We start from the raw sequence: 104215 nt of genomic DNA, 5'->3' as shown, positions 1-104215 counted from the left end.
AGAGGGAGACAGAGGATCTGAAGCGGGCTCTGGTCTGACAGCACAGAGCCCGATGTAGGACTCGAACCCACAAACCGTGAGATCATGACTGGGGCCGAAGTCAGACACTTAACTGACAAAATCACCCAGGCGCCCCCACCCCCATGGTTAAGTTTTAAAGAGCTGGGTGCTTGTATTAGCCCCTGTATAGTTGGGGTGAAAGCTGAAACTGTTCTCTGTTCTGTTGTTCTCCTACCTACAGTGGGCTTCTTGTCCTTATATTGTTGGGAACCCAATCACATTCTGAAGTAGGAGAATGTATTTCAAGTCTCAAAGTATTCATAAGTTTGTAAACATATTTTAGAACACAACTACCAACTGCTTATATTTAAAAAAATGGTAAGCAATAAAATATTAAAGAAATTAATATAAAGTACAGATCATAATGATTTTTGTTTAAGGTTTATTTTTATTTTTATTTTAAGAGAGAGATAGAGAGCAAGCAGGGGAGGGGCAGAGAGAGAGGGAGAGAGACTACCCTAAGCAGGCTCCTCACTGTCAGCTCAGAGCCTGGTGCAGGGCTTGAACTCATGATCTGTGAGATCATGACCTGAGCTGAAATCAAGAGTTGGATGTTTAACTGACTGAGATATGGTTTTGGTTTCAGGTAGTTTATCTGGGACATGACTTAAGGCAGCTGAGTAAAGAAGTGGGAAGAGTAAGACAGGGAAGGGGTAGGGTTCCTGTGCGGTGTCCTAGTAAGGTTGCTAGTTTTAGGCAGTGGGGTTGCATTGCCTCTTCTGTAGCACCTCCTGATAATCATCCAGAATATCTGTTGGACTTCTCTGCTTGGAAGGACAGGATTCTGGAGCATGAATCCACTGGACCTGTTTGGCACCGATTGAGGGTTGCTTTGCAGATGTTAGCTCCCTTACCTTTTGGTCATTTGCCTGTGGGAAGAGAGGAGGCATCGGTACAGGTGGGGGGCCCTGGGCCATAAGCAGGATCATTGGGGCAGCACTAGAGGAGGGTGCTGTTGGTGGCAGGTGAATCTGAGGCGCAGGTGAATTTCAGTCAGAGGTGTGGAGGGAATGGGACACAGGGTCCTGGAGCTGCCTGCAGTAGTTCTATGAGGAATTGAGTACACAGAATGGTAGGCACTGCTGTGACTTGAAATTCCGGTCTGGGGCTCCTTACCATATCAAATGGGGGAACTAGTTCTGGGTCCTTATTACTATTAACTTCTTGTACAAGGCCTCAGGTCTGATTGCATAACAACTCTGTGAGATATTCCAGGCAGATATTGTTCTCCTGACTCTTTTTTTTTTTCAACGTTTTATTTATTTTTGGGACAGAGAGAGACAGAGCATGAACGGGGGAGGGGCAGAGAGAGAGGGAGACACAGAATCGGAAACAGGCTCCAGGCTCTGAGCCATCAGCCCAGAGCCTGACGCGGGGCTCGAACTCACGGACCGCGAGATCGTGACCTGGCTGAAGTCGGACGCTCAACCGACTGCGCCACCCAGGCGCCCCTCTCCTGACTCTTTTTTTTAAAAAAGTTGTGGTTAGATATCCATAGCACAAAATTTGCCATTTTAACCATTTCCATGTGTGCAATTCAGTGGCATTAAGTACATTCACATTACTGGGTAGCCATTACCACCCTTCATTTCTAGATCTTTTTTAATTTTCCCAAACTGAAACTCCACACCCATTAAACAGTAACTCCCTGTTCTGCTCTTCCCCTATTTCCTGGCTGCCACCATTCTGTTTTCTTTCTCTATGAATTTGACAACTCTGAGCCCCCCATACAAGTGGAATTGTAAGTATTTGTCCTTTTATGACTGGCTTATTTCATGTAGCATAATGTCTTCAAGGTTCATTGATGTTATATAGCATGCATCAGAATTTCCTTCCTTTTTAAGGCTGAATAATATTCCACTGCATGTATATACCAGATTTTGTTTATCTATCCATCTGTTGATTTCTACTTGGATTAGTTTTACTTTTTGGATATTGCGAATAATGCTGCTATGAACATGGGCGTACAAATATCTGTTCGAGTGCCTGCTTTCACTTTTCTTGGGTATACACCCAGAAGTGGAACCCTATGATAATTCTATTTTTAATTTTGTAAGGAACCACTATACTGTTTTCCACAGAGCTATACCATTTGCATTCCCACCAAGAGTTCACAAGTATTCCAATTTTACCACATCCTTGTTAACACTTGTTATTTCTAATGGGTGTGGTTTTGATATGCATTTCCCTAATGATTAGTGATGTTGAGCATCTTTTCATATGCTTGTTGGCCATTTGTGTATCTTCTTTGGAGAAATGTCTAATGAAGTCCTTTGACAATTTGAAAATCTGGTTTGTTGTTATTTGAGTTCTTTAAACTCTGTAGGGGTGTGTGTGTGTGTGTGTGTATGTGTGTGTGTGTGTGTGTGTGTGTGTGTGCATGTGTGTGTGTATTCTGGATATTAACCCTTAATCAGATATATAATTTGCAAATATTTTCCCCCATTCCAGTTTGCCTTTTCCCCTGACTTTTTGTTAAAAAAAATATTTTTAATGTTTATTCATTTTTGAGAGACAGAGAGGGACAGAGCGTGAGTGGGGGAGGGGTAGAGAGAGAGGGAGACACAGAATCTGAAGCAGACTCCAGGCTTTGGGCTGTCAGCACAGAGCCCAACATGGGGCTTGATCTCATGAACCATGAGATCATGACCTGACCAGAAGTCAGACACTCAATCGACTGAGCCACCCAGGCACCCCTGTTTATTTGTTTTTTAAGTGTTTACTTATTTATTTTGACAGACAGAGAGAGAGTATGTGACAGGGGAGGGACAGAGAGAGAGAGGAGAGAGGAGAGAAAGAATCCCAAGGAGGCTCTGTGCCATCAGTGCAGAGCCCTACTCAGGGCTCAATCTCATGAACCATGAGATCGTGACCTGAGCCAAAATCAAGAGTCAGATGCTTCACCCACTGAGCCACCCAGGCTCGGTTTGTTTTTAAGATATTGGGGCTTAGAGTGATTTAGTGACTTGTAAAGTTCGCAAATATCTTATTGGAGCCACTGGGACTTGAACCCCAGTGTCCTACCCTTTACCTAGTCTCCTTTTTTTACTGTCTCACTCCACTCCCTAACGTTTGGTCACATCAACATAGGGAGTAGTTTGTCTTGTATAGGCAAAGTACCAAGTAATGCAATTCAGTTGGTCCTTTGTATGACCCAGGCTCTTGCTGCTCTCCCCAAGTAGTCCTCCTCTCCCACCATCCGGTGCTGATGCTTACAGAGATACAGAACACACCTGGGTGCCTTTAGTTATGTTAATTAGCCAATTAATTAAATTTATTTTCTTCATTGCTTCCACCTTAAAATACTCTATTCTGTTCCTTAAAATGTTTTTAGGAATCAGAACATGTTTTCCAGAGGCCATTTTATTTACTTGAACAACTGCTTGCTATTTTACAATGAAGGCAGCTGATGGGTTTTTCTACCACATTTAAAGAAGAGACTTTTATTAGATGGAGCAAGTTTCCATCCATTCCAAATTAATCCTAAAGCATTGATGCTAATAAATGCAGGCCACTGCTGAGTAGAGTGCCTGACACAAAGTAGGTCTCCAATAAACATTTGTCAGATGAATGCCGCGCTGCCACAAGGGGGGAGGATTTATAGGGGAAGCAGGCTCAATTGTTTGATTTGGCAGGGGAAAAGAAGCAGTATTTTCTACATTATGGCTTCTGTGGAAATTGGTTTTATTTGTCTCATTCTTCATGTCTGAGGCTGCGGGACACAGCATCCTCAGGAGGGGGCAGGAATAAATCTCTGCAGAAGAACACAGCAAGCTGAAGTAGCCTTTCTGGATGGTGTTTCAGGGATCCTAATCGTGGGCCCTTTAGATCAAAGCGTCCTGCTTCCCCACTGTATTGTGGGAAGCTCTGAAAAAGGATTCTTGAAAAAACAAGGCAACTGTTTGGACTTTCAACATGATTTCTTTTCAACAAAGACCCTTTGAGTAAATTGCTAAACTTTCCTGGGTCTCAGTTTCCTTTCAGCAGCAATAATGGAGTTGGACCAGAGGAGCTACTTCCCTCGGGCTCTAAGATGCCATGTTTCTAGTTTAGTATTCACTGTGCAGGAAAATCTAGAAAAACAACTTGAGCAGGTCTGAGAGTTAAATGTACATATTTTAATTTTTTTAATGTGTGTTTATTTTTGAGAAAGAGACAGAGTGTGAGTTGGGGAGAGGCAGAGAGCCGGAGACATAGAATCTGAAGGAGGCTCTAGGCTCTGAGCTGTCAGCACAGAGCCCGATGCGGGGCTCGGACCCAAGAACTGTGAGATCATGAGCTGAGCTGAAAATGGACGCTTAACCAACTGAGCCACCCCGGCACCCCTAAATGTACATATTTTAAATCAGATCCAAACTGTCATGGAAGTTTCTGGAAAACTTAAACAGATCATTTTGCCTGCTTTTTAGTTTTTATTTCAACAATTATCTCCAACTATAATCTCAGCTTATAACTTCAGTTATGCATTAAATATGATTAATATTTTATGCATATGATTATATTTGAGTGTGATAGCATCGTAGTTAGTCCATGTGAATACTTGATTTCTGTTTGTTAATGTGGTAATGTTGTCTGGCTGCCTACCTGTCTTCAAATATCCTTCCTATGTTTTGGGGTAACTTCCCATTTTAAGAGGCTTGTCCCTCCAAGGCAGAAGCCCCAACACTCGCTTCCCCAGCTTTCCAAATGGCAGCTAGGATGAGGCAGCTTTGTGACTTAGCTGCTCAGACACAGGAACTTGAGAATCTGAGAAGCAAGCAATGTGATGGGATATGCCTCAACATTTTTTGTCAGTAAAAGAATATGACTGATGCTTTAGTAACAGTTATTTATTCATTCAACAAATCTTATACTCAGAGCTGAAAAGGATATGATTAGTTAAGATACAAGCCCTGTCTCTGAAAGCTCACCTGTTTTAGTATGTATGTATGTATGTTTGTATGTATGTATTTATAATGTTAATTTATTTATTTTTGAGAGTAAGAGAGAGAGAGAGAGAGAGAGAGAGCAGGTGAGGGGCAGAGAGACAGGGAAAGAGAGAATCCCAAGCAGGCTCTGCACTGTCAGCACAGAGCCCCAGGTGGGGCTCAAATTCACAAACTGTGAGATCATGACTTGAGCCAAAATCAAGAGTTAGAGGCTTAATCTACTGAGCCACCCAGGCACCTGTTACCTCTGTTTTAGAGCTAAGCATCTATCTTTGGATGACAATAATTATAAAAATACTTAACCTTAATGAATATTTGCCCTGCCCCAGGCACACGCGTTAACTCATTGAATTGTCCCAACAACTCTGAGAGTAGGTACCCTTACTGTTCTCAAGTTAAGTGACTTGATCAAGGCCACATAGCTACTGAGCAGCATAGCTGAGTCAGGAGTCGGAGCCCAGACTGCACATCCTTAATATCACTCTATGGCAGTTTGTTCATGTCATGCAAGAATTTTGATTCACATGACACCATTTATATTTTTCATGTTTGAAACTACTCTTTCATGATAAACTTGAGAAGGAACAGTCATAATTGAACAAGGAAAGAATAGAGATTCCTCCCCTTTTTTAAAACATAAAACTGAGCCCCCAAAAGAATTGTAATCTTTCTGTCAATTTCCTTGGACAAAGCTGAGAGGGACTAGAACTTTAAAAAGACAATTTTAGGGGCGCCTGGGTGGCGCAGTCGGTTAAGCGTCCGACTTCAGCCAGGTCACGATCTCGCAGCCCGTGAGTTCGAGCCCTGCGTCAGGCTCTGGGCTGATGGCTCGGAGCCTGGAGCCTGTTTCTGATTCTGTGTCTCCCTCTCTCTCTGCCCCTCCCCCGTTCATGCTCTGTCTCTCTCTGTCCCAAAAAAAATAAATAAACGTTGAAAAAAAAATTAAAAAAAAAAAATAAATAAATAAAAAGACAATTTTAGGGGCGCCTGGGTGGTGCAGTCGGTTGGGCGTCCGACTTCAGCCAGGTCACGATCTCGCAGCCCGTGAGTTCGAGCCCCGCATCAGGCTCTGGGCTGATGGCTCAGAGCCTGGAGCCTGTTTCCGATTCTGTGTCTCCCTCTCTCTCTGCCCCTCCCCCGTTCATGCTCTGTCTCTCTCTGTCCCAAAAATAAATAAACATTGAAAAAAAAATAAAAAAAAAATAAAATAAAATAAAAAGACAATTTTAAGGGGCTCCTGGCTGGCTCAATTGGAAGAGCATGAGACTCTTGATCTTGAGGCTATGAGTTCAAACCCCAAGATGGGTGTAGAGATTACTAAAGAAATAATAATAATAATAATAATAATAATAATAATAATAATAATAATGAGACTATTTAAATGCTACACCTCCCTGTCCCATTGTTTCCTCTTTGTGGCTTATTCTTAACACAGCAACCAAAATGATCCTGTCCCTTCCTAGGTCAAAAACCTCCTGTGCCTTCTCATATCACTGAGGGAAAGTTGGAAATCCTTGCTAAAACTGACATGTCCTCACATAATCCGACTCCTTGTTTCTCAGGTCTCTTCTCCTGTGATTCTCTTCTCTCTCACTGTGTCCTCAGCAACTCTGGCGTCTTGGCTGTTCCTTGTGCACATCTGATAGGATAGCTGCCTGCCTCAGGCTTTGACCTTTCTGGATTGCTCTTCTTCGAGAAATGTATGTGGCTATCGTGGTTATCTAATCCAGGTCTTTTCTTGAAAGTAACCTTTCTAGCAAAGGCTTCCGAGGTCCCTCTCTACTCAACTCTGTAGGCTCTGGCATGGCCAACATTGGCCCAGGAGAGAGGGCTCTCCCAACACACAGGACTTTCAGTGCTAAAACTGGGTTTGTCCTGGGTAAACCAGTCCAGTTGGTCACTCTGTAGCGTCTCAGCACTTACAACAATGCCTGGCTTATAACAGCCTTAATAAATATTTGTTGATAGAAGGAGTAAATGAATAAATGAATGAGCAAGTAGGCAAAAGAAAGACATATTTTTAGTGGGAGTATGTGGGGGGATATGTATTGCCCCTAAAATCAGAGTGTGTGTGTATATATATATATATATATATATATATATATATATATATATATTCATCATAGCAACTTGTAAGGCTTCAGCATGGAAAGAAGCCCAGCTTTCATGAATGGGGGATCAGTCTTTCTTTCTTTCTTTCTTTCTTTCTTTCCTTTCTTTTTTTGGAGCGGGGGTGGGGGGAGAGACTAGTGTTTCTTAATCTCCTAATGAGAAACATAATTTACCAATTTTGCCGCTACTGAAAGTGGTTTGGAATACAGTGTTCCACACTCATCTTTTAGAAAAAGTTAAAATGGCTGTATTGGCTTTATTGTTTTTATATGTTAAAATGGTTTCCATATTTTAAATGACAGTGATGCATTTTTAAATGTGCACTTTTTCCATTGCTAAATGATCCTGGGTCCTAACTCCCTCCTCTATCCTAATGCTTCCTTCAGCTCTTGCAACCTGGACCTTCCTGGGGTTGCTCCCTGAGCTATTCTGTTCACACAGCCTGCCATTCCATTTACTGATGCCCCCTATTTCCTCCCACCAGTCTCCCTAACTTCAGCTCCTTTGAATCAGCACAATCTAATAGTGGTCTGTCATACATCATGTTCTTGTTCTTCAAAATGTTTTTGCAAGAGGGTGCCTGGGTGGCTCAGTCATTAAGCATCTGAAGTTAGCTCAGGTCATGATCTCACAGTTTGTGAGTTCTAGTCCCACATTGGGTGAGCTCGAGCCCTGCTTCGGGTAAACACAAGCCCTGGGTGAGTCCTGCTTCTCCCTCTGTCTCTCTCTCTCTTCCTGTCTCTCTCTGCCCCTCGCTCACTTGCACCCTCTCTCTCTCAAAAAAAAATTTTTTTTTGGCAAGAGAATTCAACAAGGCAGCATAAGACAGTGATGTATTCCTCTTTGCATCCCTTGACCCTACTATGGTTTATACATTCATTTATTCATTCAACACATATTTTTGAGTCCTACAATGTGCTAGATACTGGGAGTACGACAGTTAACGAACTATTTTCTCTGGCCCCTCAAGTACGGTACAAGCAAGGAATGATCAAGAGAATATTGACATTACATTGTGCTTATTTATGATAAATATTGGGTACTATCAAGCATATAGGAAGGGTGCAGTGACTATCATAGGTCAAACACTAAGTAAATGTTATTTGAATCATGAATGGGTGAGTGAGTGTCTGAGTGAATCAATGAATGACTGAGTGGATATAATTGTTACGAGAGCACAGAACCCTCAATGTAAGTCAACTGCAAAGATGCCTCTCCAATTTTTCTGTTTGGAAGAGGCCAGTTCATCTGTATCTGTATCGTGGAAAGTACAACTTTTCTTTCCCCTTCTCTCCTCTTCTCTCCTCTCTGCTCTGACCAAATAACAGTGTGAAATGAAAGGCGCCCGCAGAGCACCAACAATGCCAGTCAGCACACCCCATCGACTTTGCTCAGGACTCGTTAATAAAAGAACTCTGATGTCAGGCAAAATTGTACCCTTCTGAAATTCTTTTCAGCATTTTCATTATTGACTAAACAAAGTATGTGCTGGTCTTCAAGGCAGCTGATTGTACAGCCAAAATGGGTTGCTTAACTTTGCTTACGATTTTGCATAGGGGGATCAAATCCTGTCTGTGCTCATCGTGAGGTGGGAATTGTTTTTCCAGTGAACTTCGCCCCTTAGTTTCCGCACATCTCTTCCATCCCTTACAGCTATTTGCTGGCTCGCATTGTTGATTCTACATGCGGCACAGCAGGGTTTATCAGAGGGCCATCTACTCTTCTCAGTAACTCCCTAGTACAGTAAACATCTGCTGTGGAACTGGAAAGAGCTGGTTCAAGCCAGTTTTTCTTCGTTTCACAGAGCAGTCTTAACTTTTGACAATTACCTCTTTCTTAATTTCCCCCTACCACATCAGAACCTGTAGAAAGTTTGCTTCTTAAGGAAACCCTCATTTTTATATATTAAAATATTTAAAGTAAATTATAAATAGGAATTATAACATTTTAGAATGCATTCAAAAAATTAATAAGTATCTCTAATAAGTGAGCACATTTTCCTACATAGCCATAATTAATTCTGATTCCTTAATACCCAGTCTATATGCAGATTTTCCCAGTTTGTACACAAAAGGTCTTTTATGGTAGGTTTGTCAACACTAGGATTCAATTGAGGACTATGTATTGCATTGGTTTGTTATATATAGATGAGTTGTTCCAAGGTACTTGATGTGGGAAACAAAGGCAGAAGGAAATGGCAGATAAAATTAAATTTCCTTATAACCTGCAGCCCATTGACAAGTACTTGAGGCTGGTAGAATAAAACTTTTCTCCAGGAACTCCCTATTGTCTTAATGCTTTGCAGGAGGGAAAAACAACTTTAGTTTGACATTAGCCAGGCCTCCAGTATCCAGCAGTCTTCTTTAGCACATGAAAGTCACTTTGGAATCTTCCCCTTCACTTTACCTCCTCCAAACTCCCAAGTGTATAATCAGTCTCTCTTCATGGTCTGGGGCAGCTCTTCCTGCCCACAGGTCCTGTCCCTAGGCTTTAATAAAATCACCTTTTTTGCACCAGAGATGTCTAAAGAATTCTTGGGCATTGGCTCTGGACCCCACCATCACTCCAGAACCCCCTCAGTACTGACCGGTGGAACAGACCAGACCAGCTCTCCTGTAGCATATATGATTCACCTGATTGCTTCCTTCTGGTGTTATTTACCTTATTCCTATATCACTTGTATTCCCTCTGAACTGAAAGTGAAATCTGAAGACTTGTTTAGATTTTACTCAGGGACTTTTGGCTGCTATACCATCACTGATGATGCAGTGTTTCTAATTCTATGTCACAACAGGAAACTCCTGATGTCTGATGATCTTGTTGCAGGACTCTTTTTTACCTCAATACCTGGAGTTTGTTGTCCCACCACTTTGAAGAACAAAGAGGTAAACACAGAATAAAATGAGCAGCAGGCAAAAGTTTATTGGAGTATAAGATTAGAAAGTACGAGTAGCATGACAGCTCTCTTTACTGAGAGGGAGTGTTTGAAAGCTAATGCCCAGGACAAAAGGCAAGGGATTTTCTTTTTTAAGGTTTTGGTTGGCATCTCCCTTCCCTTCCCCCTTATTCCTTCTCCCCTGTTTCTTCTCAGGGTCTATCCTTATTGTCTAGGTAACTCTAAATGCCTAGTCATTTCTTTTTGATTGGCTCATTTCCGTTGTATGAGGCATGGTTTATGGCCAAATCGGTCCTTGTGGGTCATATGTTTTATGGTCTAACTAAAGATAGGTCTTTTGTCAAATTCCTGAGGGAAACCTGAGGGGGAGTCGGTGGTGTCCGTTAAATTCTTAAGAGGAAACTTATGCCCTGGGGGTTTTGCTGTGGTCAGATGCTCCCAGCATTGTTCTAAAATATGTTCTTCCCCACCCAGGAACCTCAGGTCCTAACTTTTCCCTCTCTGCCTATTTTATCCTATATTTTCTATCATAATTTATCCTCTTGCAATTAGAAATCTTGATATAAATTTTGTTAGTTTTTCTCTTTTTAAGTTTATTTATTTTTGAGAGAAAGGGAGAGCATGGCAGAGAGAGGGAGAGATAGAGAATCCCAAGCTGGCTCTGCACTGGCAGCGTGGAGCCCTACACAGGGCTCAAACTCACAAACCTTGAGATCATGACCTGAGCTGAAACTGAGTTGGACAGTTGGACTGACTGAGGCACCCAGGCACCTCAATACAAAGTTTAAAGTTAATTAATTTTTTTGAAAAAGTATTAATATACCCTTATTAACACATTAAGATATTAAAAGAAGTATCAGAGAAAAGGAAGTCTTCCTACTACACCATAGTTTTGTTAGGGTAGGCAGTAGGTTAGGTTCTAAAAGGTTACCCCGGGGGCTACCTAAGAGGAAGTCATGGGCAGCTATTGGGAAAGTCAGAGCTCTGTCCTGGCAGCACTCCACAAGAAGCCAGATCAAGCTAGACAGGCCCAAGATGGTGGGTGCCACGACAGGAAAGAAAGGAAAGTAAGGAAAGAAAGGACACCCCTGCTTCCAAGAAATCCCTGCCCCAGGTAATGAATATTTCATCCCTTAGTTAAAGACTGTCAGTAAAAGATAGAAACCCAAACCCCAGGGCAGGAGTTCTCTCTTTCTTGAGTTCTCCTCTCACATCTTAAGAGTGTACTTTTGCTTTCACAGACTTTGTGTTGCGTGTCTGTCCTTGAATTCTTTCTTGTGATGACACCTGGCATCTCCCCAGTTCACCTGGCAACAGTTTCAGTCCCTAGTCTCCTTTTCATAGGAGGGAAGCATTCCTCCTGGAAATATCCTTCACAAACACAATAGGAGCACACTTTCATTTAATAGTATATATAGGAGATCTTTCCATTTCAGTACATGTTGACTTAGCGCATTCTTTTAATGGCTCCATGGTTTATTGTCCTGTAGATGTTCCTTAATTCACTCAACTGATGTTTCATTATGGACATTTTGGTAATTTCCAGATATGCACTTTTGCACAAATAAGAAAATAAATATAGGTTACATTCCTAGAAATGACATTGCTTGTTTAAGAGTGCATGAATTCTTTGCCTTTTTTTTTTTTTAATGTTTATTTTACTTTTGAGAGAGACAGCATGAGCTGGGGAGGGGGAGAGAGAGAGAGAGAGAGAGAGAGAACCCAAGCAGGTTTTATGGTAGATCCCTGCCTTAAGGAATGTAGTGAAAGCCTCAAGACAGGGGAGGGCAATCTGGCTATATGTGCATATGTGGCATTCCTCATAACTCTGTAGCATAAATTGCCCAATCAGACTGTATGTCTCTATGTTACCATGTACAGGGGACAAAGAGGTAGAAATTGTATAAAAGGTTACATATACCGCTGCCCGCCCCCCCCCCCCCCCCCCCCCCCGCTCCAAGCTTGAGGCTCAGTTTTTTGGGTACAAACCCACTGAGCCTGTGCTGGTACAAATAAAGTTGCTTTCTGGAAAGAAAAGCCTCGGTGTCATGACTCTCTGTATGAACCTCAGTCCCGTTACAGTTCCACACTGACAGCAGCAAGCCTGATGTGAGGCTTAAACCCACGAACCATGAGATCATGACCTGAGCCCAAGTCAGACACTCAATCAACTGAGACACCCAGGTGCCCCAAGAATATGTGAATTCTAAATTTTAATAGATGTGGTCAATCTTTTCAAACAGTTTGTATCAGTTTACACTTCTACAAAAAGCATATGTGTGGTAGTGTCTTTTTCACCATGCCCTCATAACCAGAAGGTATTATCAATTTTTTGTTTTTTACCAATGGTAAGTAGACAAAGATATTTCATTGTTTTAATATGCATTTATCTAATTTTGAATGTGTTGTATATCTTCGTCAACATTTCATAGGTGAAGGAAATGTATTTCCTAATCTACAGGGTAAGGAAATTCTCGCCTAGTTTACCTAATGTATGCAATATTTGTGGCAGGATATTAGCATTCAGATTGCTTTAAGCTGTAAATTTATTACCCCCTTCCCTTTTCCTGCACTGCAAAGATTTAAGGCAAATATTTTCCTACCTTCAATAAAGATGTCTTTTAGGAAAATGAAACTCATTTTTCTCTTGATTTTGGTCTACAGTCCTATTATAACCCATAGAGCAAGAGGAAAAAAGGGTTTCTCTGAAAACCTTATAATGTGTGGGCATTGAGGGAAGTGGGGAGGAGGCCATATGATGAGCAAGTGGGCGGGGCAGGAGCTGAGAATTGATCCCCACACGTTGCCCAGCAAGGGAGAGGATCTGCTGCCTGGGGAAGGAAGAGTCAAGTTGGTCCTGCCAGGTACCACGTTATGAGGTAATGTGTCAACGTTCAGAGCTGTCTGAACTCTCGGCCAGTGCCTGCAGACCCACTGCCTGGAACCTCACCTTTACCAGGTGCACTGTGCTTCCTGGGGCAGCTGATTCACATATCCTATCCTACACTGGAATAGTGATTGTCAAGTAATGGTGATGATGCTAGTGCTGACCCCAAGGCTTTGCTTGGCCCCCAGCTGCATACATCTCCCTCTCATAATTCTTGCAAGTGCAAGAAAATGCGGTGAAATGGAGTTCTGGATGCCAGTCTCATAGGTAAGCCCCACCTTCACGTTATCTGCATGCATGGGGAGAGTGTTGAACTAAGACAGTTCAAGACCCAGTCCTGGAATAGCAGTTATTAATCCTTGTTACACATTATTCCCATTTGACTTCATCTTTGTTTATAAAGTATTTTGGGTTTTGGGCATACATTTAAATTTTTTGTTTGGTAAAATTTATGTTTTTCTTCTTTTATGGATTTATGTTTAAAATGTAGATCAAGCATGAACTTGTTTTAAGAGTTCCAACTTTTTCTTTCCATATGATTGACCAAATATCCATCATTACTGAACAATCCAGCTTTTCCTCACTGACCTGAAATGCCCTCTTTATCATACATTAACTTCCATTGATCTTTTTTAAAAAAAAATATTTATTTTTGAGAGAGAGAGCGAGCATGAGCAGAGGGGAGCAGAGAGAGGGAGAGACAGAATCCCATGCTGTCAGCACAGAGCCTGATGCAGAGCTTGAACTCACAAACGATGAGATCATGACCTGAGCTGAAATCAAGAGTCAGGCGCTTAACCACTCAGGCACCCCAGATCTTTATTTTTTTTAATGCACATATCCAGCTATGTTACATATAGCGATTATTTGGCGAGGCTACACCTTCCTCACTACCTTTTTCTAATTTTCCCATAACCTCTATTTTTTTCCCCCTAATATGAACCTGAGAGTTTGCATGTCTATTTCCCCTCAATCCTGATGATATTTTTCACTGGGATTATACGGCATTTATTAATCAATTTAGAACAACTATGCCTCTTACAATATTGTGTCTTTCTCTTTATAAGCACGTGTAGATTTATTCGTATTTATGTATATTTGGTCTATAGACCACAGTTATTAATCTGCAAAGTAGATGAATGACTTTCCTCTTCCTAAAAGCCTAAATGGACTGCTCTTAGCATATATGGTCCTTAAGTGATTTTTAGTTGTTACAGACTGAGGGACCCAGGTTTAATGTCACCTCTTTACCACCTACCATATATAATTCATGTTTATTTGTTACATTGCTTCTAAACCATATGGCCTGAAACAAAATGAAGGTTTTAATTGTACGGGTGTAGACCCAAGGAAGGGGCTTACAGTGAAAGATAGCCCCCCTTCCAGATGTAGCCTCTCAGTTCTTGCTTTTTGCCTGATGCCATCCACTTTCCTTTTCACATAAACTTCATCTGTCAAACAAGTTGTTGTCCAAGCATCCACTCCTGGAGTGTGGTGTTCAGGACCAGGCACTAAATTTGTGCAGAGGCTTTGATGCTGGAGTGTGGCCAGAAGAGAGTCACAGTGAGGATGAAGGGATTGGAAACAAAGTCACGTAATTATATTACACTACACAATGTACACTGAGTGCTTACTATATTCCAGACACTGTTCCTAACTATCTCAATCCTGACTGTTCACTCAATCCTCATAGTACTCCAATGAGGATGGTTCTATTGTTATCCTCATTTAACAGAGGAGGAAATTAAGACAGAAAAGTTAACTGTCCACTATCACAGTGCTAGTATGGCAAGGCACATCTTACAAGTCTATGCCTTTGGTTGGAGGAAATGAGGAGGATTAAGTATAGGGAAGCATGACACTTACCTTTAAATTTTTGAAGAGCTATCACATGGAAGAAACCACCCTTTTGTTCATGGGTGCCCAGAGACTAACATGTGGACAAACAGGCAAAAGTTGTTGATAAGTAAGTTTCTGCTTAATGAATACAATAATTTCCAAAGAATGAAATATATCTTAAGAAAGAATGTGTGATCTTGCATGGTAGTGAGTTGCTACTGGAAAAGTCCAAACAGAGACTGGCTGGTCCTGGTTGGGGATGCCAGCAAAATATTCAGCACATATTTAGTGATTTTTATTAGTCATCCTCAAGGAACCCCAAGGCCTTGAGATGATGGTAAGTGGTTCACCTTTTAATTTTCAGCATGCTGGGGTTATGTATTATGGGTACAGTGGCAACATTTTATTTATTTATTTATAGAAGGAGAGAGTGGGAGCAGGGGAGGCACAGAGAGAGAGGGGGGACAGAAGGTCCCAAGCAGGCTCCAGACTGACAGCAGAGAGCCTATGTGGGGCTTGAACTCACCAACTATGAGATCATGATCTGAGCTGAAGTTGGATGCTAACTCACTGAGCCATCCAGGTGCCCTAGAATGGCAACCTTTTAATGAGTTCCAGGTTATCTACTTTACAGAAATAGGATTGAAAGGCTGATTCATATTAAGCAAAGCTGATAAAAATACATGAAACTTCACAACAGAAAAATTTGGATAAAAATCTGATAAAAGCAGCCACTGTGCACGTGATAGAGGTTGTGAAGTATAGTAGTTGTGAACATGGATTCCAGAGCCACACATGTAGGTTCAAATCCCAGTCTGTCGTTTACTAACTGTGTGACCTCAGGCAAGTTAACTTAGCTCTAGTTTCCTCCTACATAAATTATTGCATTAAAACCACGATCTCATTATTTAATCCCTGTAAAGGACAAATGAATGTGGATGAATGGATAGACAGACAGATAGATAGATAGATAGATAGATAAAGTGTGAGAACAAGAGTGAAGCAATAGCCTGGAACATAATAAGGAATAAATGTTTGCTATTATTTTCCAAAGAATGTCCATGATGTTTTAAATATTCAAACACTATCACAGGTACATTATTTTTAATTTTACTAATTGTCACAAATTGATACATTGTTTTGGAAAAAGCAGAGAGATATTGGCACATGGCAACTAACACAAACATAAGTCAAGAAAATATTAGACCAAGATAGATTAGAACAGACTTTCTCAAAAGTCTTCTAAAACCGTTGATTTATTTTTACTCATTTTAACAATCAAAAATAAGAATTTCATTGAGCATCCATTGTTATGCCTAGCACAGTGCTAAATACTTTAAGGAAAAATATATGAAGCACAGCAAATTGTCCTTGTCTTTAAGTAATTTATAATTTAGCTGTTTGTGATCATAAAGACACATTTAAGAACATTCTAGATCCTAACACCTTTTTTTTTTTTTAAGGACCTAACACCTTTAAGTAAAATCATTTTTGAAAGTAATCACTTACTTCAATAACCCTGCCATTGCTCAAAACATTTTTTGCTTCTCTTCCTTGGGATTGCCCTTGGAGTCATCATACAAATCATGTAAGAGAAGCAGACTCATTGTTGTTCCATCTTCCTCAAGCACCTAGCTTGGTTGCCTGAATGAATCACTAGGTTTGGTGTTCAGTGACTTCTGGTTATTTTAAAATCTCAAATTTGGGGCGCCTGGGTGGTGCAGTCGGTTAAGCGTCCGACTTCAGCCAGGTCACGATCTCGCGGTCCGGGAGTTCGAGCCCCGCGTCAGGCTCTGGGCTGATGGCCCAGAGCCTGGAGCCTGTTTCCAATTCTGTGTCTCCCTCTCTCTCTGCCCCTCCCCCGTTCATGCTCTGTCTCTCTCTGTCCCAAAAATAAATAAACGTTGAAAAAAAAAACTTAAAAAAAAAAAATCTCAAATTCACCCTAAAAACAAGTTTCGCTATTATTCTTTTTTTAACGTTTATTTTTGAAATAGAAAGAACCCAAGTGGAGTAGGGACAGACACTTGAGAGGGGCAGAAGATCTGAAAGCGGGCTCTGCACTGACAGCAGAGAGCCCGATGTGGGGCTCGAACTCAAGAACCATGAGAGCCAAAACCAGATGCTTAACTGACTAAACGACTCAGGTGCACCACGTGTTGCTATTCTTGATGACCTTCCAAAGAATGTAGCACAGCATTACTGGACAGTAAGGAGCTGGAGGACCTCTATGCAGAGGCCCTTTCCCATCACCTCTGCATCTGCTGCAGCATCCAGCTGGGTGTTTGTCCACAGTGGGAGCATAAGATGTGTATGTTGGACAGAACCGAAGGGCCAGCAGCACATTAGCTGTTCAGCAACTGGAGACAGCAAGGTGGGCTGGGGGTAAAGGCGGGGAAGAGTTCCAGACGGGGGCGGAGGGGGACTTCCTTCCGTTCTGTTATTCTGAAACAGCACTACTCCTTAGACGTCCGGCTGTGACAGTGAAGGACAGAAAGGTCTGCCCGAAGCTGGCAGCAGATTTTCCCAATACTCCCTTCTGGCCCTGTGTTTAAAAAAAATAATTAAAAAATGCGTACCTGTTTCATAAGTCTAATATATATATATATATATATATATATATATATATATATATATGAATATAAAATAAATTAGTACGTATGCATGTATGTATTTGCCAAATACACATAGGTTTGGTAGATGATCAGGCAGAACTTCAGTTTCAGCACACAGACTGAAAAACTATGTCCATCAATGCTTTTCTCACATTTCTATCAAAAACAATCACTGGGTTTCACACGACCTCTCAGAAAAAGAATATGTGTTTAAATTTTACATGTTTTGGTGAACTACATGTATTCTGAAATTTCTAGCAGGGTCCTTCTAGCTCTACTCAATATTTTTATATAATGACAAATATATGAAGACGGGTTTTAAAAAAATGGTTATTTATTTTGTGTGTGTGTGTGTGAGAGAGAGAGAGAAAGAGAGAGAGAGCGAGCACAAGCAGGAGAGGGGCAGGGAGAGAGAGGGAGAGAGTTGTAAGCAGGCTTCACATGGTCAGTGCAGAGCCTGACGCAGGGCTCCAACCCATGAAGTGTGAGGTCATGACCTGAGCTGAAATTAAGAGTCGGCCGCTTAATTGGCTGAGCCACCCAGGCGCCCCGAAGCTGGTTTTTAATGTAAAAACACAGTGTAAGTCTTCAAAAGTAGCCAGAAACCGAATACAAATTATTTTGTTAATATTTGTTCTTGTTTTTAGACAAAGAAGCGTACAAAGGTTCCTGGTCACAGACCTTTGTAGTAAATATATTTATACAGTTTTTTCCACCTTATTTACGAAGCAATGAATATATTGACATTTTTTGGATGATGAAAATGTCAGAAATCTGGGATGTCTATGGGTTTTGGTGTAATCACAAATTATTGTGAACATCAGTATGTTTGGGAGTTCAAGGTACAAGGAATGTCTGGCTGTGTTCTACAGAAAAATGTTTTCTCTTTACCTGGTAATGAATTTTAAGGATCCCTAGATAATAATTAAAGTAAGCCATATCTCACTTATTTGAACTATTTTAATCATCGCCAAAGTTTGCTCTCCTCATCTTTTAATTATATTTGTATTACTTTGTTCTAAGTATGATACCTATAAAATCAATTTTCTCTGATAAGCATCCATATCTCCCAGAAGAAATGTTTGGCTAAATGATTTCTTGCCTGCTTTTACAATCTAAATAAATTTACATTAGGGATGTTGTTTCAGGTAAAAAATGAAGAGTGTTCTAAATCCCACTGAAAGGGCGCCTGGGTGGCTCAGTCAGTTAAGTGGCCAACTCTGGATTTCGGCTCAGGTCATGATCTCATGGTTTGTGAGATCGAGCCCTGCATTGGGCTCTGCACTGACAGTGTGGAGCCTTCTTGGGATTCTCTCTCTCCCTTGCTCTCTGCCCCTCCCCTGCTTGCGCGTGCACACACACTCTCTTTCTCTCAAATAAATAAATAAATAAATATTAAAAAAAAATCCCGCTGAAATGTATAAAGAAATAAAAAATGGGTTAAATACATAACAGCACTGAAGAAAGACGAGGAGACAGCAGAGACTTTGGTTTCTAAAAGAGGGAAACAGGATGGCATTGTATAGAGATAGATGAGAGAGAGTCAGAGATGCAGTGATTCATAACACAACAGTCATTCAAGAGGTCCTCAGAAAAATGTCTTCAATAACAAAGTGCATTGACAAAAAGCATGATTTGTAACAATTTATAACAAATAGTATAATTTAGAAGTTGGAAGACCTTAGAGAAAGTAAAGGCCTGTTATTCATCTTTCAACAATGACAAAGGAAGTTAATTAGAAGTTCCTAGAAAACCAAATGTTGTACAAAGAAAGTCACAGTCTAAGTATGAAATTAAAATATGGTGTACATGTGGACTACAGATGAAATGAAATATGACAGAAGGGAATTGATTTGAGCTTGACGCTTGGAACATTCTCCCACAAGAGGCTCAAGTGTCTTTAAAAAAAATTTTTTTTTACATTTATTTATTCTTGAGACAGAAAGAGACAGAGCATGACTGGGGGAGGGTCAGAGAGAGGAAGACACAGAGTCTGAAACAGGCTTCAGGCTCTGAGCTGTCAGCACAGAGCCCGACGCGTGGCTCGATCTCACGGACCGTGATCATGACCTGAGCCGAAGTCGGCCGCCCAACCGACTGAGCCACCCAGGTGCCCCTCAAGTGTCTTAAAACAGAATTATTTCTCTTTCTCCATAGTTCCATGCTTATGTCTTGGTTCTAAGTGAACATTTAGAAAATCATTAATGTATCAGGATATTAGACTGGAAATCTTATTGGCAGCACCAAGATATGGCAGACATGAGGTATCAAGGTCATAAGACAGACACTCTGCAGAAGTTTCAAAGGAGGTGGCCAAGAGCCAGTCCCATGGCTCACCTGACTCTACCCTGGACAATCTAGCTCACAGACCAAAGGGCCTGCTTCTCTGATTGAGAGCAAAGAGGGTGCCATTAAATTGGGATCAGACCACACTCTCATAGTTTGTTTACATGAGGGAAGAGTGAAAGGTCCTCTAGTCAGTTGTGGCCCCCAAGTGAAAGAGAGCCAGCCTGGAGGTGTTCAAAATCCGGAGGTATTTAGAATCACCAGGAAGGACGATGAGACCTCTGAAACAGGGTGTTATTTGGAGTGACCTGCTGAAAAAGCCAGGATCTGAAGGGGGAAGTGGCAGTGAGAGAAAGCGATGCCTGTGGCATCCCAGGGGAAGGCTGTGAGGAACCATGGCAGTGCTCAGGAAGACCTGCCAGGCCCAGAAAATGCAGTCTTCCTGTTAGGCTGCTGGGCAAGGAGGAATAGTTAAGTCCCCTTTCCATCCTCTCTCTTCTCCCTTTCAATCTGAAGAGGTCAGGAATTGTGGTTAGCAAGATGGGAAGGGAGGATTGAAAGCCTAAGAGAGAAAAAGGACCAGCCTGACTTTCCCTAGTTTCCTGCCTATTGAAGGCAACCGATGGAAAACAGGAGGAGATGTAAGTTTCATGTGTTCCAAGTTTTGATTTTACATGGAACTGTACACTTTAATTACTGCATTAAGACTGTGTTTGCTAAATAAAGTGGTCGCAGGGCTTTCTATTGCCTAAGACTACCCAACAAAGTCCTGGGGCATGTCCGTATTTTTAAATAGGGACAGAGGAAAGAATTCACCCAATGAGCAGGTTTAAAGAGACAGAGGGAGACAAAAATAAAGTTGCACTCTGACTATTACATTTCATGAATCCTGTTTGTTTAGTATGACAATTACAATAATAGTATAAATGTTATTTACTAGATTTACATTTTTTTAAAGTTTATTTATTTTGAGATATAGAGAGAGTGCAAGTGGGGAAGGGGCAGAGAGAGAGAGCAGGAGAGACAGAATCCCGAGCAGGCTCCGCATCGCCAGTGCAGAGCTTGACACAGGCCTCAAACTCATGAACCATGAGATCATGACCTGAGCGACATCGGACACTTAACCGACAGAGCCACCCAGGCACCCAGCTTTACAGCATCGAGCAGAACTCAATGATGTAACTGTCATGGTACACCTTAAAGAAGCCAAGCGGTAGATGAGGGAGAGAGAGTAGAGGGGAGCAGAAAGAGTTAATTGTTTAAAAAAATTTTTTTTTAATGTTTGTTTATTTTTGAGAGAGGGAGAGATGGAGCATGAGCTGGGGAGGGGCAAAGAGCAAGAGAGACACAGAATCTGAAGCAGGCTCCAGGCTCTGAGCTATCAGCACAGAGTCCGATGCGGGGCTCAAAGTCACAAACCATGAGATCATGACCTGAGCCTAAGTTGGATGCTCAACCAACTGAGCCACCCAGGTGCCCCAAGTTAATTCTTGTTTTACAAAGTGGAATTAAGAGATACTGCTTTATAGCAATGGATTAAGAAATAGATGGCTAAATAGAAAATTAAAATTTATAAAGGTAACCAAAAGAAGAAATAAAAATGTAATACATCAAAATTGGGAAAAGTAGATCAGGAAGAAAAGGGGAATATTTTGTGATTTAAATGCCTCAGTTTTTTAAAGGGTTAGCAGTAATTACAGCTTAAAATTGCTAAACCAGAAATAAGGTATAAGATTTCAAAACACAAGGGAGGGAGACAGAGGATCTGAAGCAGACTCCATGCTGACAGCAGAGAGCCCAACATGGGGCACAAAGTCACAAACCTGTGAGATCATGACCTGAGCCGAAGTCAGATGCTCAACTGACTGAGCCACCCAGGAGCCTCTAGTTTTAATTTTATATACTTGTATATTTTTTCATTTTTTACTGCATGCATAGTGTTTCTAACAATAAATAAAATGAGATTTGAGCAAAATAGTAATGTTAATTAGAAAATTCCTACCTGGCTCTAATCCAGGGCTTGGTGTGCATATTGAGACTGCTTCCCCAACTCCCATGTTTGTCAGAAGCAGGAGGCCAAAAGCCCCTTTCTGGGGCCAGCTCCTCTGCAATCGCCCTGATGTGGTAGGGTTCAAATCCACAGCACCCGCCAATGTACCTGACCCCGAGTTTGTAGGCCTCTCTGGCATATTTCTGAATATCCCATCTGGTTGCAGCTCTGGGCTCCAGTCCTGCAACACAACCATCACAGCATTGCTGTTACTGTCCTTGTATTCAAATCACAGGTGCTCTGATGGGCATTTTTTACAGTTAGAAAACCACGAACTTTAGATTCTGCTCATTTTTCATTAACTTTGAACATTTTTGTCTTATGAGGTCTCTATTTGTAAGACCGTACCATAGCTATTTATTATGGCCGTTTCCATGTTGTCAGTACAAGAAAACACAAGGACCTCTAATATGTGGCTGGGCTTACCAAAGGGATATTCTGGGAGATCCACAAACCCTCCTTTGCCACAGTCCGGTGTATGGAAGCCTAGGGACTGCACCATCAGATGCGCCTTCGACCCTGCAGCCTGTAGGCCCGCCTTCATGAGTTTCATCGTCTTCAAGCTGGTGCTGGGCCCAAATCGGCAGTTCACGCCCACAATCGCAGCCCCTAGGCAAAGAAATAAAGGACTTATATATTTTATTTTTTAGTTGTTGGAAATTGCCTTAGAAATTAGCTATCCTTCTCCACCGCCCAAGTTTTACAAATAAGGAAACCAATTCCAGTTAATTCTGTTAGCAATGAACTGCTCTCACAATATTAAGCAACCTTTGTTAAATTTTATAAACAATAGCTGAACTGCTAATCACACGATGCATCCAAATTACCTGCCTTCACCAGCTTAATGGCACATTCTCCAGGTGATACACCATGCATGTCTCCGTCTGGGCCTATGCACATGGTAGCTGCCACAGGTTTACCCAACGCTTTTAAGACTTCCACAGCCCACATGGCTTCTTCGGCATGCTCAAAATACTAAGAGAAATTTCACCATTTCGATTGGTCCAAATGTAAAGCAGATTTTGAAAGGTGGAATGCAAATGTTGCCAAATAGTTATAAAAATAAATAAATATATGTGGTAAAACTTGCTAGGAACAGGTATTTAGCAGACTAAAGAATACTTTTTTTTTTTAAGTTTATTTATTTATTTTGAGGGAGAGAGAGAGAGAGAGAGCTCGTGCGAGCAGGGGAGAAACAGAGAGAGAGAGAGAGAGAGAGAGAGAGAATCCTAAGCAGGCTCTGCGCTCAACACAGAGTCCAACACGTCACTCGATCCCATGACCCTGGGATCGTGACCTGAGCCAAAATCAAGAGTTGGACACTCAACCAACTGAGCCACCCAGGCACCCCTAAAGAATGCTTTTCTTTTCTTTTCTTTTTTTTTTTTTCAACGTTTATTTATTTTTGGGACAGAGAGAGACAGAGCATGAACGGGGGAGGGGCAGAGAGAGAGGGAGACACAGAATCGGAAACAGGCTCCAGGCTCTGAGCCATCAGCCCAGAGCCCGACGCGGGGCTCGAACTCACGGAGTGCGAGATCGTGACCTGGCTGAAGTCGGACGCTTAACTGACTGCGCCACCCAGGCGCCCCAAGAATGCTTTTCTAAAGTACACATTTTAATTCCTTTAACAATAATATATAGATTTTCATTCGGGGATCATTGATTCAGCAAGATGATGACTGTTAGGAAAAAAACAGAAGCAAAAACCACAAAGGTTTTTAAAGTAATTGAGTATTTAAATTCATAATTTTGAAGGAATTTTATTAATAAACTCTTTTATGGAACTGGGGTAATCTCCAAAAAAAATTATGAGTAGTGTATTATGCTTAATACTTCAAAGTGATTTTATATTCACTTCTAGTTAGACGTTCATAAGTGCTCCATGAAGTAGGGAGAAATATGATGATTTCTGCCCGGCGAGAACGCTGAGGCACAGAGCAGGGAGGAATAGCTACCGAGTTTCTTTGCCGAGGGTGGACAAGACACCTTGTCTGGTAAACCCAGGCCATTTGTAGGGGTGCTTCCCAGGAATGTCTTTAAAGGCCATCATTGAAAAGCTGACCTTAAGTAAGTGAAGAAAAGTCAGCAAAAATCTCCTTGTCTTCTTCCTTCTTGACTTAGATTGTGCAGAATCAGTGTGTGGGGAATGGCAGAGGGAGTCCACAGAGAGGTTCTTGCAAAACAAACTGGTGTCCTCATCCATCTGGAGAACCTATCAGGTGGGGTTGGTGACCGTCTCTGCAGATGATTCTTGCCAGGTGTGTCTGTCAGGCTTGGCTGGCCCTGAGCCTTAGGAAGGTTGACCAAGCAAGGTCTTCAATAGGTTCAGAGAGTGGTTAGGGAAATAGCGGTTGGGAGGCTATTGTCCTTGTTGAGGGTAGAGATTTGGGTTGAGAGCTTGACTTTACACGGTAACAAAGGTGGGAAATGGGGAATGAGGGCTTTTTTTTTTTTTTTAATGTTTATTTATTTTTGAGAGAGAGAGAGCGCAAGCCAGGCAGGGGCAGAAAGAGGGGATCCAAAGTGGGCTCTGTGCTGACAGCAGTGAGCCCAATGTGGGGCTCGAACTCATGAACTTTGAGATCATGACCTGAGCCGAAGTCAGACGCTCAACCAGCTGAGCCATCCAGGTGCCCCGGGAATGAGGGCTTTTTAATTTTTGGAAGTGGAAGGAAGAGAATGTTCTGGGCCTTCATGTCCAATCAATGATCAATTCTTATTGATTTTTTCTTCAAAATATCACTCACATATCATAGCTTGAGGGAAAGCCAAGGGATTGGGGTAAGCACAGCATGAACAGAGGAGGGCAACGAAACTACTTGGTACTGAGTATTGTTAGTGGGGCCTGCATGAGCCCGAGCAACCATCTACCTCCTAAGCTTTGCTCTCTCACAGCCTCTAGCCCATGCACACAGCCCCTTCCTGCCCTGCCCCTCTCGCAGGAGAGACTGCTTCCTGAATCACCGTCCCCTTCTCACCCAACATTGCACGGTCCCCTGTGAGTCAGCTGCTACAACCACCCAAAAGAACACGAAGGCTACAGGTAGGCCTGTCCTGGGTCTGCCCTTTGGCTTCACACAGAACCTAGCACACAATTGAGAGGATGTTTGCCTTGATTACAGTGCATTTAAACAAACCTTTGACCCTGTACCCTGAGGAAATGAGGGCACAAAGCAATCCAATACCCTCCTGAAAGCTGAAGACTATGCAGTTGTATTTGTCAAAATAGTGTTTCCCTAAAACACGAGCCTTACCTCGGCAATCAAGAAGTCCACATTTTTCCTGGCAAAAACATCTAGCTGGCGTTGAAAGACTTGTTTAACTCTAGCTTCATCCTTGTGGTGTGTGTACGCCGATGTCTGGCAGATCCCCCCTGCCACCAAAGCATCACCTTTTCCAGCCACTTCCCTGGCAAGGTCACAGGCAGTGGCGTTCACATCTTCCCACTGAAGTTGGAGAGCAAGAGTTCAGATGGTGAGCCTGGCGTTTTAGAGGTAAAATATTACAAATAACCAAAGGGGCAATGAGCAAGTAAGACGAGTTCAAGGTATGGGGTAAACTGCAAGTTGGGAAGACCAGCAGAGTTGGCTACCTTCTCCTCTACTACCAGTGAGCATATAGTTCCATGACTGGACTTGCCACACTGGATCTTCGTAAATGTTTGTTTGCCTCCCTCACTTGACTGCGAGCCACTTAGGAATCGGGTCTGTGGCTTTCTTTCATCTTTGTTTCAAGCATAGAGATTGGACTATAGCAGGTACTCAAGAAATGCTGGTTGGTTGAATACATGGGCATGAACATTTGCAAGTATTAACACTTTTCACGTATGGAATATCTCACAATACTTCCACATTCTTCTCCTTATCTACTTTTCTCAACAACCCTATGCATTTAAGCATAAATTATCTCTATTTGCAGAGAGAAAACCAATGCTCCCTGCAGTCAAGTGTCTTGCACAAAGTCACACACCCAACAGATGGCAAAGTTGAGTATCAAACCCAATTCTTCTCATTCCTAGGCCAGTGTCATATTCCCAAGGACCACCCTGTCTCCAGATGGACAAGTCAGAAGAGAAGACAGTGAAATAAGGGAAAAAGGCATCTATAAAATAATAGCACAGAAGGATGACCATGTCCTTCCAATGGCCAATTCCTTCCCAGTCCTATCCTCCCCACATACCCCAGCTAAAGAGGCAGAAAAAAAAAGCTCATTTATTTAGTATATATTCATTTACATAATAATTAATTCTTTAATAGACATTTTGTGTGGAGTTTGTAGCAAAGTATAGTAACACATCAGGTCAATTCCATAGCTTCCCGTCAAGAGGTTACTTTTTTTTTTTTTTAACGTTTATTTATTTTTGAGACAGAGAGAGAGAGAGCATGAACAGGGGAGGGTCAGAGAAAGAGAGAGACACAGAATCTGAAACAGGCTCCAGGCTCTGAGCCATCAGCACAGAGTCCGACGCGGGGCATGAACCCACAGACCGCGAGATCATGACCTGAGCTGAAGTTGGACACCCAACCGACTGAGCCACCCAGGCTCCCCAAGAGGTTACTTTTATTACAGATGATCCCTGACACTTTCCTCCTCCCTCCCTTCACACCTGCCCCCACACCAAAATTACCTTGCTCTCCATATTGTCTTCACTGGCAGAAAAGGTGAAAGTCTGCATGACATTTGATCCTGCTCTCAAGAATTCCATGTGAAGTTGACGAACTACAAGGTAGATTTTGAATTAAAATTAAGAAGATAAAAACCATAGGAGCTTTCATTTATAGCAAAAGTAGCTTACCCACTCACATCTCTTTTAATCAGACACATTTCAAACCTTGTACTTATAAAAAATTGCAGATTACGGTCAGTAGAATTCAAGGACAGAACAAGGCAGAGTCAATACCAAACTGGGGCTATTTGGAGTAGCCTCATGTTGCCCTGTCAATGGGCCTCAACAGGCTGGTGCAGTCGCAGGCAGAGATTAAGGCCTGGTTGGCCAACTGCCCCCTCGATCTTTTGGTCTAGAGAGGGTTTATTCATTTGCCTGTGTTGTGAGGGATGTGGCTGGTCTACTTATAGTCAGCACTGGGAGCCCTCAAAAAAGGATGAGGAAATTCTCAAATTGGACAGAGTGTATGTGGGTTGTGCCCCCATCAAACTGATTCAACAGCAAGCGGCTGCTAAGGTGCCATCAGAGAGCTTTTGTTGGCCTATCAGAACACCCTTTCCTTCTCTCTCTTCGTCCTTGTTATTTCAACACTTTCTGGTTTAGCAGAAGAATCTTCCAAAATGAAGAACAGGGGCACCTGGGTGGCTCATTTGGTTGTGTTTGACTCTTGATTTTGACTCAGGTCATAACCCCAGGTTCGTGAGATCAAGCCCCTCGTCGGGCTCTGGGCTGACAGCATGAAGCCCACTTGGGACTCTGTTTCTCCCTCTCTCTTTGCCCCTCCCCTGCTTGCATGTGCTTGCACCACGTGCTCTCTCTTTCTCAAAATAAATAAACTTAAAAAAAAATAAATAAAATGAAGAACAAGTTTTCCTTGGGCCAGATGAAAACTTCATGCTAAGCACCAGAGAAATAAAACCTGGTCCCACCACATAATTCTGGGTGTTGGATGAAACAATGCAAAAGCCATCAGGGACTTAGGACACATGGGACCCTTCACACCGGTTAACTCACAAGTCCTGACAACTAGCCCATCTCACACCCTCATGTGGCATGGATCAAGAAACTGACCCTTGGGAAAGTCAAATGACTTGTCCAAGGTCACACGGCTGGTCGGCAGAAGAACCAGGACAGGATCCCAGGCTTCTCAGATACACCGTGCATATATGAATAAAATCAGAGCAAACTGAAAGTTCCATTCCCAGCTTGTATCCATTTCATTCTTTCACTTTATCTTCCCCTTTAATTTAGGACCTTGCTCTCAATAAAGAGTAAAAGCACAATTAAAGCTCCAGTGGATGTTACTCACCAATCCCATCCCAGTTTCTACCTCCAACTCTTATTGTTTTTTGGCTTTTTTTTCTAGCTAAGGGGATGAGGTGAAACTGTTTATTTCTTCACACCCCTCTCCCCCAGCAAACCCCAAATGTCTACTCTCTATGCTCTGTTAATCTGGTGGTTACCATTAATCATCTTTACCAAACACAGTTCTAGTATAATAAGCAAATTAGCCAGAAGGATTAACGTGAAGCCATAACACATTAGGTTCAGGAAACTCTTGACTATCCACAAGGTGAATATTCACGGAACAAATATTAAGGTGTATAATTTAACACCTCCTATATAGGAAGATGCAAGCGTGTGGTGGTGGGCGGGGGGGAGGCAGAGGACATTTTATTCTATGTGCTTCAGCCATGTACTGTCACCGTCTACATCTTGGTGATTCTGGCAAGGGAAACAGTCCTTAGAAAACACTGAGAATTATTCCTTTATATTCTCTCAGTCAGATTTAAGCAAACTGTCACCCAGATAAACGCCGTCGGGGCTGCTGGCACTGACCTGCATTGGGATATTCCACCACCGCTTCTGGAGTCCAGAGCCCCGCCTTCACGTAGCCCCTCTTCTCCAGAGTTAGGAGAAAGCTGCCGTCTCCAACCACAACCTCCCCATTCTCCAGACGTTCCAAAATACCCTGGAGAAAAGAAAGAAAAATCACCCAAGATGCCTCTTTTTTTTTTTTTTTTTTCCCTTAAAGCAGTTTCCAATTTTAGGAAAGGTGGTCCTATGTTCTTATAGATCCAGTTCTGTCAAAATCCTCAATGTCTAACAATATTCTAGAAAGACTGAGTATACTATATTTCCTGGACATTCCAGGTACTTGTGTTGTGCAAAGTGCTGTGACTGTTTTTTCTCAAATAATGTTTACACTGAGTCAAATTATAGTGAAAGTGCTGATTCTGCGATATACTGTTTTCTCAACATGTTTGTGGCAGACACTGATAGTTGCGTAATTAGTATGTATTTCCTCTTCTCTTCTTTGTTAATGTATTTCATTTGGGGAGACAATGTCCTCAACTTAAAAAAAAAAATTGTCTGGCGGAGGGGCAGTGCACGCCTGAGTGGCTCAGTCGGTTAAGTGTTTGACTTCAGCTCAGGTCATGATCTCACAATTTGTGGGTTTGAGTCCTACATTGAGCTCTGTGCTGACAGCTTAGAGCCTGGAGCCTGCTGCGGATTCTGTGTCTCCCTTTCTCTCTGCCCCCTCCTACTCTCTCTCTTTCTCTCTCTCTCAAACATAAACAAACATTAAAAGAAAATTTATTAAAAAAATTCTCAGGGGGGCGCCTGGGTGGCGCAGTCGGTTAAGCGTCCGACTTCAGCCAGGTCACGATCTCGCGGTCCATGAGTTCGAGCCCCGCGTCAGGCTCTGGGCTGATGGCTCAGAGCCTGGAGCCTGTTTCTGATTCTGTGTCTCCCTCTCTCTCTGTCCCAAAAATAAATAAAAACGTTGAAAAAAAAAAAATTCTCAGGATGCCTGGGTGGCTCAGTTGGTTAGGCATCTGACTCTCGGTTCCTGCCAGATCATGATCTCACAGTTTGTGGGATTGATCCCTGCATCGGGCTCTGCAATGACAGCATGGAACCTGTTTGGGATTCTCTCTCTCCATCTCTCTCTGCCCCTCCCTGGCTCACACTCTATCTTGCTCTCTCTCAAAACAAATAAATACACTTAAAAAAAAATTCTCGGGCTCCCTTCCGCTGGGGGGAGGTGGGTATATTACATAGAGCTGGCCAATGAGACATGGGCAGAAGCCAGTTAAAGATTTCTGGCAAAGTTTTGCTTTCCTGATATAGATGGGCACTCTCTTCCATCGTGGCACTTTTTCTCCTTCCTGTCTAGAATGTCAATATAAGCCCTAGAGGTATACCAGTCATCCTGCAGCCATGCCATTGAAAGTCACACACTAAGGCAGGTGGAGCCGACTAATAGTTGCTGTCACAGCCGCAGGGTTTTAATGGCATCTTTGCGCAGCTGCAGCAGCCGTGGATTGTTAGGCCTCACGTTAGGGGAGAAAACTAGCCTCTTTTTTTTTGCATAAACCACTAAACATAATCCTAGGGGACAGAAAGTTTCATAACTATGCCCCTACATTTTCCAGCATGTTCATATATGTTTTCATTTGGTACTCCCGACAACTCTGTGAGCTAGGCAGGGCAGATGGTTTTTATTCCCATTTTATAAATGAGGAAACTGAGGTTCAATGAGACTAAGTGACTTGTCCAAGATCACAGAGCTAAGAAAGATTACAAAGCTAAAGTGGACTTCAGATCTTCTAAATTCCTAATCTACTCTCTTTCTAATCCCACTTTTCTGTTTGGCCCACCCATACTTGAATAAAAGGCTGTATCCAGAGCAGTTCTCCAAGGGCTTACAGTTTCCATTGTCTAAAACGTGCCTCCCCAAATACCTGCCTCCCCCAAATACCTGCATGGCTCACCGTCACATTCCTTCAGGGCTTTGGTCAAGGGCCATCTTTTCAGGGAGGCATTCCCTGACCATCCTATAGGAAAACTGCAAACACTCCCATAGTGACCCCTACTCCTCTTGTAAAGATTGCATTAGCTGAAGATACAATCTTTTATTGAAAATACAAGGCCAGTTCACTTCAGCCCTGTCTACAGCTAGACACACAGCAATGCATGAGTGGGAGAGAAATGCCTTCAGTTGCCCCTTCTAACCAGCCATATCTGCAGCCCAGGAAGGTACATTAGAAAGAGTTGCAGTGGAGGCCGCCATATCTAGAGCATCTCCATTTTTGTGTGGAGGGAAGTGAAATGGAATACAAACTGTGTTAGCTATATTAACCATAAACACTGCTTTGACTCTGGTTATTTTTTCCATATTTTATATCTAAAGATGAATTTTAGTTGAATGTGGAAGAAATGTTAATATTTATTATGATTCTTACCTAGTTCTCTATTCCTTCCAAAATATGCAATTTGCTCTTTTAATGTTGTACTTTTGAAACATAAAAAAAGACTTCAGCTTTAAATTTTCATGCGAACTTTCCACATGCCAGGTACATTTCCAGGCAAGAGGGATAAACATTGGACTAAGACAAGGCCCCTGCCCTCAAGAAACTCAAAGTCTGCCCACCCAGAGGAAGGCTGATGGGTCAAAAAATCATCACAATATATGTAATAAAGAAATGCTGCAGAGGAATACAGAACAGAAAATCAGAGATATAGTCATCTGTATAAAATCTCATCTTGGAAATCTAACACTTCAATTATAAGCTAAGATTCAAATTTAATAGTACACACCAAACAATTCTAGAGGGGAAAAACACTGGCATACAGTTTAGGTGTTATAGGTTAGTATCTCACCTACCACATTCAACCTGTTTCGGGGTTATGCCAAGTGTATTTATTTAACACTTCTTAGATACGTACCCACATCCTTACTGTCCCTGGATTATTGAAATGGCCTCCAATTCGCGCCCACAGCCCACTCTGTTGTATCTTCCACTGCTGCAGACCAAAGCCTTGCCTGTCTGACTCTTACTTGTAATTACTTCCTCCTTTGTGTTCTGCTTCAGGTCAAACACCTTCCATTCCTGCATCTGTCACCTGTAGCTATAGTATCTGGTTACTTACCTGTCCCCTCTGTTTGGCTTTAAAATGCTTGAGGCTCAGGTGACAAATCTCATTTGTCTGTATCCCTACCACCTCATACAGCACCTAACAAAGAGTAGGCTCTTAACAAACCATGCCAAGAGTCAGCAGACAGATAAGATTTTTGAAACTGTCACTTGTGTCTTATGTGCTACAAGTTTAGTCCTGAGGAGAGAGAGAGAAAAAAAAAATGACACTCTTTAACAGAAAATTAGCTAGCTAGGGTTTTAAGAAAATTATAGTGCCTATTTTGATTGTGATCTTCACGATAATAAGTTAAGCCATTTTGATCTGTTATCTAGATGTTTGTCCAAAATTTTAAATTTTGCCAGTTTTCTTAAAAAGCCATTAGCAAAATAGCTATATTATCAAGACTTGAATTCAGAGCACCTTTAAGCCTCTCCTTCACTGCTCTATCTACCACCCAAGTTAATTACTACACCAGCTGATCTAAAGACAGCTCCAGAATGACAGGGGACTCTGTAAAATAAAGAGCAATGTAAATTAATTTGCAGTACATTTATATTTTCAGTCCATCCTCCTTTTCAGTTTGGCAGTGAATCTGCCTCGGATCTGGTAGTGAGCTCTGAGAGGCATTTATGGTTCCTTGTTGCAGATGTCAGTATCTAGACTTCTGCATTTAAGGTATGGCTTCAGGGCACCTCTGATCAGACAGATGAGTAGACCAACTTCATTCACCCTCGGCCAGACACTGCCAGAGATCCAATATGCCTGAAGTTGCCACTAGGACTGCTCTTTGGGATTAATGAAGCGATTGGAAGTGTCTCCTGTGGCAACTAAATGAATTCTTAAAATGTACCTGTTGGCTGACAGGAGAGGTGAGATTAGCTGCTTCCCACTAACATTTTAACTCCCAGGTACACATTAACATGGTTATCATATGATAATCTTGGCGTTGCAAGAACAGAGGCTGGGAAGAAATTGAACAGGGACAGCATATTTTAAAAACCTTTTAAAAAGTGAGCCAGGGGCGCCTGGGTGGCACAGTCGGTTAAGCGTCCGACTTCAGCCAGGTCACGATCTCGCGGTCCGTGAGTTCGAGCCCCGCGTCGGGCTCTGGGCTGATGCCTCAGAGCCTGGAGCCTGTTTCCGATTCTGGGTCTCCCTCTCTCTCTGCCCCTCCCCCATTCATGCTCTGTCTCTCTCTGTCCCAAAAATAAATAAACGTTGAAAAAAAAAAAAAAGTGAGCCAAAGGTGAACACAGTAATACAGAAAATTTAGAGAAAGAAATCAGCACAATGTCTTTATCTTTTATTAAGCTCATTTACTTCAATGCCCATATTTTACTTTTATAAAACATATCCAAAGATTTTTTTTAATTGTTAAAGTCATATTCCACATCTTATGCAACTATTACCATTATTATTTCTTTCCTTTCACTGCATATATAAATATTTACATAGTTGGGGTCTGTATAGTATAACTCCTTTTGTAACTTAACTATTGTCAAAGCAGTTTGCTTGTTCTCATACTTAGCTTCTTAATTGGCTGCCTAATAACTTATTAAGTGGATGCACCTTTATTTAGGGAGCGAACCATCATTGGGCATCTTGATTGTTGCTAACTTTTTAGGAGAAAAAGATCAGTGGTGCATACTTACATGCCTATATAGTTTCTCCCTTCCCCCCTCTGAGTTTCAGGGCACAGCTGGGTTGCTTTGAGGGATCCTGGAGATGTCCTGCGTCCAAGTTCATGCCTTTCCTAATTTTGTTTTGTCACCCCTTCTCCTCACCAACTACACACCTAGCATAGAAACGTTGGGGGGGGGGGGGGACAAAGCTGACACTTGGTGAACAAAGAGGGAAAGAGGCCTAGAGAAGGAACCAGAAAGCCTGTTCTACTGAAAAGGGTTGGCAGAGCGCCTCTACCCCACTAACCTGCGCACTTCCCTACCCGCCCCCACTCCGCGGTGGGGGTCTGGGAGCATCTTGCACCCCTGGTTTCAGGCCAGCCCATCAGTTGCAGGGCCAGGCTGCTACCCTTCCCAAAACGCCAGAGAACCAAGCTCTGGGGCTAGTTGAGCCCAAGACCTGAGGTAGGCTGAGGGTAGAAAATGTGAGCGCGGCGCCTGAGTCCGGAGCTAGATTTCAAATCCCCGCTCCACCCTGGACTAGATGGGTGACCTTGAGCTAGTGGCCTTTCTGGGCCTCAGTATCCTCACCTGAAAAATGGGAATAATTGTGCGCAGTCCGCGAAGTGTGGGGCACCGAGTCCGGGCTCAGTAAATTATCTAATCCTCACGCCAAGGCGGTATTGTCGCCCCGGGCAAGTGGCGATCGCGTATACTGAGACACAGAGCCCTCCAGGTGCCCGGCCAGGGCCGCAGAGCTCATTCAGGGGTTGAAGTGGGGTCTCAACTCAGGCGCCGGGAGCCCCGCGGCCGGGCGCGCTGAGTACCTCGCCGACTCCGGTAAACTCACCTTTTTGGCCCCGGGGCCTCCGGCCGGTGCCATCTCGCCGAGACTGTGCGGCCGCCGGGTCCGCGAGAGCGCGCCAAGCTCTGGAACCCGCCCCTCGCCCGGGGGAGGGTCCCCCAGCAGAGCCGCCGGCCCCGCTGCCCCAGGGTGTCCGGTGGCCTCGGAGCAGGCTCCCGCGCCCGCGCCCTCGGCCTCCTCGGCCTCGCCATGCTCCGCCCGGGCGCGCAGCGGGGCCTCCTGCTGTCGAGTCTCCGGCTGCAGGGCTCCCCCGGCCGCCCGCGCTCAGCCTGCGGCTGCCAAGGGTGAGTGGGGGCCCGGCCGGCGCCGAGGCCCGCGGATGGGCTGCTGCCTGGGTGGGAGCCAGGGCCTGAGGCAGTCTGCCGGGTCGGGGGAGCCTGGGCCTCTGAGAAATGGGCGTTCGGATTTCTTCTAGATGTACGTGTTTTCTTTTACACGCGCTGGTGGACCAAGTGAAACAGTATCAAAGGGTTCCCAGTGCGAAGTTACTCCTACCCCCATCTCCCAGTCAACTTGTTAACAGTGTATTCTGTATTTTTCCAGAGATTGTCTATGTGTAAGCAAACATAGGAAGATATACACCATACACACACACACACACACACACACACACACACACACATATATGGTGTATATCTATCTATGGTATATAGAGATATATATTCCTCTTTGCCTTACTTACACCTTGCTTTTTACAACGTGTCCTGGAGAGACCCTCGATCCTGCTAGGTAGAAAGTCACGCAAATAAATATATGAGACCACTGAGCAGTAACTATAAAATTAGAGGAGGCTGTACGTGGTGAGGAAGCTAAACGAAGAAGAACATTTTACTCCGTCTGGCTCTCCGCAGCCTGGAAAGCATTGGATGGAGGAGATGATCCGAGACTTAAAGGAGCTGAAGTTCATAATAATGGTTTTTCATGGAATAGAATGATTATGTGTGTTCTCCAAGTAGACTGAAAAAAAAAAAAAAAAAAAAAAAGAAACTACTCTTTAACTCTTTTGGGAAAAAAAAATAGAAGTCATGTTCAATTCTTTACCTATATTTGTTATCTACAATGAACCAGAATTATATGGAACGGGTTTCAAAGTCCTCCTCTTTCCTCCCTTAACCAGGTTGCTTCAATCAGCGTTTAGATGCCCCAATGTCTAAATCAGCGCTATGCAACCCTCACGGGCACTGTTAAGATACTAGAGAAAAAAGGAGAAGAAACAGGAAACAAGTCAGAAAAACTATAGCTGCCATAGCCTAATAAAACTACCATTTACAAAAATTGTCTTCCAGAGAGGAAAACCCACCTTTGTCTGCGGAAACAAGATGGAAAGACAGAGCAGAAACTGTGATAATTGGAGGTGGCTGCATTGGTGTGAGTCTGGCTTATCACCTGGCCAAAGCAGGGATGAAGGATGTGGTCCTCCTGGAAAAATCAGAGCTCACTGCTGGATCTACCTGGCATGCAGTAAGAAAAGCCCCTCCACACCTTTTGGCATGAGCACTGGTTGTTGTATGGAAACCAATTTGACAATAAATTTCAAAAAAAAAAAAAAAAGAAAGAAAGAAAGAAAAGCCCCTCCAAACCGTCACCTGCCCTGAAGTGTGTGAACCAGTGCAATCAACTTTCTTCCCATCACAACTCCCCACTTTGAGCTCTTTAGAGTGAGCGTCCCTTCAATAGTGTTGGAAAGTGCAATTGCAGTTTAGTGATCAAAATATATAATATTTTTATCTTGAGCATATAGCTTCTGGATTCACTCCTGGCTCTGCCATTTTCTACCCATATGACTTTTGGTCAGTTTCCATTTCCTGATGTGCAGAAAGGAAATATTAACAGTACCTCGCTGACAGGGTTGTGATGAAGATTGAGTTAATATGTGTAAAGGTATTAAACACATGGTAAATGTTTAGCAAATGTTGGCTTTTGTCTGGAAGGATGTAGCTGGATGATTGCACATATAGCCAGAGACCTGCACTAAATTCCCCTCACCTGGGTTTTGTGGTCTTTTTAGTTTCATTTATGATTTTAATGCAGCACTGTGAGACAACAGCTTGGTGTCATGAGGCTGAGAACTGTGAGGGCTGAGAACATGTGATGTTGCTTTTGTGTTGTAGTAAATTAACACACAGCCTCTTCTGTTGGGCAGACTTAATAATACAAATAATTATTCCAGCACTACACAATAATTGGGCTTAAATGGAAAGTTACTCAGGTGAATGAAGTGACTGACACTGCTCTCATAGCATTATGCCATATCAATGATTTCTGAAGTCAGTTAAGGAAGAGAGAGGAAGTTTTTGTGACTGTCGGTACAAATTTCTTTTGGAGAAAGAATTGGGCAGTGTTAGCCCCTGCTCACCGTCCCTTTGTGTTGTGAGTTTTCCTCTGCTAAGTCAGGAGGAAACCCTGCTTTCCAGGGACTTTAGAATCTAGAGCCTGCTTAAGGTTTGGGGGGTGTTAAGCACTGAAAGGGCTGCCTGTGTCCTGTGGAGATCAGGGGACACCGCAGCCCAGACTTAAGCCCCCCTGGCCACTGGGTCCTGGTGGTCTCAGAGTCAGACTACACTTATGGTTGGATGGAAGCTCCTAGAAAAGTCACACCAAGCCCAGTTCCTCTTCCCTGTCTCCTTTCCCTCCAGTCCCCTCATTTCTGGGTCTGAGAGGGAGGTCCAGGCACCTGGTCCTCCCTGAATGTAATTTCAGAGCCTTTACAGGCATACTGTCTCTTGTTTCACCCTGTCCCTCAACTCACTTCCTCCTACCTGGAGAGAGGGGTCTGGGAAGCCACCAGAACTCCAGGCCCTTCTCCCCTCCCCGAACTAGACTTTCTATTCAGGCTTCACATTATCACGCAAAAGGAAGCCTGAATTTCTCCTGTAGTTCTCCTGGCACTTCTCCTTCGTGGACAGTCACTCAGCCTTTCAACAAATACTTACTGAGAGCCTATATTGTGTCAGGCCAGCCCTGGTCTGAGAGGTGGGGACACAGCAGTGAATAAAGCTAAGTCCCTGCCCTCATGGAGCCACATTCTGGTGTGCTAAACAGAAAACAAACAATGCCTGAGAGTAATCGGTGCCTTGAAGAAGAGTAAACTGGAGTAGAGGGGTGAAGAATGACGGGGTGCAGGAGTCAGGAGGCTACCTTGAGGAGGTGACATCTCAGCAGAGACCAGCAAGAGGGGAATGAGGTGCTGGTGAGGCTGTCCAGCAAAGAGCATGTAGGCAGAGGGAAATTTAGGCAAGTGGAGATATCCTGAGAGGGAGGCTTATACCCTTTTAATACTTCTGGGTTGTTAAACAGGGCATACACCTTAATATTTTAATTACTTATTTGCTCATTTAGATTTCATTGATTTGATGTGACCTACATTTTAGAATAGATTACTGGATTCCCTGCATTATTACTTCTTAGACATTTCATGAACGAAAAAAAAAAAAAAGCAACATACTCTTAACCTAAGTTTTTTGGAGAAAAGTGGACAAAGTTTTTAAGATGATAGCTTCTGGTTAAATGTTAACTGTGCCAAATATATCTTCTTTAACCAGAGAGATATCAGAGTGAGTGGAAAAGGCATTCTCCTACTTTGTGCACAAGGTTTACGCTATGGTTTACAAAATGAGATTCATGCAGTGCGAGCTCAAGATGGACTTGGGCATCGGAAGCCAGGTTATTTGGCCCACTGGGAATAAAGGAAAAGGAAAGAGGGTTGCCCTGGGAAGTCGGTCCCAGGACCTTTTGCAAGTCAGGGAGGCCTACCTCTGAGGAACAACATGAAGAAATTCTACATATTGGGAATTTTTAACATAGAAATATTTGGAGCAGATATGAGAATGTAGAAGTTTGGGGAGCCAGCTAAAGGAGCAGACTACAAAAATCAAGGCAGCCTCACTGAAGTATAACATGTACTTAAGGTTTATATCTGCAAAGTGCAGGAATCAAGTGCTTAGTGAGGAAGGCACAGCTTGCAAAGTGAATATTAAAAATGGAGTCACACTGGGGCGCCTGGGTGGGTCAGTGGGTTACGCGTCCGACTCTTGATTTAGTGTCGGGTCATGATCTCACAGTTCGTGGGATCGAGCCCCAAGTTGGGCTCTGTGCTGACAGTGCAGAGCCTGCTTGGTATTCTTTCTCCCTCTCTCTCTGTCCCTCCCTCTCTTATGCTCATGCTCTCTCTCTTTCCCTCTCTCTCTCAAGATAAATAAACACTTTAAAATAAAATAGGGGCACCTGGGTGGCTCAGTTGGTTGAGTGCCCCACTTCCGTTCAAGTCAGGATCTCACAGCTCATGAGTTCGAACCCTGCATAGGGCTCTGTGCTGACAGCTCAGAGCCTGGAGCCTGCTTCAGATTCTGTGTCTCCCTCTCTCTCTGCCCCTCCCCCGCTCATGCTCTGTCTCCCTCTCTCTCTGCCCCTCCCCCGCTCGTGCTCTGTCTCCCTCTCTCTCTGCCCCTCCCCCTCTCATGCTCTCTCTCTCTCTCTCTCTCTCTCTTAAAAATAAATAAACATTAAAAATAAAATAAAATAAAAATGGGGTCACAAATCTAAAAACCCTGAGGTTTTGCCATATTTTAACAACACTGCTTTGTCAGCAGGTAACACTACTACCAATGTAGAGCATTTCATGTAGGATGGACAGAAAGGGGAGAAGATGGAGTGAGAGGCAGCTTTGGAGCATGGGGTCCCCAGGAGAGGCAGCCCTTGGGGATGGTGCCAACATGAATGTTTTGGAGAACTGAGGACTGAAGATCTAAAGACTCAGGATGATCTTTTTGGGGTGTGGGAAGACAATATTAGAACTTTATTTTTATCTACAAATGTAAGAAAAGGATGAAGCTTTACTCGTCTTTATAAATAGCCTTTACCTTTGATGCAGGTGACATACTGGGTATGATTTCAAGGCTGACTAAAAGAAAGGTTGGCACACCACAACAGAGGCAGCCTCGTACTTTCTTTTGTCTTTCGTCTACCTTGACATACTGCAGATCACGTGCTATAGGACATCATCGTTGCGATGCATTTTATAGAGACAGGGCTTTAAATAATAGAATTCGTGATGAAAGGAAGAGGGAATGAACTGGGAGGTGTTGTGCTTCATGGAGGTTTGTTGTTTATCTCATGCAGTAATTAAAAGGGTTAGTGAGACAAAGTTTTTCTTTTACAAAAAGGCCAGTGTTAAATTTGGTGACCTTTATAGTGATTCAGATGGCTACCAGTCATTAGGAGATACATATAAAAAATACCACATAGCAGACACATACAAGAAAATAAATGCAATCTATGCTTTAAAAGTAAAGCTGATAGTATAGGTGAGAAATGACTGCTTTTTGCAAAATAGTCCTGTTGGAAAGGGTACATTTTGAAAAGGAATATTTGGAAATGTTGGTATCATCAATAGATTTTCTGGTCAAAGTGATATGCATCATGTAGAAAAACTCTCATATATACAAGAGATAAATTTTTTAAGGTACCTAAAATTTTCCCAAATGGTGAGTTTAAGTGGGGTTTGTACCCATTTATTTAAAATATAAAAACGTGGAGCACCTGGGTGGCTCAGTCTGTTGAGCGGTTCCTGGTTTCTGCTCAGTATGATCCCAGGGCTGTGGGATTGAGGGCACGTGCTGAGCGTGGAACCTGCATGAGATTCTCTCTCTCTTCCTCTGCCTCTCTCCCCTGCTTGTGTGCTCTCTCTCTTTCTCAACAAAACAAAACAAAACAAAACAAAACAAAACAAAACAAACAAAAAAACCCAATACCTTCCAATTTGCTTATAACAACTGATAGACAAGAGAACATGAAATGTTAATAGTCAAGTTTCAAAAGAAACCTTTGTGTGAGTGGTGATTGGGGTGGAGGAAGTGGTGTCAGGATGCACAGAGTACAGCCCAGAGAGTCTCCTTTTCCCAGGAGACTCTACAAAGTAGACCTTTGCATCATTGACAAGTAGCGTCTTCAGCCATCAGAGCCATTCATACCAGTCTCAAAATAAAACAAACCTAGGATTAGGCATTCAAGTTGCTGTTTTACCAACGTTCATCCTGTATATATTTTAGTAACAAAGCATGTTAGTCACCTAGATTTACTAAAATATTAATAAGTAAGTTGACTACTCAAAAGCTTTTCCATATAATAAATTTTAAAAACTCAAAACCTTTCTTAAATAAGCGAATTTTTAAAATTTGAAAGCTTTTCTACACAATAAATAAAATAAAAATTATTTACAATATTTAATTCATTTCAAGTTGTCTTTGTATGTTTTATGATCTCTGTTAATATAGTAATACATATTTATATGTCACGTGAGAACAAAGATATACACGTATTTTAGTGGGTATGCTTAAACTTAAAAAAAATTTTTTTTTAATGGTTATTTATTTTTGAGAGGGAGAGAGTGCGAGCAGGGGAGGGACAGAGAGAGAGGGAGACACAGAATTCGAAGCAGGCTCCAAGCTCTGAGCTGTCAGAACAGAGCCCAACGTGGGGCTGGAACTCATGAACCGGGAGATCGTGACCTGAGCCAAAGCTGGATGCTTAACCGACTGAGCCACGCAGATGCCCCTGCTTAAACATTTTTTTATTTTACGTGAGTGCATGGAGATGGCTTGAGGTCAGTCACTGGGCTTTTTGAGGTTGTAGAGGTTCACGAAAGAGCAGAAAGGATTATTAAATACATAGAGCATCATTGGCTTTAGTGACAGTTGATGGTTTTCTAATGCCATGTTTCCTTTCATATTCATTCACTGTTAGCCTACTATAAGGAAGAGATTTTTCTTCTCCCTATTTATTTGCATATGCATTTATTTAATCAACAAGGATTCATAATTCTTATTTTATTCAAAGAGTTATAGTTCCTAATGATTATTCATGTCTCTGTTTCATCTTTCTTCTTTTATTTTCTCTTCCAACAATAATCATTTTCTTTCCTCAAATAAAAGGTAGGCCCCTTCCTGTCCTCCTTATAGACTTGTGGCTATTCTAGCACCTTCTCTTCTCTCAGTTCTTAGGTCTTTCTCTAAATGCTCTGGCACTTAATCATGTGCTCTTGATTTTATTGTTTGGTACATGAAAGTTTCAAGACTTCAGTCAGGCCATAACATCTTGAAGGATAAGAACAATGTTTTCTTCTTCAAAATTCCCATTTAAGGGGCGCCTGGGTGGCGCAGTCGGTTAAGCGTCCGACTTCAGCCAGGTCACGATCTCGCGGTCCGTGAGTTCGAGCCCCGCGTCGGGCTCTGGGCTGATGGCTTGGAGCCTGGAGCCTGTTTCCGATTCTGTGTCTCCCTCTCTCTGCCCCTCCCCCGTTCATGCTCTGTCTCTCTCTGTCCCAAAAATAAATAAACGTTGAAAAATTAAAAAAAAAAAAACAAACAAAATTCCCATTTAATATTTCCTTGCTGAAGCCGAGAACACAAACACATTGTACCCTTCTTACATTCCATGTCATAGGATTGGCGCATAAATTAACAATAAATACCACGTATGATACTACATTCAGATATCTTACATTAGGGCACCTGGGTGGCTCAATTAGTTGAGCATCCAACTCTTGGTTTCAGCTCATGTCATGATCCCAGGGTTGTGGGATCAAGTCCCATGTCAGACCCTGTTTTGGGCTTGAAATTCTCTCCCCCTCCAACTCGAATGCTCGTTCTCTGTCTCTAAGAAAAAAAAAATCATACAATAAAAAGCACAGATATATTTGACCCCAGATTTTATTACTAATTAATTAATTAGTTTTGGAGTTTTATTGAAAAAGTTTTTTATTCTCAAGTTAGTTAATGTATGGTGTAGTCTTGGCTTCAGGAGAAGAACCCAGCGATTCACCACTTACATATATCACCCAGTGCTCATCCCAACAAGTACCCTCCTTAATGCCCATCACCCATTTACCCCACCTCACACCCTCGCACCCCCATCAACCCTCAGTTTGTTCTCTGTATTTAAGAGTCTCTTATGGTTTGCCTCCCTCTCTGTTTTCATCGTATTTTTCCTTCCCTTCCCCTATGATCATCTGTTAAGTTTCCCAAATTCTACATATGAGTGAAATCATGATATCTGTCTTTCTCTGACTGATTTGTTTCACTTAGCGTAATACCCTCCAGTTCCATTCACATTGTTGCAAATGGCAAGATTTCATTCTTTTTCATTGCTGAGTAGTATTGCATTGTATATGTATATACCACATCATCTTAATCCATTCATCAATTGATGGACATTTGGGCTCTTTCCATAATTTGGCTTTTGTTGGTAGCACTACTATAAACATTGGGGTGCATGTGCCCCTTCAGATCAGCATTTTTGTATCCTTTGGATAAGTTCCTAGTAATGCAATTGCTGTGACCCCAGATTTTAAACACAGATTAAAAGAGAAAAGCTAGCTGATAAAAAATACAGGGTACAAAAACATTAGTAAAGGGACTCCTAGCTGGCTCAGTCAGTGGAGCATGCGATCCTTGATCTCAGGGTTATGAGTTCGAGCCCCACGTTGGGTGTAGAGATTACTTTAAAAAATAAATCTTTAAAAAAATAAGTATAATTTTTATACCTGAGAAACAAATTAAGCCCAGCACTTACTTCTGACTGTCTTAGCAGCAAGGAAGTGAAGGGAGTAGGAATTGTTCGGTAGAAATAAGTATACCATTTTAGTAAGAGTGACTAACTTTTCCTTAATTAGGAATTCTAGAAGAATTTGTTCCCTAAATAAAGTTCATTGGGCTAAATGTCTTGAATAACAATTTTGCAAAAATTAACCCATGTGACTCTTTCCAATGCAAGATTATTAATTTATAATTCTATGAAGATAGCCTTCTGGGGTGGGGAAGAAGAGGACTGATGTAGTGTAGATATACAATTTTTTCGTGGTCTGGTTTACCCCAGGTTAAGCTCAGAGGATCTTGAGTATGTGGTGAATGGAACCCTACACCACTGCTTATGAATATCATTGTTTTCAACTGACAGGAGATATACGGAAGACATATCTAGCAGACACCCGAAGGTTAGGGATTCTCCATTAATGATCTGGAAAGTCTTGTATTCAAATGAGATAGCTGAGCATGTAAAGGAGACTAGAATATTTGAGAGTGAAAGAGCCTGACTTGCACTTCCGTTAGAATGGCACTTGACTGTGAGAGCACCTTGACGCTCAGCCAGGATCTTTCTCAAGAAAACAAAAACAAACAAACAAACAAAAAGCTGTGCATATGTTCAGATGTATGAACAAGTATTTAATAGAAGCCCCAGGGTTCTGGCCCATAAAAGACGGTTAATGAACTATCAATGGGGTGCTTTTGAGTTCAGGAGAACCAAATAACCTACCACTATCATAGAAAAACCTTATAAATCCTTCCTAAACAGTTTTTATTTTGAACAGACTGTGTTCTGATGAGCTTTCCAGGATAAATTAGCTGCAAAATGGGGCCCCAGATACTTAATTGAGAGAACCTGCTTCATATAATTGCTCAGAATTCTTTTTTTGGATACTACATTGCATTTGCCAGAATTAATAAAAGGGGTTTGGCACGCTACTATTTAGATATTTTTTGTGACTGTAATTCATAAGGATTTTTTCAGCAAATATTTGTGGGGTATAATCAATGTTTATCACACAGGTTAAGCTTCAACAAAAGTCTGTTCACCAATTATCCAGGCTCTAATTCTCAGGAATTTTCCAATTCTTTTGAATTTTCTTTTCCAATTTTCTTGAATTTTGGAAATTTCGGGAAAGGGAACAGGAGGGCTGTTCCATTTAAGGGAATGGCGGGGATTGGGTCAAGGAAAACTTTGCCAGTGCATGTTCCTTCTCCTCATGGGAACACACGTGATTTGCTGGTTTGGGTCCATGTTATATATCCCCCTCCCCATATTCTTGTTAACAGCATGTATTACTAAGCCTCTCCTCTAAATCATTCCATTTCTGAATCTGCAAACACTCTTTCCTTAGTAAGTTTTAGGGACTTAAAATATATGTTCATTGGCTGACTCTCACATTGCTTATATGGTTCAGATTGGTTCTTACAACTCTGCCATGAGTTTTATGCCCCGGTGTGCTCAAACTGGAGCTGATGTGTTCTCATGTCAAAGAGCTGGCTCGTGCTTCTCAGTTTCTTGCCAGCAATAAATTACTGCTTAACAGATAAAGTACTAAAACTTAAAGAATGTTGTTGGCAAGGATATGGACAAAAACGAGCCCTTGTGCACTATTGGTGGGAATGTAAATTTGTATAGCCACTGTAGAAAACAGTATGGAGGTTCCTCAAAAAATTAAAAATGGACATATCATATGATCCAGTAATTCCACTACTAGGTATTTACCCCAAGAAAACAAAAACACTGATTTGAAAAGATATATGCACTCTTATATTTATTGCAGCATAATTTGCAATAGCCAAGATACAGAAGGGTGATGTATATATATATACACACATATGCATACAGTGGAATATTAAGCAGCCATAAAAAAGGATGAGATCTTGCCATTTGTGACAACATGGATCGACCTAGAGGGTATTATACTAAGTGAAATAAGTCAAATGGAGAGAGACAAATACCATGTGGTTTCACTTATGTGTGGAATTTAAAAAAGAAAACAAATGAGTAAAAAAACAAAAAGCAGAAACAGATCCACAAATGCACAAACTGATGGTTGCCAGAGAGGGTGGGAGTAGGGGGAGGGCAAGAGGGGTGAAAGGGTGAAAGGGAGTGAGAGATACAAGGTTCCAGATTATGGAATAAGACGTGGGGATAAAAGGTACAGTGTGAGGAATATAGTAAATGGTACTGTAATAGTGTTACATCGTGACAGATGGTGGCTACACTTGTGATGAGCAGAGCAGAATGTATAGAGTTGTGGAATCTCGATGTACACCTGAAACTAATGTAACACTGTGTGTCAACTATACCCAAGTAAAAAAATTAGAGAATGACAGTTTTTTTTTAAGTATTTTCTCTCCTTCTCGTTTTAAGGCAGGTTTAACAACTTACTTTCATCCTGGAATAAACTTGAAGAAGATACATTATGCTAGCATCAAACTTTATGAGAAATTGGAAGAAGAAACTGGACAGGTAAATGTATTTAACTTGAAATTTCTTTTAGGTCGATTTCTCAGAAATGTGTAAGATTTCTGAAGAATTTGGACATATTATCATGTGTGTAGTGACATTAATGGCATGTGAAATGTTTAATGTGGTAGAGAAATCTAATGAATGTGTAAGGTAAGAACCCCTCGAGTTTGCTCTGTTTTTGGTTTAATTTCTTGAAGTACATTTCCCATGCAATTCACCACTCTTCTTGATTTTTTAAATAAGGAAAGGATAAAAAGCAGCTTTCAAAAATATCTTTCATCAGTTACTATATCTAGAAACTCAGAAATCAGAGTATTTCAGCAACTGGATTACAAAGGATCTGATGGCCGTGCCTGAAGATTGTCACACAGCTTTGAAAAGTACTTCACTAAAAGCCCCTCACTTTTATTTTTATCTCTTCTCATGCTTACATTAGTATTCTCAAAATAAAGTCACAGGCAAACACTACCCATAGACTAAGATGGAAGTTTACTTAAATTTTTCATGCTAGTTTTCCTTGCCTAAAACTATCAGAGGGCCCACAGCCAAAGGCCAGAGGGGGAGAGTCTTCATCAAGTGAACCCTGCTTGCCTTTCCAACGTTTTCCCTTGCCACTCTTTGCTATGCTCATACGCTTCAGTTAATCTTAATTACATATAGCTCTGGAATGTGCTGGGCTCTCTGCCTGAAACAACATTTTCTCTGGCCCCATCTCAACACTCACCCTTTACCCTTCCCTGAGGTCACCCCCTTTGAGAAGCTGTCTTTGACTTCCCCCACCCACTAGTCAGGACAGCTAAGGGCACTTCTCTTGGTTCTAACAACATATGTATATTCTTATAACGTTCCTTTAACATGAACCTCTCCCCCCTGCCCCCCGCCCCTCCCTGTTGTGGCATTTGCTTTACTGGTTGATCTTCCCTCGGGACTATGAGAAACTTGAGGGCAAGGAGAAGATCTTTTATTTCTGTAACCTAGGGCCTAGGCGAGTCCTTGGCCAACTGAAGGACATCAAGAACTGTCGCATGAACGTTGTTTTCACTTCACATGAAATCTCATCACTGCAACATTCTGATTGTTTACATTCCTTCCTCAAATCCTTTGTCTTTCTCTTTGTCACACAGTTTTCTTTTACTCTGTACATGAACCCTATCCCGTGTTATTGTAATTGTGCTTTCAGCTGTCTGCCTTCCCCTGTAGACCATAAACTCCATGCAGGCAGGGCCTTTGCTTCTTGTTTGTAACCGCATCTCTGCGGCTTAGCATGGTATCTGACACAGAGGAGACAATTAGTAAATAGTTGCTGAATGAGCGTCTTTTTGTAAGAGGCAACTATTTGATACAGTTATCTCTTGCACAGCATAGACCATCTCTTTTCTTACACACTTGCATTTTCATCGTGCTGAAGGAGAACCATGTTTGAATGCCAAATAATGATTTATGTATGTGTTTGTCTTGGCATTATTGTCACAGGTGGTGGGGTTCCATCAGCCAGGGAGTATCAGAATCGCTACCACTCCTGAAAGGGTAGATGAATTTAAATATCAGATGACTCGGACTGGCTGGCATGCAACAGAGCAGTATATTATTGAGCCTGAAAAAATTCAAGAGATGTTTCCGCTACTCAACATGAATAAGGTATTTATCTTAAGGGTGTTTTCGCCATCCATTAACTTGAATTAAGAGTAGAAAAAGTTGCTTTAAGAAGCTTATTAAAGGTAGAAAAACTTTGTGCGCACGTCTTGAATGGTGAAATCAGATAGATGGTTAATGCTAGAATTTGGGTACGTAACATGGTGGGCTATTACATATGCCAAATTAAATAAAAAAGTAATGAAAAAAGGTTTTCTGCCTGGGACAACTAACGAGACATTTTCAATACCTTTTTATTACTATGTCCCCCAGACCTAGGGGTTTCCATACATAAGCTTCTGTTGAGAACTTCAGAGAAAACAATGACCTGGTATGATAAATATATATAGAGAAAGGTTGTCTTATTGAAACTTTTTACAAAATCAAATTTAGAGGTGCCATGCTTTGTTGCTCTATAAATATCTTCTAGCTCATAACTGTACTGCCAATAGGCTCCATACCAGATATTTATCTGGTTTTAACCATTTGCTTTTGTTTTGCTAGTCAATACTCCCATTCGAATAGTAAGAATGGCTAACACTGTATTACATAACACTATGGCACAGATTTATGTACCAGGTACTACTATGCTAAGCTTTTCATAGGCATAATTTTATTAATATTCACAATAATATTATACAGTATCTATTATTACTAAACAGGAAACTACAGTGTAGATAGTTTACATAATGGAACCAAGCTCATCCAGCTAGAAAGAGCTGGAGCAGAGACTTGAAGCCAGGCTCTCAGACTCCCTTGTACTCACTACTCAAGTATACCACCAGGTGAGGCTGTCGAGGAACATAGAGGCTTAAAGTTTCTCCCTAGTGACTGCCTGTAACATCTTTGAACTGTAGCAGCACCTTGTATCACTGAGGGGGTGGCGGGGCTGTTTGCCCTCGTGAGTCTTTGTAGGCTGCTGGCACTCTCTTGTCTATAGTTTTGTGTGATGACAGTGTGGTGGCAGAGTGATGTCGCATTGCATCGTCTGCATTGAAATTCCACCCATGTAAGAATATGTTATATGTGTTTATATGTCACCCTCGGAGTGCTTTGCTGGAAGACCTCACCATCACAGTGTTTTCTCAAAGGTATTGGACAATGGAAATACGTGGGAAGAGTATTCTCTGGGTCTGGGGCAGGGTGCCAAATCAAATAAATACAGGATTACTTCAATGAGGACATATCCATTATAAAATACCAACATGACATTTGGAAGTCTACAGTAATATGAATTCCATTAAAATCAAAACAAGTCTCTTGCACTAAAACTATAACAAGAGATTGGATTAGTATAATCAAAAGCTACCCACAAAGAAAAGATTAGGCCCAGATGGCTTCACTAGTAAATTCCACTAGACATTTAAAGAAGAATTAGTACTAATCCTTCACAAATGTTTCCAAAAATAGAAGAGAAAACTTCCCAACTCCTTCCATGAGGCCAGTATTACCCTGATACCAAAACCAGACAAAGACATGACAAGAAAAGAAAGACATATTGTGAATATCGGTGCAAAAATCCTTAAGAAAATACTAGCAAACTGAATTCAGCAACATTTAGAAAGGATGATGCAGCATGACCAAGTGGAATTTATGCCACAGTTGCAGGGTTGATTTAACATCTGAAAATCGATCAATGTAATATGCTACATTAATAGAATAAAGGACAAACATGCACGATCATTTCAATAGATGCAGAGAAGACACTTGACAAAAGCTCCTTGTTTGGTGCTCAGTAGATTTCTGTTGAATGGATGAAACCTGAGTATAATACCGCACAGTGTTCCTTCTATCAACTTGGTTCATCAGACTGTCATTCTTCTTTGTTTCCACATGGTACCCAGACTGAAGTCCTAGCATAGCATAGGTATTCAGGTATTAAGCTGTTGAATGACTAAATCAAGTATACATTTTCCTGACACTTACATATATTTAACAAGTGTATTTATTAACAGTATTAAACAATTCAATATAAATAACTGATCAGTTAGTATTAGATTAACTGAAAATGTTAGAAACCAAAATGATAATGCTTAGATAAGATAGAAGATAATTTCTCTTTCAGTAAGGCAGTGCAGGATTTGAATGATGGCTATTTTCCACAAAGACTTCAGGAACCCAGTCACCTTCTAGATCATTGCTGTTATTCCTAGGGTGTGACTCTTGTGTTCTTATTCCAAGATGGCAGCTAGAGCTCCAGCTGTCATGTCTGCATTCCAGACAATGGGATTGAGGAAGGGCAAAGAAGAAAGGACAAAGGGCATATGCCAGTGGCTTTTAAAAAAATAATTCATGAAAGCTGCCACATGATGCTTTCATTTTTATTTCATTGACCAAAACTTAGTAATACTTTTAGCTACCAGTTGGAACTAATAACTGCCAACTGTTGGAAACTGTTCTTAGTGGCCATGTGTCTACATAAACATTCAGTTTACATTGCCATGAGGGTTGGGGGCGAGAATGGATATTGGAGACAATTGCAAACCTCTATTAAGTAGCCTGTCTACTTAACATTCAGTGTGAATCCTGCCCTAGTTTGAGATTTGATAAAGGGAAAAGAAGTACAGATTGATCAATCTGATGCCATGATACACTTTTACAGTCCAGTTTTACACGGAATAATGGATATGTATTTGTTTAAATATTGACTCTTTTATGATCGATTTAGATTTTAGCTGGACTGTATAATCCTGGAGATGGTCACATCGATCCTTACTCTCTAACTATGGCCCTAGCTGCTGGGGCTAGGAAATATGGTGCCCTTTTAAAGTATCCTGCCCCGGTGACTTCTCTGATACCCAGGTCAGATGGAACATGGGACGTTGAAACACCACAGGGATCTATGAGAGCGAATAGAATTGTGAATGCTGCAGGTAAGCATTATATATATAATTCAATATATGTGTAATTAGTAGGTTTTTTTCAAGTGGCAAAGAAATAAGATATTTGGCCATAGAGTAATATTTAATATTTTACATTATGTACATTGTTAGGGAACACTGTAACATTCCGAAGGTGAACATTTTGTCTGTTTCTAAGCTACAAAGCCCTCCCTCCATCACTTTGCTTTTGGTGTGTGAGATGCCACCCTGTCCTTGGTTACCCATAGAAAGTTGGTGTTCTTCTCCATTCTCTGTTTTCTTCTGCTCCAGATCATCTTTTGCTAATGATGCTGCTTTTTCTATGTTCACTCTTTCTTTATTCTAATAAGCAAAGTCTAGTGTTCAAATTCGTGAGCATCCTTTTGTTCTCAGTTTACTTTTGGGAGCAGATCTGATCATTTGTGTGCTCTCTCATCCTTTTCTGATTCATTGACTTCAGTCAAAAAACGTTGAACTCTTTTCCTTTCAGAACATTATTAAATCTATTTCATAACCTTGATTTTTTACATTGTTCTGTTACAATTTAGACTCAGATTAGTGAAGTCAAAAGGGATATTTGAGTTAATCTCACAACCCACCCATTTTTCCACTGTGGAGACCAAGTTCCAGAAATGTCATGTTACTTGGCAAAGCAGCAGAGTTATGTTGGGGCCAGGTTTTGGACCTGAGTCTTTTGATTCCTGAGTTAATACACTTTCCAACAGGTCATTTACCTGTGAAGTCATTTTCAATTATCAGACATACAAAAGTAAGCTCTTGTGCAAAGGAAAATGCTTATGCAGTCTGAACTGGACTAATAATTTGTATTTACCTGTAGTTCATAGTGGTTAATTTAAAACCCAAAGTAAGCAAGAGCCAGTAACTGATTTTCTTGTGGTCTGTTCTTGGAGTCATTACTTAAATTACAAAATGAAACCAATCTTTATTATTTATCAGATCAAATTATATTTAAGAGTTTAAGTTACTATTTTTGAATTTTTCTAATCCATGCCCTCCATTTGAAAAGCATAAAAGTCTTATGCTTTCTTTAATATTATTTGAAATTCAAAATAATGTAAAAGGACTTGCCTACACAGTAAAAGCAAAGGAACAAAACATTGCTTTGTTTTTGAGCTTTGCCTCTCACCCCACCCCACCCCAATCCCTATCTGGTAACCCATCACCATCCTTGGGCACCACTGATCTAAATTTTGTGAGAAGATCTAAGGCAATGAAATCATTCATGTTTTCTTCTGCATGTAGCAAGGATTGCTTGTAATCTTGTAACTTTATGGTCTCACAAAATTATTGTCTAAATCCATTGAACTGTTTTTATAGTGATAGCAAACTAAACAGATGAAACAAACACACTCTGACCTCCATACCAGACATCACTAATTGATCACTGAACTTATTTCAGATGGGCTTGGGTGTGTTCTCCCATGTCTCTCAACACAGTACTTCAGGCAGCCACACGCTCCCAACTGATATTTTGAGAAATAATGTAGAAGAACTTAATTTAACATTTTTTTGATGTTTTCCTAAGATGGTAAGCTTTTATTTACATAATTCGCTGCCATTGTAATACATTTTTCATTTTTTTTAATGTTTATTTATTTATTTTTGAGGGAGAGAGAGAGAATGCGAGCTGGGGAGGGGCAGAGAGAGAAGGAGACACAGAATCTGAAGCAGGCTCCAAGCTCTGAGCTGTCAGCACAGAGCCTGATGTGGGGCTCGAACTCACAGACCACGAGATCATGACCTGAGCCGAAGTTAGATGCTTAACAGACTGAGCCACCCAGGCACTCCTGTAATAAATTTTTTCTAAACCATAAACTGTGAGGAATAAGGAATCACTGAAGATAAAGATAGAATAATTCTCAAAGACATCTGACCTAAACCCAGGGCAGTGGTTACCAGGTGAAGTTTTCTATGCAACTGTGAAATCTTCTGTGATTGGGTGGGGGAGGGCTATGGCAGGAGGTCCTGGAGTACAGCTTTTCTGGTGCCGGCCTGGGAAAGAAATCCCTGGAATTAAGTTGACAGTGTGGCCCTGCATTTACCGCTCCATGGGACCTAATTTTCTCCAGCCTGGATTGTTCTCCAGGATGCCCTTCTTTGTTCTTTCTTCCGGAGGTGTTTTACCCGGCCACATCTACTCCCTCTGGCATCCTCAGTTTTTGGTAAGCCAAGCAGCTCCTTCTTGAAAATTGTGTGAAGTACTGTGCTGTCTCAATGTTCAATTCTTTATCTCATGAAGATCATATCTCTGGCCCATAATCTTGTTTTTTTTTTTTTTTGTTTTGTTTTGTTTTTATCTTTTCTTCCTCGATCTCTTCTCTTCCACTGGGTAAAAGTTACTGGAGAAAATCTAACTGATTGCATATTTGTAGTCCATGGAAGGTGTGGAGAAGTATGTGTTTAATTATTTGTAAGTCTGCTTAAAAAAAAAACCCACCTTATTTGCAGTATAGAAGGTAAGCCTCAGTAACTGAGGGCAAAGGTTTGGGTATGCTCGCTTCTAGAACTGAAATTAACAGAGACCAGTTTTATGAATAAAGCATCTGCAGAAAGCGTTGTGTTAACGTGATTTGAGAATGCGTGGCTGACAGATGTATCCCAGAGTTACTTAGTGAGACCAGGATGTCTCACAAATTCAGGCAAGGCCTTCAGGCTAGCTCTGAAATCTAATTAAAGCAACCAGGATATAGACTTGGAAATGTGACCGAAATATAAAAGACATAAACACCACCATTATGGCACTCAACTGTACCATAACCTGCTAGAAGTTTCTTTATGTGAAGTTGTAACAGAAGGCAGCTGAGTCTTTAGTATATTCATGAAAAGGAAAGACTAAAAGTAAAAATGTGTCCGTTTGGGGTGCCTGGGTGGCTTAGTTGGTTAAGCGTCGGACTTTGGCTCAGGTCATGATCTCGCAGTTGACAAGTTCGAGCCCCGCATCGGACTCTTTGCTGACGGCTCGGAGCCTGGAGCCTGCTTCGGATTCTGTGTGTCCCTCTCTCCCTGCCCCTCTCTCGCATGTGCTCTGTCTCTCTATCAAAAATAAATAAACATTTAAAAATTTTTAAAAAAAATTTTTTAAAAATGTATCCATTTGCTGATGTGTTTCCAGCATTGTCCAGGTCTATGGGGCTCTCTGGCCCAGAGACACATGTATTGCCAGCCATGTGACCTGGGCAAATTACTCATTTGTAAAACGGAGAGAATAGTTCTCATCTCAGAAAGCTGTTATGACTGGTAAGTGGCTAATAATGTAAAGTACCCTGAACAGAACCAGTACCACACAGTAAGCACTAGAAAAAATAAGTCTAATAATTATGATTATAATTGTTTCCTTGAAAGCCTATCTGCCCCTTCCACCACCCCATCCCGGGAACACTAGCATCAGTTTGCTATAACTTCTGGGCACAGGCTTTTAACCTTACCCACCTCCTTTCACTTGTTCCATTGTCACAGAGCACCCATTCTGTTGGTACATTTGGTTCTCAAACTGATGTATGTATGAATTGCTGTGGAAAGTTTCCCAGATTTCAAAAGATTCTAATTTAAGTGATCTGGGTGGGGACTCAGAAGCTCTATTTTAAGCAAGTACTCCAGGTACTGTAGTGTCTGTTCCAGATGGTCTGCAAAACATCTTTAGAGAAACACTATTACATAGATGTTCCTAGAGGAGAGAGAACGTAGTCACTTTATTCTTTTACATTTTTTTAACTTTGTTTTTTAATGTCTATTTATTTTTGAGAGAGAGAGAGACAGAGAGACAGAGCACAAGCAGGGGAGGGCCGAGAGAGAGGGGAGACACAGAATCTGAAGCAGGCTCCAGGCTCTGAGCTGTCAAATCTGTCAGGCACAGAGCCTGACGCTCAGAGCCTGACGTGAGGCTTGAACCCAGGAACCACGAGGTCATGATCGGAGCCAAGTCGGAAGCCTAACTGGCTGAGCCACCCAGGCACCCTGTAGTAACCTTATCCTTGAGCAAGCAGAGCTGAAAACTAGTTTTGGACACTTGTGACCTCTTGGGATAAAATAGTCTAACTTGCCTTTGGTACCTGAAACTGCTCAGGGGCATGAGCAGAAGATATTTTATTATCATGTAAGTTTTTTCTCTGCATGGTGAAGAATGTTTCTCTTGACTCCATTTCTTCTTGACTCATTAAGCCTGAGATAACTTTATAAACTTAAGAATTTTCTTAATATGGTAAATCAGAAATATGATTGGATCATGCCAACGTGAAGCCCAGTGTTTGGCCAAAAGAGAATTGCTTAATTTTGCCTGGCAGTCTGCATCAGAGAATGCCACTGTATAAACAAACCATCACTGTCACCGTATAAACCACCTTGTACAAGTAAACTTGTCTATGAACCTTCACTCTTCATTTTAAGTCTATTTCTATTAATCATTGCATTAAAAAAAAAGAAAACAGAAGCCATTTCCAATAACTATTTTTATTGACCCTTCTGTTGTTTCTCAGGCCATAATGGTAGATTTTAGTGATTCTTCCATATTTGTCTCTCTTACCTTTGAACTTGGTAGGTGGGTGATGTAGCGAGAGTTGAATTATAACCACACCAGATTTAGGTTAACTTGCTTGACAGAAAGAGGAAGAAAATGCCAACAAACACCACCACCATAGGGTAAAACAGCATTGGGCTTGTTTTGGAGTGTAAAATCATATAGTTCTATAATACTTACGCATATGTTCCCACTGTATTTTAATGATCAAGTGCATTAATAAGCAAGCAATTAGACTCAGAAATTCATAAATATGTTTGAATAGGAAAGAATTTATTTTCTTCAATTTATGCTTTTAATTGAAATAAGTGTATTGAGGATACTGGAGTGGTTTGAATTGCTAGGCTAAATATTTTGGCTTTTTACATTTTAAATCTGCTGTGGTGCATATAACTAGCATTTATGGTTTTCCTATATTTTGTTACAAAGTTCTTCCATTGAAAATTCACTTCTTCCTACTAACAAAAATAAATTAAATCTTTAAATTATTAAAAGACCAACAAGAGGCTCTAATGCCCACAAGTAAGATTTTTGGTTTGCAAATAGACATCCAGTTAGGGGGCTATTAAACAAGTATGGCCAGGGGACCTGGGTGGTTCAGTCAGTTAGGCATCTGACTTTAGCTCAGGTCATGATCTCACAGCTCATGAGTTTGAGCCCCACGTCAGGCCCTGCGCTGACAGCTCAGAGCCTGGAGCCTGCTTCAGATTCTGTGTCTCCCTCCCTCTCTGCCCCTCCCCCCCACCTTGTTTTCTCTCTCTCTCTCTCTCTCTCTCTCTCTCTCTCCCTATCTCTCTCTCTGTCTCTCAAAAATAAATAAATATTAAACAAACAAACAAACACTTATGGCCAGTTTAGCCATTAGGCCAAAGCAAAACAACAAAGCCCAAGGGTGAGGTTTAGATAGTAAAATAGAAATAATTAAAAAAAATTTTTTTAATGTTTATTTTTGAGAGAGAGAGAGAGACAGAGTGCAAGTTGGGGACGGGCAGAGAGAGAGGGAGACCGAGAACCCGAAGCAGTCTCCAGGCTCTGAGCCGTCAGCACAGAGCCTGATGCAGAGCTCGAACCCACAAACTGTGAGATCATGACCCAAGCTGAAGTTCTGTGCTTAACTGACTGAGCCACCCAGGCACCCCAGTAGAAATAAATTTTGACACATAGGGTACATAGTCTGGGTTCCCAGACTGATTCATAATCGATAATCCTGTATTTACCTCTGAACCTCATAATGACATAGGTTTCAGAACTCTTTATTAGATTCCTAAAAAAAGCAGAAACAGAAATGGTTAAAAAATTGAGTGCAATCTCTAAAGAAATAACTTGAATAAGATTCTCTAATCATTTGAACGATTACTCAAAATTATTCTGAAGCAAACAAGCAAATAGAACCTCCTTCCCCCAAATAATCTGCTGATGGGTCAGGCAACACCATGTCCCTGCCAAATAATCATTCTAGATTCTAAAATACCTTTATGCAAGTGAAGGTGTCTTGGATTTTTAAAACAAAATCATCCCATAGGAAGAAAACCAATAAGGTATGATGATTCCAAGGTCTCCCAATGTGACATTGGGCATGTCTCTTTCCTTCTCTGGACTTTAGCTCCACGTCTGTGTACTGAAGAGTCAGCTGGGGGAGAATCAAGGGTCCTTTCAGCCACAATCTGGTTTTTTCTTTTGCAAAGGTAAAAATAACATTCATCCCCACCGGTAAGACAGTCCCAATACACACTGTGAACTGAGATACATTCTCATAGAGGTGCTCCCACTTACTGGACTTATGGTTCCTTCATGCACGTTGCAAGAAAGGATCTTACAAATGTATTCTAGCCAAGCGTTTACAATAACAGATAAAACTTACTGTGCTATCTCTCCCAAAGTATATACATTTTCAAAATTTAAGTTAACAGAACAATTCTGTATTTGTAGAATCTTAGGCATCAGTAATGTGGGGAGAGGAGGGTCTGGGGGATAGAGGGATTGACTTGGAAGGCTTTCTTGTGCACAATTATTATACCGATCAACACAGGCCCCTTTATTGTTTGATCATTTCTGTTTCAGGAGTAGGGTCAGTCCATTACTGTCTTTCTTATCAACATTTGTACATTTTATATATTTGGGTTGTTTGGTTTGTCCTTCAAATAAATGTGTTTTCCTGCCTGCCTCTGCTTATAGACAAAATATTTTTTCAGGAATTACAAACTCCTGAAAAACAAGTATGTATCTGTTAGATTATAGGTGTCTTCAAAACGCTGGGGCAGGTAAAATACTCTCTTCCCCCAGGTTCAGTTTTGTAATGACAAAAAATTTAAAGTTGTTATCACACTCTTTAGGCTTTCCATGAGTACTGAAGTCTTCTCAATATTTTATCTGAAAATAAATTGCCACATCCGTGTCAGGTGTAGTATGTTTACGTATGTGGTGACATTTTAAAATGACTTTTTTTTCTTTAAGGATTTTGGGCTCATGAAGTAGGTAAGATGGTGGGACTAGAACACCCTCTCATTCCGGTCCAGCATCAATATGTTGTGACATCAACTATACCTGAAGTGAAAGCTTTGAAACGAGAACTCCCTGTGCTCCGTGACCTGGAAGGATCCTATTATCTGCGACAGGAAAGGGATGGGCTTTTGTTTGGTCCATATGAAAGTCAGGAGAAAATGAAAGTGCAGGACTCGTGGGTCACCAACGGAGTCCCTCCAGGTGGGTTCCACAAATGCAAGTGTGTGCAGGTCGGGCACATATGTTTTGTCTTCTCTGTGGCGGGGGCTGGCTGTAGACTAAGATGACACCGTAACATTAGACTACTGGATACCTGGGACGCTGGAGGTGAGGGGTTTGAGGTCAGCTCTGTTCTCATGTCCCTTTCACCAATCACAGCAGGAAGTAAGGAAAGAGAGAAGAGGCAGTTGGTGATGGAGAAGCTGAAGAAACATATCTTCCGCTTCCAGGTAATTTTTCACCTGCCCGCACCAACCTCCTTCCTCCCCACTTTTTCCTCGCTCTCTCACCTGCCTGGTCTAGTTTCCAGATTTGGATATAGCTGATATTGTGCTTTGACGGTTGGAAACATGGCAGGTATCAGAGACAGGATATCCGGCCTACTAAGAATGAAAGCGTCAGAGTCTGTCACAGAGCAGGATAGGTTGCTCCTGCAAACTGATGCCCTCCCCTACTCCATAAATAAATGTAGAAAAGCCCTATGCGAAGCGGGAGGAACCATAGTTTCTGTAAGGGAGGTGGACCCGTTTTGTTTTTCATGAAACATTTCTACAGAGCTAAATTAAAGATGGAGGTTACCAAAGGAGGTAAACAAAACAATCTATAGAAAATACTAAAATGTCATTGGGGCACTGAAATATTATAGGGGATATAAAGAAATGGAGGAAATTGTACTTCCTAGAATTATACTTTGATAAGCTACTTGGGATAGGGACTGAAGTTCTCCCCTACTCCTCAATACACATATGCCCATGTGACCACGAATGATCACTAAACTGCCTTCCAGAGAAGTTGGGCCAGCTAGCTGAGGGCTTTTGTTTTGTTGAGTTGGCTCTGCACATTTGGGCTTGCATGGAAGAGCTCCTGATCTCAGGAGGGCTGACGGCCACCTGAGAGCCTTCCTTTCTGTTCTTACCTCATGCTGGCAGCCTGTCTTCCAAATAAATGTTTTGTTTTTAAAATTTTTTTTTAATGTTTATTCATTTTTGAAAGACAGAGAGACAGAGCACAAGCAGGGGGTGGGACGGAGAGAGAGGGAGACACAGAATCCGAAGCAGGCTCCTGGCTCCGAGCTGTCAGCACAGAGCCCGATGCGGGGCTCGAACTCACAAACCGTGAGATCATGCTCTGAGCCGAAGTCGGATGCTCAACCGACCGAGCCACCCAGGCGCCCCATCTTCCAAATAAATGTTGAACAAATATTTAAATTTCCAAATTCCAGGTTGGAGGGAGAGCCAGATTGTTAGCTGGCCCTGGGCACGTACATGTCCTGGTCCAACTCTCGTGGTCTGCAGGCCTCCGTGCAACTGACCCAACATGCTTTTCACAGGAGGAACAAGAAGCTGGCTGACTGCTGTGTGGGACACCAGTATTGGTGGAGAAGTTCTTTTATTTTTTATTTATTTTTTTTTTTAGAAAGATTTCCTTCTTTTTTTTTTTTTTTTTTTTTAACGTTTATTTATTTTTGGGACAGAGAGAGACAGAGCATGAACGGGGGAGGGGCAGAGAGAGAGGGAGACACAGAATCGGAAGCAGGCTCCAGGTTCTGAGCCATCAGCCCAGAGCCCGACGCGGGGCTCAAACTCACGGACCGTGAGATCGTGACCTGAGCTGAAGTCGGAGGCTTAACCGACTGAGCCACCCAGGCGCCGCGAGAAGTTCTTTTAGAGGCTCATCTGTGGTCCTGCCTTCAATCACAGTACCTTTTACGAATGAGGAAATTATTGTGTTTCAAGACCCTGACTCTTTTCTAAGAATCTAGCTCTCAAATACGTATGGGAGCGGGCGTGAGGGAGGAGGCCTCCATGCCATTCTTTCTCTGCTGAGAGCTAAAAGACATCTAGCATCCATTATTCTAGATCCTGGAGTAGTTTTCTGTTTATGCCCTGTGTCCTGACATGACTTTGCAAGCTCCCATTTGCCCTTAACTGGGAGGATAGATCAGACTTTTAGGGTTAATTAAAAAAGTTCTCTCTTGACAAACCAGTTATTGTTTGTTTTTTAAAATTATGATTGGTTTACATGTTGAAAACTGTTGATATACCTAGATTTATATTTATTATTAATTAAGAGGATTAACTTTCATGATTTTATTATTTCAACAAAAATAAATTATTATTTTCAGAAATGTGATGGGTACTTATCTGTTGATAGTGAATATTAAGTTTAGACTTAAAAAAAAAAAGGAAGTACCTTCCATAAGACCATCTTTAAATGTAAACTGATTCAGACTTAAGTCACTTTGGAATACCTGTCAGGGGAGTTGTGGCATCCTGACCACAATGGTATGTCTCTTCAGGGTTTGGAAAGGAGCTCTTTGAGTCTGATCTTGACCGAATTATGGAACATGTGGAAGCTGCCATGGAAATGGTTCCAGTCTTGAAAAAGGCTGATATCATCAATATCGTCAATGGTCCTATCACCTATTCTCCTGACATTCTGCCTATGGTGGGGCCCCATCAGGGAGTCAGAAACTACTGGGTGGCTATAGGCTTTGGGTAAGTATCTCTTTCATTATTTTATATTATTTTATTTTATTTTATTTTATTTTAATTTTCAAGAGAGTGAGCACAAGTGAGGGAGAGGGACAGAGGGAGAGAGAAAGAGAATCCCAAGCAGGCTTCATGCCGAGCATGGAGTCTGATGCGAGGTTCTATCCCATGATCTGAGCTGAAATCATGAGTCGGGTGTTCAACTGACTGAGCCACCCAAGCACCCTGAGTATCTCCATTTAATTCAACATTTATTATAGAGTCAAGTATCTTTTTTAATAGAGTCAAGTATTATAGATAATTGTTGTCTCGTAATCTCAGTCCAAAATGGAAAATGAGAGAAGGGCAGAGAGTTTTCTTCCTTAAATGACCATTGAGATATGAGGAATAAGATATTTCAATCTTCGGGTGCCTGGGTGGCTCAGTCAATTAAGCGTCTGACTTCAGCTCAGGTCACAATCTCTCAGTTGGTGGGTTTGAGCCCCATGTTGGGCTCTGTGCTGACAGCTCAGATCCTGGAGCCTGCTTCAGATTCTGTGTCTCTCTTTCTCACTGCCCTAACCCGGCTCACTCTCTGTCGCTCTCTGTGTCTCTTAAAAATAATAAATAAACATTAAAAATTTTTTTTTAAATTCACTTTTAAAATCCTGACTGTATAATTTAATCACTTGTATAGATTTTAAAGATGATCACATAGAAGGGCAGTGATTTCCTGGAAACCTCTCTTCGCATATTTCCTGCCATTTCCATTATTCCTGTCTCTTTTCATGCTGTGTATGTTCATCTTGGTCAATTTGCCCCAATTTTACAAGGCTGTTTTCATAACACAGTGTGACAAACATAATACCGAGTATCAAATGAATAACGTATATGATGCCTTTTTCACCATAATTCAGGTTTATCCAACATAATTTGTTTCTTTATGATTCCTCAGGTTGCTTACTACTTACGATTCTGTTACCCATTTGATGCTTCATCCTTAATATTTGTCCCATTAATTTGTTGAATATTAATGTCAAGCTCACTTTACTATCATATCACAGCTTCTAATATTTTATTTTTCTTCTCCATTTTATTTGGCCATGTATTCAACTAATATCTCATGTTTGCCAGCTCTGTACAAGGTCTCTTTGCTAGGCACTGGGCTACAGCTAAAAACAAGGCAGTGACCGGGCGCCTGGGTGGCTCAGTCGGTTAAGCGTCTGACTTCAGCTCAGGTCACGATCTCGCGGTCCGTGAGTTCAAGCCCCGCGTCAGGCTCTGGGCTGATGGCTCAGAGCCTGGAGCCTGTTTCCGATTCTGTGCCTCCCTCTCTCTCTGCCCCTCCCCCGTTCATGCTCTGTCTCTCTCTGTCTCAAAAATAAATAAATGTTAAACAAAAAAAATTTAAAAAACAAGGCAGTGAGGTCTGGCCAGAGGTGTGTGACTGCTTGGGGTACTGTTCTGCCAGTACAGTAGAGGGGCTGTGGTCTGAACTGAGGGAGCAGCAGCAGGGACTGAGAGATAGGAGATAAAATTATTTAGACTTGATGATTGACTGCATTAGGTCTTGAGGAAGAGAAAAAAGCAAATGATGGCTAACTTTCTAACTTGACCCCTGGTTGGATGCTGGGGCCATGGGGACAGAGAATCAGGAAAACAAGGAGTTTCATTTTTGAAAGGTTGGGTTTGAAGTGTTAAGTTGATATCTTTGGGACATCTCAAGGGAGAAAACCAGATGGAGACAGAGGACCTGGAAGGTATAAAGTAACTGAGGGTTTAGGTAATCACCAATAGCATCCGTATGCAGGCATGTGTATGTAGGAGTGTTTCTCGTGTACATTACTTGAATATCTTCTTTAGAGGAATGCTTATTCATATACTTTGCCCATTAAAAAAATTGATTATTTGTCTTTCTACTGTTGAGTTGTAGGAGTTCTTTATATGTTCTAGACATAAGACCTTTATCAGATACATGATTTGCAATTTTTTTCTTCCATTCTGTGGGCTGTCTTTTCACTTTTTTAATGGTGTCCATTGAAGCATGAAGGTTTTTAATTTTGATGAAGTCCAGAATGCATATTTTTTCTTTTTTTTTAGCATGTAGTTCATATATAAGAAACCATTTTCCAGTCCAAATTCATAAAGATTCATACCTATGTTTTCTTCTAAGAGTTTATAGTTTTAATTCTTTCATTTAAATCTTTGATCAATTTTGAGTTAATTTTTGTATATGATGTGAGGTAGGGGTCCAACTTCATTCTTTTGTGCATAGCCAGTTGTCCCAGCACTGTTTGGTGAAAAGACTGTTCTTTGCTCATTGAATTATGTTGGCTTCTGTGATATCTTTTTTCTGATACCACTTCTGATACCCACATTCAATTTTTCAATTTTCTAATTCTCTGACACCAACTGGGTGTCCAACAATTCAATTCAATTCTGATCTTAACTTCCAGAGTTAGTGGTTAAGGACTCAGTCCCACAAAACTGCCTCCACTTCAGATACCAGTTGCAAGTTCAGGGATCACCTGTACTTCTGACTGGCTGTAACTTTGCGAGTTCCTACAACCCCCTTTTCAAGCTTGACAGTTCACTAGGATGGCTCACGGAAATCAGGAAAACACTTCCTTTTACCCATTTATTATAAAGTATACAACTGAGGAACAGCCAAATGGAAGAGATGCACAGGGTGAGGTGTGAGGGGGAGGAGTGTGGCACAGAGTTTTCATGCCCTCTCTGACACACCACCTTCCTAGCACATCAGTGCGTTCAGAACCTGAAAGCTCTTTGAAGTCTGTCATTTAGGGGTTTTTATGGAGGTTTAATTACATAGGCATAATTGATGAAATCATTGACTATTGATGATTCAACTTCTTGAACCAGCCCCTATTTAAGCCCCCAGGTATCACTCACTCCACCTTGAGTCATCTCATTAGCATACAAAGACTATAAATTCCAGAGGTTTTAGGAGCTCTGTGCCAAGAATTGGGGACAAAGACCAAATATTTATTTTTTATTATACCACAACATCCTTGACAAAAGTCATTTCACCCTATGTGTATGGGTTTATTTCTGGACTCCCAATTCTGCCATTACCACATTTTTTTTTTTTTTTTAGCGTTTATTTTGAGAGAGACAGAGAGTACTTGCACGCATGTGAGTGGGGGAGGGGCAGAGAGAGAGAGAGAGAGAGAGAGAGAGGGGGACAGAATCCCAAGCAGGCTCTGCACTGTCAGCACAGAGCCCCACACAGGGCTCTATCTCACGAACCATGAGATCACCACCTGAGCTGAAATCAAGAGTCAGATGCTTAACTAAGTCACCAGGCACCCCCACACTGTTTAGATTACTATAGGTTTGTAGTAAGTTCTGTAATTGGGAAGTGTGAATTTTTGCTCTTTTTCAAGATTGTTTTGGCTACTTTGTGTCCCTTAAATTTTCATGCAATTTTTAGGACCAGTTTGTCAATTTCTGCAAAGAAGCCACCTAGCGTTTTGATAGGTATTGCATTAAATCTGTAGATCAATTTGGAGAGTATTGTTATAACAATATTAAGTCCAATTCATGGACATGGGATGTCTTTCCATTTATTTAGATCTTTTATTTATTTATTTATTTTTAAAATTTTTAATGTTTTTATTTATTTTGAGAGACAGAGCAGGAGCAGGGGAGGAATAGAGAGAGTGAGACACAGAATCTGAAGCAGGCTCCAGGCTCTGAGCTGTCAGCACAGAGCCCAGTGCGGCGCTCAAACTCACTAACCATGAAATCATGACCTGAGCTGAAGTCGACGCTCAACTGACTGAGCCACCCAGGTGCCCCTGTTTAGGTCTTTTAAAATTTCTTTCAGCAATGATTTGTAGTTTTTAGAGTACAAGTTTGCACTTCTTTTGCTAAATGCATTCCTAGGTCTTTATTATTTTTGATTCTGCAGTTGGCTGAATCATAGAATTATTGATTTAGTCAATGAATATATGTGGATCATTGACCATGAGCCATGCTCTGAACAGGCAGACAGTATCCCTGGCCTTATTATATTTATATTTTAATGGAGCATCTGTTACTACTTGCCAAGGAAATTAGGAAGTTGATTTCTTTAGAACACCAGTTATTTATTACCTAGAAATTGTATGTACTTGCATGGGGCTAATGTTGCATTCCTGCTCTGATTGTTCTGGGTAATTTTCCCAGGTTGTAGATGTTGGGAGATGGATAGGGAAGATGACAGTTGGGGGGCAGGCAAAGTGCCTCACACTCTGACAGATTTGGTCTGAACAAAGGACTTGTTGCTATCTTGCTAAGATATTTCTTATGTAATATGGAATGCTTACATTGGCTGCCCCTGCTGGCTTGCATCAGTGATCCATTCCCTGGTTCTGGAGGCTAGTGGTTTCCATACCTGGCTGAGCAGGAGAATCACATGCCCATGTTAAAAAAGAATCTCAACCTTGTGATTAGTCACTTATGTATGCTTCATCCTCCTTTACATCGTATCTGCGTAATTCCTATTTGTCAGGAGAACCCATGAAGTTGTGTTGAATTGGAAAACTATAAGCAAATGGATTCCCAGACACTACTCCTATAGGTTCTGAATCAGTGGTCTGGGGAGAGGCCCAGGGATCTGCATTTCAATGTGTCTGTTATTCTGATACAACCGTCCAGAGAACTTGGGGAACTTGCAAACTGTGTACATGTATGCCAGTGCTCATTTACCTTACTCACAGATCACCCTCAGTCAAAACTCTTTTACTTTTGTTTTGTCACAATTCTAACAAAAGGTTTTTTGCTTCTAGGTGACACCATGTCAACCAACATGTTTAATGGATTGTATTGAATTGAATTTAGTTTTCTTGGCTTAGAGCACATTATAAACAGGAAACTTAAGGAGGGGAGAGTGCTGTAAGATATAACATCTGACAGTTTAATGGAGTTATCCTGAAAAGCAAACACAAACACTCAAAAAGCATAGTCACTGGGCCATTTAGAAGCGGGTTCTACAGATTAATGTTAGCGACAGAAGAACCTAACTCTCCTTTCCTTATTAAGTTCCCTTCCACTTCCATGCCACACAAATTACTTGGTATGAAAGTCTTATCAATTGGGCATAGGCATACTCTGTTACTGGTTGTATAGGGGCCTAACAGCAAGCAAGCATTGCTGGCCTACTATGTGCTTTCAATGTCATGCCAATGTTCTCCACCAGAACCATAAAGGAAGTGTGCATGAAAGAAGACTAAAGCTCAGGGTGGTCACACAACTTGCCCATGGTTACATAGCTAGTACTGGCAGAAGTGAAATCATACCCAGAGCTCTCTTACTTTATGTTTGCTTTTAACTACTAAGCCAGGGGCTCTCAATACATGTTTCATAACACTCAGTAGTGTGGCATTTGACACATAGCTTGTTAATGGTTAGAGAGCTGAAGTTTGTAAAGTAAACACTTTTTGAAGACAAATTATCCTTGATTCAGGATTCTCCCCAATTGACAGCACTCAGCCCCATTTGTTAGCTCATATACACTACTGAAAGGGAAAAACATGATGGCATAGCAGTGAGGCCACAGGAAACCAAGTACAGTCCTGGCTATTCCCAAGAGCCTGTCAAGGATGTGAACGCTGTCTGTCATGTGTGCCTTGGCTGAAAATTGGGAACTGTTGAAGAGGTAAAGTTCAGTAAGAGAGAGTGTATGCTGAAGTCAGTTGATGGAGTCTGTATCCTGACCTTTACTGCAGCGTGACCTTATTTAATCGCTAAGTGGGGACTGGTTTTCCCAGTGGTAAAATAAAATTGCTAAAGAATAAATCATCTGGTACATGTTAGGTGGAAACAATGCCTGGCAAATAGCAAGCACTCAATAAATGTCAATAAATCTTTACACAATTTCAAGTCTTATAAACAGTATCTTTAGATCTCAAAAATGACAGCTTTTGTATATCATACATTGGGCCTGGTTAAGTGAATTTTAAGCATACATTCAATAATTTTTCTTGCTTTCTTGAAACTTAGTGAGATTGTTTGTGGGTGATTTGGATGACCAATGTCTTTTTTTTTTTTTTTTTTAACTATTCGGAGAAGTATATAAATTGTCGCCTTTTTATTCTACTTGAGAAATATCCTCGTAACAAATTTAGTCATTCATTTTTGTTAAATGGCAAAACTGGTATCTTGTGGGAAAATAGTTAACATTTAAAGTCTTTGCTCAGGTGCTCCCAAGCTCTTAGAACCCGTGAGTCTGGCTGTTAAGTTGTGGTCATTCAGGATACTGGAATTTCTTGCATTTTGAGGTCTGCTCATGTAGCTCCGTTTCTTGGTCATCCCCCACATGACTTTCTGCTCATCTAATTCCTCAGAAGCTTGTCTTGACTTAAACCACAGATAAACCTATAGGAAAGTCCTTCACTAGGCAAGAAGGAGTGGTTAGTACCGCACATGGCCAATGTTAAACTGTGAATCCTTCATCTGATAGCAACTGATTTGCCACAGTGATGTTCTTGGTTTTAAAGCATCATCATATAGAAATGGACAACAAGCCTACCCTCATCACCAAGTGACCCATTAGTTGCAAAATACAGGGGACAGTGTTCCTTTTCTCTCCTCCCCACAAGCCCCTGGGTGAGTGCCTCTTCCTCTGAATGCTTCTAAGATAAAGATTCAAGGTCCTTGCACAGAGGTCATTGCCTAAGGGGACCTGAACTAAGTTGAGTCTGAGAAGAGATGTGTCACTGGGCAGTGTACGGTTTCTCCTGCAAGGTTCCCATCAGTCAGGATAATTCTAGATCAGAAGGGCTGCTAAGATAACCACATCTTCCTCTTTTCTTCCTTTCCTCCATTTTCCTAAAGTGAGCATCTTTTCTAGCTAAGAGTTGTAGGCTATTTTGCAGGGATGCGTCTCTTGAAACTGTGGAAACAAACTAGCTATCAAGTCAGGTACATTTAATTTGGATGCCCAAACATGTATTTTTCCCAAGGGAAAAAAACTATAGTATAAGCATTATGTTGACTGTCTGCTCTGAAGATCACAGAACACTCCAACTTGGAGGCCCTGTAGAAGAGTTGGATATGTTTCATTATTGGAAAACAACATGTGTTCATAACAGGGTGTTTATCTCTGTATTTGAAAGATATGGCATAATCCACGCCGGTGGGGTAGGGAAATATCTCAGTGACTGGATCCTGCATGGAGAACCTCCTTTTGATCTGATAGAATTGGATCCTAATCGCTATGGCAAATGGACAACAACTCAGTACACTGAGGCCAAAGCAAGAGAGTCATATGGATTCAACAATATAGGTAAAGTGCAAATTTACTATTGTCTGTAAAGTGTGTACAGAATTGACCTGCAGTGCCTCTGATTTTAGATCTTTGTTATTCTGTGCTTTGTGGTGGGAGTACTTAGGGATTCTAATAAGCATTATGCCTCTAAGACACAAGAAGGAATCTTATATGAGTTTGTATATTTAATGTGTGGAGTGCTTCCGTGATTTTAAGTTTTTAAATTTTTTTTAATGTTTGTTTATTTTTGAGACAGAGAGAGAGAGACAGACAGACAGATGGACAGAGAGACAGAGCATGAGCTGGGGAAGGACAGAGAAAGAGGGAGACCCAGAATCTGAACGAGGCTCCAGGCTCTGAGCTGTCAGCACAGGGCTCGAACTCACAAGACTACAAAATCATGACCTGAGCTGAAGTCGGATGCTTAACTGACTGAGCCACACAGGCGCCCCAAGTGATTTTAAGTTGCTTTTTTTTTTTCCCCCAAGTGATTTTAAGTTTTAAATTTACTTTATCCTTGGATAGCTATATGAATGACAGTCTGGCTTTTTTTACATAATTTTAAAAAATTGAAGTATAGTTGATTATATATGTACACATATATGATATTATGTTAGTTTTATTTATTTTTTTTTAATTTTTTTTTTCAACGTTTATTTATTTTTGGGACAGAGAGAGACAGAGCATGAACGGGGGAGGGGCAGAGAGAGAGGGAGACACAGAATCGGAAACAGGCTCCAGGCTCTGAGCCATCAGCCCAGAGCCCGACGCGGGGCTCGAACTCCCGGACCGCGAGATCGTGACCTGGCTGAAGTCGGACGCTTAACCGACTGCGCCACCCAGGCGCCCCGATTATATTAGTTTTAGGTGTACAACATAGTGATTTGGCTTTTTTTTAAATTTATTTATTTATTTTGAGAGAGAGAGAGAGAGAGAGAGAGAGAGAGAGAGAGAGAACACATGTGGTTGCCTGTGGGAGCAGGGGAAGAAGAGACAGAGGAGAGAGAGAATCCCAAGCAGGCTCCCTGATGCCAGTGCAGAGCCTCACGAGGGCAGCTGGATCCCATGAACCCTGAGATCATGACTGAGCCAAGATCAAGAGTCTGACGCTTAACTGACCGAGCCACCCAGGCGCCCTGTGATTTGACATTTGGGAACATTGTGAAATGTTCACCCCAAGAAAGCTAGTTACCATCTTTTACGTAAATTTCATACATATATGTGCTTCTGGATGTTAAGAACTATGTTTTCTACTTTCTGAATCCCTTTGAAGTTTTTTACAGTTTTGGTTATATGGTACTTAGGTACTAGTTTTCCTTTTTCAGTTGGTTATCCTAAAGAAGAGCGATTTGCCGGGAGACCAACTCAGCGAGTCAGTGGGCTTTATAAAATCCTGGAGTCTAAGTGTTCCATGGGGTTCCATGCAGGCTGGGAGCAGCCACACTGGTTCTACAAACCAGGCCAGGATACTCGGTATAGGTAAGTGAATGGCATAACCTGCCTGTGGCTCTGAATGTAGAACTCGATTTTGGAAGTTGAATGGAGGGACGTCGGAGAAGCGCTGCCCCTGCGCCCCCAAAGAAGTCACTCCACCCTTTCCAAAGAGCATTGAGCCTTTTCCTACAAAAATGATTTTCTGGCAATGGAGGCATTAGTCTATCCCACGTGACATTGGCTCACATCTCTAGGACCCATGTGGCCTCCAGAGTCCTACAGCCAGCTCAGGTGAAGCCTCCACTTGGCATTTTCCAGGAGCTCAGGGGAACCTTCCCCATCCCCTCTTGATCCCCACATGGCTTCAGGTGGCTCCTAAAGATGTGTCCTGCTTTAGGATGCCTGGTCGAATCACGTTGTGTGGAAATAGTCTAGAAATATGGATTTTCTATTTATCAAAGATAGTTCACAGCAACTGCTTTCTAGTGTGTGTGCACTGAGTCATGCAAAATATATGTACCATTGATAAATTAGGGGAAAGGATCATTTACTTAGCATTTTAGGTTAAGCTAAAGCATAAAGCATGTCACTGAAACAATCCTCTGAATTCTTCTAGTGTTGTTACCATTGTTATACTTGGATTTTGAGCCATTGTTGTCATTTGGGGTTAATAATGCTTGTATATTTTTTTCTCATGAGAATCCATAAACCAAGAGAAAACAAATAGCAAATCCAGAAATTGTTACCTCTTTTTTTTTTTTTTGGACTTGTCATTTTGCTTACTAAACAGGTTTTGATGTCTACTTTAAGACCAGATCTAAATGGTACAAAGTATAGTAGAGGCCCAGTTGTTGATTAATGAATTTGGGCTCAGTAGAAAGTCTAGATTATCTGGGGGGCAAATACTGGTTTGGTTTTTCCTAAATGACTTGGATAAATGCCAAATCTGTTCTTCACCTTTGCTCTTTGGATCTGACCTGTTCCTTCCATTATTTGAATAATTAAACAACAGAAAACTCATTTATCAGACAGAATTCTGCTCTGCAGTTAAAATACCACATTAGAAGTTGACTTTACCGAGTGGGAAGAACCATGAATGAGTCAGTAGACTTTTGTTCCAGGCCAAGTTCTGGCATTTACTAAGATAAAGGCCCTGGAAGTCACCTTGTACCTTTTCTCTAAAAAAATGCAGGTGTTGGACCAGGTTCTTGCTTGTAACAACATGAACATCACTTGGGAGACTGTTAGAATGCAGGATATAGGTCTCCACCCCAGACCTGCTACATTAGAATCTGCATTTTAACATTTGTAAATGATGTACAGTTGCATGAGTGTTTGAGAAGCACTGGACAAGATAGCTCTACCCCGTTCTATTCTGATTTAATTAGGTCCAGAAAATGGGTATTTTTTTAAATGCTCCCCAGGTGATTCTAATATTCAACCAAGATTGAAAACCTCAGGGCTGGTAGACTTCTATGCTTTCCTCCAGATCTGAAAGCCCACATGTCCTATCTTAATTTCTAGGTAATTAATACTTTGTTCACTACAAAATGGGTCAAAGGAATAGAAAAGTAACTTTAAAAAATCAGCTTCTACCATATATGTATCATTCAGAGAACAGAATTTTAGATGTTACTTCTTTTCCCAAATAGGATTTTCTAGATCTATAGGGTTTATTAAAATACTCTGTAATTTTCTGAAAGTGAATGACAGTTGTTTTACCACAAACATTGTGTTTTAGGCCAAGTTTTCGCCGCACAAACTGGTTTGAGCCTGTGGGATCTGAGTATAAACAGGTTATGCAAAACGTAGGGGTTATTGACCTGTCACCATTTGGCAAGTTTAACATCAAAGGCCAAGACTCTGTTAGACTGTTGGACCATCTCTTTGCAAATGTCATTCCAAAGGTAAATAACCTTATATGGATACAAGGTTCAGGATTCCTGCCTGCTTAATTCTCCATCCTCTCATTTTTAAATTTCTTAAAATGTTTCTATTGTTTATTTTTTTTAAAAAAAATTTTTTTTCAACGTTTATTTATTTTTGGGACAGAGAGAGACAGAGCATGAACGGGGGAGGGGCAGAGAGAGAGGGAGACACAGAATCGGAAACAGGCTCCAGGCTCTGAGCCATCAGCCCAGAGCCTGACGCGGGGCTCGAACTCACGGACCGCGAGATCGTGACCTGGCTGAAGTCGGACGCTTAACCGACTGCGCCACCCAGGCGCCCCTCTATTGTTTATTTTTGAGGGGACGGGGGAGCAGAGAGAGAGGGGACAAAGTTTCTGAAGTGGGCTCTGCACTGATAGCAGAGAGCCCAGTGCAGGGCTTGGACTCACAAACTGTGAGATCATGACCTGAGTGGAAGTTGAATGTTTAACTGAGCCACCCAGGGAACCCTCATTCTTAAATTTTATTTATTTATTTATTTATTTTAAAGTTTATTTTATTTTGAGAGTTTATGTGTGCCTGAGTGAGGGAGGGGCAGAGAGAGGGTCAGAGAATCCCAAGCAGGTTTCATGCCGTCAGCCCAGAGCCTGATGTGGAGCTCAAACTCACCAACCCTGAGATCATGACCTGAATTGAAATCAAGAGTTGGGTGTTTATCTGACTGCGCCATCTAGGCACCCCATCTATCCTCTCATTTAAAACAAAAACAAAAAAACAAAAACAAAAAAACCCAGTATGTTATTTTAGTCCACCTAATGGTTTCTGTATGAATGCTATAGCTCTTCAACAGACCATGAATAAATATTCTAGCTGATTTTCTAATTACAATTTTTGTTGAATGAATTGTCATCCAAGGACTCTATGACTTTGCTAAATTCTGTCAATAGAGAACTGCAAAATTGACTGAAGTGTAATTTTGATGACAAATAATTATAATTACCCAAAATTAATCTTGGGTTTAGGTTTAAAGATAGTTCACACGATTGATATAAATGATATGATTCAGATATCTTTCACTGACACTTGCTTATTTCCATGTTGTGCTAAAAGGATATGTAAGATTTTAATTTTATATTGAGGTAATTTTAAATTCTTTTGTGTAGGTGGGTTTTACAAATATAAGTCACATGTTGACACCAAAAGGTCGAGTGTATGCCGAATTGACTGTTTCTCACCAAACTCCTGGGGAATTTCTACTAATAACTGGTTCTGGATCCGAACTTCATGATCTTAGGTAAGTGCACAGCTAATAAGAAAATTTTATATGAATTATATATTGATCTAAACTTTCACTGAGCTTTTCTTTTGCCAATAGTTGAAAGTACAACTTAAATTCTCAAACCTTATTCTTTCCAATAAAGTTCGTGTCTTTTATAGGAAATTATTTGAAGTGAGGGACCCTGTCCCCACTCCTCCAAAAGGTAATTCATCCATAGGGTTTACTGGTTCTAATATTAACTCCTGATTATTAGGCATTATCAATGTGTCAGAACTCTTTTTATTTTTTTTCTTTTCTTTTTTTTTTTTTTTTTTCAACGTTTATTTATTTTTGGGACAGAGAGAGACAGAGCATGAACGGGGGAGGGGCAGAGAGAGAGGGAGACACAGAATCGGAAACAGGCTCCAGGCTCTGAGCCATCAGCCCAGAGCCCGACGCGGGGCTCGAACTCACGGACCGCGAGATCGTGACCTGGCTGAAGTCGGACGCTTAACCGACTGCGCCACCCAGGCGCCCCTCAGAACTCTTTTTAGACATTATCTCAGTTAATCCTCTTAATAGACATATCTTCAAGGTATATATTATTCCCATTTTCATGTGAGGAAACTGAAGTTTGGGTTAAAGTAACTTGCTTAAGCCAGTCCTTTTGATTCTGATGCCCACATTCAGTGCACTTCAGTGAGCTGCCTCCCTGGGTTATCTTCCTCCTTTGCCGTGCCCTGTGCCCTCTGGCCCACAGCTAGATCTAAGTCTTTGAGCTGCCAAGTCAATCCTTCACATGAATCTTTAGTCTGTGATTTAGTCTACTATAAAAGCTGTAGTTTTTAGTATTCCAAAAATATTTGGAACATTATTGTTTAATAAATGTCTTGCTCTGAGATCCTCACTCTGGCTGTAAAACGATGCCAATGATACCCACCAATCCAAGATGTATCTTAGTAGCTAGCTTTGTGTAAATCCAGATGATCATTTCATGTAGCTCCAGGGACTACTCAATAAATTATAAACAAACCCCAAGACTGGGTTCCAATAACTCATCAAGACTTAGAAATTGAAACCAGTCTTTAGAGTTTCTGTCGTTTCCTTGTGATTGCCAAAGCAGTTAGGTGTCTGGTGGCAGGTACATTATTAACCTTTAGCAGCACAAATGTGCCTCCATGTATAGGTATTAGAGAAAATTTGGGTTTAAATTAATTTTTTAGGATTGAATCATTAGTTTAAATGCAATAGGGCTGTCACTCTTTAAAAGAATTATATGGCAGAGCTTATTTAAATTGAAGGATCCTCTGTACTGTGAAAAATTACCCCCCAAATTTATGAGTGGGTGGTTTAAAGAGAATCACTTGACATCTCTGGGACTCAGTTTCCTCAGCTTAATAAATTAGGTTATTATATGAAATGACACTCTGGGGACTTTCTGGTAATTCTAGACACAGAGCATGTCTTCAGAGAAATAATATGTTACCAACATGTGTTATTCAAGCAAGACTTAACACAATGTTTATGACTCAAATGCAGATGGATTGAAGAAGAGGCAGTCAATGGTGGATATGATGTTGAAATTAAAAACATAACCGATGAGCTTGGAGTTCTTGGGATTGCAGGGCCGCATGCAAGAAAGGTTCTTCAGAAAGTGACCTCTGAAGATCTTAGTGATGATGTTTTCAAGTTTCTTCAGACCAAGTCTTTAAAGGTTTCAAACATTCCTGTCACTGCTATTAGGATATCTTATACTGGTAAGAATTGGAAAACGATTCTCTAAAATTTAAGAGAAAGTCTCTGAAATTCAAAAGAAGCTGCCAGAAATGAACCTGTGCACGTGCATGTGCATGCGCATGCTCACATACACACTGACTTTTGTCAGTATAACTTTGGAGGAAGATTTCTCCTGTCCAACTCTTACAGTCTATTCACTCCTATGCTGGGAGAGTCATTTCCCAGATTTCCAGTTGTTGTTCCAATCTCATAGCTACCTACTACTGGGAAGGATGGATAAAAAAGTTGGAGGAGGATAGCTGTTAGAATAGTTGGAAGGGTTGACAGAGTATTCAGGTCAGCTGACTCTATCTAGGAACATTCAAGGTGGTCTCCCATAGATAGAATCTCTCCTAGAGACCATCTTAAATGTATCAGGCACCTGTCTTAAGGCATTACCACTAAGACTCTTTAAGTGCATTAGCTTCATGTAGCAGCTTCTAGACTTTCATTCTAGACTCTAAGTGCACTAGGGAATTCTTCATGTAGTACCTAATCTTGTACATAGTAGGTATTTGAAATAGAGATGAATTAATGTTCTTCAGTTCCCCACTGGTGCTGTAGGCTCACTTCCATCCTCCTCTAGACCTCCATGCTCTTTCATAGAAAGGGTATTGGGTGCCCAGGCGTTCGTTCAATTACATGTTACTCATGTTCTGGTGGTGTCCTTGAAAAACACATCACCATCAGCCCTCAACATTGGGGAACAAGGAGAACGCATAAAGTATGAAGGCTATTGCTCTTCTCTGGGCTTCTGCTGTACACTTTCTCCCTCCTTCTTTCACCTGACCTTGGCAAAATGGTGACCAGAATAAAGCATAAGCAGAATAAAAAATAAACAAGACTATTTGGGTTGAGTTTCATTTCATTTGGTTTTAGCCCACAGCTCTAATGATGAATAATATGACCAAGTGGGGAAGAAGAGGGATATGGGGGAGCATTAGAGATAATGGTTATCCCACAAAAAAGACCATATGAATAATTGTCAGTTGCCTATATTTTTAAGACTTGTGATTTGGAAGCAAGGAGTTGGGGGTTGAGATTTCTAAACGTTGAACCCTTTGTAATGGTAAACTAAGCCATACTAATATGTAATTACTCACATAACATTATGAAGCTGAGGCAGGAGTCCAGATAAATTCCTATATTAACATCTTTCTGTGTCATGAGAAAAGGTGTCCCAGTTATCACTCTCTGGGAGATAGGATGGGGCATGAATGCATCTGTGATATGGCAGGCTCCTTTGTGGGGAAAGGGGTGGGTATGGTAGTTGCAGCTTTTTTGTGAACTGGTCTTTTAAAACTCAGCAATGTCTGTATTGCATATGTGGAATCTCCATTTATTTTTGTTTCAGCTGACGCGCATTAGACCTGGTGATCACTGTTCTTACCCTAGTGTGGTACTTGTGGGTTTGTTTCAGGTGAGCTGGGTTGGGAGCTGTACCACAGACGAGAAGATTCTGTAGCCCTTTATGACATTATCATGAACGCAGGCCAGGAGGAGGGAATTGACAATTTCGGAACATACGCCATGAATGCCTTAAGACTGGAGAAAGCTTTCAGAGCCTGGGGGTCAGAGGTTTGAAATGCCAGCAACTTCATTAAAATTTCGTTTACTGTATCTGAGTTTTGTATGAGGGCTAATTTTAATTGCATTAACGTTGGCTCTGACTATACGAGAAACTATGTGTTATTAGATAACCCTATTTAATTAAGTGAAGATGTTTTTCTCCTCCATTTCTCAGTTGAAAGTTCAGTGGAATTATGGCACACTGTTTATTCTGCTTTAATTCCTCCTGCGTTGCAGAGAGCCCTGGACATCCATCTCTGTGTGGAGCTGTGTCTGCTTTAGTGGAGCCTGCTGATCCTACAGTATTTGAGGAGCACTTTTCAGATTTTTCCTCTTACTCTGTCGTGTTGCCCATCCCCATTTTCTTCTTATCGTGTAGCTTTTGGGGGAAATAGCAAGAAAAAGTGTCTTTCTGAGGAGCAGGGTTGGTGGTCTAGGATGTGTTGGTCCAGCCTACTTGCACCACTGGTAACAGGAACTAAGGGTTTCTGACCAAGTTACACACCATTTTCATATGCATGATTTATTTTACCTTATCAACTCTTCCTGAAGACGGTATTATTGGTGGGTGCCTGGGTGGCTCAGTCGGTTAAGCGTCCGACTTCAGCTCAGGTCATGATCTCCCAGTTGGTGGGTTTAAGCCCCAAGTCGGGGTCTGAGCTGACAGCTCAGAGCCTGGAGTCTGCTTCCGATTCTGTATTTCCTTCTCTCTCTCTGTTCCTCCCCTGCTCATGCTCTCTCTCTCTCTCTCTCTCTCTCTCTCTCAAAAATAAATAAAGATTAAAAAAAAAAAACTAAAAAAAAAAAAAAAAGATGGTATTATTGGTGATTTTTGGGCAAGGAGTTCGGAGTTGGAGGCTATCTAAATCATCCCAATTCTATATATAATCACACTAAGAAACAGTAAATAACTTGGTCCAGATAACACGAAAGTGGCCAAACTATAGTTTAAACTGTGTTCTGTTTTATCTCCAGTGACAGGCTATCTGTGGATACCTAAATTTTTTCATATTCCTACTTGTTTCCTTAGAAGTTGGTTCCTTGAGGTTTGAGGCCTGAGCAGTGACATAAAGGATAGTAGTAACAGATATACTTCAGGGTGGGGTTTCTTGGGTTTGAATTTATCCTCCATCACATATTAGCTATATGGACTTAACCTTCCAGAGCCTCTGTTTACTATTCCAAAAAATGAAGATAATCTATCCTTCGGAGTTACTGTAGATATTAGATAAAGTGCCTAGAATGTGATAGAATGAATTTAATTGGAGGGAAAAGTGGGCTTGAAATCGGGGGCCCTTGGGACATTTAGACTGTGGGCAGAAACGTGGGAGAAACAAGGTGGAGAGGCAGTGCCCTGGAGTCACTGAAAGAACAAGGGCTCTGGGGCAAGTTACCGGGTTTTATTTTGCAGGGGAGGCGCTCTCCAGGGGGATTTTCAGCCTTAACCTGGGGCCTTCGATGAGGCCGCTGCAGGGAGAGAAATAGAGGACAGCTCTGTCCCCAAACTTCTCAGGGAATGAACCGCTGATGCAGCCTTTGGGAGTTAGCCATTTCTCCACTCGCCTGCGTTTCATTTTCTCGAGCTTGCTCCCCTGAGCCCTCCCCTCCCTTAGCGTTTCTTCCTCCCACATCCCTCTGATTTCCCAGCAGTGCCAGCACGCCCTCTAGTGGCGTTACAGCAATCTTCTGTGCTGTGTTTTATTTTCTTCCTGGAGAAAATCTGAAAATACGGTAGATAAAAAAATCAGTTTACAGTTGCTCAGATTGATTAGGAAATATGAGACCAAATTTTAGAGCATATAAAACAAATTTATATTACTCATATAATTTATATGAGTTCTGTGTTGTCTTTTAAAAAGTTTGGCTACTTTTTATGGAGTTTAGACCAGTTCTCTTAGCACAAAAGGGAACAATAATAACAAAACAAAAACTATCAACTGCAGGTCTAGTCTCAAATAGAGGCTTTAGCTTAAAGTATATTGTAATTACTCAACCTTATATGAAAAGATTTGAGATGCGATCTCCGGTTTCCTTTTCTCTTTCCTGAACTCTGTCAAAGCCAATTTCTTACCATATGCTTTCTCGTCTACTTGTCCTGATTTCTGGCCAATTGTAAGATAAGTAAATTACTTAATAATTTTTCTGGCCAATTGTAAGATAAGTAAATTACTTAATAATTTTTCAAACATAACTATGTAAAATTATTATATAAAAACACAGTAAAGTCTTATTTCAGGGAGGAATAGCATGTTATTTTATCCCTCCAATATTTATTATCAGTGAAAGAGGGGCGCCTGGGTGGCTCAATCGGTTAAGCGGCCGACTTCGGCTCAGGTCATGATCTCGCGGTCCGTAAGTTCGAGCCCCGTGTTGGGCTCTGTGCTGACCGCTCAGAGCCTGGAGCCTGTTTCAGATTCTGTGTCTTCCTCTCTCTGTGACCCTCCCCCGTTCATGCTCTGTCTCTCTCTGTCTCAAAAATAAATAAACGTTAAAAAAAAATTATTATCAGTAAAAGAGCCATGGAAACAAACTGAATTTTAGTGTCTAATATGCTATTCAAATAGTATTTGCGGACAGGCTACATTTAAATTTCAGAGTAAAAAAATTACTTTTGGGGACCAGTCTGTAATTTTCCTATCAGAATCTATTTTCACAATCCAAAAGTGTTCTCTTCCCTAAGAAAATAATATATGAAGGTGATGTTACTGAAATGATTTTCACTCGTCTAAGATTTAAAATGTGTGTTTCCAGGGGCACCTAGGTGGCTCAGTCAGTAGATCATGTGACTCTGGATCTTGGGGTTGTGAGTTCAAGCCCTGTGTTGGGGATAGAGATTACTTGAAAATAAAATCTTTAGGGGCACCTGGATGGTCCCGTTGGTTATGTGTCCAACTCTTGATCTCAGCTCAGGTCGTGATCTCAGGGTTGTGAATTAAAGCCCTGTGTTGGGCTCCATTCTGGGTGTGGAGCCTGCTTAAAAAAAAAAAAAAAAAAAAAAAAAAAAGCTTTTTAAAAAACTGTGTGCTTCCCTTTCAGATGAACTGTGATACAAATCCCTTGGAAGCTGGACTGGACTATTTTATAAAGCTAAATAAGGTATGTTTATACTCCGAAGGGTACTTGAAGTACATCTTAAAATTATGATGCTGTTTCGTGACAGAGCTATGCTTTAAAATTTAACCAAGTGTGATTATAGGACAAATGAGTTGAACATAAATACTAAGCATTGCTCATATGCTTTGTATTAAGCTTTTGTCAAAATTAGGTATCAGTTCAAGCCATTGGAGTATGCTCATAGATGTAAGATAGCAGAATCCAGCAACTTCAAAGACTAAAGCTAAATTCCGGGATAAAAATTAGTAAGGATAAGATGTCAGTAGACATTCTTGCAAATCCTGGTGATTTGTGAAGTCACACGTTAGCTAATCACACATAGAGCATTAATTGACTCTCCCTGGGTGCTCACAACATAAAGCAGCCATGCCAGCAGATCTTCCCATCTGCTTATTAAGCACTTTCATGTGTAACTGCGACATCTGAGTGTAAGCAAATGACACATTTCAAGTGTTTAGCATAAAATGAGTATTTACTGAGAAGCCAATACAGGTATGATAACTGAAATTCACATTCCAAAGGGAACTGGGAGCTTGTTAGAAATGCAAATTCTCAGATCCCACCCCAGATCTGCTAAGACAGAGTCTCTGGGGCTCAGGCCAAGAAACCTGTGTTTCAACAAGCTGCAGGGGAGTCTGATGCATGTAAATTTGAGAAGCACCAACCTACATAATTATTGTGGAAAAGTGTATTACGAAGCCAATTTCTAACAGCCTCTTTCGTCTATACAAGTCCTGCAACTATACATGAAGTGATCCCTTTGTTATGGACTGAATGATTGTGTTTCTTTAAAATGTACATGTGTTAGCCCTAACCCCCATGTGATGATATTTGGAGGTGGGGCCTCTGGGGAGTAATCAGATGATGAGGGTGGGGTCTCCACGATGGAATTAGTGTTCTTTTGAGAAACAGGAAGACACCAGAGCTCGCTTTCTGTCCTCATCTTGAGGCTATGGTGAGAAGGCAGCTGTCTGTGAGCCAGGAAGAGGACACTCACAGGGGAGCTTAATAGGCCAGCACCTTGATCTTGGACTTACCGGCCTCCACAACTGTGAGAAATAATTTCTTGTTGTTAAAGTCACCTAGTTTGTGATATTTTGTTCCAGCAGCCCAAGCTGACTCAAATACCCACCGGGTAGTGTTTTAGTTACCGTAAAAGAACCTAACAGAGATGCAGTCAGTGGTAATATTGAAGGATAGGACAGCAGCTGCTGCTGTGTAGGATACTTGTTAGAATTTCAAAAATAAATTGTCCTGTTTAGGTGCTAGTCAGCTAAAGTAAAGGCCGTTTTCCCATTCTATGGAAATATGTGAACATATGCATATGAATCAGGCTAAGAAAACTTTTTAAATGCCCCTGCATCAAGTTCCCAAATTCTAAGCTGAGATATTAACATAAACATGTATATTTATAGTATTAGATTTTAGGAAAAAGAGCCTCCTTAAGGGTTTTAAAGGGAATATCTTTCTGTGCGTTTTCCCTATGACTTTTATTTTTATGATGTACCATCTGCCTCCAGACCAGAGAAAGCAGGTGCTTAGAATTTGGGCAGACCCTTACAGCAGATTGCTCCTTCTGATAACAGAAGTCTTCATTTAGTTGTTTAAAATAAGGATAAAAATGGCCTGACTCTTCAAAGCACTAAAGTTCTGTTGTTGGTCACCAACAGATAAATAGGTAACTGACTCTCTTGCTTCACAGTGTTTGGGTATTATTGTTTGGGGATAAGGCAGAGATAAATGAGCTCTTCGTGCTGAAATTGGGTTTTTGGAACTCTCTTTATGATTATAAGCAGGTGTGGATTGTGTATTTATTAGTTCCTTTAAATTAGTTCAATAACCCAAGCTGAGCTCAGAATTAAGTTGTTTAACAGATGATGATTTTGATTTATGGTACGTTTTTTTATGATTTCTGAATTACTGGTTTTCATTCTGGTGTCACAGAGTTAATTTCTAGTGATTACGTTGGTTGACGTGCGGTGTAGCACCAGGACCTGGACCTAACTGAGCTAGTCTTTTTCAATTATGTTGACTTGGGTGGTTCATGGGTGTCACTGTGATGCCAGCTAATCTCCGAGACTGGGGAATAGGTTGGATCAACTTTGTTCAGATTCTGTATGGTGGTTTCACAACTTTATCTTTGTTTTGTAGCAGTCTATAAAATGAAACAGGTTTCTGAAAAACTAATTAACATTATAAACTAAATGATGTAATTTGATACTTCACGTTCTATGCCTAAAAATAAAAATGTTGCCCAATCTGGTTTCATACTACATTTTAAAGAATATGTAATGCCAGTTCATATTGCGTTGGAAAGTTGACAGTCTATGAGAACTGAAGCAGCAGTTAAGACAGAGGAATATTTTTTTATTCCATAAATACACCAATGAAAACAAAATTTAAAAAAATCCTGGGCATTTCACAATTGTTTAAAATCCTTTTCTTTCTCTGGCACCTGGGTGGCTCAGTCAATTAAGTGTCCAACTTTGGCTCAGGTCATGATCTCATGGTTCATGAGTTCAAGCCCCATGTCGGGCTCTGTGCTGACACCTCAGAGCCTGGAGCCTGCTTTGGATTCTGTGTCTCCCTCTCTCTCTGCCCCTGGCCCCACTCACATTCTGTCTCTCTCTTTCAAAGAAGAAATAAACATATAAAAAAATTGTTTTTTAATAAAAATAAAATCCTTTTCTTCCTTTCTCTTTGAAGCAAGCATGTAGAATTCTCCGCTTGGCCCTTGAGTGTTTACACAACAATTGTATAAGCCATAATATTAAGAAATTGTATAGGACATAGGCTGTGTTGGACCTAGGAGGCCCTGAAGGTGGCTCAGTACCCCTTCCTCATTTATGGGTGAGGAAACTGAAGCAAGGAAAGGTGTAGTGACCTCTGACCTCACCACAGTGCTCTCTCACCCACCACTTTCCCCAACAAAGTCCTTTCTCCTCATGGGCTTTTCAACCTTGAATAACTGCCCAGGAATGTTTTTCTGGCAACATATCCTAAAATATGCATGGACTATGTTTTATTAATTGATGCCTCCCACAGTCATGTTTTTGTTGTAACTGATTTTGCGTTTTATGTTAGGATCAGAATAGCTGATTTAACCACATTAAGGAGGAAAACGGGTGTCTGAGGAGATGGGCCATCAGGCCTCTTTGGAGAGAACTGCGTTGTCGTCAAAACCAGTGTAAAAGTAGGGAAAAGAAAAATGGAGTATTGAAGAAATCTTAGATGGCAAAGGAAGATAGTGCGTGCTGCTTGCTTTCCTTACTTCTGAGACTTGTTTGAGCTGCAGCCTTCCCATGGCGTTGGCTGATGTTGATGAGGTTTTGGGGTGATGGTGGCGGGGGTCCGGAGCCAACAACCAAGAAAGAATTCTTGAAGACGTCTTTGGTGCAAAAAGGTGATTTTATTAAAGCATGGGGACAGGACCCATGGGCAGGAAGAGCTGCGCTGGGGTTGTGAAGAATGCCTGGTTTTATACTCTGGAGTTGGGGAGGTCAAGTCAAAAGGGAGGCCTCCCAAGGGATTTGATCTGTTAAAGAGGGCTCCTAAGATACCTGAGGCCTTGCTATTGTCAAGCTAAGGTTGTTTTCCCTCTAGTAAGGCATTAACAGTAGGACATTAGGGGGTTCCTGGAGAAATGTTATATTCTATATTTGCCTCAAGTATTTGTCAATGGCCTGCAGGTTATAAGGAAATTTAATTTTACCTTCTTGCCTTTGTTCCCCATATCACTATGGAGGGGTGATATTGGGGCTCCAGGAAACAGTCTACAGGCTTCTGGAGGTTGGCCTATTGATACAATTGCCTTTTTCTTCTAATTTACTAAGATATTTGTGCATTGATGGAGACTCATGTTCTGCATGACAGTGATCTCTATCAATCGGCCATTTGTTTTCTTTCCTTTGTCCTTGGGCAGCCAGAAGTGCCTGAGGAATATCACACATGTCCCGTTTGGTGGTGGTGGTGGTGATGTGTGTGTGTGTGTGTGTGTGCGCGCGCACACACACACACTAGCTTGCACTTTGTCCTCAGCCCGCCCCACGCTCCCGCATCAATGTGAAGTAGTGGTGCACAGGCTCAGTCTCCTTCTGAGTCAACATTGAGTAAGTACCATTCATTAAATACCTTGCTAGGACACAGGTCTAACAGTTAATGACATAACTCCTGATGGCTCTCCTATCTCATGACGTTTGAAGCAAATGGCATTTCAGGAACTGAAACTGTAGGAAACATTCTTAATACTCTGAAAATATCGATCCAGGAGGATCGTTTAGCAGTACACAACAGTGCCATCTTGTGGACAGTGAGCATAGAGCCTGGAAAGGAAGCATTAACCTGAAGCGCAATACAAGTAGAAATAAATTATTTCTTTAAAATCTCAACTAAAATCCCTTTACCCCCCAAAAGTTATATCATTGCTATTAGTGGTATTATAATTTCCATAGAAGCTACTTTTTGGGAAAAATTAGTGGTTCTGGCTTTTGGTTTTTTGTTTTAGAAATAAAATGCATTAGTCAAGAGCAAAAGGAAAATCAGCTGCCTTAGAATGGAATCATAAGTACTGGAATTTTCCTCCTGGAAATACGGAGTCTATGTCCATTTAGAGACAACTTCTGCCAAGATTCAGAGACTGAAGTAACAATGTAACATGTTGAAGCAGGTTAGGAGAATTTTTTCTTTTTGATGTTTATTTTTGAAAGAGACAGAGTTCGAGTGGGGGAGGGGCAGAGAGAGAGGGAGACACAGAATCCGAAGCAGGCCCCAGGCTCGGAGCTGTCAGCACAGAGCCCGACGCGGGGCTGGAACCCACAAACTGTGAGATCATGACCTGAGCCGAAGTAGAATGATTAACCGACTGAGCAACCCAGGTGCCCCAATAATTTTTTAAAGATCCTTCCCACTCCCAATTTCTTCCTTGGCTTCTCTTTTCCTGTCTTGGGCTTCTATCCAGTAGAGACAGGTAATAATAACCACAAGTGAGAAGACAATGTTGATAGAAAATACAGAGTCTGTCTTTGTGGAAAAATTATTTAAGGCGTAACTAGTAAGTAAAACAACACAAAAACAAAGACGCAAAGCACCACCAGGCTTACTACATTCTAAGTATTCAATAAATGTTAGCATTATTAAAATACCAGAATGGAAATAAATAATCACTCACAGACAAGTCAGAAAGGAACTTCTAATATGTTATAGTGGTATAAGTACCCAACTCTGGGGAAATTTTAGGTAAATGGTAATAGGCATTGAGGCAGAAAATTTTCAGTGACTCTCAGTCTTGGCGTACATTAGAATCATCTGGAGTATAATTCTTTTAAATCATGAAATGATTAGAAAATTTCTGAGGTTCATGCTGCAACCCACGTCAATTTAAAAAGAACCTCTGGGGGCACCTGGGTGGCTCAGTCGGTTGGACGTCTGACTTCGGCTCAGGTCATGATCTCTCAGTCCGTGAGTTCGAGCCCCGCATCGGGCTCTGTGCTGACACCTCAGAGCCTGGAGCCCGTTTCAGATTCTGTGTCTCCCTCTCTCTCTGCCCCTTCCCTGCTCATGCTCTGCCTCTCTCTGTCTCAAAAATAAATAAAAACATTAAAAAATAAAATAAAATAAAAAGAACCTCTGAGGGTAGGAACTCAGGCATCAATTTGTTTTGTTTTGTTTTAATTCTCCAGGTGATTCCAAAGCAGATGGAGAGGGATAGTGCTAGACCAATGCTTTTCAACTGGCTGTACATCACTAACTTGGAGAACTTTTTAAAGATTGCCCTACCCTCAGTGGTTCTCAGCTGTGGTTCACAGACTGGTAGCATCAGTGTTAGCTAGGGATTGGTTAGAATTGCCAGGTGTTGAGTACCATCCCCAAATCGGAAACTCTGGGGATGGGCTCAGTGATCTGCTTTAACAAGCCCTCCAGGTGATTCTGATGCTCCCTCAAGTTTAAGAATACTGACCGGAAACCAGTTGGATTAGCTCTGCAGGGAGGGTTTGGGTTTCTTGCTTTTGTTATGCAATGAAGATTGAGACCCACTCTCTGAGTTCTTTACCTTTATGCCTGTGTGGTCCTGTAAATAAACAGAACTTTAAAACAAGTGGTTTGGTTAAAGGAGGGTGCTATGGAATTGGTAGTGAATTGGAAGTAAGTAAATCTGTCACCTACTCTGGCTAGGCTACAGTTAATACATTCTGCCCCAAATTTCTCTCTCTGTCTCTCTCTCTGTCTCTTTGGAATTGGACAGTAAGTGAATGTTTTTTTTTAAGTCACCAAATTTTAGCTGTGTGTCCTTGGGAAAGCCACTTAGTTTCATTTTGCACCCGAGACTTCTAGTCTATAAAATGAGGGCTCCTTACATGTCTAAAACCCTAAGAAATACCACCTAGCGGAGTAATGGAGGACGTTGTTACGGTTATCCATATGAGCCACATAATTGTAACACTTTAATTAAGCCATCCTTATTCCCTTACCCATTTCCATTGCTAAATGATAAAGGAAAAATGAAAGAAAAGAAGTAAAACCTAGGCTGAGATAGAGTTTATCATGCCTAAAACATTTATCAGAGCGTATTAAGCTACCAGCTATTGAATCAGTATCCTCATATGTATCCAATTTCTGTTAGGAAACAACGTTCTATTTCCACCCTAAAAGTGTAAGTGTGCTGTTTAGATGCCTGCTTTAAAATTTGGAAGTCTCTGGAAACTCAGGACTAGGAATAAGTTGAAATAATTCTTTAGATTGCTTTTATTATATTTTTATTTTAACAGCTTAACTAAACATGCAATAAATGGACATATTGAAAGTGCACCATTTGCTAAAGTTTTAAAAAATATTAATGTTTTTTAAAAAAAATTTTTTTAACCTTTATTTATTTTTGAGACAGAGACAGAGCATTAATGGGGGAGGGGCAGAGAGAGAGAGGGAGATACAGAATTGGAAACAGGCTCCAGGCTCTGAGCCATCAGCCCAGAGCCCGACGCGGGGCTCGAACTCACGGACTGCGAGATCATGACCTGAGCTGAAGTCGGACGCTTAACCGACTGAGCCACCCAGACGCCCCAATGTTTATTTATTTTTTGAGAGAGAGACACACACACACAGACAGGGGCAAGTGGGGGAGGGACTGAGAGAGAGGGAGACACAGAATCCAAAGCAGGCTCAGGCTCTGAGCTCTCAGCACAGAGCCTGACGTGGGGCTTGAACCCACAAACCGCAAGATCATGACCTGAGCCACAGTCGGACGCTTAATCTACTGAGCCACCTAAGTGCCCCAGGTTTGTTTTTTTTTTTTAATGTTTATTTATTTTGAGAGAGAGGGAGGGCATGAACACATGCACTTGGGACAGGAGCAGGGGAAGGGGGGGGGGAGAGAGAGAAAATCCCAAGCAGGCTCTGCACTGTCAGTGTGAAGCTGGACACTGGGCTTGAACCCACAAACTGTGAGATCATGCCCTGAGCCAAAATCAAGACCAATCAAGTGGGTCCCTTAACCCACTGAGCCACCCAAGCTCCCCACCATTTGCTAAGTATTAATGCACGTATACACTTGTGACACTATGGCCACAATTGAGGATGGTAAGCCTATCCCTCTTCCCAGAAATTTGTTCAGGCCTTTTTGTAGTCCCTACTTCCCAACCCTCCCTATACCCTCACCTACTTCCCAAGGAACTTTTTGTCACTATAGGCAATTTTGCATTTTCTAGGGTCTTATATAAATGGAATCCTATAATATATTCATAATATATTTTGTTTTGGTTTTGTTTCTTTCACTAAGCATAATTATTTTGAGACTCATCTGTGGTATTATATGTATTAATAAGTCGTTCCTTTTAATTCTAAGTAAAGGATTCCATTGTATGTATATAGCACAGTTTGTTTATATACTCAATGAACTTTGGGGTTGTTTCTAGTTTAGGACATTTCTCTTGGGTAAATAGGAGTGGAATGGCTGCATAAAATGGCACGTATATGTCAACTTTGTAAGGAATTGTTTTACACAGTGGTGAACCATTTTATATTTTACATTCCCACCACTAGTTAATGAGAGTTTCTGTTCCTCCAAATCCTCACCCAACACCTGTCATGGTCAGTCTTGTTAACTTGAGTTACTCTATGAGGTAAGTAGTAGGGTCTCATACTTTTGATTTCCTCAGTGACTTGATGTTGAAAATCTTTTTATTTGTCTGTCCACCATTCCTATCTCTTCATTTATGAAGGAAGAGCGAGTATGCACAAGTGAGTCAGGGAGAGGGTCAGAGGGAGAGAGAGAATCTTAAGCAGACTCCACACTGAGCATGACTCTGGGGTGACTCTGGGCTTGATTCCACAACCCTGGGATCGTGACCTGAGCTAAAATCAAGAGAGGGATGCTTAACCGACTGAGCCACCCAGGCACCCCTCTTTTACTCCTTTTTTTTTTTTTTTAAGTTTATTTATAGTGAGAGTGAGAAGGGGAGGGGCAGAGAGAGAGGGAGAGAGAATGAATCCCAAACAGGCTCTGCACTGCCACCAAGGGCCTGATGTGGGGCTTGAACTTAAAAACTGTGAGATCATAATCTGAGCTGAAATGAAGAGTTGGGTGCTTTGTAACCCAGGTGCCCCTCTGTTACTAATTTAAAAAAATGTTTTTTTAATGTTTATTTATTTTTGAGAGAGAGAGAACGAAGGAACAAACGAGTGGGAGAGGGACAGAAAGCAGGTTCCAGGCTCTGAACTGTCAGTACAGAGCCTGATGCGGGGCTCGACCTCACAAACCACGAGATCATGACCTGAGCTGAAGCTGGACGCTTAACTGACTGAGCCACCCAGGCGCCCCTTTTACTCATTTTTAATGGGGTTGTTTTTGTTTTTTTTTTTTTGTTTGTTTTTGAAAGTTCCTAATGTATCCTAGGTACAAGTCCTTTATTAGATGCATGCTCTGCAAATATTTTTTCCCACTCTGTCTTCTTTTCATCTAATACATCTGATAGTGTCTTTCAAAGAGAAGTTTTATTTATTTTATTTTTTTAAAGGTGCCATTAGTTAAGGTTTATTTATTTTGAAAGAGAGAGAGTGAATGGATAAAGAAATTGTGGTTTATATACACAATGGAATACTACGTGGCAATGAGAAAAAATGAAATATGGCCTTTTGTAGCAACGTGGATGGAACTGGAGAGTGTGATGCTAAGTGAAATAAGCCATACAGAGAAAGACAGATACCATATGGTTTCACTCTTATGTGGATCCTGAGAAACTTAACAGGAACCCATGGGGGAGGGGGAGGGAAAAAAAAAAAAAAAAAAGAGGTTAGAGTGGGAGAGAGCCAAAGCATAAGAGACTCTTAAAAACTGAGAGCAAACTGAGGGTTGATGGGGGGTGGGAGGGAGGAAAGGGTGGGTGATGGGTATTGAGGAGGGCACCTTTTGGGATGAGCACTGGGTGTTGTATGGAAACCAATTTGACAATAAATTTCATATAAAAAAAATAAATAAATAAAATGAAAGAGAGAGAGTGAGTATGAGCAGTGTAGGGGCAGAGAGAAAGAGAGGGGGAGAGACTCTCAAACAGGCCCCATGCTATCAGCACTGAACCCAATGTAGGGCTTCAACCCATGAACTGTGAGATCATCACCTGCGCTGAAACCAAGAATCAAATGCTTAACTGCCTGAGCCACCCAGGCACCCCAAGGGCAGAAGTTTTAAATTTTTTAATATTTAAAGTCCTTATCAACTTGTTCTTATGGATTATGCTTTTGGTGTCGTATTAAATCTTTACCTAACCCAAAGTCATAAAGATTTTTTTGCTGTTTCCTCCTAGAGGTCTTATCAACTTTTTACATTTAGGCCTGTTATTTATTTTTAGTTAATATTTATATCTAGTGCCAGATATGAATTAAAGTTTATGTGTGCACATATACCCACGGATTTGTTTCCATTACCATTCATTGGAAAGGCTGCACATTCTGGACTGTATCACCTGTGTACCCTTGTCAAAAATAAGTTGTCTATTGGGGCGCCTGGGTGGCGCAGTCGGTTAAGCGTCCGACTTCAGCCAGGTCACGATCTCGCGGTCCGTGAGTTCGAGCCCCGCGTCAGGCTCCGGGCTGATGGCTCAGAGCCTGGAGCCTGTTTCCGATTCTGTGTCTCCCTCTCTCTCTGCCCCTCCCCCGTTCATGCTCTGTCTCTCTCTGTCCCAAAAATAAATAAACGTTGAAAAAAAAAAATAAGTTGTCTATAAATGTTGAAGTCTCTTTCTGGACTCTTTTTTTGGACTCTATTGACTCATATGTCTTTCTTGATTCCTGTGTTGTATTGATAACTGTGGCTTAAATCAGGTTGTGGTAGCCTTGCAACTGTGCCCTTTTTCAGTCATTTTAGCTATTACAGGTCCTTTGAATTTCCATGAATTTTAGAATTTGTAAAAACATGGGAATTGTGTTGCATCTACAGGTCAATTCAAGTCTCGCACTCATGAGAAACACATATCCCTCCATTTACTTAGGTCACCTTTAATTTCAAAAATATTTTGTAGTTTGCAGATTTTGCATATGTTTTTGTAGATTGATTTATCCTTAAGTATTTCATATTGATAATGTTTAAATGGTATTTTTGATTTTCATTTTACTGCTAGTATATAGAAAACAGTTGGTTTTTATGTATTGATCTTGTAATTTGCAACTTTGCCAAACTCAGTAGTTCTAGTACTTTTTTGAACTTTTTGTAGATTCCATGGACAATCATGTTGTATGCAAATAGTTTGTCTTTTCTAATTTAGATGCCTTTTATTATTTATTTATTTATCTATTTATTTTTCTTGCATTACCACAATGACTAGTTCCTCCACTGGCTGAACTTTCAACAGAGTTAAATAGAATTGTTGCTTGTTCCTGATCTTAGGTGGAAAGCATCGAGTATTAAGTGTGATGTTAGTTGTATGTTTTTCATGGATGCTCTTTATCAAGTTAAGGACATTCCTATCTATTCTGAGTGCTAAAAGTTTTGTTTTTAATCAGGATATCAGATTTTGGCAAATGCCTTTGCTACATCTACTGAGATAAACATATGGTTTTTCTTTTTTGCTTTGTCATATAATGAAGGACATTTACTAATATTAAAATGTTAACTCAACTTTTCATTTTAGTGGCAAAATCCACTTAGTAATGATGGGTTATCTTTTTCTATGTTGTTGGATTTCACTTGATATTGTTATTTTTTTAATATTTATTTTATTTTTGAGATAGAGCATGAGCTGGGGAGGAGCAGAGAGAGAGAGGGAGACACAGAATCTGAAGCAGGTTTCAGGCTCCGAGCTTTCAGCACAGAGCCTGACGTAGGACTCGAACTCACGAACTGTGAGACCATGACCTGAGCTGAAGTTGGCTGCTTAACCAACTGAGCCACCCAGGCGTCCTTCATTTGATAATTTTTAAATTAAAAAAAATTGTTTAACGTTAATTTTTGAGAGACAGAGAGACAGAATGCAAGTGGGGGAGGGACAGAGAGAGAGGGACACAGAATCCAAATCAGGTTCCAGGCTCCGAGCTGTCAGCACAGAGCCCGACCTGGGGCTTGAACCCACAGACTGTGTGATCACAACCTGAGCCAAAGTCAGTTGCTTAACCAACTGAGCCACCAGATGCCCCTATTGATCATTTTTAAAATATATTTTGCAGCTGCAGTATCTTTCTAGGATGTATCACAGCTTACAATTATTTATTTTTTTTCCTTTTTCTTTTGAATGGAATGTAAGCTTCTTGAGTACAAGTTCTGACAGTACAAAATACATTTTGTTTACTTTTTTATTCCTAACACCCAGCTCAGGGGTGGCATATAGCAGGTGCCCAGCAAGTAATTTGCTGTTGAAAGTAGTGCCAAGAGCTGATGCTGGAGAAGTACTGAGACCTCGTCATGAAAGGTCTCATCTGCCAGGCTAAGGAATTTGGAGTGAATCCTGGACACACTGGGGAGCCACTGAACAATTTTGTGTAAGGAATGACCCACAGGTGATGGAAAATAGACTAAAAAGGAACTAGCCTGGTGACTGGGAGAGCATTTCCCAATTACTGAAGAAATGCAGTGGAGTGATGTTGAGGGCTTCAACTAAGGCATTGGACATAGGATGGAGAAGAAAGAGGTGTGAGTGATATGAAGAAGGTAGGATGGAGACCACGTGAGGGACTCTATGTGAAGGGAGTGAAGAAGAGGGTTTAGGATACTGATCACAAATGGGGAAACACAAAGGGTGTAATTGGGAGGCTGGAAGGACTCGTGGGGTTGAGGGGCTGTGGGGCAGCCAACCGACAGCTGCACATGTGTTTGGGGACCTCTGCTCTGAAAGTATGGATTTGGATTGTTCATGTATAGGTGGTGATGAAAGCCAGGGGAGTGTTGTGAATCCCCTCTTCTTCTTCTTCGTTTTTTAAATGTTTATTTATTTTGAGAGAGAGAGAGACAGTGTGTGAGTCGGGGCGGGGGTGGGGGGGGGGGCAGAGCGAGAGGGAGACACAGAATCTGAAGCAGGTTCCAGGCTCTGAGCTGTCAGTACAGAGCCTGATGCGGGGCTCGAACTCACGAGCTGGCAGATCATGACCTAAGCTGAAGTCGGACACTTAACGGACTGAGCCACCCAGGCACCCCTGGGAACCCGTGCTCTATAGCATGTTGTACTTAGCTCTGTAGTGATACTTGGCATATCCCATAATGTCGACTGCTTCAGCTAGTCTGTGAGCTTCTCCAGGACAGCTGGAGAATCCTTAGGCTAGTGCTGTGTCTGGTCATTAGTAGGACCTGAGTATTTGTTGAAGGGTTTGAGTTATGGCTCTGCCACTTGCTCTGAAAGTAAACAAGTTGCTTAACCTAACAACACTTCAGTTTTCGTATCTGTAAAATGAAGAAAATAGTGACCTCATTCGTTTATGAGAGGAGTAAAAAACATGTGGTATCTCAATAAATGTTAGTTTGTTCCATCTTAGTGAAGTGAATATAAAAGTATCTAGGGAAAAACAGCTGTAGAGAAAAGCCTTTCCATTTTTTTAAGGACCCCAGCAAGAAAGATCTTGTGTCCCTATTGAGGACTCATTTATTCATGTGTTTCTTGTTGTGTTTAATAATTATTTACTTTTCATTTAGGCTCGAGTGCTAAATGTGAAATACCAGATGGGTAATTGTTCTTCGCTTGAGTCTAAAGATGAAAACTATCATGAAAAGTCTATATCGTGATTAGTAGTAACGCAGTTAAACATAAAAGTACATCTGCCAAAGTCACAGGTCTGTTGCATTCCATGGCTGTCCTTTCGATTATTGGACTCCAAAACTGAAAAGTAAATATTGGGGGCACCTAGGTGTCTCAGTTGCCTAAGTGGCCGACTCTTGATTTTGGGTCAGGTCATGATCTATGGTTTGTGGAATCGAGCCCTGCATTGGGCTCTGTACTGACAGTGTAGAACCTGCTTGGGATTCTCTCTCTTCTGCTCTCTCTCTTTGTACCCCCCCCCCCAACTTGAGTGTGTTTTTCTCTCTCTCTCTCTCTCAAAATAAATAAACTTAAAAAAATAGAAACGTAAATATTCTTGTTAAAATGGAATCTAGTAAAAGTCCTAACATACATGTAATGGGGGCTATTTCAGTTTTGAAAAATTTAGTTTGGTTTGAATGCTAACTGTAACCTAATTCTTGGCCTGGCTTAATATTATAAATAATATTTTAAATATTTTCTCTAGGTTTCTGTTTATCCCCAGCTTTCTTTTAGTTAAGAGAGTTGCTTTTCTAGTTATAGTAAATACTTTTTTCGAGAAGGAATACTTAACTGATTAGTACTTTTGTTGAGAAAATGCTAGATGAGGGGGGCCTGGGTGGTTCAGTCAGTTGAGCATTGGACTCTTGATTTCAGCTCAGGTCATGATCCCAGGGTGGTGTGTGTGGGATAGAGTCCCACGTCGAACTCTGAACTGACAGCTCAGAGCCTGCTTGGGGTTCTGTCTCTCTCTTTCCCTCTGTCTCTCCCCAGCTCACTCACATGTGCGTGTTCTCTGTCTCAAAAAAAAAAAAAAGAAAGAAAGAAAGAAAGAAAAAGAAAAGAAAATGCTACTTTGTTTTACGTTGCCAAGGGCAAAGAATGAAAACTGTGTAGGTAGGAGCCAATAATAATAGATGTAAGTTTCTAAACTAATAACCTAACATTTTGCTAATAAAGAGATAGTGAAATTGTAGTCATTATAAACATACACGGAATGTTACCAAGCTCTGCATAGTGGAAAAAGAGTCAAGAGTTGAGAAGCTTGGGTTCAAGGTTTGGTACATTTATCACCCCAGGAAAGACCCTTATGTTTTCTGTCTGCTTAAAAACTGTGATTCTAATGACGAGAAGGTGAAAGGAATGATAGTCTACTCTGTCTTGATGGGGTGGTGGGTCAGCTGATTCATCCCCTAGATGAATGCACCCGTATACAGTTTTATCAGTTGGGCTGTGAGACAAGCACAGATGTACCTGATATTCACCACCTGATGGAAGAAAGTTAAGATTTACATAAACGGTCAGTTAGTAATGGCCACATGCCCTGAGAGGGAGTCCTATCGGGACTGTGTTTAAATGATGGTCCCTGGTTCCCATTTAAAATAAGAAACATTTCTAGAAAGTACTGGGGGACAAGTGGCAGAAATCTGTCACCTGGATTTCCATCTCCACTCGGCCACTTACATTGACAGTTGACTAACTGTTCTCTCTGCAACCCTCTCCATCCCTGTCAAAGCAAGAACATGATTTTCCCACTAGTGCTGCCCCTGGTTTCTAAGGGGAGCTTTCTTGGGACCCAGGATGTTACCCCAATTATTGTATTTAGTCTTTGGCGACTTTAGATATGTAGGTTTAAAGGATTTGGGACAGTTAAATGAAAACGATGACTTCCTTGAATTTTCTACCCTGACTCTCCCTATCAGAGCCTTCTTAACACTGCTTGTGTTAAATTCAGATTTAGCTACATCTCGGCTAACTGTGCATTAACCTAAGAATCACAACCAAAACTATACTGGTTTAATTTATTTCATTTCCATATGCTTTGAGGTAATAAAAGTGCTTTTAGTAGAGCTAGTAAGATGACTAATTTTATTTCACTTAAAATCTTAATGTTATCATCTTTGTGGATGTTATATTTAGTATATATTACAAATAGCTATTTTAATTGCTTTTACTCTTTTGTAAAATTAGTAGATTAAGAAACATAAGCGAAGACTCTTTTTGAGCTATATTCTCAGTGCCCCCAGAAATTTGTGTTTCTCAAAGATATTAACAGCTGTTTATATAATTAAGTTGGCAGTGATTCATTAAATATATTTTGTTCTCAGGTCATCCTGATAGCACCGATTTTAATCATAGCATTTATATTCAGACATATTTTCTTCTCTCATGTATAAAATCTACAATCTTGGAAGAAAAGCCAAGTAAAGGAGAATGAAATGCCACTGCCCTGTTTTAAATCTTTCTGTGTCAGGCACAAGGTTAGTTGGGAAAAGAGAATTGTCTCCAGGGAGAGGTGTTACCTTTTATCTGTGTTTTAACTGTGTGTGCCTTACTTTTAATTAGGTTTTTGTTGTTGTTAGAGTTTTTTCTTTTTTTTTTTTTTAATTTTTAAAAAATGTTTGCTTGCTTATTTATTTATTTATTTTTAGGAAAAGAGCATGTGCTCATGGGGGAGAGGCAGAGAGAGAGGGAGAGAGAGAATCCCAAGCAGGCTCTGTTGCTGTCAGTACAGAGCCTGACGTGGGGCTCCATCCCACAAACCGTGAGGTCATGACCTGAGCGGAAATCAAGAGCTGGATGCTTAACTGACTGAGCCACCCAGACGCCTCATCGTTACAGTATTTTCATTCATATCTGAGGACAGTATTGCTGACCAGATCAGTTCCTGATGTAAGGATATGCAGATACAGATGTCAGATTTCATTAATAGTAACCTTGAGAGTGTTTTCAAATCCTCCTTGGTAGTTCAAAAATACTGTGTGGTGAACATCCTTCAAAACAGGTTCAGAGTACCCAGAAATAATATAAAAGAAACATTCTTTAGAGGATTTACATATCCCAGACCTTCCAATGATAGACTCTAGGTATAGTCACTTTAAAAAATACATGGATAAAATCTAAAAGTGAAGTCTTGTGTGGCCATGTAACTGAGCCTCAGGAAAGACCCTTAACTTTGTTGGGCCTTTCTCTCTGATAAACGGGGGATAAAATTCTTTATCTCCTAGGAATGTCATGAGGATTAAATGAGGTCATTCAGCATAGTGTCTGGCACATAGCAAGTGCCTAATAAATTGTAAATAGTATTTAATATTTATTTTCACTGAATTTATTTTTCTCTTTTAAAGAAAGTTTTCTGAGGCCCCTTCCCCACTTTTCCTATTTCTTGTGATAAGCTGATACCTTATGTTCCCTCTTAGACTTTGGTTAAATTGTGATTTTGGCAAAGGTGGAGTTAGGCCCCTTCTAGCACACCTTTTTCCTCCCACCCCTCAGCACATGCCTCAGGAGCTCTTGTCTAGCATCACAAAGGGACCCTTTTTTTAATTTTTATGGTTAAAAAAAATTTTTTTTTCTACATTTATTTATTTTTTGAGAGACATAGAGACACAGAGCACAAGTTGGGGAGGGGCAGAGAGAGAAGGAGACACAGAATCTGAAGCAGGCTCCAGGCTCTGAGCTGTCAGCACAGAGCCCAACGTGGGGCTTGAACTCACAAACCGTGAGATCATGACCTGAGCTGAAGTCGGACGCCCAACTGACTGAGCCACCCAGGCGCCCCATGGGACCCTTTTTTTATAATGTGAAAGAATTTATATTTATATTTAGGCAGCTGGACACAGTATAGATGATCCCAATTTTGTTTGCAACATCCAAAACATCATAGTCAGGAGCCAGTCGAACATATGCCTTCTTCTCTCCATCAGCCGTGATCAAGGTGTTGATCTTGGCCATGTCAGTGTCATAGAGCTTCTTCACAGCCTGTTTGATCTGGTGCTTATTGGCCTTGAATCCACAATGAACACAAGTGTGTTGTTGCCTTCTTTTTTCTTCATGGCTGACTTGGTATCAGGGGGAACTTGAGTGCATCATGGTCAAGCTTGTTTGTCCTGGGGGGACCCATTTCTGAAAGCTTTGGTCATGGCCATCTTTCACCACAGCCACTCCAAAGGTGTAGCAGATACTGGCTTAAGTGGTTCAGGACTGGGCATGTTGTGATGTGGAGAGAAGGAATGACATCTCCTCAGGGACCTCCTAGAAACTATAAGAACATATCTATTTATCTCTGTATGCCTTCTGCCTGACGCAGTGTCTGAACACAGCAGGTGGATAACAACAGTTGAGTAAAAAATTGAAGGAAAATTCTCTTAATATGGATGCAGGAAGACCCAAAACCTTCAAGATCTAAATGAATCTCTAATGGGATCCAGATTCCATTATAGGAAAGTATGATCTCATGGCACTCCACAAATCACACAAAATAGCCGATTTGCCTCTCAGTGTTGTAAAACGCTTCTCTACACAAAGTGTGAGACTTTTTTCCCCATTTTATATTGATTGCTATATAGACAAGAACTCTAAATAGCACCCCTTGTTGGGGCACCTGGGTGGCTCAGTCAGTTAAATGTCTGACTCTTGGTTTTGGCTCAGGTCATGATCTCATGGTTCATGGGTTTGAGCCCTACATCGAGCTCCGTGCTGACAGCATGGAGCTGGCTTTGGAGTCTCTCTCTCCCTTTCTCTGCTCCTCTCCGACTCATTGTCTTTCCCTCTCTTTAAACAAACAAACAAACAAACAAACAAACAAACAAACAAACTTTAAAAAATAAAAGTAAGAGAGGCACCTCAGTGGCTCAGTTGTTTAAGCATCCTACTTGGGCTCAGGTCATGATCTCATAGCTCATGCGTTCAAGCCCCATGTTAGGCTTGCTTTGGATTATGTTTCTCCCTCTCTTTTTCTGCCCCTCCCCTGCTCACCCTCTGGCTCTCTTTCTCTTTCAAAAACAAACATTAAAAAAGTAAATGCAAATAAAAATAGGAAAAATTAAAAGCACCCTTGTCACTATTTTTCCATGATAGCAAGTTGTCTTTGAAAACGATCGTAAAAATTTGTTGAAGTTCTTTCTCTATTTAGATAGACATGTTTTAAGTATAATGAACTATGGTTTTGTTACCGGACAGAACCAGTTCTGAATTCAGCACCCCTGAGTGGCTGCTTGCCACTCAAAAATCAATAATGGAGAGACAGGGATGGTGGGAAAGGAAAAGTTGCTTTATTCAGGAAGCTGGGAACCTGGGAAGATGGTGAACCGACGTCCCAAAGACCACCTTCCCTGTCTTGGCAAAAGCAGAGGGTCTTAGAGGGGAAGGTGAGGGACATGGACGGGGGTGAGTGGGCTCCCTGCAGTGGAAGTGGGTGCCCAGGTGGTTAGTTGTGTGTGGACATGACCTCAAATAGATGTGCTAGCATGAGCAGTGGCTTTTTGCAAATGTAGTTAGTCCTTCTCTTCCGGAAAAGTCTGGTTCTTCACTCCTCAAGGCCTATGGTCTGCAGATCTCAAGGGAAGCAGATTAGTTTGGCTACAGACTACGGGACTTAAATCAGCAAGCATGGGGTGCATAAACTTGAAGCCACTTAACCCTTAAGATGGATTGGAGGGCTGTTACAGTTTGTTATGACTTGTTACCAGGAATTTCTCTTACATATGAATTCAAATGAATCAGGCTTTTTCTGTGGGTTGGTGGTTTTGTTTTTTCCCCACCAGTCTGGACTTAAATAACATCGGTTCCAGCTGTCTTTGAATTTTTATCTGGCTTCATAATAAAGCTTTATAGTTGGTTCTCACCATCTGGATCACACTGGGAAAGGTAATCGGACTTTCATTTTGCAATTATTTTAACCCTGGCCGATGGAAACTGACAATGGAAACTTTCAGTTTCCTGTGAAGGTCAGCAATTTAAACTTGCAATATCTATAGAAAGCATACTTCATTGTGGGCTTAGCCTAAAAGATCTGAACCAGTAAAGGAGTAAACTGGGGGGTGGTCATCAGGCAGAGGGTATGTGAGAACCCCTCCCACTGTTTCACTGAGCAGTTAAGGGGATTCATCGCACCCAATCCTAAATGTTTTGTGTGCAGAAAGAGCTGTGTAAGTCCTAAATGTTGATGGCAGAGGACATTTTTGGCATGACATATTATTTCCTTTCTTCTTTGGCCAATGAGGAAATTAAAATTGTTTGCTTTCTTCTTTCAGAGAATGGTTAGTCTGTATATGGGAACTCTTTTGAGAATTTCCCCTCTCACATTATAATCTCTAATTAAATCTCCTTCATAGAGATGTGATTTGTGTATCACAGATACCCCCTTCCCCTCGTAAGATAAGAGATGCTTTTTGGGCTCCCTTAAGTAGAAACCTTAATCCACACCCCTCCTGGGTCAGCCTTCCCTCCTTCCACTGACACTGCTCTTGGCCTCTGGCTAGCTTTTCAGTCTTACCAAGTATCCCTGGCATTCTGGGTAGGTAGAATTGTGCCTCCTTTATTAGCTAAGTGTCTCCACTGAAGAGTCATCACTAACCTGTTTGTTGTGAGGTGTGTGAATGGACTGGAGGTTATCCCTATAGCCATGTCACTGTCACTTGCGTTGCATTAGGAATAACTCTGAGTGTGACCAGGGGAACATATTAGGAATAGGAATGTCATCTGTCATGTGTTGAATCGAAGGAGGAAAAACAAGTTTGAAAAGCATTGTGTTAGACTTTTGATCAAAGAGCTTATTCTCTATCTACTTTTATAACCCACACAGGGGTAAGCATGTCTCACACATAGTATGGGCTCAATACATTCCTGAATGAACTGAGTACAACTCAACAGTTGGTAAATTTCTTGGACCATTATTCTGAGAAGGAAAGAAATGTGCAGCGTTTTGGGGTTGTTCTGACATCACACATCAAAAACATGAATTTCCTTCTTGTAAGTGTCCTACTGTAGGTGGAAATTGAGTAGTACTTTGCTCACCACCAGCCAGTACTGCTGTCCAGAACCATTAGATACAAGGGTCGCTTTCATAATCCACCATTGCAATATCATGCCTTATGTTTTTCTGCCTAGGTGGTTCTGGTAAAATTGTTATCACAAGTTATTACCCTTCAGTCTAACCCATCTGAAGGAAAAGCTGGCTGATACTGTCATTTGAGGACTAAGAAATATTTGTCTAGACGTTTGATCCAATCTGTATTTTTATTTGATGTGTAATTGGCGAGAAAATCGCAAAGACAAATTTAAATGCTTGCATCTCTAACCTTGTCACAGTGTCTGAGCATTCATTCATCATCATTATCTTGGATTCCTGCAGCCAGCAGACTTCATAGGAAAGCAAGCACTGAAACAGATTAAAGCCAAGGGGCTGAAACGGAGACTGGTCTGCCTCACCTTGGCAACGGACGATGTTGATCCGGAGGGAAATGAAAGCATCTGGTATGATGGCAAGGTGAGTGCTGAGGACCTTGTGGCTAGGGGCCACTGCAGCTTTTCTGTACCAGAAACTCTCCTTGTCTCTATTTCCTTTTAGGGTTTTGTTTTTTGGTTTTTGTTTGCTATTTACCTATCTTTTGGTTGGGTCATACACTTTGATTTTTGAGCTGTCATTCAAGAAGCAGAAATCATTTAACTGAAAGGAAAATGAAATGCTACTCATTTTAAAAAACAAAATTCTCTATGCTTTGATTAAAGAAAATAAAACCAAAGGCTTAAAATTCAATGGGCGATGAGGAAGGTACGAGTTAGAGGGTAAAATGATCTACGTGCCCACTCCACATCCATATCTGTGAATGCAAGAGATGAATTTTGTAAAGAATTTGGCATGATGGTTTAGCTTCTAAGACATCTTTGAGAAAGAGGTAATTCTAACCTGAGCACATCAGAAGAAAAAAAAAAAAATCCAAATGAAAATATCCATGACAACAGAGAGTAGAGCCTTGGAAAGTAAAGCGAGCGGTAGAAACCATTTAGTTCTTCAGAAAGAGTAAATGTGCTTTCTTCCCATTTGGGCATGTTAGGTTTTATTCTATCAGTATCCAGTAAAACCAGATAACTTACCAATTGAACTTCATTTCTTTGGTTTAAGATTTTGCTGTGTTCTGGCCGGTGTTAGCAAACAGATGGGGGACTCTGCTTAGACCACGGGGTAAGCACAGGGCCTTCAGAGCTCATCCAAACAGCTGCTTCATATTGAACAAGATCTGCTTGGTCCATACCCAAAGATTCAGAGATTTGGTGCCTGGGTTTTTTCTCAAGCACTGCAGCCTACTTGATACTTGTTTCCATTTTCTTCTTCTCTTCAGTGACAAAAAGAGCCCTGGAGGTGAGGAAAGCCAGTGGCATAAAATCTCAGCCTTTGGGATCAATTGGCTCTCAGCCCATGGCCATTTGGACTGAGGCATGGGTTCATTTGATGCAGAACTAACATCTGCAGAGTTTCTACTATGTGCTGGATATTTTTTGTGTACTACTCTAATTTTATAACACCCCTCCCAGATGGGTATGATCATCTCAATTTAGAGATTAGACTTTGGGGTTCAGATCCCAGCTAACTTGCTTGAGGTTGCACAGTGACTGACAGAGCTGATTTCTGATCTGTGTATAGGCGGACTTTGAATTGCTTACCCTTTCTCCTAAGCCACGCTGAGTAGGCCAATTTGCTCTTGTCTCTGTCTCTGCTGTCCCACAGTATTCTCTTCAGCACTTAACCATAGATCCACAGTTCTTGTACATCCCAAAGCGGGTGGATGTTATTAGACACTATGAAGCCAAAGATTTTTTTTTTCAGATTTCAAGTTCTTTCTTAAGAACCTCTTCACCTTTAATTGTGCTAAGGTTGTTTACCTGTTTGAACCATTCTTACCTCACTGTCTCCCCCCTTCTTTTGGTTCTAAATCTCTGGTTCAGACTTCTTTTTTTTTTTTTTTTTTTTTTTTAGTTTATTTATTTTGAGAGAGCGGAGGGAGGGGCAGAGAGGGAGGGAGAGAGAGAATCCCAAGCAGGCTCTGTGTTGTTAGCGCAGAGCCCCACACGGGGCTCAATCACACAAACCACGAGACCATGAACTGAGCCGAAATCAAGAGTCAGATGCTTAACCTATTGAGCCACTCAGGTGCCCTGAGACCTCTTTTCTTTTTTTAATTTTTTTTTAATGTTTATTTATTTTTGAGACAGAGAGAGACCGAGCATGAACAGGGGAGGGGCAGAGAGAGAGGGAGACACAGAATCGGAAGCAGGCTCCAGGCTCTGGGCCATCAGCCCAGAGCCCAACGCAGGGCTCGAACCCACGGACCTGAGCCGAAGTCGGACGCCCAACCGACTGAGCCACCCAGGTGCCCCAGACCTCTTTTCTTAATAAGCATTTCCTCCAACTTCACATTGACCTGCAACTTTCAACTGATGTACACCTCTGCCATTAACTAGCTGCTTGACCTGATCTTAGCCTCTCTGGACCTCCATTTTCTCATCCTAGAAAATGAGCTGTGTCAAGTTTCCCCTGCCCCATCTTCCGTTTTTCCTGTTTTCACTCTATTTTCATCCAGCTTTCTAATAGGGTCCACGCCCACCCTTGCGCTGGCTTTCCGTTTTGGCCGTAGGTTGCAGATTATGCCGTCGTGTTCTGTATGCAACCCCAAACCAACCCTGATAAACATGGTGTGAGTCTTGACACGCAAATTCAAGTTAAAAAGCCTGGAAACTTGTACCTTAAACTTATACAACATTACATGCCAACTATATCTCAAAGCTGGGAAGGGGGGACCTGGAAACCCCAGTTCCTTTTTGAATTTTACTTCCTTTGCTGTTTCTGTGCACTGAGTTTACCTGCTATATTTTTCATCTTTCTTCCCATATGCCATCTGCTTACAGAGCTGTTAATCCGGTTGTAGTTGGCTTTATAAATCAAATATCCCTTGAATTTCCTGATATCCACTTGTCTGCTCTTTGTTGCTCAGTAGGGTGATCGTCTCATCCTGCAGATGAATCTCCTGGATCCTCTTTATACTCTGGAATGAGATGACATACTTTTTGTTCTTACTTCCTGACTTTGTTGAGACTTGTACTGCCTTCGGTATTTGGTATTCTATTCTTGCAAATATTTTCTAGGCAATGGGGATGCGGCAGTGCATAAAACAGACAAGCATCTCTGCCTCCATGGGTCTTACGTCCCAGGGGAGAGAGAGTAGACAATGAACATACTAAATGAAATAAAATGGCACATCTGAGAGTGATGAGTGCCCTGGGGAAAAGTAAAGTCCAATTGAGAGATGGGCAGTGATGGAAGGAGAGATTAGGATTTTAAATAAGGTTTAATTTTTGAAAAAGAGTGGGCATGCAAAGGGCTTCTGTTAGTTATAAAAGCAGCTTTGCTGGGAAGTTTTAAAGATGTGTGGTAGAAATGAAGTTTGGAGAGTTGAGAAAGCTGTCTTTTTTTATTATTTATAAACAAAAACACACAGAGACAGCCAAAGAAACACCATGTATCATCCAATTTAAATTATGTTCTCTCTTTCAAAGGCCATCTACCATGTTACCTCCCCTAAGCCAGAGGTGCCTTTAATTCTCACAAAGGGAGGAATGAGACAAGGCTAAACATAAATGAGGATTGCTTATATTGGTAAAAGGAGAGCCTGTGATTAACAAAGAATATGAAAATCTACTAGGCAGAAGGTGGGCACAGGTTGTTCTTGTGATTCACTGAGCAAAGAGAAGAAATAGATTTAATTGAATCTGGAATATTTTAGGGTAGAAGGATATAAAACTGTTGCTAGGAAAAACCTTTCCTTAGAGATTTTGTAATGAGATAAAAGGAAAGGCCAGACTTGGGAAATACTTGGGTTACTCAGCACTGAATTAGAGAGAAATTAAAGGGGAAATGAAAGTAATCTAGCAGAAAGCAATGCATTCAATAAATATTTAAAAAAATAGCACTCTTGCAATAAATACACTATTTCTTTACGTTACTCATGCAGGCATAACTGCAAGATGAATCACTGCTGGGATTTTAAGAGATGGGAAGGCCTGGGGAATCTCTGAAGAGGGATGGTGGGGTTTTGACCCATTGAGTTAGGGGCCTTGGCCAAGAGACTTGGTCTGACCTCTTCTTATATTCTTAAGATGCCCAAGCAAATCAGGTCACCTCTCTAGGGCTCCAAACACTAACCTCAGGTTTACAGACTAGGAAGTGAAACCAAGATTACCAAGAAAGTCTTTCAAGGAGCTGTGATTAAAACTCCAACCTTCCTGACCCAAAGCCCTGCCTTACATTACTTAACTATGATCTAAAAGAGAAAAACCGTTTTAAAGCATATGTGTTCTCTCAGCAATACCTTGTCAGTTAATAACCTGCCCAGAGAAACAGCTTTTACTAATGAATGCATTCATGTTTGTTTGTTTTTTAATCAACCAGTTCTCCCCATAATAAGCTCAGGAATGATATGCAGAGGTTTCTGATTTGGGGATTCAGTGAGATAATTACAAACTGGGACCACAGAGCTAGGAGTCTGTACTTACTGTCATAAATGTGTCAGCATCTCAAAGACTAGAAATGCTATAATAAGACTGTTGATTGTAGTGGACTCTTTGCTGAGGCAGCTGAAAGATCACTGGCCGATTCATGTCCATGAATATTTTTCAGCACCAGCTACAAGCAGCCCACTGTGTGAAACAGGGAGGCTGTAAGGATTAGTGCAACGCTGTGTAGCCAGGAGAAGCCATTTTGAGTAGGGCTATTTATCATATTTTGCTTTTGTTGTCTTCCTTTTACATTTTTTCAAATGTGGTGTTTTAACCTGATGTTGTTGTATTGCTTTTTTTTTTTTTTTTTGCATTCTACTGTTTCTCTTTCATCTTTTCCTTCAGATCTAGTTTCCACTCATTTTCTTATCTTTGTAACAAGCCTGATGAGATTTTTTTTTTTTTTTTCTGCATAAAGGCTTTGTTTTCATCTCCTAGGTTTTGTTTGTTTGCTCAGTGCTTTTCTCTGGTTTACCATCCCAGTTTATTCCATTTCAACCTCCCTAATTTTGATTGCTCATGCCTAATTCCATGTCTCCACTTGTCCTGCAAAGTTTTGTCCCCCTTATATACCTACTAATTCCACCCACCTTCAAAATGTAGAACAAATCCTGGCTTAATTATGTTGACTTTCTTGGCTTCCTGGTTATATTTTCCTGCATCTCTGTGTTAATAGCTAGGCTAGAAGCTCGTGAGGGTAGGAACCAGACCTCAGTCATTTTCTAGAATGCCCAGCAAAATGTTTTGTACCTGGTAGATCTAGAGAGGGCAAAGTTGACATTAATTTAAGGGCCTTGCCATCTCCAGGAATCGCTAAATGCTATATATTCATAGAGAAATTTCGCTTCACATTGACTACTGATGTATCAATAGTTTATTTCACCACTATTTTGGCAGGCCGTATCCTAAACCACAAGAGGAACACTTGAGTAAATTTACATTTGGATTATTAGGAATTTTCCCTTGTATCTATTATTGCCATGCTGGTTGGAAGATAATGCTTTTCAAATTTAAAGCAAAAATATTTGAGTCTTCCTCCCATCAGATCTCTTGCCACCAAACTGAGCAAAATAGTGCCAGCTACTCAAAAAAACCAGGTGTTCTTACCTAAAAGTGAGAAGTGTGAGAGTACTGTTGATGATTTATTTTGAGAATTATTTTTCATAATTTGTAAGCCTAAATTCACTTACGAGAATATTTTCTGCCCGCTGTTAGCCCCATAAACAGTATTCCCTAAAACTTTCAGATTGTAAGGCAAACCTATTTTTTCAGAGTTCAGTCTGGAGAGGAGGAGCACAAGGCTGTGGCCAAGCTGCTGAGGATGGCTGGGTCTTGTTTTTCAGGTGGTTGGCAACACGACGTCTGGAAGCTACAGTTACAGCGTCCAGAAGAGTCTGGCGTTTGCCTATGTGCCTGTTGAGCTAAGTAAAGTAGGACAACAGGTGGAAGTTGAACTGTTAGGCACAAATTATCCGGCAACCGTCATACAGGAACCCTTGGTATTGACAGAACCAGCCAGAAACCGGCTTCGGAAGAAAAATGGAAAGGACAAAATTTGAAAAAGACCCTCAGCAGGCAATTGAATTATGTTTGCTCTATGACTACCAAAAATCATAACTGAGTTTTGGGGGGGAATACAAGAAACCAATAATTCATGGGTTCATTCAAATGAATAATTTGAGTAATTCATTCAAAATCATCAAAATCTAGATTTCTCATCTTAATAAAATAACAATTCTTTTCTAAACAAGGAAGAAAAATGGATTAGTGCTGTACTTTGTTCTTTCAAATGAAGGTATTTGAAATGAATGTTTTTATTACCCTATATTGTTTATGAAATTCAGCAAAACATTTAGGTGTTTGCGAATATACAATCGCTATTATAACTGAATTAGAGGAAATTATATAATTGTAAGAGCATCTGCATATGGTTCTTGTTACCTGACAACAAACTAATTGTTCTACATAAAAACAAATGCAATACTATTCATTGATGTGTTTCATTAGGAAACAGTAGTTGAATAAGGGATAGTTTTAATTTTTATAACGTATTACAATGCAAACAGTAAAATTTAATATTGATACATAAATTGTTATTCAACTCTCTGAAACACTTATTTTCCTAATGAATCCCCTGAAAGCAGTATTATGGGACATCATTATTGTCCTTCCAAAGGTTGTTTTAAAAGAGTGGTTGCAAAAAGAACAGGCTTCCAAAGGAAGCATTGCTTGAAGACCTTTTGAAATGAAGCTGAAACATAGATTGTGCCAGTAAAAACACAGTTTGAATACTGAACACCTCTCTTTGGGAAAGAATTAATGCAAGTTGAC

The 104215-nt window shown here is 41.1% G+C and overlaps 2 protein-coding genes across 9 annotated transcripts; one reads left to right on the top strand and one right to left on the bottom strand.

Annotated features, from left to right (window-relative positions):
- Window positions 1-16650: 16650 nt before the first annotated feature.
- BHMT2 (betaine--homocysteine S-methyltransferase 2) lies at window positions 16651-33852 on the bottom strand. Of its 7 annotated transcripts, none has more exons than XM_045496562.1 (9): window positions 33741-33852; window positions 32119-32229; window positions 28182-28314; window positions 26304-26395; window positions 24931-25122; window positions 22501-22648; window positions 22100-22282; window positions 21626-21854; window positions 16651-17267 (listed from the first exon to the last, which is right to left on the bottom strand). In XM_045496562.1, exons 4-9 carry the CDS (start codon window positions 26379-26381, stop codon window positions 17186-17188), a joined length of 912 nt encoding a protein of 303 aa, XP_045352518.1. In that variant the 5' UTR covers window positions 26382-26395; window positions 28182-28314; window positions 32119-32229; window positions 33741-33852; the 3' UTR covers window positions 16651-17185. The 7 variants fall into 7 exon arrangements, with proteins under 7 accessions (XP_045352518.1, XP_045352530.1, XP_045352540.1 ...); XM_045496574.1 differs by lacking the exon at window positions 33741-33852 and adding an exon at window positions 33482-33732; XM_045496584.1 differs by lacking the exon at window positions 33741-33852 and adding an exon at window positions 32921-33035.
- A 72-nt stretch (window positions 33853-33924) lies between these two features.
- Window positions 33925-103935, top strand: DMGDH (dimethylglycine dehydrogenase). Of its 2 annotated transcripts, none has more exons than XM_045496516.1 (16): window positions 33925-34039; window positions 35042-35216; window positions 44712-44810; window positions 46284-46448; window positions 49111-49315; window positions 56292-56540; window positions 58858-59056; window positions 66127-66320; window positions 67628-67781; window positions 69478-69643; window positions 70789-70919; window positions 72423-72640; window positions 74080-74237; window positions 77265-77324; window positions 97686-97820; window positions 103228-103935. In XM_045496516.1, exons 1-16 carry the CDS (start codon window positions 33945-33947, stop codon window positions 103441-103443), a joined length of 2619 nt encoding a protein of 872 aa, XP_045352472.1. In that variant the 5' UTR covers window positions 33925-33944; the 3' UTR covers window positions 103444-103935. The 2 variants fall into 2 exon arrangements, with proteins under 2 accessions (XP_045352472.1, XP_045352481.1); XM_045496525.1 differs by having other exon boundaries at window positions 33934-34039; window positions 66151-66320.
- Window positions 103936-104215: the final 280 nt, after the last annotated feature.

The sequence above is a fragment of the Leopardus geoffroyi genome, chromosome A1 (genome assembly GCF_018350155.1).
Source record: "Leopardus geoffroyi isolate Oge1 chromosome A1, O.geoffroyi_Oge1_pat1.0, whole genome shotgun sequence".
NCBI classification, from domain to species: Eukaryota; Metazoa; Chordata; class Mammalia; order Carnivora; family Felidae; genus Leopardus; species Leopardus geoffroyi.
The sequence above is the reverse complement of the archived record's forward strand: the minus strand, read 5'-3'. Positions and strand labels throughout refer to the sequence as shown.

What these genes read in the sequence shown, in the direction of transcription:
- BHMT2 (XM_045496554.1), bottom strand. Translation starts at nt 33,773, where the DNA reads ATGGCACCGGCCGGAGGCCCCGGGGCCAAAAAG. An exon ending in TGGACTTCTTGATTGCCGAG is followed by an intron (nt 22,649 to 24,930) that starts GTAAGGCTCGTG and finishes AATTTCTCTTAG; the next exon opens with TATTTTGAGCATGCCGAAGA. An exon ending in AAGCCCTGGATTAGAGCCAG is followed by an intron (nt 17,268 to 21,625) that starts GTAGGAATTTTC and finishes TTTTAAACACAG; the next exon opens with GGCCAGAAGGGAGTATTGGG.
- DMGDH (XM_045496516.1), top strand. Translation starts at nt 33,945, where the DNA reads ATGCTCCGCCCGGGCGCGCAGCGGGGCCTCCTGCTGTCGAGTCTCCGG. An exon ending in TGGAAGAAGAAACTGGACAG is followed by an intron (nt 44,811 to 46,283) that starts GTAAATGTATTT and finishes TTATTGTCACAG; the next exon opens with GTGGTGGGGTTCCATCAGCC. An exon ending in ATTTTATAAAGCTAAATAAG is followed by an intron (nt 77,325 to 97,685) that starts GTATGTTTATAC and finishes GGATTCCTGCAG; the next exon opens with CCAGCAGACTTCATAGGAAA.